Source organism: Stegostoma tigrinum, chromosome 41 (assembly GCF_030684315.1).
Source record: "Stegostoma tigrinum isolate sSteTig4 chromosome 41, sSteTig4.hap1, whole genome shotgun sequence".
NCBI classification, from domain to species: domain Eukaryota; kingdom Metazoa; phylum Chordata; class Chondrichthyes; order Orectolobiformes; family Stegostomatidae; genus Stegostoma; species Stegostoma tigrinum.
This window is the reverse complement of record NC_081394.1, coordinates 6,103,119-6,246,048: the sequence shown is the minus strand read 5'-3', so window position 1 is coordinate 6,246,048 and position 142,930 is coordinate 6,103,119. Positions and strand designations below refer to the sequence as shown.

The following is a 142,930-nucleotide window of genomic DNA, read 5'->3' as shown; positions in this document are numbered from 1 at the left end:
TCTGAATCTACTTTCATTTTAGTATATTTCAGACCTCTAGCCTCACTGTGTTCAGTAACCTCTCCATGTCAGTTCTTCCTCTTAGCCCAACTGGCCTCAGTCTTTAACTCCGCCCCTGTCATTTCACCTACTTATGGTCTCCAGTAGCAGCCTCTATTTCTCTCTGTAAATGGCCCTCCTGTTTTCCTTCACGAATATGACACCAACAGTTCCTTTCCCCTGAGAACTGGCTACAACTTCCTCACCAACCAACACCTTTCCTGAGCCCTCACCTTGTTCTGTTGCTCAAATGAATGACCCATCCGCAATCATCAACTTGATCAAGTACCAACATGAAGAAAAGCAATCTTCTCCAAGCACCAGCAATATCTGGAATTTCAATCATTCCAATTTTGTTCATACTCTTTATATATATATTTTCCTCTCATGCTATATGTTTTCACACATCTTTTGTTGTAGTTTGACCATCATAAGCATGAGTCATGGTACATGTTTTGAGTGTATAATTGACATTGCACTGTTATCGCTTAGAATTTCTTTCATTTCACTGATTTTGTAAAATTAATTGTGGTACAACAAATGCACTTCTTTTCTGTTGATAAAACTTGCTGTGAATATTTATTGCTACGAACATCAGGAGGACAGAATAAATAAGCGGTGAATAACATATGTGAGAATAGCTGCAAATTGTCGATGGCTTTACACAGTTCTGCTTGCCTTATTTAAAGGATACAGGCAGTGAGAAAACACAATTGAAACAGTTAAAACCACAACATCTTATATCCTTCACTTACTATTGTCTAGTTGTATACTGAGAAAAAAAAATCATAACAGGTTTTGATCAAGTCAATTCCACTCCAGAAAGGAACAAAATAGAGATCTTCAATTTTCGAGACTCACCACACGCTGAAGTGGAATTTGAGCTGAAATGTATTGAAGCAGAGAATGGAGAGAATCTGGAGCTCAATATCCCAGGGACTGGTTAAGCTGTGTGTCACTCCTACATATGAGGGGAACTGGACAAAAAAAAGCATTGAGAGAGGTGTAGGAGGATAGGCAACTGTTCTGGAGTATCAGGAACTGTCTATGACAGCCTGGAATATAGAGGTTGTGTTTTCTGTGTGCTTCCCGGTTAAATGCTGAAGAATTCCATCATGTTCATCTGCTTCCTGTATTTTCAGGGCCAGAAACACCTTGAAACCCGATTGTGAGATTTATTTAATCAATTTTAGAACGAATGTTAATGCACACATGACAACGTTTTTTATTTCCTCTCGGATCTTACTTTGAGTGACAGCATAAATAAATGTGTTTGTGCAGGAACTGAGAAGTTTTAACATGTCCCCTGCATTAGAAGCCATATTTACGGGGTCGCCCCAATTTGTCACAATATTTGAGTTGATATTGAAATACATCATCACAACCAGTTCAGTCAGCCACAAAAGGAGGAAGTTTGCCGACAGACAGAAAAGTAGAATCATTGATTTCCTCCGACTCTCCATCTCTGGATCTTCCTGTTTCTCAGCCTTGCCTTGACCACGGAGCTTCCTCCGGGCTTTACTCGACATTAAAACATGCCTGATGGTGAGAACATTTAGCACCAAAATCAGGCAGAAAGCCAGCAGTGGGGTTGAAATACTGTGGAACCAAAAGAACACCAGCCACTCAGGATGAGTATAACTCTCTGCACTTTGCATACAACCAACAGGCATGTTTAATTCATAGGATTCAAAGGAGAAGTAATATGGGATGTTAGCCACTAAACTCAATGTATACACAGTCCCTATTACCAGCCTTGCAGTTCTGGCAGTGGAATATTTGAGTTTGAACTGCTGGCAACAAATAGAAACACAACGATCAAAAGTGAAAGCAACTGTTAACCAAACAGAACAGTCTAGACTTACATATATCATCACTTCCCGAAGAGTACAAGGAATAGTGTGGGGCATGTAGGTGTACAATTCATCAAAAATGAATGACATTACCGCACCAAAGAAAATGACCAGCAGATCTGCGACTGCCATCGCTATGAGATAGCTGGTGATACATTTTGTAAGGCCACATCTTCCTTGGGCGAGGATGATAATTGTCAGTAAATTACCTATTTTTAAAAAAACATAAAAATAGATTGTATTTCTGTCCAGAAGTATAATAACAGCCTGCCAAAGTAACAAATTTATGGAGGCTTCAATTAAAGCATGCAGTGATGGGTTACAACAAGATCATGTTCCTTTTCACAAAGTCCCCTTATTACAGTTCTCTGGAGAGACTTCTAAGGAGTTGGAGCCTTTGTTGATCCAAAATCATTAACAGCAATGAACATTGACAGCTTCGAGCATTCCCTGAAGCATTTCCATTTCCGTAAAGCTCCAGCCCAACATTAATCTGTGCAACCAAAATAAAACTAACTGGAACAGAAATCGGAGAATATGCGGGCCATTGTTTGATGCCAGTAAGGAAACCAGCTGCATTTCTGATGGTCTGATCAAAGACCATCTGTTGATAAATGGATGCAGTTTAAAGATACTCTGTATATTTCTGTTTTATGACTCATTCAATTCTAAACATGACCCATGTCCAATAGTGTGGAGCTGCTGGGGGCCAAAATAAAGTGAGTGAGATGTGTGTCAGCCTTGTCAGCAAAGCAAAAGGAACAACCAAATTATTAATTAATAATCTCAAATTTCTGGATGTTTAGAAATAAATTGATTATTCCTATCTGATAATGAGTCAAATGCAAGCACAACCATCTCATTAAAATAATTGTTCATCAATAACTTCTTTGTAACTGTGCAATTGAGTGACCATAGTAACTAGAGTTTAATTATCAGATTACTGCTGCATTCAAAAGCTACATATCTGATTTCCTCTTTTGAAAGACAAATTTTGTGAAGCCATGGTTTTTCATTTTTATTTCCATTTCAAAAATAACCATTCACTCTACATCCCACGCCATTTCCCCTCCAGTCGTCAGAGAAATGTACCAGTGAGACAGATAGCCCTCTCTAAACACTCAGTGTTATAATCCTAGTTAAACCAGAAATGTTAACGAGATCAACATAGAAATTGTTCCAAGAAATTAAATCAATATAGCTGCAAATAAACAGTGACAAATAGCATGCAGATTTAGCTGATTTATAATCACGACATTATTAATCTTAAAAGCCAATTCGGACAATATTATTCATGTCCAAAGACTTACCAAGAATTCCAACGGGTGTAATGATACACTCGAATATATATCGAGTGTAAAACAGGACTATTACTCTCTCATAGACTGACATTGCAGTTTTAAGTAAAGGCTGATCCCTCTTGAAAATAAAAGCTCCATTCACAGCTGAGTGCTGTCTGTGCAAAATCAGTTTGTATACGTAGCTCATGACATCACGTTTGGTTTCATCAAGATTCCCCAAGGTATTTGCAGACATTTGTGATGAACCTGTATCAGAGATGGTATGACATGCATCTGGAGCAGTTGGGCCCGTCTAGCTCAGAGGCATTGGGACAGTGCCATTGTGCCACAGGAGCCCTCCCCCCGTTAATTGTAGCTCCAGTTCTTTGAGCAAATTGCATGATGCACCTGCTGATACAACTGATCACACAATCACCCACCCGCTCCTGAGATTCATTCAGTTTAGTGCATATAGTAGAGATTGCCAATCCCACCTCAGCCTGTCCTGCTGGGTCTGTCATAGGTTTGAAAGTGCTGAAAGGATACTTTACGCTGCCCAGTGCAATTGGGTCATTTGGACAGGCAATTTCTATCCAACCCCTCCTCCCTCCAGCCCCTACACCCCTCCCTATCTCTGTAACCTCCTCCAGCCCCTACACGCCTCCCTATCTCTGTAACCTCCTCCAGACCCTACATCCCTCCCTATCTCTGCAACTTCCTCTAGCCCCTTACACCCCTCCCTATCTCTGTAACCTCCTCCAGCCCCTACACCCCCTCTCTATCTCTGTAACCTCCTCCAGCCCCTACACCCCCCCTATGTCCGTAATCTCACTCAGCCACCACACACCTGCACCACTCCCTACAGCTGTCTCTATATCTGCAGCCTCCTCCAACACTTACACAGAACATTAAGGATTACCATGGTCCTGCCATGGCGAGGGTGAAACACAGAGGTATATTTGTCGTTAATGAGTCTCACAGAACAGAATGAGACTATTCAGCACATTGTTCCTGTGTCAGCCCTTGCCCCACAGCTCTGCGGCTTGCTCCTTTTCAAGTATATCATTCACCCGAGAGTGCTGCTTGGTCCCACACAGCTCTGACCTCACCTTAATAATTACACCATTGCATATGTCAGAATTAAAGGAATCGTGACCCTGGGAATTAGCGGCTGAACCAATGTTTTAGGAAAAGGTTTCAGTGCAGAATCCATAGCCTTTAGCTGTGTATCTGATTGGTGTTGAATCTATAAACACACAGAGATTGACTGTGCTCGCCTCAGTATAAAGTATCACCTCCTGTGTTATTCCATACATAAATGTCTGTCCATCCATCTGTCAAGATGAATGTTTTTGCATAGCGCTGTTCTGATCTGTTCTTACAGAAGGTGGGACTCAATTTGGAGTAATGCATACAATTCCTGTCTCCCTGTTATCAGAAAAATGTTATTAAACTGGAAAGGATGCAAAAAATACTTTCAAGGAAGATTGGAGGGTTTCACTCAGAAGGACAGGCTAGATAGCCTAAGATTTTCTTCAATGGAGCGTAGGACCCTGAGTAGTGACCTTAGAGATGTTTATAGAATCATGAGGGGTATAGATAGGGTGAATAGCCAAGGCCTTTTCCCCGAGGTAGGGGACCCTAAAACTAGAGGGGCACAGGTTGAAAGTGAGAGGAGAATGACTTGACAGGGACCTGAGAGACAACATTTTCACACAGAGGCTGGTTCGCATGTGAAATGAACTGCTAGAGGACGTAGTAAAGCCACGTACTGTTGCAACATTTAAAAGACATTTGGGCAGACACATGGATAGGGAAGGTTTCAAGGGATATTTGTCAAACACAAAATAGTACTCGTTCTGTTTAGAAAGCCTGGTCAGAACAGACGGGTCAGGCTGAAAGTCCTGTTTCACGCTGTCTGACTCTGTGTCTCTGTAACACCATGAGCCTATTTATCAATGTACAGAGGTCATTCAACTCCCGACTTGTCCAGCTGCTTATCTGTCTGTCTGTCTTCCAATCCATTATGGTATCCATCCTTTCTCCAGCATTGCAAACTTAGAAGAAATTTGATTTATATGTTAGCTCGCTGATTTTAACTGTGCCAAAGAAAATCATGCATTACGGCCAAGGATAGTAAGTGATCTGACCTGAACAGTTTTCCATTCTACTGTTACAGGATGTAACAGCTCAGCATGGAGGCTATGGAAAGATGCATGCGAGAAAATGATCAGCCGGGTTTGAAGTTACACTGAACGGAGCTCGTGTGTGGGACTGTAGAATAGGCAACTTGGGAGTGTCCAGGGCTTTCCAGATTATTTCCAGTCATTGGTCAGAAGTTCACTCCCTGTTGGAGTGCAGGGAAACCCAGCAGCCAGTTGATGCACAGCAAGATCCCACAATGAGGAATGAGCTATCACTGGCTACATGATACGCCAAACAAGCCCTCTGTTTGAAGGATGGTTTCTGTTTATTAATGGGAGATAAATATTGCTCCAGGATATCATGGACAACTCACTTCATTAACAGATAATTATTTGTGTGAATGCTGACATCAGTTTCAGAGTTGAGCTGAGGACTTGGTTTAATTTCTCATTATATTTGGGGAGCAGCACTTCCTCAGTACAGTCAGCCCGGATTTTATCTACGCAGTTCTCTGAGAGTCGAACACTGAAACGACAAAATCCCAGCTCAGAAATGAGAATGCTACCTTCTCAGCTAAAGTTGACATTTCTAAAATTCTCAGAATCGTGGTGCTGTTTGCCATTGAGCAGAAACTGATCTTGACCAAACGTTTCAGCACTGTAGCTGCAAGAGCAGTTCAGAGGCTGGGAAATCTGCAGCGAGTAACTCACCTCCTGATTCCCAAAACCCTGTCCATCATCGACAAAGCAGGATTAAGGAGTGTGATGGAATATTCCCTCCCTGCCTGGATGTGTGCAGCTTCAACAACATTCAAGAAGCTCAACACCATCCAGCACAAAGCAGCCCACTTGATCGTCACCACATCCACAAACATTCTCCATTCATTGCTTCTACAATGAATACAAAGAGACTGTAGTGTTTACCATCGACAAGATACACTGCAGCAACTCACTGCGCTCTTTATTTAGCACCTTCCAAACCTCTCCCACCTTGAGGGACCAGCGTAGATGATACAAGGGAACACCAGACTGTTGCCCTCTAAATCACCGATCACCCTGAGTCGGAAATACACTATCGATCCTTCACTGTCACTGGATCAAAATCCTGGAATTTCCTCCCGAGCAGCACTGTGGTACGCCAACCCCACACAGACTGCAGCAGGTTCACACAAATACCCACCATCACCTTCTCACGAGTTACCAGAGTTGCGTAACTCATCATCTCTGAAGAATATGTTAAAGAATACTCTCACACCTCTGTCTGGTATAAAGGACATTGCTTTAACACAATCCACATATGAATAACAATGAGTAAATGCAAAGTTGTTATCGTCCAAACAGACCATTAGTGAGAGAGAAAGCTGACTGCTGGTGAAATCATCTGAGGGTCACCACGGCTCAGGCGAGGGGAGAGGTTGCGGAGGAGAGTCCTTCATTGTAACCCCCAGCCAGTGTGGGAATTGAACCCACCCCTGTTGAAATCACTAACTGAATTGTTATGATGATGCTCTACCCATTGAACAAAACTCTCACCTCCAGTGACTAGAGCGCAAAGGATGAGAACGCTGGAGAGGAAGTTCATCTTGCTTTGGCCATCAATGCTCCTTGTGCAGTGAGTCAAACCACTTCTCCTCTGGGTTCTGTGGCTGGTGTCTCTCACTCACTAATTATATACATGAGCTGGAGCAGGCAGATGCAGAATTTCTTGTTTCGTTGTCAATTTCTGCTGAAATTGATCATGTTAATGAGGTATGTTCATGACTTATCCCTCCAGCGTAGCCTGTCTTATAGCTAGCAAGTGTGTAAGAACGTGGAAAATATTCCATCATGCTCTTGACTTGTGCTTGTACTTGGTGGACATGCTTTTGCAAGTCAGGAATTGGATTTGTTGCTATAGATTTCTGAGGTTCTGACCCACTCTTGTAGCCATGATATTTTATCAGTGAATCTAATCCCAAATACTCCATAACATTTTGGACAGGTTGGTTTAAAAGAGAATGTAGAAATGACCTGTGCAATCTAAATGAGCCAATTACCCTGGGCAACGGAAAGTATCCTTTCAACATCTTCAAACCTGTGACAGACCCAGCAGGACAGGCTGAGGTGGGATTGGCAATCTACACTATATGCACTAAACTGAATGAATCTCAGGAGGGGGTGGGTGATTGTGTGATCAGTTGTATCAGCAGGTGCATCATGCAATTTGCTCAAAGAACTGGAGCTACAATTAACTGGGGGGGTGCTCCTGTGGCACAATGGCACTGTCCCAGTGACTCTGAGCTAGAAGGGTCCTACTATTCCAGATGCATGTCATTCCATCTCTGAAACAGACTCATCATAAAGAGGGATCAGCCTTTACATTAAACTGCAATGTCAGTCCATGAGAGAGTAATAGCCCTGCGTTACACTCAGTATACATTCAACTGTATCATTACACCCATTAGAATTCTTGGTAAATATTTGTACATGAATAGTATTGTCTGAACTGGTTTTTTGGATGAATAATGTCATGATAATAAATCAGCTAAATCTCCAAACTATTTGTCACTGTTTATTTGCAGCTGTATTGATTTAATTTCTTGGAACGGTTTCCATGTTGATCTCATTAACATTTCTGGTTTAACAGGGTTGTAACACTGAGTGTTGAGAGAGGGTTATGTGTTGCACTGGTCCATATCTCTGACGACTGGAGGGGAAATGGCCTGGGATGCAGAGTGGATGATCACTTTTTAAATGGAAACAAAAATCAAAAGCCATGGCTTCACAAAATTTGTCTTTTAATAGAGGGAATCAGATTTGTGACTTTGTGTGCAGCAGTAATCCTTTAATTAAACTCTGGTTGCTATGGTTACACAATTACAAAGAAGTTATTGATGAACATTTGTTTAATGATATGGATATTAGATTAGATTCCCTACAGTGTGGAAACAGGCCCTTCGGCCCAACAAATCCACACCGCCCCTTGGAGCATCCAACCCAGACCCATCCCCCTATAACCCACACACCCCTGAACACTGTGGGCAATTTAGCATGGCCGATCCACCTAGACTGCACATTTTTGGACTGTGGGAGGAAACCAGAGGTCCCAGAGGAAACCCATGCAGACACTGGGAGAACACGCAACCTCTGCACAGACAGTTGCCAGAGGCTGGAATTGAACCCGGGTCCCTGGCGCTGTGAGACTGCAGTGCTAGCCACTGAGCCACGGCTATTTTTGCATATGACTTGTCATCAGATAGGAAAAATCAATTTACTTCTAAAAGTCAAAAAATTGAAGACAATTGGTGAAAAATCTGGTGGTTCCTTTTTCGTTGCTGACAGACATGAAACTCCCTCATCTCACTCACTTTATTTTGGCTCCCAGCAGCTCCATGTTATGGGACATGGATCACGTTTGGAAGTGAAATGATTGAGTTATTGAACCTGTGAAAGTTGCCATTGTAGCGCATTGCAATGGGATTTCATAAATCAGAGATGTACAGAGTATCTTTAAACTGCATCCATTTCTCAAGAGCTGGTCATTGAAAATGTAAAGACCCATTAGAATGCAGCTGCGGTTTCCTTACATAGTTGTAACACTTGCTAGCTTTGGCAGGTGGAGCACGCAGTTTACAGTGTATCTTACCATCTTCAACAAACTGTATTCATAAAGAAGTCCATCAAGCACTGATTTGCAGTAACGTTCCAGAGGTTTTACCTCACAGTCAGGCAGGGAGAAGATCATCTCCAGTGGTTCTTTGAGCAGCCTGTCAAAATCCAGACCAGACCAAATCAAGACATCCGACTGAGTCACTCGAGAGGCAGCAAAGATCTCAGACAGAATATAAGCTCAAATATTTTAACGTGTTCTGTCATGTCTGCTGTGAATTCCAACTCTGTGCACTTTTTCCTCGTTCTTGGAAATTCCCCCAACTCTGTAATTTTGACTTTGAGGGTAGCTGTCATCATTAATGCTATTCTTCAATGTCTTTAAAATAAACGATTTTCAGTGGCAACAATATACTGTAGTCTGGGAGTTAGTCAATATGTTCCCAGACAAAACAGCAGTCTTACTTTGGCAACAAGCTGGACTCAACCAATTGATTTAAACCAAGAACTCAACGATTGAAAGCCAATTGAATTTAAAACTGTCACAGAGATAGTAGATAACGAAATGTGAGGCTGGATGAACACAGCAGGCCCAGCTTCGTCAGAGAGGTCTAGGCCCAGAACGTCAGCTTTTGTGCTCCTGAGATGCTGCTTGGCCTGCTGTGTTCAGCCAGCCTCACATTTTATTATCTTGGATTCTCCAGCATCTGCAGTTCCCATTATCACAGAGATAGTAGAAACTGCCGATGCTGAGAATCTGATTTAACACGGTGTGAAGCTGGGTGAACACAGCCTCCCAAGCAGCATCAGAAGAACAGGAAAGCTTGATGTTTTGCCCTTCTTCAGAAATTTAAAACTGAATTTAAAACTGATTGTTTTGACAACCTGAAGCCAATCATGTGATAAGAAATTGATGTGTCACTGAGGGGCGTACATTAGAAGGGTTTTGTTTTGAAAATCAGGGTGAGAGCCAACTGCCAACTGAAATGGTGAGAGCAAACAGACTTCTGAGAAATATGCCCCAAGTTTCCACAAGAAATCGCTAAACTCTCGAAGAAAACATCTTTTTATCTATAAACACAGCACTTCCAGCTAAGGGTCTTCACAGAAGAAAACATTCCTCACAACACGTTCAGTGGAAGAAAGGCATTTATGAATTCAGAGACAGTGGAAATGACAAAGCATTCCAGAAGACATATTTTGAGTGAACTTTGAGAGACTATGTTTTAATTTATTGTTTTATTACAACTTGTGTTATATACATGTGACTTGCGTTTATTGCAACGATTAGAATCTTGTTTCATTAGGAAATAGTAGTTAGAGGGGAACAATTCGGTTTCTTAGTAAGAACCAAAAGAACTGCGGATGCTGTAAATCAGGAACAAAAACTAAATTACTGGAAAAGCTCAGCAGGTCTGGCAGCATCTGTGGAGGAGAAAACAGATTAAAATTTCCAGTCTGGTGACCCTTCCTTTGAACTGAGGAACGGTCACCGGACCCGAAATGTTAATTCTGTTCTCTCCTCCACAGATGCTGCGAGACCTGCTGAGTTTTTCCAGTAATTTTGTTTTTGTTCCTGATTTACAGCATCCGCAGTTCTTTTGGTTCTTATTTAGTATTTAACTCACTGCCACATCTCTTCTAGGCATGCCCACCTTGAAGAAGTTCTGCTCCTCGCTCTGACGGGATTTCCATTCCAAACTCCCTTCTTGCCCACTGACTTTAATTTCATTCTCACTCCTGGTGTTTGAACAGGTATTTGCTATAACTCATTTCCACAGCCATATCACATTCCTCAGTGACTGCCTTAGGCTCAGGCTCACCCCACGTGGATTCCAACTGAAGTTTCATCCCTCATGTTTTAAATCCTCCCAGGATCATAGATATCTCCACTTTTCACAGACAGCTGCTCTCGCCGCATCCTGAGATCTACCCTCAGTGCCGTGCGGTGTCACATGCACACTCTCACCCTCTCTCTCCAACAGCATCGTAACACACTGGCTCAGGGCTGCATCACTCCACAGTTCCACCTCATCCTCTGGCTCATTCATTGTGCTAACAAGAAACTTTTTCCTTTTGTTTCAGGCAATAAAATGCAACAACTCAAATACCCATGGCTCTCTGGAACCTACCTCTCCTTCCCTTCCCTCTGACTCTATCCTCTCCCCCAAAAACCCCCCACCTCCTGAAGGGTATTCACCATTGCTACTAACCTTCCACTCTCCAATGCTGAGCACTCTGTACTCAGCAAAGGCCTCTCTCAGCTTTATCCCTCTGCGTTCCCCACCTTAACAAATTTCGGGCGCAACATGACGCCAAACTCTTCTTCCACCGTCTTCGCCTCTGTGCTCGTTTCTTTGGAGAAGAGTCCTCTCCCTGTCCTACAGACCCCTTTGCCCAACTCCAACACTGTCCCTCCACCTGGACCCCTCCCTCCGACCATTTACCTGCACTCGATGTTTTCATTGAGAACTGTCGACATGACATCAGTCGCCTCAATTCCTCTGCCCCCCTCACCAAATCCAACCTATCTCCCTCCAAACTGACTGCACTGCGTGCACTCAGATCTAACCCTGACTTTGTCACCAAGCCTGCCGATAAGGGTGGTGCTGTGGTAGTCTGGCGTACTGACCTCTACCTCACAGAGGCTGAGCGTCAGCTCTCAGATACCTCCTCCTACCTTCCCCTGGACCATGACCCCTCCATGGCACATCACACCATTGTATCCATTATGGTTATGGATCTCATTTCATCCAGTGATCTCCCATCCACTTCCAAGCTAATACCCCAACCCCGCACCACTCGTTTCTACCTCCTGCTGAAAATCCACAAACCAGACTGTCCAGGCAGACCCATCCTTTGTGCCGTGCAGTGTCACATGCACACTTTCAACCTCTCTCTCCAACAGCATCGTAACACATTGAGTCAGGGCTGCACCACAGAGGCTGCTCATGCCCCACACTACTCATCTCTTCCTACCTTGACTCAGTCTTCTCCCCCCGGCCCAATCCCTACCCACATACATCCATGATTCATCTGATGCCTTAGGCCAGTTTCAAAGCTTCCACTTTACTGGCTCCAGCCACCTCCTCTTTATCATGGACGTGCAATCCCTTTACACATCCATTCCCCACCAGGAGGGTCTTACGGCTCTCCGCTTCTTCCTGGGGCAAATGTCTGAACCATCCCCCCATGCACACCACCCTCCTCTGCTTGGCCGAGCTTGTCTTCGCCCTCAACAACAAAAAAAAGGCAGTTCTGAGGAAGGGTCACCAGATCTGAAGTGTTAACTCTGTTTTCACCTCCACAGATGCTACCAGGCCTGCTGAGCTTTTCCAGCATCTTTGTTTTCACTCTTGGTTTGTTAGTAGTTTTGTTAATTTGTTCACTGTTAGTGTTAAGTAAATAAATTGTTACTCGTTGCTTATAAAGTGAATATGAGGGATTTTCTTTATTTAACTATGCTTTTGACAGATTACAAGGGGCAGGGGGAGCTTCTCTAGGTGTTTTTGGTTTAATTACTAGAAAAGAACCTCTATATCGGGGCCAGTGTTTCGGATTAACTATCAGAGGGGTTCAATCACTTTCTCCTTCGTAATATTAGTCTCTGCATTAATCACGGTGTTAACTTATTGGAAATGGGGATCAACAGGTAACAATCATCTCTCCCATCACCTTGACAAAGGTTAAACATGTATTGTCTCTATTCACTGAAGTATATAAGAATGAGAGATGGCCTCATTGAACTATATTGGATTCTTAAGGAGCTTGATGGGGTAAATGCTGAGAGGCTACTTTCCCCCACAAAAGGGCCTAGGAACAGATGACATAGGCTCAGAATAAAGGCCAATTTAAGACTGAGATGAGTAGGGATTCCTTCTCTCAGAGGGTTGTCAGTCTTTGGAACTCCTTGCCAGAGAGACCTGTGGAGGCAGAGTCCTTATGAATATCTAAGACTGAAGCAGATAGATTCTTGATCAGAAGGAGAATCAAGGTTATGGGAAAGGACAGGAAATTGGACATGAGGAACCTTGAATATACTATGGTCCTAATGAAGGACAGAGCAGGCTCGAAATGATGAATGGGCTGCACTTGTTCCAAATCTTATGGTCTTCTTAGGTAACAAGGTGTAGAGCTGGATGACCACAGCAGGCTGAGCAGCATCAAAGGCAGGAAGGCTGATGTTTCAGGTCGAGACCCATTTTCTGAAGAAGGGTCTAGGCCCAAAACATCAGCCTTCCTGCTCCTCTGATGTTGCTTGTCCTGCTGTGGTCATCCAGCTCTACACCTTGTTATCTCAGATTCTCCAGCATATGTAGTTCCAACCATCTGTTATGGCCTTCTTGTCTTCTGGTTGATGTACTGAGTTGCTTCATCATCTTTAATGGCCAATTTGAAATACTTGGATAACATCTGTAAAACTGGAAATGTGAGACGGGCTGTGCAACCCAAGTGATTCGTTTGCACTGTGCTCTGTAATGTATCCTTTCAGTTTGTTTAAAACCATCAGCGAATGAGCAAGCCAGGCCTCTCTGGTAAATGACAAGCCTCAGCCTACTTCTTGGACCGAGTTAGCCTCAGGAGAGGAGTTCAGGGCTGAGCAGAGATTGAAACTGTTCTGCCGGCAATTTACTAAAATGACGCAACTTAAAATTGTCATGGGAATCTTCATCAAAACAAGCAGAATTTCATGAGGTACATAACATGATGATTTCGAACAGGCATCAATCAACTGTGAATTGCCACGTTTATTTCCAACAGGGGTCAGCCATCTGCTTTCACAGAAAACAGGAATGTCGACATACGAGAGGATAAGAGCCCTGTTTACCACACGATATATATTTAAGTGTATCATTACCCCTGTTGGAATTCTTGGTGAGTTCTCATATATTTGAAATTGAGCCTCAAACTGTATTCAAGCTCAATAGAGCTGTGTATTTTTTTAAAGTTGATACAAAATGCTCTCTGCATGCCATTTGTTACACGTCTGCAGTTCCTGTGACAACTTTCTGGGGCAATTTTCTTTTTCTATTGCCATTAATATTTCTGCTTTCCACAATTCATGAAGTAACTAATGTTTTGGGAACAATACTGTGGTTCTGAGGAATGGTTACTGGACTCGAAACGTTAACTCTGATTTCTGTCCACAAATACTTCCAGACTTGCTGAGTTTTTCCAGCAATTTTTGCAGTTCTTTGCTTTTTACGGCGGTCTCCCAAGCAGATAAGTACATCTACCCAATGGGAAGTGGCCTGGACTATGAATGGCAGGTTACTTTCTGCAAGGAAATGAAAATGCATCTTCATAATGCACGAATTGTAATGGTAAAAATGAGAAATGTGATATTTAATATATGGGGCAGACTGGAGAATTTAGACTCTACAGTCTTACGGTTCCTGAATGGTCAGAATTAGAGTGTAATTTGCGAGCTAAAGGTTGTGTGAGCATTAACTGGATGTGGAAGGTTGTGATGTTTCATCGGAGAGAATAGCATCATCAGTTTCTAACACTCTTAGGGATAAATGGTAAATAATTAATGAATTGGTTGCTACTCAGACATTCCATTGCGTATTTACAGGGATGCCATTCCTCCAACACTTCCCTTGTCTCATTGCATGAGAATTTAATCACATTAGGAATTGACACTGGTCAGACACTGCAGTCCTGAGTAAAGCTCATCATGGAGTGGAGCATAATCAAATTTGTAATAATACTTCATAAAACTGAACACGTTGGCCAACAAAGCAATTTCCCAAATTTTCCCAAATGGTCTTTAAGTGTATAAACCCCCTTGAAAAATGCACTTCTGTTTTAATTCAGTGTAATGCTTTGCACACATATGGCAAAGGGAAGTGTTAGTTCTGTCCCCAAGTATTTCCCTGCTCCTATTATTGTTGATGGTGCTGACACTGTAGTTCAGCTCTACAAACGATTTCAGGTCATGCTAGAAGTGATTGATGCTCTTTGCTGTTTTCAGTGATCTTTAGTCTACAAAGGATCCCGCTCTTTACAGAATAATTCATTACACAGAACTGTGGGAAGCAGCTTTTGGGAATGAGAGCATGATTTCAAGTTGTTGCATCACTGCTGGCTTTTATTGAAGCTAAATGAATTTTTTTTCCATATTTGCATCCTCTAATTGTTGTTATTGAGGAGAGTAATTCATACAATTTCTTGTATGGTGTCTTCAAAGGTAATTCATTGACGATTATCATTCTTGCCCGAGGTAGATGCGGGCTCACTAAATGTATCACCAGCTATCTCATCGCAATGGCAGCAGCAGATCTATTGGCCATCTTCTCCAGCATGATAATGTCATTCATCTTTGATGCACTGTACACCTACATGCACCACACTATTCCGTGTACTCTTCGGGAAGTGATGATATATGTAAGTCTAGACTGTTCTGTTTGGTTAACAGAGATAATGGGAACTGCAGATGCTGGAGAATCCAAGACAGCAAAATGTGAGGCTGTATGAACACAGCAGGCCAAGCAGCATCTCAGGAGCACAAAAGCTGACGTTTCGGGCCTAGAGGGCCCTCTCTGATGAAGGGTCTAGGCCCGAAACGTCAGCTTTTGTGCTTTTGAGATGCTGCTTGGCCTGCTGTGTTCATCCAGCCTCACATTCTGTTTGGTTAACAGTTGCTTTCACTTTTGATCCTTGTGTTTCTATTTGTTGCCAGCAGTTCAAACTCAAATATTCCAATGTCAAAACTGCAAGGCTGGTGATAGGGACCGTGTATACATTGAGTTTAGTGACTAACATCCCATATTACTTCTCCTTTGAATCCTATGAATTAAACATGCCTGTTGGTTGTATGCAAAGTGCAGAGAGTTACTCTGTTCCTGGGTGGCTGGTGTTCTTCTGGTTCCACAGCATTTCAACCCCACTGCTGGCTTTCTGCCTGATTTTGGTGCTAAATGTTCTCACCATCAGGCATGTTTTAATGTCGAGTAAAGCCCGGAGGAAGCTCCGTGGTCAAGGCGAGGCTGAGAAACAGGAAGATCCGGAGATGGAGAGTCGGAGGAAATCAATGAATCTACTTTTCTGTCTGTCGGCAAACTTCCTCCTTTTGTGGCTGACTGAACTGGTTGTGATGATGTATTTCAAAATCAACTCAAATATTGTGACAAATTGGGGCGACCCAGTAAATGTGGCTTTGAATGCAGGGGACATGTTAAAACTTCTCAGTTCCTGCACAAACACATTTATCTATGCTGTGACTCAAAGTAAGATCCGAGAGGAACTGAACAAAGGTGCCAGATGTCCCATAAAATTCTTCCTGAAGATGTTTAAGTGATAGGGTTAGGGTTAGGGTTAGGTTGTTTAAGTGAAATCATGAGGCTTCAAAGTGTTTTTCTTACTGGTTTTCAGGTCTAACAAGCATGTGAACCTTACTAAAATTTATAACCATTGGTGAAGAAATTGAGAACAAAATATCGAAACTAGACTTTCCACATCGGTTTTGCCATTCTAGCCCATCAAAGCCTCATTTCTCCTCACCCTGTACAAACAGGCTATCCTTCTCTTCCTTACTCCGTCCTGTGTTTCTCCTGATGCCCCACAACATTACGATGCTCCCCGCTTCAATCCCTGCCTGTGGGGGTCAGATACACAACGCCCCCAACTCTCTGGGTAAAGAGGTTTCTGATCAATTCCAGATTGGATGTTTCAATCTATCTCCCATGTTGATGGTCACATGTTTCCTTCTTTTCTACAAGTAGGAAGCAGAAACTGCAACACCTTCAACAATTTTCCAAACATCTCTTTGTTCAGTGAATGTGAACATCACCCCACAGTCCTGGTCTTGTGCTTGCAACTCTTTCTGTTCAGTACCTCTTCATCCCATTAATAGCAAAGCAATCGGAATTTCAAAACTAGTTTCACAAAAGCTGTTGTTTTCTAAGTCTATCCTTCTAGAAGATGTTTTCCTGGTTAGTTATCTCTGTGTTGTTCACTTTACAGACCTGACATTGTTTTCAGTAATTCGCGAATCAACATGTCCCGTTATGAGCTGTCATTAAGGGCGGCGCGGTAGCTCAGTGGTAAACACTGCAGCCTCACAGCACCAGGGAATCCGGGTTCAATTCCCGCTTCGGGTAACTGTCTGTGCAGAGTTTGCACATTCTCCCCGTGTCTGCGTGGGTTTCCTCCGGGTGATCCAGTTTCCCCTCACAGTCCAAAGATGTGCAGGCTAGGTGGATCGGCCATGTTAAATTGTCTGTAGTGATCAGGGGTGTGTGAGTTATAGGGGGATGGGTCTGGGTGGGATGCTTCAAGGGGCGGTGTGGGCCAAAGGGCCTGTTTCCACACTGTAGGGAATGTAATCTGATTATAAATAGTTCTTCAAGAGATATATTGTAGCATTGCAGTGGAGCCAGAATATTTGGCTGTAATTTAGTTTTCACTGCAAAGTATTTATGTTTCCATTGCAAGATGCCTGCCAGTGGACAGCCTGACTGCGTGGTTTACTCTTTTCGTGTTGAGATAGTCCAACATTGGTGCAGCTGGTTTCATGGTTTACCAGAGAGTTAAGCAACATCATGGTTAACCTTATACCAGCATCAAGAAGAAACAGTGTCCCACCAACATTTTAATCTGCGGCACAGCTTTCAGAAGTGAGTGTGGACTAAGTCGGACTGGTGGGGGTGGGGAGGGTTGGCCTGTTGGGAAGGGGTGGGGTTCCATGGGGCAACTGGTTATAAGGAACAGCAGGCTGCCTCAGGGACAAAAGATGGACTGGGCAGCCAGTGTTAAGGTGTTTTTTTTTATTATGAGAATATTCCACACACTGTTGCTTTATACACACCTTGGGATCCATTGTTCAGATCCAAAAGTCACTCCAAGTAGGATGAAGCTCTCTGAATGATACAAGATTTAAATCAAAGGAGTTTGCCAGACTTGCATCAGTTTGAAGACAGTAGAATGGGTGTCTCATTGTGATTTGTTGTTTCAATTGTTTGAGAGGGAGGTGGCAGACCATGTCACATCTCTCCATGTTTCATCCTCCAGTTGGAATCACTATTGTTTGTTTTAGACATTTTCGAATGCATTACACTCCCAGTTATAGTCCTCAGCAGAGTGAACCAACAAACTGGTATGTGTTAGTACGAGAGCAAAATAAAATGTGGCAAACTATGATCCACCAATTACGGCTCTCTATTCCACTGGAACATCTCACCAGGACAAATTTACCTTTAAACCACAGTTAAAAGCAATTCTGCCTCTCCTTATCTCTTAAGATTTCATAATTACAAAAAAAAATCAAATACATTGGATTGTCAATATGTTGCATGGATGATACACACGATTATATTTCAATTACTTGAAAATGCTGCACAGAAGATAAACAAGGAGAAGGTTTCCCATACATATCTGTGAAGACGTTATTAATTACTTTCTGGTGGCAGTGTATTTACTAATTTTCAGATCTTGATTAAAGTCTCTTTCCCATTTACACTCAGACAGTCCAAAAAGACCAAGAGTTTCAGAGGTGTAAAGAGGATCTCATCAATAGGAAAGTTTTCTCATCACATTCTAAGTAAACTGAACAGACGCGATGCAAGTCGGTGAGAACAAAAATGACTGAAATCAACCAGAGGTCCCTTAGGGACACAGGCAATTTATTTTTTACAAGCAAATCTGCAGAAGTGAGAAATCTCCTTCATTCAGTCAGAAAGGTTTCTGCTCATAAACATCCCTCACTCAAATCAACCATATATGTTGTAAATTATTGAGGCCTCAGCACTAATTCTTTCGGTACACTAGTAATTACAAGTTGTCATACTGAAAATGCCCTTCCTTATCCCACCACTTCATCTTCCATTAATTTTCTGATCCTATATCCATATTGATGTACTGTTTGCAACACCATAGCCTCTTATCTTGGCAAGTAGCCAATGTGTTATTCCTTAACAGGTGTCCCATGAAAATCTAAATTTGTTCCATCCAGTGCTTCACCTGTACCAATTCTGCTTGTTACATGTTGAGACTCAGGAGCATTTGTAATGTTGCAAATTAGTATACTTAAATCTGGAGAATTGAGAACATCTCTTTGTTCATGTGGAAAATACCTGTTCCCACTGTACAAAGTTGTAAGGGGTAGATCATGCCCCACAAACTTTCTTGAATTCTTTGAAGAGGTGACCAAACGCCTGGATGAAGGTAGAGCAGTGGATGTGGTATACACAGATTTAAGTAAAGCATTTGATAAGGTTTCCCAGAAAGTAAGGATGCGTGGGCTAGGGGCAGATTGGATTCAGAATTGGCTGACCCGTAGAAAACAAATGGTGGTAGTGGATGGAAAATAGTCAACATGGTGCTCAGTTACGAGTGGTGTACCACAGGGTCTGCTCTGGGTCCTCTTCTATTTGTGATCTTTCTCAATGATTTGGATGAAGGAGTGGAAGGGTGGATTAGTAAGTTCACGGGCAATACGAAGGTGGGCCGTGTTGTGGCTAGCACGTAGGGCTGTTCTAGGTTACAAAGGGACATCGATAGGATGCAGGGCTGGACTAAGAAGTGGCAGATGGAGTTTTACCTTTAAAGTGTGAGGTGAATCATTTTGGAAGGACAAACTTGAAAGCATAATACAGGGTTATCAGAAAGATTCTTGGCAGTGCGGAGGAGCAGAGGGATCTTGGGGTTCATGCTCACAGTTCCCTGAAAGCTGCCACACAGGTGGATAAAGTTGTTAAGAAGGCATATGATGTGTTAGCTTTCATTAATAGAGGGGTTGAGTTCAGGAGCCATGAAGCTATGCTCCAGCTATTCAAAACATTCATTTAGCCACATCTAGTATTGTGTCCAGTTCTGGACGCCTCATTTCATGAAGGTGTGGAAGCGTTAGAAAAGGTGCAGAGGAGATTTACCAGGACTTTGCCTGGAATGGAGGGAAGGTCTTACAAGGAAAGGTTGAGAGAGTTAGGGCTTTTCTCTTTAGAATGATGAAGGATGAGAGGTAGCTTTATAGAGGCTCACAAAGTGATCAGAAGTGTAGATAGAGTAGACAGCCGGAGACTTTTTCCGAGGGTGGAAGTTGATATTACAAGGGGCATGGTTTTAAAGTGAGTGGAGGTAGATATAGGCGAGATGTCAGAGGTAGGTTCTTTACTCAGTGGGTAGTCAGGACGTGGAATGCTTTGCCAGAGACGGTAGTGGAGTCGGCCTCATTAGGGGTATTTAAGCAGCTATTAGATAGACATATGGATGTAAGTAAAAGTTAGTGGTGGAGGGGGTTAGAAGGAACTTAGGTTTAGGGTAAAGTTTCGGCACAACATCATGGGCCGAAGGGCCTGTACTGTGCTGTGCTGTACTGTTCTGTGCTGTACTGTTCTATGTTCTATGTTCTAAAGCTTGATTTCATTTTAAGGTGTGACTTTTTTCCAATTACATGTGCACTTGATAATTCACTAGATCCTTGAAGCACATGGAACACGGCTCTGTGAATAATTGCAGTGAGTTTCTTCAAGCTGGTACTAGTGCAGTATAAAATGTATTCAAGAGGGCATAAAAACAGGTTCCCAAACCCATGATAGGTGCACATGCATAAACAATATCACATGCACACTATTGTGTAAGCAGTGTGATATGGAAAAAGGAGAACAAAATATGAGGAAATTTGAGGGTGTGGAGGGAATGGGGGTTTTGTTTGCACAGCTATTAGGAGTTGTATGTAGCCCACGTGGACTACACTGATGAAAATGTCCTGGTTCCCACAACTTTCTCAAGAGCAACTCCGAATGGACAGTAAATGTCCTTCCTTTCATTGATGATCATATGACTAAAGTGAAAAAAAAACGATAAGGGAATGAAGCAGCCGTTGAGATCTTGAAGTAATTATATCAGGTAATCATGACACCCGGAATCTAAAAGAAAATGCTTGTGTAAAACACGTAGTGATGAATATTTATTGCTCGCATTCATTCTGTGGACTACGGAGGTCAGCATTCTGTGAAAATACCGCATGCAGGGCAGGCTCAGTCCCGAGTGTCTGTTGAATTGTATGTTCCAAAATATTAGTTACGTACAATTTTGCTTAGAGATGGCTACTGTTCAACTTGCAGAACCATCTCTGGCCAGTTCAGGAAAGATATTTGATCCTATAGGGTTCTTAAAATCCCCTAATCAGAGGAGAGCTGTGTCACGCATGATCCAGTGCAAGTGGGAGGGGGTCAAAAAATAAACATCACACATTTATTTGAGGCAACATAGCCAGATGAAGGCTGATGAAAAACCCTGGATGGTGAGGAATTTGCAGTAACCAGCTCTCAGAGGGTGAAAAAAGTTGGCATCATACTTGTGAAGGTGTAATGGAGCATCAATCACAGATTCTCTGAGAAAGAAGATTCTTCAAATCAAGGGGTTCCATCAAAATGGAAAGAAAAGGTGAGGTACAGAATGAAGAACTATCACCTTGAATGTTTCATGGGCAGGTTGGGAAAAGTGAAGAATTTCAAACTCTCACTGAGATAAATGAAGTGTGTAGATCTCTCTTGTCAATGAAGAATTGGAAAATAAATTCAGGAAAGTACGTGGGTTATATCATGATCACATTTACTCCTTGATTATCCTTTTTATTTTAGCACACAATTTATGTTATATATGATCTGTTCACAGCATTGGTTTTCAAACACTGCAAAGTCTGTTGTTATCTGTCCAAAACTGTGGTATGTTGTACAGCATTCATATCTGAGGTCCACTAGAAATCCCACAGAACACAGATAATAAACAAATATTTCTCGCTTCTCACTACATTGTAACACACATTTGATAGCTGTACAGAATCATAGCAGTAATGAGAAACCTACTGGAAAAGCAAATGAATCTGTGCGTTGAGTATAAGGACATTGCCAAAATTTAATCCTGAAGGCTCTACAGTTAATCATGTCTCAGTTTCCACACACCATCACTGAAAGTATAAATTTATCAAATTCCAATGAGATGACCTATTTACATCTTTACCTGATGGACAACTGTTCAAGGCAAAAGCAATTCACACATCACCAAAAATCAAATCTATTTCTTGGAACACAATTAATTTTTAACCAAAAGAAAGTGAAAAGAAAAAAAATTTCTAACTGTTTTCTGTGCAACTTAGATTGTACGCCCAAAGCATGTGCTGTCGATAATGAGTGATATCAACAAAGTAACAGAAACAGTTGAAGTCACATGGCGTAGGAGTTAGACGGGTGTACAGAGAGCAAACGCAGAGAATAAACAAAACTAAAATTATCAAAGGTCTAGACCAAAAAAAGGAAACAAAATTGCAAATAGTCACAGCCTATTTAGGTTATTAATATGATGACATGCTGCTGCTTGTAGGTTGATGGTCACATAAGTTGATAGTTGTTCAAGAGGATTTAGAAGTTTTTCTTCAGATTTTTTTTTTCATTTTATGCGTTATTTGTTTTTATGAACAGTGAACTAGATCAGGAGAGATGCATTCTCTGCCCCTGCTCAGGAACTTAGACCATTTCCTCGCATTTAAAGATATTTGGTGCCATTCTGTCTCGAATTCTCCATCTTCGTGCCTCAGAAAGGGGCATCGTTTCACATGGCTCAACAGTAAGGAGCTCTTTATTTTGAAGTTGAACACTCTCTTGGACTTCTGTTTCAGTTACCACATTTCTAATTCAGATTACAGATCCAAAAAAAAGAAAAGTGCCATGCTGCATTCCTTTCTAATTAAAGAAATTGAACGACCAGCTTTTTGAAACAAAAAGTCATTCATAACCAAATAAAGAAAGCGTACAATACAGTAAAAATAAATCCGTTACTTCTGGTTCCCAGGTTTCAGTGTGGGATTTGGCTTGTCCAGCGATAACATTTGGGGTGATAGCACACTATTCCAAAAAAAATAAGTTCCACAGTGTTGGACTGCCGACCCTGGAACTGGGGTACACTCTACATTGATGCTGTTTATTCACACTGTAGCAATCACTGTGCGCTATGCTGAGAAAACCATGTGCTGCTCCAACAAAGCACCCTCGAATCTTGCCTAAAATTAGTCCCGGCTTGAGTGGCCAGAAATAATGGGAACTGCAGATGCTGGAGAATCCGAGATAACAAAGTGTGAAGCTGGATGAACACAGCAGGCCAAGCAGCATCTCAGGAGCACAAAAGCTGACCTTTCCGGCCTCGACCCTTTGAAGAAAAGTGGTTTGACTCCCCTTTTAACAACTCCCCCATGTTCGCACATTCTCACACTGCAATGTCGGTGTCCACCTGTGAAATGTACCTTTTACATTTCATAGTCACCACACATATACCCAGGCAGTTTTCGCAAATTTCTCACATTTTTCCCTCTGCTCAGACACTCCTTCCAAGGCACCCACAATGACATTCACTTTCCAACATTGCTACAACTTACAGAAACCTCTCTAACAGCGATACATAATGTAAGACCATGGTGCTCATGCAGAAGTAGGCCATTCGGCCCATTCCTTGAGAACATGGGCTGGAGCATTTCAGCAATGGAGGGAGGTGTGCAAAGTCACAAGGTTATTATCAATAAACTCAACACACTCTTGGTGACACACAGTGTCAAATTCTCCCCCTCACTGCTTCAAAAAACAATGTGGGGTCACACAGCTCAAGGCCATCAACAAAGTTACACAAACATCCTATTACTATTGCAGCCATCCAACTTCCATTTCAGCTTACAATTCAAAACAGCGTGTGGCATTTTACCTTGTGAACTGTAAATAGAGTGATCGTGTCGTTTCTCACACAGCTGGAGCAACTGAGACGAACTCTGGGCATCAACTCTGGCTTCATGGTAAGGCCTCACTGAAAGTTACAAATTTGACTTGACTGAATGGTTATCAGCGATGGGGGACTTCAGTTGATGTGGAAAGACTGGAGACGTTGGGATCATTTTCTCTAGATGGTAGAGAGGTTGCTTCACTGCAAAAACCTTTCAAAGATAACACAGTGTGGAGCTGGGGGATCACAGCAGGCCAGGCAGCATCAGAGGAGCAGGAAAGTTGACATTTTGGCGTTGGGACACTTCTTCAGAAATAGGGAGGGGGAAGGCAGCTCAGAAATAAATTGAGGAGGGGTGGGGCTGGGAAGGTAGATGGGATGGTGATAGGTTTGTGCGGGGAGGGAGTGAGGGGGGGGATTAGTCAGTGATGTGAGAGGGCGTGGGTAGGTGGGAGAGAAGATAGACAGGATGTGTCAGGCCAAGGACGGGTGGGTTAGGGGAAGGGTAGGTGGGATAGTGATAGGTGAGTACAAGTAGGGAGTGGGAGGATCAGCCAGTGGGATGGGAGGGGTGGATATGTGGGAGAGAAGACGGACAGGTTGTGTCAGGGCAAGGAGGTGGGGGTGAGAGGGAGGGTTGGATGAGGCCGGGGAGGTGGGAAGGTTTTAAAACTGGTGAAATCCATGTTTAGGCCATTGGGTTGTAGGTTTCCAAGGTGGAATATGAGGCGCTGCTCCTCCAGTTTCCGAGTGGCGCCACTGTGATACTAGAGGAGGCACAGGATGGACATGTCACCCAGGGAGTGGGTGGGTGTTATTGCTTGTCCTGTACAGAGAGCAGATGCTCTACCAAACGGCCTCCACTTGGCCTAACTGATGTAGAGGAGGCCACATCGGGAGCAGCGGGTACAGTAAACCAAACTGAGAGATGTGCAGATGAAGTCCTGCCTGATATAGAAAGTTTGTTTTGTGCCTTGAATGGAGGCGAAGGGTGAAAGAGTAGGGGCAGGTGTAGCACTTCCTGAGTTGCAGGGAAAGGTGCCGGGGGTGGTGGGGCTAATGGGGAGCGTGGAGCTGACGAGAGAATTGTAGAGAGAGCAGTCCCTACGGAAGGCAGGTGGGGGTGGAGTGGGAAATGTCTCTTTGTTGGTGGAGTCAGATTGTTGGCGGCAGAAGTGGCACAGAATGATGCGTTGAATGTGGAGTTTGTCGGGGTGCTATGCGAGGACAAGGGGGATTCTGTTATTATTCTTGTTGGGGGGAAGGGTTGCGAGGGCAGAGATCCGGGAATAAGACGTGCATTTGAGCACATTATCAATCACCAGAGAAGGGAAGTTGCAGTCCTTGAAATAGGAGGACATGTGGGATGTTCGGGAGTGGAATGCTCCACATTGGGAGCAGACACAGCGGAGACAGAGGAGTTGGGAATAGGGGATTGCATTCTTGCAAGAAGGTGGGTGAGAGGAGGTGTAGCGTTGGTAGCTGTGCGAGTCTGTGGGCTTCAAATGAATGTCAGTTTCGAGGCAGTCACCAGAGATGGGGACAGAGAGGTCCAGGAGGAGAGAGAGGTGTCAGAGATGGTCCAGGTGAACTTGAGGTTGGAGTGAAAGGTGTTAGTAAACTTGATGAAGTTTTGAGCTCCTTGTGGGAGCATGAGGGAGCACCAATACAGTCATTGATGTAATAGAAGGAGGTTGGGTATAGTGCCACCGTAGCCGCAGAAAAGGAACTGTTCCACGTGTCTGACGAAGGGGCAGGCGTAGCTTGGGCCCATGCGGGTGCCCATGGCCACCCCCTTAGTCTACAGGAAATGGGAGGACTTAAAACAGATGCTGTTAACGGTAAGGGTGAGTTCAGTTAAGTCCACTCCTCCGACCTCACTGACCAATCCCCATCACTTTCTACCTGCGCTTGTCTATTACCATCCCACCTACTCTTCCCAGCCCCACCCCTCCTCTTTCACTTTATTTCTGAGCTTCCTTCCCCCTCCATTTCTGAAGGAGCGTCCCCACCCGAAACGTCAACTTCCCTGCTCCTCCGATGCTGCCTGGCCTAATGCGTTCCTCCAGCTCCACACTGTGTTGTCTCTGGCTCCAGCATCTCTAGCCCTTGCTACCTCCAGATGCATTGCTAAACCATTAATTGTGAAGATACCAATTTTGTAACAATCAAATCAATCCGTGTGTTTTGTTATAGGTACTGAAAAGCTGGCAACATTGTAAAGTCCACGAGATGCAGGATTCTGAGTCCTCAGGTTGTTAATGCCGAATGGCCAAGCAGAAACAGAAAGTTTGAAAAAAGATGGTAAAGGGAATGCTCAGGTGGTGACATTTTCTTTCAGCTCTTCATGAAAATCTTGGGCCCTCCACTCAGTCTGAAATTGTTGAGATCAAGAAGTGAAGCAGAATTCACTGTGGCAACACAAAGCCCTAGTTTAGCCAGATTTGGTACACTGTGTGTGGTTCTGGGGCTAAAACTCTGGAAAGTACATCTGAGCCTTGGAGGGAGAGACGCCACAATGTGACCAATTCTCAAAGCATTAGGTTTTGAGGAGGGAGATGCCTCTATTCTACACAATTGTCACTCGGGGGAGGGAATGTTTAATTCAATCCATGAGTTCCACACAAATGTCAGAGCAATTTGAGCCACTGGGTGGGAAGAGCAAGGCTTGTAGATGTTCCCCTCTCTCCACTGTTTACATATTGTATCCTGTATTTCACTGTGTCCATCAGGAAGGATAGGGATATATTGGGTACCTGTCCCAAGTCGTGGATGCACTCAGGTCAAAGCTCACCGTCACATGGACAGCATCATTGGCCTCTGCTGAGACCCATGGTTTGCGGCAGGACAGTCAGCATTTGTGACCTGTTTGAACAGGCCTCTGAATCATGTGTAAATCGAGACAAGAGGAATGCCATGCTCCCTGGACTCTCAGCTAACTGATCCTCTCACCCCTCCACTCTTAGACCAGGCAGTATAAAATCAATGGATTATAAATTGGAGGGCCCAAGATTTTCATGAAGAGCTGAAAGAAAATGTCACCATTTTAGAACAACAACAGGACATGTGCAGAGACACCCTGTCTGCAAAGACATGACGTACTAATTCACAGTCAAAGGGGGAAAACACACCCTACATTGTACTCATTCTGATGGCCAACATTGTATGCATCTGCATCAAGGTATTTGCAGAGCCCCAGTACACAAACATCACATTTCACTCTGTGCTGAGTTCCTGCCTGTCTCTGATCATATGAAGGATGGGCCTAGTCAAGTTGAGCTGTGACACTGCATGCGGTTGGTATATAACAGACTGAGTAACAAACTCTATCCAGCAGTCATTAGTAGGTAATGCCGCAGAGGCTGTACATAGAGGCAAAGCAGATGTAGATCCTGTCCAATGATTCTCAGAGAAGGCTGTCAAATTCCAGAGCAGAGAAAGTCACAAAACTCAACAGGGAGAATTCTCGAAGTGACACAGATTTCAGAAATAATTTCGGATCGAAAGTTTCATGTGTTTCATTTTAATCCTGCTGATGTGCATTTCTTCTGTGTATGTTCTGCGTCTTTGGTCAATCTCTTTCCAATAACTCTGAAATCCCCAAGATTCAAGAATTGGAGTTTTGGTTGTTTGTCGTCAATTATATCATTCTTCAATTTGTAAAAATCAGCTTTTTAATGGACAGGCTGGGTGTTAGTCCGCATCTACACCATCTCCATTTGGATATTCCTAGACCCGAGTTTACAACAGATAGAGTTTTTCCAGCACCTTTGCCCATCATGTTGTTCACTTATTTGAAACGAGGGTCAACATGCAACAACCCATCTATCCAATCATTTTTTCTATTACTAAGGCTGATGAACAAAGGTTAAACATTTGGGAATTTAGAACAATGAGAGGTGTTCTCATTGAGACATTGTGTTTCTGCAGGGTCTCAGTCCAGTAACTCCTGAGAGGATGCTCCCACTCATGGGAGAGTTTGGGATCAGAAAGCAGAGAAATGCAATAATGGACTGAGATGAGAAGGCATTCCTTCTCTCAGAGCGTGAGGAGTCTTGAGAACACCTTATCACAGAGCGTTCTGCCGTCAGAGTCCTTATTTATATTCAAGGCAGAGTAGATAAATAGATAGATTTTTGAAGCATGGGCTGATGTGTTAGGGCAGGATATGAGGAATGTTAGATCAGCCATGATGCTATTGACTGGCAGAATGTTCTCGACATATTTCTATTTTTTACCTTTTTCCATTTGATGTTTTGAGTTGCCTCGTTCACTTAAAAGGGCAAATTCAAAGACTTGTATGACATATGTAACATTGTAAAAGTGAAATGAGTTGTGCATCTTAGTGTCTCTACTGCACGGAGCAGTGCAGTTTCAGTTCCTTCAAATCCATTACAGGATGAGTAGGAGACAGCCATGTAGGAATGACAAACTTTAGTGCACGCTTTGGACTGAATTCATCTCGGGAATGGATCCCAGGGGATGATCAGAGTCTGGTGTAGTTCTGTAAGCAATTTTCTGACTTGGGGAATTGTGATCAAAACAAGTGTAATTTCACAAAGTATAAAGGCATGCTGATTCACAACAGACAGTGCTCAACTGAGGATTGGAACCTATATTTCCAACAGGGGTCAGCCATTGGGTTTGACAGAAAACAACAATGTCAGCCATAGAGAGGATAAAAGTTCTTTTAGCCACTCGATATGTATTCAACTGTATCATTGCACCCTTTGGAATTCTTGGTGAGTTATCATGAATTTAATATTTACCCGCATCTGTGTGCAGGATGAACACAGCAGTGTTGTAGATGGGCTAAAGATATTCTCTCCATGTTATTTGTCACATCTTTCTCTTCCAACTCAAGTAAACTAACTTCCCATGACAAGTTGCATTTTATTGCTCCTCACATTTCTTGTATCGATAATACATTCAGTGAGATTGTAACTCAGAGTGTCTGGACAGCAATGTTGCTGATACTAGGCAGGTCCTTCCATTTACTAGAAGAGATGTAATATAGAATATGGAGTGGAGTGTAATTCTTGCAAGTAAAGAAAATGAAATCTCAAGAACACACAACTTATAACGGGGAAAAGAAGAAATGTGACATTTGACAGTGTGCACTGTCGAGAGCTAAACCTTTGCAGTGTTATGGCTCATGAATCATCAAAATTAGAGTGTAATTCTCCATCAAATCATTGTGAGAGTTAGCTGGATGCATAGTAGTGTATAATTCCTCGAAAAAAGCAGCATTGATCAGTTTGTAGTGCTGAAGGGATTCATGTTTCATAATGAATTATTTAGTTGTCACTTAGACATTCTACTGCAACACCAACAGAACTGTTATCCTGAACTTTTCCTCAATGTTTCACTATTGGGATTCCATTGCATGAGGAATTGACCACAATAGGGACTGACACTTGTCAGACGTTGCTGTCCTTGCATTCTGGAGCAGTATGTTCTCACATTTTAAATAACATTTGTAAAGAAGAGAAAAATTTAGCAAAGTTAAATGTGTCTATTTCTGAATCATAGAATCCTTACAGTGTAGAAAGAGGCCCTTTAGCCCAACAAGTCCACACCAATCCTCAAAGCATCCCACCCAGAACCACCTCACTATAATGCACCTAATCTATACATCCCTGAACACTATGGGGCAATTTAGCATAGCCAATCCACCCAACTTGCACATCTTTGGACTGTGTGAGGAAACCCATGCAGACATGGGGAGAATGTGCAAACTCCACACAGACAGATACCCGAGGCTGGAATCGAACCTGGGTCCCTGGCACTGTGAGGCAGCAGTGCTAACCACTGAACCACCACACCACCCAAAATTCCCCTACAGATTATCTTTAATTCTGTAAAACACCTGAAGAAACGTACCTGCATTATATTTAATTACAATGATTTGTATGTTTGCCATGGGGTAAAGTGTTATTTCTGGCCTGCAGTTGTCCCTTAGTATTTCCTGGAACACATTATTCATGATTGTGCTGTATAAAGCAGGAACGCAGTTCTACAAAATGAACAAAGGGTTTCAGGGAATGCTCATTGCAGTCAATGCTGATTCCTGTTCTTAGTGATTCACAATCAACCAAGTCTCTTGCACTTAACATTGGAATTTGCTGCAGACAACGGGGGGAAGTAGCACTGGAAAAGAGATCATGATGCCATGGTAATACATTGCTACTCACGTTATATGGTGCTTAACTAACCTTTACTACATTGGCACCCCATAATTATTATTCAGAGATTAACCATACAACTGTTTTTTGATGTTTGTTTCTCAAAGGAAATTTAGTGACAATTATAATTCTTGCCAGAGGAAAATGTGGGCTGAACAAATGTATCACCAACTATCTTGTAGCAATGGCCACAGCAGATCTACTGGTCATCTCCTCCAGCGTGGTAATGTCATTCATCTTTGATGCATTGTACACCTACATGCCACACACTGTCCCTTGTATCCTTCAGAAAGTGATGATAGATATAACTGTAGACTGTTCTGTTTGGTTAACAGTTGCTTTCACTTTTGATTGCTTTGTTTCTATTTGTTGCCAGCAGTTCAAACTCAAATATTCCAATGTCAAAGCTGTATCAGTGGTGATAGGGACCATATGTGTGTTGAGTTTAGTGACTAACATCCCATATTACTTCTCCTTTGAATCCTATGAATTAAACAGGCCTGTTGGTTGTGTACAAAGCCCAGAGAGTTACTCTGTTCCTGGGTGGCTGGTGTTCTTCTGGTTCCACAGCATTTCAACCCCACTGCTGGCTTTCTGCCTGATTTTGGTGCTAAATGTTCTCACCATCAGGCATGTTTTAATGTTGAGTAAAGCCCGGAGGAAACTCCGTGGTCAAGGCAAGGCTGAGAAACAGGAAGATCCGGAGATGGAGAGTCAGAGGAAATCAATGATTTTACTTTTCTGTCTGTCGGCAAACTTCCTCCTTTTGTGGTTGACTGAACTGTTTGTGAATATGTATTTCAATATCAACTCAGGTATTGTGAAAAATTGGGGTGACCCCTTAAACATGGCTTTGAATGCAGGGGGCATGTTAAAACTTCTCAGTTCCTGCACAAACACATTTATCTATGCTGTGACTCAAAGTAAGATCCGAGAGGAAATACAAAATGGAGTCAAGTATCCATTTACTCTCATTCTAAAGTTGATGAAGTAAATCTCATGATCAAGTTTCAAGTTGTTTCTGCTCACAAAGTAACACAAGTGGGTGAACATGATGGAACCTAGAGACATGCACAGGGAACATAAGATTTTACATTCCAGTCTATCACAGACTGATTCTGATATTCCAAAACAATCAAACTACTCTTCCACTGCTTCCCCCATTCTTTGATTATTGAGTTTCCCCTCAAATACCACTGACTTCAACCAGTCCCTGTGGCATTCAGCTCCGCTGTCTCTCCATTCTCTGCATGAAGACATTCCACCTGAAATTACAATTCACTGTGTTGATGAATCTCTAATATTGAATGTCTCACATTTTGTTCCTTTCTGAAACCAACCTTATCAAAACCTGTTGTTATTTTGGAAACTTTTATTTCCCAGCACATATCTACACAGTAATGTAAAGGAATTTCCAGAGATGGTACTGTGTTTAACTCATTTAGCAGTGTCCTCTCACTCTCCCTCTGTACCCTGAAATAACACAATTGGAACTGTGCAAAGCAATGTACATTTCACAACTATTTTCACATAAATCTATTACTTTTTAGTAACTCGCTCCCTTTGGCAAAATTCATCCTGAACAGCTATCATGTCTTGTTATCTATTCAATTCACTTGTATGCTTTTTAAAAGACATTTATTATCACCACGACTGTATGCACTGTTCTTTAACAGACATACTGTTACATTGCAGTAGACGCTCAATTTTTTTTTTACTTTTTGTCATTGTAAATGTGAAGTATTTATGTTTCCCTGCGGATGTGCCAATCGGCAGACAGAATACACAATTTAATCTTTAAATGTTGCAATAATCCGGCAGTTGTGCCAGCCGTATAATTGCCTTCCTTTCTTAAACAAATGTGAATGAACGTAAAATTCCATCTTATATCAGCATCAAGAGGACTCAGCATCTCACTGTACATTTCAATGTATGAAATGTGTGAACATTGAGTGAGGACTGCGACGTGGTTCAAAGGGGCAGCTGGTTATGGGGAACAGCAGGCTGCCTCAGGGACAATAGATGAACAGAGCAGTCAGCATTCAGTTGTTTGTGTTTTGGCAATGTGCTCCGTGCATTGTGCTTTACACAAACATTGGGTTACATAGATCCCATCCAATAATCATAAGTACAAGTAGGATGGAGCTCTCTGGCTGAATCAAAGGATTTTGGTGGGTTTGCACCAGTTTGGAGGCAGTTGAAAGGAGGTCTCATTATGGTTCCCTCTATAAACTGTTTGACAGGGAGATGACTGGCCCTGTTACATCTCTCCACATTTTCGATTCCAGTTGACGTCACTGTTGGAGAGATAATGGGAACTGCAGATGCTGGAGAATCCAAGATAATAAAGTGTGAAGCTGGATGAACACAGCAGGCCAAGCAGCATCTCAGGAGCACAAAAGCTGACGTTTCGGGCCTAGACCCTTCATCAGAGAGGGGGATGGGGTGAGGGTTCTGGAATAAATAGGGAGAGAGGGGGAGGCGGACCGAAGATGGAGAGAAAAGAAGATAGGTAGAGAGGAGAGTATAGGTGAGGAGGTCGGGAGGGGATAGGTCCAGGGAAGACGGACAGGTCAAGGAGGTGGGATGAGGTTAGTAGGTAGATGGGGGTGCGGCTTGTGGTGGGAGGGAGGGATGGGTGAGAGGAAGAACAGGTTAGGGAGGCAGAGACAGGCTGGGCTGGTTTTGGGATGCAGTGGGGGGAGGGGATGAGCGGGGCTGGTTGTGTGATGCAGTGGGGTGAGGGGACGAACTGGGCTGGTTTTGGGATGCGGTGGGGGAAGGGGAGATTTTGAAGCTGGTGAAGCCCACATTGATACCATTGGTATCAAAATTCCCAAGCGGACTATGAGTTGCTGTTCCTGCAGCCTTTGGGTGGCATCATTGTGGCACTGCAGGAGGCCCATGATGGACATGTCATCTAAAGAATGAGGTGGGGAGTTAAAATGGTTTGCGACTGGGAGGTGCAGTTGTTTATTGCGAACCGAGCGGAGGTGTTCTGCAAAGCAGTCCCCAAGCCTCCGCTTGGTTTCCCCAATGTAGAGGAAGCCACACCGGGTACAATGGATACAGTATACCACAGTGGCAGATGTGCAGGTGAACCTCTGCTTGATATGGAAAGTCATCTTGGGGCCTGGGATGGGGGTGAGGGAGGAGGTGTGGGGGCAATCCAAGATAATAAAGTGTGAAGCTGGATGAACACAGCAGTCTACGATAATAAAGTGTGAAGCTGGATGAACACAGCAGCACCCGCCACATCTGCTCCCAGGATGAGGCGTTCCACTGCCGCACATCCCAGATGTCCAAGTTCTTCAAGGACCGCAACTTTCCCCCCACAGTGGTCGAGAACGCCCTTGACCGCGTCTCCCGCATTTCCCGCAACACATTCCTCACACCCCGCCCCCGCCACAACCGCCCAAAGAGGATCCCCCTCGTTCTCACACACCACCCCACCAAGCTCTGGATACAACGGATCATCCTCCGACACTTCCGCCATCTACAATCCGACCCCACCACCCAAGACATTTTTCCATCCCCACCCTTGTCTCCCTTCCGGAGAGACCACTCTCTCCGTGACTTCCTTGTTGGCTCCACACTGCCCTCCAACCCCACCACACGCGGCACCTTCCCCTGCAACCGCAGGAAATGCTACACTTGCCCCCACACCTCCTCCCTCACCCCTATCCCAGGCCCCAAGATGACTTTCCATATCAAGCACATCTGCCAATGTGGTATACTGTATCCATTGTACCCGGTGTGGCTTCCTCTACATTGGGGAAACCAAGCGGAGGCTTGGGGACTGCTTTGCAGAACACCTCCGCTCGGTTCACAATAAACAACTGCACCTCCCAGTCGCGAACCATTTCAACTCCCCATCCCAGTCTTTAGATGACATGTCCATCATGGGCCTCCTGCAGTGCCACAATGATGCCACCCGAAGGCTGCAGAAACAGCAACTCATATTCCACTTGGGAACCCTGCAGCCCAATGGTATCAATGTGGACTTCACCAGCTTCAAAATCTCCCCTTCCCCCACCGCATCCCAAAACCAGCCCAGTTCGTCCCCTCACCCCACTGCATCCCAAAACCAGCCCAGCGTGTCTCTGCCTCCCTAACCTGTTCTTCCTCTCACCCATCCCTTCCTCCCACCACAAGCCGCACCTCCATTTCCTACCTACTAACCTCATCTCACCTCCTTGACCTGTCCATCTTCCCTAGACTGACCTATCCCCTCCCTACCTCCCCACCTATACTCTCTTCTCCACCTATCTTCTTTCTCTCCATTTTCGGTCCGCCTCCCCCTCTCTCCCTATTTATCCCAGAACCCTCACCCCATCCCCCTCTCTGATGAAGGGTCTATGCCCGAAACGTCAGCTTTTGTGCTCCTGAGATGCTGCTTGGCCTGCTGTGTTCATCCAGCTCCACTCTTTATTATCGGGAAGTCACTGTTGGCTTGTTCAATATTTAGGAATGCATTGAAACCTCAGTCATATTCCTCTGCATGTAGCCTCCATAAACTTGGTGTGTGACAATACACACGAGCAACACCTTGACCTTATCACTTTATTCTTAAACTTAATTTTCACAAATTATGTTCCACCGATTACTGGCCTTCACAGCACAGGCACAACTTACTGAGGGATATCTAACCTTGAAAGCAGCTCTCCCTTATCTCTCAAGACTTCATAAGTTCACCAGACTGAATAATAGGATACTGTGCATTCTCGATAGAGTCAGTTAAATGGATGGCATACACAACTGGAGAGATTCTGCATCTGTGAAGACCTCATGAAAGGCTCCCATTCAGACACGCATCATTCAGCGCAAAATAATGGCAATGTGGTTTCTGTCAGAACCCGTTCATAGTCTGCATCCCAGTCTTACCTGGATCACCTGAAAAGGTCAATACTTTGAGCAGCATGCAGGGGAATCACACTGGTAGAAAGTGCTGCTTTTCACTCTATCAGTAAACTCAGCAGAAATAGAAGCACACTGTAAGTCATACCCCAAGTAAGTTTGGGCAAAATTACTGAAACGGGGTCTTGATCGAGCTGATATTGGTAACAGTATCTACCCCCACACAGACTGCACTGGTTAAGGAAGGTCACTCACCACCATTGTCGCAAGAACAAAACAGAATGGGCAGTAAATGTTGATCTTTGATGGTGACCACTTGTTCAAAATGAAACAAAAGCAGAAGATTTCACAGCCATGAGTTGTTCAGATGATTATATCAAGAATTGGATGTTGCAGTATTAAAGTGGATTTTTAAAACTGGAGAGAATTATTATAATGCACAGTTACCATTAGTACTGAATCTACAAGCTGCAGAAGCTAGAATTCTGGGACAATATAACATTTAGGACAGATTCAGTTCCAAGTGTGTTTACCATTGGACTTTCCAAAGTATCAGTTTTCTGCAATTTTGCCGAGAAATGGGGGCTGTTCTCATTATCACAAGGCTTTCTCTGGTCAGTTCAGGACGGTCTGTGAAGAGGGGCTAACAGATGGAAGGCATTGAGGGTGGAAGTCATTGAGTGCATGGCCATGTGTTATATTTAACTAAAGTCCCAGGACAACAATTGACCTGTGATAACAAAGTGTGAAGCTGGATGAACACAGCAGGCCAAGCTTCGTCAGAGAAGTCTAGGCCCGAAACGTCAGCTTTTGTGCTCCTAAGATGCTGCTTGGCCTGCTGTGTTCATCCAGCTCCACACTTTGTTATCTCGGATTCTCCAGCATCTGCAGTTCCCATTATCACTAACAACAATTGACCTGTAAAGTGTTTCTGTTTGGAACTCAGAGAACAAGATCTAATGCAGCTAGATCTCAGAAAGTTTTTCAATCTCACATAGTTCAAGCAGCTAGCTGGCCAATCAATGATGCTGTCAAGTTCCTCGAAATTCTGGGAGCTCTGGCCAATCACAGGAGAGCTGTGTCACACATGATCCATTACATGTGGGAATGGGTTAAAAAGAACTTTGATCATTCACTTGGGGGAACAGAGCAAAGTGAAGGATCAGGAGAAGTGCTGGGTGGTGGAAGTTTCTGCAGCCAGCTCTCAGGGGAAAAGAAAAGCTAGTAACATGTTTATGAAGGAATACAGGAGTGCCATTTACAGAGGCAAGTCCACACTGTCCTTTGGAGCATCCCACCCAGACCCATCCCCCCTATAACCCACACACCCCTGAACACTACGGGCAAGTTAGCATGACCATAAGTAGGCCAAATGACAGAGAGGTAGTTCGAGACTGGGGCCAGTTGGGCTAAGAGGAAGAACAGGCATGGAGAGTTTACAGAACACAGTGAGGCTGGAGGTCTGAAATATATGGAAATGAAATTAGATTCAGATACAGTGAATACTGACTTTTCGGGTGCTTGGAACTGTTTTCCATTATCTCATGAAGCAGGTCTTCAGTTTACACACCACACACCAACTCCAAGCCACTTCCGCCTGGATCCTTGAAATTGGTGTCCAGACAAAAAACAGGGAATGGGAAATAAATGAATCCTTCTCTCATTGTTAGGCTGTTACTAATGGGGATTTACAAAGATTAAGGGCAGAGCCACAACACTTCTCAATCTACAACAATCAATTGAATGAATGGACCAATTGTAATATCTGCAAAATTCCTGATGACATGAAGTTAAACCAGAAAAACCAGAAGAAACAGGAATAGGACTAGAACATTTGGCCCCTCAAGCCTGCTCTGCTTTTCAATAGGACCATACCCGATCTGACATTCTTCGCACGTACTTTCCTCATGATCTTTGACTTCCTGGCTGATCAAGAATCTATCTGTCTCAGTCTTAAATGCACACACAGGCACCACTCCCTCATTTCTCTGTGGCAAGGTCCAATGACTCACAGCCTTTTGAGAGAAGAAATTCCTCCTCAGCTCAGTTGGCTCCCTCAGACTATGACCTCTAGTCCCATGCTCTCCCATGACACATTAGATTCCCTCCAGTGTGGAAACAGGCCCATCGGCCCAACAAGTCCACACTGCCCTTTGGAGCATCCCACCCAGACCCATCCCCCTATAACCCACACACCCCTGAACACTACAGGCAAGTTAGCATGGCCAATCCACCTGGCCTGCACATCTTTGGACTGTTGGAGGAAACCGGAGCACCCGGAGGAAACCCACGCAGACACAGGGAGAATGTGAAAACTCCGCACAGACAGTCGCCCGAGGCTGGAATCGAATCCGGGTCCCTGGCACTGGGAGGCTGCAGTGCTAACCACTGAGTCAACGTGCCACCCACAAAGGAAACATACCCCCAGCATTTACCCTATCAAACCCTTCAAGAATTCTGTACATTTCAATGTATTTTACTTTATTTTTACCTTACAATTAAAAATACAAACAAAAGAAATCAGAATCAGTACAACATTAACTCTATTGAAAAATTTAACAGAATAATAGATTATTTAATGACTAAACAACAACTGTTCCAATATAGTAACATCCCATAAACACACCCTTTGCAAAAACAAATTCAGAAAAATAGATTGTCTCACATAAAATTTTTCTCCAGTGCAGGAGGAAAGAGCATCAACAGAAAATTCTGGCAGAGAGAAAGAGTGAACGTAAGCATTTTGTTGGATCAAGGCGAGATGAATAGCAACTTCAAAATCCCAACATCTACTGAAAGCTAAACTAAAACTCTGATTCTGTGGGAGCCTGAATCCATCCATTCATGCTGCTGCTATTGTTCCAACTTTAAAATAAAAACCCAAAGCATCAAAAGCTATTTACTTTATTGCCTCCGAATAAAGAACTTGGTACCTCTAGCTCAAAACCCCTCCAGACAAAACAGGACAAAATACACTTTTTAAAGCCAAAGGATTGTCACACTGTGCTCTCAGGTCCCTAGTCTCTCCGAGTAGTGGAAACATCTTCTCCACATCCTCTCTTTTTTGGCCTCTCAATATTCTGTAAGTTTCGATGAGATTCCCCTTCCTCCTTCTAAACTTGATCAAGTATAGTCCTCAGCCACTCCTCATATGCCAAGATGTTACAGCTCTTGTAATCCAGCCCCCTTGAAATAAGGATTACTGCTCCCTCTGTGCACTAGCTTTCTCTGTTTCATACACAAGTGCACCCTAACTCCCTGTATGTTGTATCTCTCTGCAGCTTTGCTCCATTTAGATATTACTCTGTCTTTTGTCTTCCCTTCCAAAATGAACAACATCAATGTGAAAAGGACCTTGAGTTCAAGTCCATAGCTGAAAGTGGCCATACAAGTAGATAGGCTAGTAAAGAAGGCATGTTGCATGTTTGCCTTTATTGAGTACAAGAGTCAGGGTGTCATACTACAGCTTTATAAGACTTTGGTTACACTTCAGAGTATGGTATTCAATTGCAGTTGCCACATTTCAGGAAGGATGCAGACACTTTGGAGAGGGTGAAGAAGAGTTTTACCAAGAGTTTGCCTGGATTAGAGGGTTTGAGCTATAAGGAGAGGCTAGAAAAGCTCAGGTTGTTTGAATGTGAGGAATCACGTTAGCAAATTCGGAAAAGGCACAGAGAATTGTCCTTACAGTCCATAGCAAAAACAAAGGCTGCAGACAGCCAGTCACATAGAACATGGGACTTAGTCTCACAAAAGCAGTGTGTGCTGTCACTCATATTGATACTGTCACAGACAAGTGCATCTGTGGCGTGGAGGTTTGTCAGAATGAGGTGGAGCATGTTTTTCCCTCTTGTTGATTCCCTCACGAACTGCGGCAGACCCCGTCAAGCAGCAGTGTCTTTTAGGACTTGACCAACTCAGCCAGCAGTGCTGCGGCTGCTGCAAAACCGCTGAAGCTGATGGACATTGAAGCCCCCCCCACCCCCCCCAATCAGTGCAGGTTCTGTGCCCTTACCCAGCCCAGAGCTTCCTCCAAGTCATGTTCAATATGGGAGAACACTGATTCTTCAGCCGAGGCAGAGCTGTATGTGGTAATGAACCAGAGCTTTCCTTACCCACATTTGACCTGATGCCATGAGACTTCAAGAAGCCCAGAGTCGATTTTGCAGACTCCAAATGTAGCTCCCTCCTGACTGTATACCACTGTGCTACCACCTGGGGGACCTTAGCTGGTGTATGGGACAGTGTCTATAAGATATAATATCCTACGGTACCTGTTGTCTGATGGGTCTGAAGGACATCTCTTCCAATTTTGGCAGACACATGTTGACAAGGAGGACTTTCTCGTGCTTATTTCTAGAGCTGAGATTAACCTCAGTGCTCTGGCAGGTTTTGTTTGTTCTCTGAGATGTTTTAACAGTTCAATATTGCTGAATGGTGTGCCCAATGAAATGCCTAGCAGTCAAGAATCAATCACTCTGCTGCGGTTTGCACTTGTATATATTCTGGTACATTTCCTTCCCTAAAGGACATTATTAAGCCAGATTGGTTTTAATGATAATGATAAAGATGAGACAATAAGACCATAACGTGTAGGATAGCAGTAGAACAGTCCCCATTTTTACATGGGTCATTGGTAGACATTGAATTCCAAGTTTTATTTGAAATAGAAATTTCACCATCTTTAACAAAGTCAGGTCATTTCATCCCAGTGCTGTTTCTTTGGAGACTGCTATCAACGTCACTTCCATTATCGACCCCTTCTGTCTGAATAAATCTGCACACAGCCTGACTGCTCGCTGTTTCTGTGTGGTTCTGAATTTCCAATTTATTGGCCTGCTGTGGCCAAGCAGCAGCAGATCAGTTTTTTTGGTTGTCAACCATTTTTCCTCATCTATTAGACAGCTCACTTCAAAGTTTATAAAACAACACTGATGCCACTGTGAAACTAAAAGCATATCTTCCCCCTTCTCAACAAACAGAATAAAAATACAAACCAAACCTAAAGCCTCCACATCAGAACCCCCATTCCCAAACAATGATCTCATATTGTGAAGCTTCATCATAATTGCTTCACTTAGTATCTGTAAAATTATACACAATTCGTAAGCTTCATACAATCTCTGACCACATGAAAAAGATGCAGCATTTGGGAAGCATATTCAGAATGAACAACAAAGTCCAACAACACAGTGTGGAGCTGGAGGAAAGCAGCAGGTCAGGCAACATCGGAGGAGCAGGATAGTTGACGTTGTGGGTCTGGACCCAGCTTCAGAAACATTAACTTTCCTGCTCCTCGGCTGCTGCTGACCTGCGGTGTTCCTCCAGCTCCATAATGTGTTTTCTCTGACTCCAACATCTACAGTTCTTGCTATCTCTAAGTTGAGCAGACATCATTTTCTCTTCATCATTATTCAAACATTATGGCTGCACACATCTCTCACACCCCGTCCCTGTTTTTCTCTCTCACTTTGGCTGGAATCTGATCTCTGCATATTCTGTGACCTCACCCCTGTGCACAGCCCCGTCCCTCCTGGGCAGCTTTGAGAAATTGATGTTGGCATAGAGAAGGTCTTCTGTCATGTCTCCAACTGCACAATCAAATACACCCCCGGGAGCTGGTGTTTCCCCATCTCTAGTTGTGTCCCTGGTTGTGTTCTAAGGGTCAGTAACCATCATGTTCTCCTGTAAACCCTACAGAGAAATGGAAACAGAAGACATTCTTATAGCATTTACCGCATGGATAGGTTTAATCATTGCACAGCCTCATGAGGGTCAGTTGTGATTCAGGGGTTTGATCAGGGTTTAACCCTCTCTTTCTTAACTTGAAGACCAAAGCTCATTGATCACAGAGACTGAATGTGGCAAAATACTCCTCAGCCACTGAAGGGCCCTGTTTATTGAACTATAGTCATTGATGCAATGTAGGAAACTCAGCAGTGAATTTGCACACAGTAAATCTTCCATCAGCTGTATCAGAATAACTCACACCACATTTTTAATGCTGTTTTGTTTGAGGGAGAGAAAGATAGACATTAAAATACTGAGGAGAACTGCTCTCTCATTCTCTTCCAAATAGTGACCATGGGATCTTCAACTTCCCTGAGAGGGCAGGCAGGATGGTTTAATATACCATCTGAGAGATGACACCTCCAACACAATGGAGAATTCCATTAAAGGAATGGGAATGAAGCTATTGTCACAATTTACTCGCACATTTGGGGGAAGTTGCTGCGCAGCCTCATGAGCGTCATACACAGTTCAGTGAATTTCACCTTTTCCATCCCTCACTCTCCCTGCATCTGTCTGTCGTACAACATGCCATCTCCCTCTCCACCTCATAGTCTCAACCCTTTCTCACTTCTGAGTTACAGTGTCATAGTTTGTGTTTCAAATTTGGATTTGAGTTCTCTTCTTGCCTCACATGGAACATATTCAAAACACCTTCAGAGCCAGCATATTTTGAAAGTGTATTCACTGTAATAGTGTAGGACGTTCAGCTGCAGTTTGTGCACAGAAAGATCCCATTACAGCAACACAGTAAACAGTTGATCCCAAACATTTGAACAATAAAATAAAGATCTGCAGATGCTACAATTCTGAAACAACAACAAAAGAAATCACTGGAGAAACTCAGCACGTCTGGCAGCATCTTGAAGAAAAAGCAATTTACATTTTGAGTCCATGACCCTTCCTCAGAACAGGGCCAGCATCTTCAGTATGAACGCTCGAACAGCACAGCACTCCCTCAGTACCTACCCTCCGACAGCACAGCACACCCTCAGTACTAACACTCCGACAGCACAGCACACCCTCAGTACTAACACTCCGACAGCACAGCATTCCCTCAGTACTGAGCCTCTGACAGCACAGCATTCCCTCAGTACTAACACTCCGACAGCACAGCATTCCCTCAGTACTAACACTCCGACAGCACAGCACTCCCTCAGTACTGACCCTCCAACAGCACAGCACACCCTCAGTACTAACCCCCGACAGCACAGCATTCCCTCAGTACTAACACTCCGACAGCACAGCATTCCCTCAGTACTAACACTCCGACAGCACAGCACTCCCTCAGTACTGACCCTCCAACAGCACAGCACACCCTCAGTACTAACCCCCGACAGCACAGCATTCCCTCAGTACTGACCCTCTGACAGCACAGCATTCCCTCAGTACTAACACCCCGACAGCACAGCATTCCCTCAGTACTAACACTCCGACAGCACAGCATTCCCTCAGTACTAACACTCCGACAGCACAGCATTCCCTCAGTACTGACCCTCTGACAGCACAGCATTCCCTCAGTACTAACACTCCGACAGCACAGCATTCCCTCAGTACTAACACTCCGACAGCACAGCATTCCCTCAGTACTAACACTCCGACAGCACAGCACTCCCTCAGTACTGACCCTCCAACAGCACAGCACACCCTCAGTACTAACCCCCGACAGCACAGCATTCCCTCAGTACTAACACTCCGACAGCACAGCATTCCCTCAGTACTGACCCTCTGACAGCACAGCATTCCCTCAGTACTAACACTCCGACAGCACAGCATTCCCTCAGTACTAACACTCCGACAGCACAGCATTCCCTCAGTACTGACCCTCTGACAGCACAGCGTTCCCTCAGTACTAACACTCCGACAGCACAGCATTCCCTCAGTACTAACACTCCGAAGGCACAGCATTCCCTCAGTACTGACCCTCCAACAGCACAACACTCCCTCAGTACTAACCCTCCGACAGCACAGCATTCCCTCAGTACTAACCCTGCGAAGGCACAGCATTCCCTCAGTACTAACATTCTGACAGCACAGCATTCCCTCAGTACTAACACTCCGAAGGGACAGCATTCCCTCAGTACTGACCCTCCGACAGCACAGCACACCCTCAGTACTGACCGGCCAACAGCACAGCATTTCCTCAATACTAACCCTCCAACTGCTCAGCATTCCTTCAGTACTGACCCTCCGACAGCACAGCACCTCCTCAGTACGGACCCTCCTACAGCACAGCATTTCTGCAGTACTAACCCTGCAACAGCACAGCATTTCCTCAGTACTAACCCTCCGACAGCACAGCACACCCTCAGCGCTGACCCTCCGACAGCACAGCATTTCCTCAGTACTAACCCTCCGACAGCACAGCATTCCCTCAGTACTAACCCTCCGACAGCACAGCATTCCCTCAGTACTAACCCTGTGAAGGCACAGCATTCCCTCAGTACTAACATTCTGACAGCACAGCATTCCCTCAGTACTAACACTCCGAAGGGACAGCATTCCCTCAGTACTGACCCTCCGACAGCACAGCACACCCTCAGTACTGACCGGCCAACAGCACAGCATTTCCTCAATACTAACCCTCCAACTGCTCAGCATTCCTTCAGTACTGACCCTCCGACAGCACAGCACCTCCTCAGTACGGACCCTCCTACAGCACAGCATTTCCACAGTACTAACCCTGCAACAGCACAGCATTTCCTCAGTACTAACCCTCCGACAGCACAGCACACCCTCAGTGCTGACCCTCCGACAGCACAGCATTTCCTCAGTACTAACCCTCCGACAGCACAGCATTCCCTCAGTACTAACCCTCCGATGGCACAGCACACCCTCGCCGCTGACCCTCCGACAGCACAGCATTTCCTCAGTACTAACCCCCCGACAGCACAGCACACCGTCAGTACTAACCCTCCGACAGCACAGCGTTCCCTCAGTATTAACACTCCGAAGGCACAGCAATCCCTCAGTACTAACACTCCGACAGCACAGCATTCCCTCAGTACTAACACTCTGACAGCACAGCATTTCCTCACTACTAACCCTCCGACTGCTCAGCAATCCCTCAGTACTAACACTCTGACAGCACAGCATTTCCTCACTACTAACCCTCCGACCGCTCAGCATTCCCTCAGTACTGACCCTCCGACAGCACAGCACCTCCTCAGTACGGACCCTCCTACAGCACAGCATTTCCTCAGTACTAACCCCCCGACAGCACAGCATTTCCTCAGTACTAACCCTCCGACAGCACAGCACACCCTCAGTACTACCCACCCGACAGCACAGCATTCCCTCAGTGCTAACCCTCCGACAGCACAGCACACCCACAGCACTGACCCTCCAACAGCAAATCATTCCCTCAGTAATGACCCTCCAACAGCACAGCATTCCCTGAGTACGAACCCTCTGGCAGCACAGCATTCCCTCAGTACTAACCCTCTGACAATGTGGCACTGCCTCAGCACTGTCCCTCCGACAGTACCCGCTCCCTCAGCACTGACCCTCCGACAGTGCGGCGCTCCCTCAGCACTGACCCACCAACAGTGCCCGCTCCCTCAGCACTGACCCTCCGACAGTGCCCACTCCCTCAGCACTGACCCTCCGACATTGCAGCGCTCCCTCAGCACTGACCCTCCAACAGTGCGGCGCTCCCTCAGCACTGACCCTCCGACAGTGCCTGCTCCCTCAGAACTGATCCTCCGACAGTGTGGCGCTCCCTCAGCACTGACCCACCGACAGTGCCCACTCCCTCAGCACTGACCATCCGACAGTGCGGTGCTCCCTCAGCACTGACCCTCCGACATTGCAGCGCTCCGTCAGCACTGACCCTCCGACAGTGCGACGCTCCCTCAGCACAGACCTCCGTCAGTGCCTGCTCCCTCAGCACTGACCCTCCAACAGTGCGGCGCTCCCTCAGCACTGACCCTCCGACAGTGCCTGCTCCCTCAGCACTGACCCTCTGACAGTGCGGCGCTCCCTCAGCACTGCCCCTCCGACAGTGCCCACTCCCTCAGCACTGACCCTCCAAAAGTGCCTGCTCCCTCAGCACTGACCCTCCAACAGTACCCGCTCCCTCAGCACTGACCCTCCGACAGTGCCCGCCTCCCTCAGCACTGACCCTCGACAGTGCCTGCTCCCTCAGCACTGACCCTCTGACAGTGCTGCGCTCCCTCAGCACTGACCCTCCAACAGTACCCGCTCCCTCAGCACTGACCCTCCGACAGTGCCCGCCTCCCCCAGCACTGACCCTCCGACAGTGCCTGCTCCCTCAGCGCTGACCCTCTGACAATGCGGCGCTCCCTCAGCACTGCCCCTCCAACAGTGCCCACTCCCTCAGCACTGACCCTCGAAAGTGCCTGCTCCCTCAGCACTGACCCTCCAACAGTACCCGCTCCCGCAGCACTGCCCCTCCGACAGTGCCCACTCCCTCAGCACTGACCCTCCGAAAGTGCCTGCTCCCTCAGCACTGACCCTCCAACAGTGCCCGCTCCCTCAGCACTGACCCTCCGACAGTGCCCACTCCTTCAGCGCTGACCCTCGACAGTGCCCACTCCCTCAGCACTGACCCTCCGACAGCACAGCACTCCTGCTGGATTGACCATCTGGCAGTGCAGCCAATGAATGAACACCACAAAGTGACAGCTCTGTCAGGTTATGTTTAAATTAGTGAACCTGGTTATTAAACTCACGACCATACGACTCAGAGAAAGGGTAAGCCAGAGAGCTTTCCACGGAGCAATCGCATACTCCACAGACTGAAATCCATGGGTGCCAGATTCTGGGTGACATGCCTACTGTACCATGCTGGCTGCAGACGGCCTTCACATCCCTCTCCCTGCTTCACACTCAGTTTGGTTGGAATTTGACATTTGCCTATCTCTCTCCCCTGTGCACAGTCACGTCGCTGCTGGCTAGCTTCAAAAAGATGATGCTGGTGCAGAGAAAGGTCTTGGATTTGTAAATTGCAACATGTCTCACTGACTAAACGCTGAGCGTAAAGCTTTGGAGTGAGTGCAAACTGCTTCTGTACCTGGTGTCTCACAGAGAGTTGACGGTCGGTCGGTGCATTCTCATTGGTCTTTGCAGCTGCCTCCTCAGCCGCTGTCTTCCTCCTGCTATAACACAATATCACAGTGTGGTTATTGTAAATGAGGGAGTCAGTGCAGCACAGATACAGTTACATGTCTGGACGTTCTGTTGAAATGTGCTTTCACTTCCCAAACAAGCTACATATTCCAGATCAAAACAAACCATGGTTTCTCATGTGGACACACAACAATGGAAGGCCCACTCTGGATCAGAGGGACATGGGGGCCACATACAGAAGGAGTGTCTGGTCCCTCACCCCATAGGTACAGTCCCAAACTGAACTAACAAAAGTGGAAGCAAATATTCAGAGTAAAATTGAAAGAAGCATTTACACTTACTTTTGCGCACACTGTAAGATGAAGATTCCAGCCAGGAAAGCAGTCAACATGATTCCAGCTGAGACCAATCCTACTGCCCATTCATTGCAGTCTCTCTCTGTAAAAACAGCCATCAAATACTGTGCTGTCATTTTGGAACAATGTTCTGATGTATCTCAGGTTCTCAGATAGTGTTTACGTTTATTGTCCCTCCCTCATTGCCCGTTGAGAAGGTGGTGGGGTGGCATTTTCCTGAACCACTGGTCTGACACAAACTGAAAGAGGTATTCAAAGGGCAGTTAAGAGGTAACCATATCGGAGGGTGAGACTGTAATCACATACACACAGACCAGTATAAAATAGTGGCCCACCTCGCAATCTCCATCTTTGTATCAACCAAGCTCGCAAAATGAATTCATTAGCAGATCATTGTGGGATCTTGCTGAGCACAAATTGACAGTCACGCTTCCGACGTTAGAGCGATCACCACATTCATGAAGTGTATCAATGGCTGTAAACATATTCTGTCATGATCTGAGCAATATATTTGTTCAAGACTTACCGATGAATGCATTATTCTGTGCACACTGACCTGGAAATTCTGATGGACAAATGGATATTGGAGCTCGGCAGACTGGAATTGTGTGTCAGGACCCTGTAGAATTTTACAAGCATCCACCTCCATGGAATTTGTCCAGGAAATTGGAGATTCCAATCAACAATTTTGCTATATCTGGAACACTTTGGCAGAGCCCATTAAAGACTGAGGCTTCAGAGGGGTGCACTGTCTTTATGCCCATAATTACCCAGGAAATTTCAGCCAATTACAGCTGGACAGCTGTTAAACTGCTTCCTGAACCCACAACTGATCAACCAGCCTCCATGCCACCTCAGCTGAGCCCTTACATCCACTGATGTCCACTGACAATTACTAGTCCTTTGACCAAGCACCTTCCCACTCTCCAACAAACCTCTCCCCATCTACTAGACCTTCCCCTCCTCCCAAACCAGACATATCCTAACCCCATTCACTGATCTGAACCATTGGAATCCCACTGACCAACCTGCCAATGGCCTGAATTCCCATCAACCCCAACACTCTTTCCCTCCCCATCCCCACAACAGCACCACCTCCGTCATCCACACAGCTGAACCATCCTCCCACAAGTGGCTTTGACACACCCACACCCTGACACTCACCTACTGTCCTGCCAAGCCTATCCCAAACCACCTGCCCACCAAGCTGCCTGCCGCCCGCACTGAGACACCCACCCCAACTTAACACCACTCTCCCCTATGATCTGCCCCAACGCCACTCCCTGCTGTGTTGTCCCTTTTATTTTCAAATAAAGTTTTTTTTGGAGGGTGTGGGCTATGATCATGAGAGGACAAGTCTCCCAGCTCACTTTATGAAGAAAGTGCTTCCTGACATCCTCCACTGAATGGCCTGATTTGAAGATTATCCCACTGTTGCCATTAGCACGTCAGGACATGTTGGTCAGAGGTTGTTGGGAAGGACCACCTGATGATGGGGCTATGCTCTAAAAGCTTGTGATTCCAAATAAACCTGTCGGACCATGACCTGGTGTCATATGACTTTCTTCTACCCAGTCCAATAGCAGCACCTCCTCATCATCATGAAGGAAGTCAAGTGAGATGTGGAGAGGGGTAAGAAAGGGATTCTAGATGTAATGGTGCAACCAGCCAAGCAGAGATTGATCCTGAGTCAATCCTCTCACCTTTGAGCCAAAGATACGACTTGAACATAGCTACCCCATGCGGGTTTCGAACTGAGCATGTTGCCATCACTTCCTCTTCATCCTGGTGTCCCATCAGGATCAGGAAACCCATCACCTGATGCCCTGCTCTGAGCTGCTGTGACACAAAACCTCTGTGTGTTTGGTTACCACTGAGGTTGGCATGGGGCAAGTGCCAGGTGAGCTCTCCAGGAGGGTTGGAGTTGGCCACACAGACGCAGGTGGTCCCCTCTGACCTCTGAGCACATCCCAACACCTGGGAAATCTCTGGACCATCTGAGGATGAAATGAGTACAATTAGTCAAAAATGGCAGAGTTACAACCTTAATGCTAAAATCTTCATCATTACCTTGTATGATGATGCTGTGGCTTTAAGAGATTATATTATCCTTCTTTTTGAAGCATGATTTTAAGGCAGAATTAATGAGCAATGTACCAAAGCCACTAGAGTAAACATCTTGTGAGGCTTTGAGTATCTTTTTTTAAGTTGGAACAACAGAAGCAGCTTGAATGTGGGATTGAGCTCTCACAGAACAAGGACTGTTACTTTTTGCTTTCAGCAGTTTCAGCAGGATTGGAAGGCATTGAATCACTCCTGACTGTAACACTCTCTCTGAGTTTTCTCTGGACATTCTTCCCCTGGGCTGCTGGAGTTGCATGTGAGATAATCTGTTTTCTGAATTTGTCTTTTGCCAAAGACCTGCTTATGGCATGTTACTAGAGATAGGCCAGTTACTGTTTAGTTGTAAAATAGTCTTATTCTGTAAAGTTTTCCAACAAAGTTGTTATTCAAAGTTCCTCTTTCTTTTGTTAGATTTCAACTACAGTATTTGCTTAACATCAAGTAGTTTGACCAATCAAGTTACATCTGAAACACAGCACCTCACATTTACCTTTAAAATAAGAAAACGTTAGGGGCTAGCTTGCCTTGATAATACACCTTGGGTGATTCTGGTCCATTCAAGTATCTCAATGCTCACCAAATCTCCCACAATACAATGAAAATGCCTTTACCCAGGTCCCAAGTTGCACTCAATTAGATTTAATAATTACACACTGTCAATACCTGAGCAACATCGACCATCAGTCTGGCAACACATACATATAATTTCCATTCGTCCTTTTTCCAAATCCAACCAGACTACTTCTGACCTCTGTAACCTCTGCCAGCCCCTATCACCCCTTCTATCTCTGCAAACTCCTCCAGGTCCTGGAACCTTATAAGATCTCCGTCTTCCTCCAATTCTGTCTCTTGAGCCTTCCCATGTTCCAGTCAGCCCTTCATTCATGTTCATACCTTCACCTGCCCAGGACCAAATTTCTGAAATTCCCTCCATACACGGCCCCTTCTCCTTTGTGACATCCCTTAGCAACCAAACTGTTAGTCACTGACCCTAACATCACACTGTGTATCTCAGTGAGGGACAGCTTACAGCAGAGAGGGAGCTCTTTATTCTAAACTGCAGTGTGTAAGCTGCCGCCAGACAGCCCCTGAGTTTTAAGAAGAGACAGACAGAGTAAACTGCTTACATTCCACATTCAGGTGGGTTGTGTTGGAGCTGCTGTTACCCAATGGGTTTGTTGCTGTGCAATAGAAACCTGCATCATCCCCCCGTGTTACTGGAGTGAAGGAGAGAATCTGGCTGTTTGTGTTTAATTGGGTGCTGGCGTTTCCCTCGATCCTGAACCAGGTGTAATGAGATATCGACGGGACACTTTCACTGGAGCAGGTTAATGTGACGTTGTTTCCTTCTCTGATCCCACCTGAGGCTGCACTGGTGGACACTGTGATCTCCTGTGGGGGATCTGGAACAACAGTAGAGGAGCATCATTAGGTAATCTCGATGCCCCACAACCCTCCAAAATCGCTGTACTTCTCCATTTCCAGACGCTTGAATATTTTCTGACATCCGTCGCTCCACCATCGATCCCTAAGTTCTGGAAACCCCTCCCTCATTGTTAACCTCTTTCCGGCAAAATGTGACCCTGAGTCACAGAAGCAGATCGTTGGCTGCTGATCAAAAGCACAGTCAGAGGATTAGTTTAAAGAGAGTCTTAAAAGAGGAAAGAGTGTTGAAGTATTTGTGTCTGCGTTTACATGCATCCGCATGCCTGTCATAGACAATGTAAATCTAGCTTTCTGTTGGGGACATGAATTTATTTGTGGAGATGTGGCTGTGCAATCTTTGGTGTGCAGACAATACCACACACCACGAACGGAACAAAGCAAGTGCTGGGGAGTGTGACACGGTTGCTTGCTATTCTTTTTCTCAGCAACGTTTCAGCCCTGAATGTAATTTATTTGTTTATCATTGGGCCAAGCGATTGTCCACTCCCTGAACCTGGGTCCACCTCATCTTGCTGGAGGGAAACACCGAGGTTGGGAGAGCAGACAAATTCCAATACTTGGCTCAATGACAAACATCAAAATCACATTCAGGGCTGAAACGTGGCTGAGAAAAACAACAGCAAGTACTGTGACTAATGAATGCACAATCAACATCTGAAAACATCAGCCTGAAGCTGAGAAAACGTTGAGTACAGTCACTAATGTGGAGGGCCGTACTCGATGGATAGGAGGGTCGGATCCTGAAGGAAGTAGATGAGAAGAGGGGAGCAGCTTGTGAAATGTGGGCATGGCTGAGCACAATTAGGCTCAACTGGATGGAGAGTATCAGAGATAATGAGAACTGCAAATGCTGGAGAATCTGAGATAACAAAGTGTGGAGCTGGCTGAGCACAGCAGGCCAAGCAGCATCTTAGGAGCACAAAAGCTGACGTTTCGGGAAGGGTCGAGGCCCAAAACATCAGCTTTTGTGCTCCTCAGATGCTGCTGGGCCTGCTGTGTTCATCCAGCTCCACACTTTGTTACCTCAGACGGAGAGTAACACAAGTGAGTGACTCAGAGAAAGAGTAGAAGATCACGAGCCAAAGGGACAGTTCAGTCCAGTAAGAGAGAGATTGACAGATTAGTACAGATGAAGAAATGAATAACTATCTTGATCTCAGCAACAATTGTAGGAGAAATTGAGGGTAGAAACAAGATCAAGAAAAATCAGACAGTGGGTAACATTTGAGCCGTGGAATGAGAAAGCTGGAAGAAATACAGAGAAGAAACAAAACGATGCCCACAACTCCTCTAAAAACATTCTAACTATGAACAAGTGTAACAGCAGTCTCACACTGCACAGTGACGGTTAGGCAGCTCTCCACTGCTCCATGTTCATTCTCTAGCCCACATTAATAGCCTCAAGTCTCCCTGTTTGTAACGTGAGGAACCTCTAACCACAGCTCATTGTTGGAGCTTGCTCTATTCATTGTGACATTAAGATGTCACTATGTCAGGGTAAAAGCTGGGAAGCTCTCGACAGAGCAGATTGTCTCTCTAGAAGACCCCTCAATTATATTGATTGATGAATTTTTAGTCACAGTAACAGATACAATTGAGAGATTCCGTGGTGATTCTGCAAAGGAAGAAAATATTGAGAGCAAACAGAGTGCACAGCAAGAGTCCGTATCCATCTCTGTGACTGATGCATGGATGCCCCATGACCTTCTCTCAGTGGAAGTTGCTGTATCAAATTTCTGATGGATGCTGTTTGCGCGTCTGTGACATTATAGGTTCCTCCTCCCACCCATTGAGGGCGCTCTCCATCCTGAAAAGTTTGAAAATGCCTTTCACATTCTCATGATATTCCCAAAGCCTTGGCAGCCATGAATTAGGGGTTCCAATTCCTCACTTTCTGACTTATTTGTGAAGCACTGACCGCTTCTCAATCCCTAACACCTTGCAGCACCAAGTCCTGAGCCCTAACTTTGCCATTTAGCTCTACCCACTGGCTTCCAGGGCTTCTCCTGTTTCCTGGACTTCATTCGGTTTTAAAATAGCTTCTGGGAATGAATCCTAAAATTCACCCAGACAGAATCAGGACCCTTCAGTCACTTCCTCAGCAGCACAGCTAACCGCACTGATCCTGCATGGAGCCAGCCCCTGTTTCTCATACACTCTCTTTCTCTCACTGAGTATTCAATTCTTTCAACCTTAAACAAATTCTGACCCTTGAACTAATCTGAGTGAAATATTGAAAATGTTACAACTAACCTCGCCCTTATGTCTTGGCAGGATTGAATGGAGGAACCATTGGAATTCTTGTTCCATGAATATCAGAATCTTCACTGCCTGCTTGTTCAAAGCAGCACCCGGTTAATCTAGAGTTTCCATTCCTTCAGCAGGGAATTGAAGCTTATACTGATGCTCCAGTACAACCCCGAGAGAGGGTCCAAGTTACGTGTGTGTGTGTGTGTGTATGTGTGTGTGTGTAGGACAATACGAATATATTCATAAGTGTGCACGCGATTTTGAACTCTGTGAACACTCACTTTGCACAGTGATAGCTATGGACTCAACAATTGCTCCATGGTCATTCTCTGCTTCACACTGATAGTCTCTATCCAAAGTACAACCAAGGATTGATAACTCAACTGATTTCCTAATTTCCTAAATTGACATGAGGTAAACAGAGAGTGCGATGTTGCTATTCCTTTAATAGACTAAGTTTGTTCCTTTTTTACGAAGAGAAGTTGAGACAGGCGTTTTGGGCCATCTGCTCCAAGCCAATAAAGTAAAAAGCTTTTGAACCTTTGGGGTATTTCTTTCAAAGTTGGAACGTAGAAGCAGAATGAAGGTGTGGAATAAGGGTCCCATAGAAGGAGAATTTTATTTTAACTTTCCATAGCTGCTGGGGTTGAAAACTGCTCTACATTTCTACCTGCTACTGCAAACCCTTGGAGTTATCTCTCCCTCTCTCTCTCTCTCTGTTTCCATCTTTCTCTCTCTGTTTCTATCCTTCTTCCTCTCTCTCTTGCAGAGTTTCTTCTTGACGTTCTTTCCTCATTGACTGAAGAATTGCACGTGAGACAATCTGTTTTATTGAATTTGCCTTTGCTAAAGCATGTCATTATGGGATGTTACTATATTGGAACAGTTACTGTTTAGGAGTTAAACATTCTATTGTTCTGTTAAAGTTATTCCAATTCATCTTTTTCTCATTTGTATTTTAACTATAGTATACGAATTAGGTGCGTTTTCCTTCAAGCCTGGTAGTTAGACCAATTGCATGTGGGACCCAACGCTTTAATAGAAATAAAAGTTGGGATGCAGACTATCTTTTTAATATGTTTTCAGGGGGTTTGGTCTGGTCTGTAACAAACTGGGGGCTCTTGTCAGAATCAGAATCTCCAATTCCCAAGTCAGTTTAGGATTTTTAGACTCAAACTCGATGAGTGGTGGGTGTTGGTGCCTGTTTTCTTTAGGTATTGCTTTTGGTCAGTTTAAACAGAGCGTGCCTTGTGATGAGTGTTGCGCTGTCGGAGGGCCCAGTACTCACGGCGTCCGATATAGGTGGACGGTCAGCGCTGAAGGGTTGCCATGCTGTTGAACGTCAGCACTGTCAACAGTTCACACTTTAATGCGACATCTCGACATGGGGAGACTTTTTGCTTCGGTGAGGAGATCAATGACCAGAATTTTAAGGGGAATGTCAAGAAACCTTTCTTCACCCAGAGGGTGCAGAGAATCTGTATCTCACTGCTTGAGATATTTGGGAGAGGCAAAAACCCGTCATAACATTGAAGAATTATTCAGATGTGCACGAGGGACTCCAAGGCATATGAGGTTATGGTCCAAGTGCTAGGAAAAGGGATTGGAATAGTCAGGGTGTTTCTGATTAGCACAGACTCCTTTCCTGTTCTTTAGACCTTTGGGATTTGGGGGCTGTTGCTGTTCAGTTAATGTTGTAAGCAATTACAGTGAAAGTTGAATGAAGGATGTTGATACTTACATCGCACTGTCATTACGAGGGTCTGCTCTGAAGAAACAGTTGGATAACTCAGTCTGCAAGTGAGAGTTTGCCCCTGGTCTCTGAGTGATGGTGTCAGGGCCAGAACAGAAGTATAGGTCAGAGTGGCACCATGCTGAGTTACAGTGTATGAGACTGATCCATGTACGGCAGTGGGAGTGTCCCAGGTTAAGGCAGGAGCGGTTCCAGTGCACGTTGTGTTGAAGGTGCAGTTTAGGTTCATACGCTTTCCTGCGATAATTTCCACAGGGGCTATCGTGGGTTTATCCATGAAATCTAACACAGAGAGAATGGATCCTTTTAGATAAATACAACAGTGAGCATCAGCTGAAATAGAAGTCACACTCCTACATGAGAAAGCACGCTTACCAGGCTGATCTCAGAACTGATGGTTAGCACTGAAACTGGAGGAGAGCAGCCTCAGTGTAGACCCACTATTCCCCAGGTTACAACATGAAATAAAACTACTGTTCCTGGTGACCAAATTAGCCAACCAGGTCCTTTATAAGTCTTCTGTTTTCAAGAAATAGATATATGCGACCCATCGTGTCTGCATTGGCTCTGTGAGCATTTTCACTTGCTCACAATCTTCTGCCTCTTCCCCATCACTCTGCACAATGTTTCTATCTAAGTAACCATCCAGTGTCTTCCTGGACCTCAAGTGAACCTGACTCTCTCATTCGGTGCATTCCAGATCCAAATTACTCTTTGAGTGTAAAAAAGTTCCTCATTTTCATATTTGCTTTTTTTGCAAAACAGTGCAAAACTGCAACCTAGAGTTCTCGATCCTTCAATGTCCAGGAACGGTTTTTCACTATTTACTCTGTTCTAATATCCCCTCAGCCTCTTTCTCTCCAAGGAAAACAGCCTTAACTTTTCTAAACATATCTTCAGAGGGATTGGAATAGTCAGGATGTTTCTGATTAGCACAGACTCAATGGTTCCACAGTCTCTCCAGTGTTTTCACATTGTTACCACAGTGTGGACCCAGAACAAATCATAATACCCCAGGTGACTTCTAAACAGTGTCTTTACAACTTCATCATATCCTCCTTGCTCCTGCACTAAATGGCACTGTTAATGAAGCCCAGAATACTGAATGCTTCATTAAAATCTACCTTGTCATCTTTAATGTGCACTTATATGCCTGGGGTCTCTCTGTTCCTGATCACCCTTTGGAACATTATGTTTCATTTCATACTGTTTCTGCCTGTTCTTCGTACCAAATTATTTCACCGGACACTTTTCTAAGTTGAAATTCATCCACCGCACATCCTCCATTCCATCATCTGTTAATAACTGTTGTAATTTGTACACTACCCTGCTGTCAATTTTCCTCATAATTGTATCATTTTCAAAATTAAAATTGTCCACTACAGACAAATATCTGGCTCATTTATATTTCAGGAAAAACAAGGTTCCCTACACCAACCCCGAGGGAATTCCACATCATTGATGACCTTTTTATTCCATGGCACATATCTTCTCCCCTGAGTCTGTTGTGTGCCAGTGTATCAATCAAATACCTTTTGGAAGTCCACATGCACCACATCAACATCCTTACCCTCATCAACTCTCTCTGCTCGCAGTTCACAAAATGCCAGCAAGTTTGCTACACACCGGTTTCCTTTCATTAATCCATGCAGACTCTTCCAAATTAACCCACATTACACTTGTGACATATCTGTCAGATAGAACAAAAAACATAGAAAAGTACAGCGCAGTACAGGCCCTTCGGCCCACGATGTTGTGCCGTGCATGTCCAGCAGTCGCTTAAATGTCACTAATGACTCCGTTTCCACGACTTCCACTGGCAAACTATTCCATGCGCTCACATCTGTCTGGGTGAAGAACGTCCCTCTGACGTCTCCTTTATACCTTACTCCTAACACCTTAAAACTATGACCCCTCGTGGCAGTCAATCCTGCCCTGGGGGAAAGTCTCTGGCTATCGACTCTATCCATGCCTCTCATTACCTTGTACACCTCGATCAGGTCACCTCTCTACCTTCTTCTCTCCAGAGAGAAAAGTCTGAGCTCAGTCACCCTCTCCTCGTAAGACAAGACCTCCAGTCCAGGCAGGATCCTGGTAAACCTCCTTTGCACCCTCTCCAAAGCCTCCACATCTTTCCTATAATAGAGCGACCAGAACTGGACACAATATTCCGAGTGTGGTCTCACCATGGTTTTGTAGAGCTGCAGCATAACCTCGCAGCTCTTCAACTCGCTCCCCCTGTTAATGAAAGCCAAAACACCATATACTTTCTTAACAACCTTATCCACCTGGGTGGCAACTTTGAGGGAGATATGCACTTGAACACCAAGATCCCGATGTTCCTTCACACTACCGAGAATCCTGCCTTTAATCCTATATTCAGCATTTAAGTTCGACCTTACAAAATGCATCACTTTGCAATTATCGCTGAAGCCTGCAATAGCCCTCGATACTATCAACGGCACCTCCAACCTTTGTGTCATCAGCAAATATACTAACCCACCCCTCAACCTCCTCATCCAAGTCATTTATTAAAAACTACAAAGAGCAGAGGCCCAAGAACAGAGCCCTGTGGGACACCACTCAGCACTGACCTCCAGGCAGAATACTTGCCATCTACAACCACTCTCTGCCTCCTGTCAGCCAACCAATTCTGAATCTGGACAGCCAAATCACCCTGTATCCCATACCTCCTGACGTTATGAATGAGTCTGATTCTAAATGATTGTTTCTAAAAGTTTCCCAACCATGTAATTAAGCTCAATGGTCTGTAATTGTTGATGGTCAGCACATTTGATGATGTTTTGTGAAGGGTGTACACACATTACAGCATAACACGTTACAGGTGTAACGTTTGCTGCTCTACCGACCTGAGCTGTCTCCCGTTTGAAGGTAGCCCATTGATCAGCAAATGTTTCTCCTGTCAATTATTGAACAAACAAACAACAGACCTTTTGGCCCACCAAGACTGTGATGACGCATAGTACCTTTCTGTACGGAAAATGTTTTGCCTCAGTGTGATCCAAATTCCCCTGTTTCCTGCTTATTTGTATAGCTGTCAAGTTTCTTCTTTCATGTTACCATTGTATGAGCTTCCATCACCTCCTCTGGTGGTGCATTCCACGCACTTACCATCCTCTGTGTTAAAAAGGTGCCCCTCACACATCATTTAAACTTTCTTCCTGATACGTTAAATCTATGTCAGCTAATAATTGACATTTCTACCCTGGGGAAAATCTTCCAATCTATACCAGAGAAGCTCGCCTGTGCCTTTGTCATCTGTTGAGAGAATGGTTAAAAGCAATAAGAAACAATTTGTTTGTTTATCCCAGCAATGAATAAATTAACAGAATTAACAGAATTGCTAACAAATGGAACAATTCCCTTCCAGACAACTAACTACTTCCTAACTGACCTAATTCTACTGGAAAGCTGTTCAAATAAACACATGAGATAATAAGGTGTAGAGCTGGATGAACACAGCAGGCCAAGCAGCATCATAGGAGCAGGAAAGCTGACGTTTCAGGCCTAGACATTTTATCAGTCTAGGCCCGAAATGTTAGCCTTCCTGGTCCTATGATGCTGCTTGGCCTGCTGTGTTCATCCAGCTCTACACCTTGTTATCTCAGATTCTCTAGCATCTGCAGTTTCTATTATCTCAAATAAACACAAGTCCCACTTCATAAACACAACTCATAAGACAACAATAAATTAAAACTTAATCTCTCCAAGTCTTGCATATGCTGTGTCTTGTGGAACCCTCTACCTTCTGTTGATCTCATACCACAAATGCCTTTCCTCAGCTGATTCTACTATCAGGGATGTTTTGTCTATGAAGACTGTGAGCTAAAAATGCTGTGGTACCTTTTATCGATAAGATGGTGATTTCTTAGAAAGTTTTGTGATTTCTTGTGAGAGCTCGGGGCTTAATTAAGCTCTTGTTAGGCCCCATTTAGAATACTGTGCCCAATTTTGGGCCCCACTCTCAAGAAGGACATACTAGCCCTGAAGCATGTCCAGCAGAGATTTACACGGATGATCCCTGGAATGGTAGGTTTAACGTACGATGAACAGCTAAGGATCCTGGGATTGTATTCATTAAAGTTTAAAAGGTTGAGGGGAGATCTAATAGAAATTTACAAGATAATGCATGGCTTAGAAAGGGTGGATGCTGGGAAGTTGTTTCCATTGGGGTGGAGATTAGGACCCATGGGCACAGCCTCAGTATTAGAGGGGGTAAATTCATGCAATGAAGGCCAGGATGTTAAATGTCTTCAAGGCAAAGATTGAAAAATTCTTGATCTCGCAAGGAATTAAGGGCTACGAGGAGCGTGCAGGGGAGTGGAGTTGAAATGCCCATCAGCCATGATTAAATGGCAGAGTGGACTCGATGGGCCGAATGGCCTAACTTCCACTCCTATGTCTTATGGTCTTAATTCTGAGATGGCAGCCTTCCTTTCCCCCCAGGTAACAGTTATCGCTCTCTTATTTTCTCAAAATGCCCTCATCTTTATTATACCCCCTATCAATTTCTTAAAGTATGATTGGTTTCAGGTTGCTAAAATAATCCACTCAACACACAAAAAGTCTGCTCAACACTCCCCACGCATCCCACCTTTGCCTGCAGCCTCAGGAAGTGCTGCACCTGCCCTTTCAGTCAAGGTAAAGAAAACAAACCTTCGACATCAGACCTGGGCTCACTTGCTCATCTGTCAACTTGGTCTGCTATATCCATTGCACCCAAAGTGACATCCTCTATGTCAGTGCAGCCAAGCGGAGACTTGGAGAGCATTTTGTAGAGCAGCTGCATTCCGTACATGACAAATAACAACACCTTCCAGTCATGAAATATTTTAACTCCCTGTCCCACTCCCTGGGTGACATGTCTATGCTGGGCCTCCTTCAGTGTCACAATGATGATATCTTCAAGCTGGAGGAGTAGCCTCTCATATTCCGCCTCGGGAGCCTACAGCTGGATGTTACCAGTTTCAAAACCGACCCATCCCCGCCCTCATCCCGTAATCAATCCTCCCTCTCATCCTCACCTCCTTGACCTGACACAGCCTGACTCTTTTCTCACAACTATCCGGTCCTCCCACCTCACTTACCATTCTCGACCTGCACTTACCTATCACCAATCCATCTACCTTCTCCAACCCAACCGCTCCTCTATTTATTTCCGAGTTCTTCTCACCCTCCCATTTCTGAAGAAAAGTCCCAACCCCAGAATGTCAGCTTTCCTGCTGCTCTGATGCTGCCTGGCCTGGTTGTATTCCTCCAGCTCTACGCTGTGTTATCTCTGACAGCAGCTTCTGCAGTACTTGCTATCTCATTTTAAATTAAATTGGTTTTTGGTAACTCTGGACCTGATTCAAATTGATTGGCTTAAATTCAAAAATTTTGACATGGGGAAGGATTATGCTGCATGGCCTTTCAATATAAATATTTTAGTTTTGGGTGCTTCCTGTACTGCTAGTCTCCAGCTAGTGTTCACAGACATACATTTTCAAAATCGCTAAGCACAGTAAAATGCTATCTTTTAAAGGGACAAGGTACCGCTTTTCCCCACTAACATTTTTATCAACAAATTCTATTTTCCTACCTTCCAATTCATGAGTACACTATACAACTTCATAAAGGTTCCAGTCTATCTGTCCAATTGAAGCCTGTTCTCTCCCAGTTGATTATTCTCACTCTGGATTAATTAATGTCATTATCCCACGTCCATTTTAAATCTTGTGATGCGATGACCACTGACCCCCTAAATGTTCCCCCACTGTCGCTTGGTCCATTGGCCACCTCATTCCCATGAAGCAGGTCCAGCAGTGACTCCTTGCTTGTTGGACAGGACTCGTATCGCTCTAGGGAATTGTTCTAAAAACAATTTAGGATCACTTGTGCCTCACTCCCCGTTTTCATTGCTGCTATCAATGTCTACAGTTAAACTCCCCCATTATCAATACTCTATGATGTTTACACCTCTCCAGAATTATCTTCCCAATTTATTCCTTCAAATCCTTCCCGAAAGCTGGTGACCTATATATCACACCAAACATTGTACCTACATCCTTCTTGCTCCTGAGCTCCAATCAAAATGATTCTGTGTTGAACTCTCTGAAAGCTCTTCCTTTCTCCAGTCCTTCAATGCTCTCCTGAACTAAATATGCCTTCTCCTTTTTATTTCTTTTTCTCTCTTTTCTGAACACTTTGTAACCTGGAATATTTAACATTCCAATATGCTTTTCCCTGGCCCAGGTGTCCATTATTGTCACAACATCATCATCCCACACGGCAAACTGGGCCTGTAAGTGTATTCACACACATACTGTTTCCAAATTCAACACTTTCCCCCTTAATTCGACTTTAACTGTTAAAGGAATAATTTATATTTTAGTGCTGCCTGCCTTTCCCTATATTTCGTGCACACGCAGACACTCATCGCTAATGCACTCTCCTTGTCTATAGAACCCGGCTCAATGAGTATAAATGCTGCCCAACAGCATGAACAAAATGCCTGAGATGGAAATCAGCCCCAGCTCAGCAGAGTTGCAACCCATCAGGCGTCTATCAGTACAAAAACAAAGTTGCTGGGAAAGCTCAGCAGGTCTGACAGCATCTGTGGAGGAGAAAACAGAGTTAACATTTCATCAGAGTTCTGAGAAAGGGTCACCAGACCCAAAACATTAACTCTGTTTTCTCCTCCACAGACCCTGCCAGATCTGCTGAGTTTTTCCAGTCACTTTGCTTTTGTTCCTGATTTACAGCATCCGCAGTTCTTTTGGTTTTTATTTGGACTTCTATCGGTACCACACCCATCCGAGCCAGTCCCAGTGTCACAGCAATCTAAAGCCCTACATCCTGCACCATCTTTCCAGGCCCACAGTTTCTCATCTTTCAATTCCCCTGCTCACTTGCACATGACACTGGGGGCAATCCAGAATCTCCTGTTGTATTTCCGCATGCTCATTTGCTTCCAAGCTCACCAAATTCTGACTGTGGGGCCACATTTCCCTTCCTGATGTTAATCATACCAATTTGAACCACAACCCCTGATTGTCCTCACTCGCCCAGAAATATGATCCTGTAAATCCCTGAATCTGGCTGCAGGGAACATAGAACATAGAACATTACAGCACAGTACAGACCCTTCGGCCCTCGATGGTATGACAGGTCGGCACAACAATCTGAAGCCCATCCAACCTACACTATTCCTTGTACGTCCATATGCTTCTCCAATGATGAATTAAATGTACCTAAAGTTGGCGAATCTACTCCCGTTGCAGGCAAAGCGTTCCATTCCCTTACTACTCTCTGAGTAAAGAAACTACCTCTGACATCTGTCCTATATCTTTCACCCCTCAATTTAAAGCTATGCCCCCTCGTGCTCGCCGTCACCATCCTAGGAAAAAGGCTCTCCCTATCCACCCTATCTAACCCTCTGATTATTTTATATGTCTCAATTAAGTCACCTCTCAACCTTCTTCTCTCCAATGAAAACAGCCTCAAGTCCCTCAGCCTTTCCTCGTAAGACCTTCCCTCCATACCAGGCAACATCCTAGTAAATCTCCTCTGCACCCTTTCCAAAGCTTCCACATCCTTCTTCTAAATGTGGTGACCAGAACTGTATACAATACTCCAAGTGCAGCCGCACCAGAGATTTGTACAGCTTCACCATAACCTCTTGGTTCCGGAACTCGATCCCTCTATTAATAAAAGCTAAAACACTGTATGCCTTCTTAACAGCCCTGTCAACCTGGGTGGCAACTTTCAAGGATCTGTGTACATGGACACCGAGATCTCTCTGCTCATCTACACTACTGAGAATCTTACCATTAGCCCAGTACTTTGCCTTCTGGTTACTCCTACCAAAGTGCATCACCTCACACTTGTCCACATTAAACTCCATTTGCCACCTCTCAGCCCAGCTCTGCAGCTTATCTATGTCTCTCTGCAACCTACAGCATCCTTCGTCACTATCCACAACTCCACCGACCTTAGTGTCATCTGCAAATTTACTAACCCATCCTTCTACGCCCTCATCCAGGTCATTTATAAAAATGACAAACAGCAGTGGACCCAACACCAACCCTTGGGGTACACCACTAGTAACTGGTCTCCAGGATGAACATTTCCCATCAATTACCACCCTCTGTCTTCTTTCAGCAAGCCAATTTCCGATCCAAACTGCTATATCTCCCACAATCCCATTCCTCCGCATTTTGTACAATAGCCTACTGTGGGGAACCTTATCGAACGCCTTGCTGAAATCCATATACATCACATCAACCGGTTTACTCTCATCTACCTGCTTGGTCACCTTCTCAAAGAACTCAATAAGGTTTGTGTGGCACGACCTACCCTTCACAAAACCATGCTGACTATCCCTAATCAGTTTATTCTTTTCCAGATGATTATAAATCCTGTCTCTTATAACCTTTTCCAACACTTTACCAACGACTGAGGTAAGGCTCACTGGTCTATAATTACCAGGGCTGTCTCTACTCCCCTTCTTGAACAGGGGAACCACATTTGCCATCCTCCAATCGTCTGGCACTATTCCTGTAAACAATGACGAGTTAAAGATCAATGCCAAAGACTCAGCAATCTCCTCCCTGGCTTCCCAGAGGATCCTAGGATAAAACCCATCCAGCCCAGGGGACTTATCTGTCTTCACATTTTGTAGGATTCCTAATACCTCTTCCTTGTGAACCTCAATCCCACCTAGTCTAGTAGCCTGTATCTCAGTATTCTCCTCGACAACATTGTCATTTTCTAGAGTGAATACTGTCAAAAAATATTCATTTAGTGCTTCCCCTATCTCCTCTGACTCCACACACAACTTCCCACTACAATCCTTGATTGGCCCTAATCTTATTTTCGTCATTCTTTTATTCCTTAAATACCTTAGGGTTTACCCTGATCCTATCCGCCAACAACTTCTTATGTCTCCTGGCTCTTCTGAGCTCTCTCTTTAGGTCTTTCCTGGCTACCTCATAGCCTTCAAGCGCCCTAACTGAGCCTTCACATCTCATCCTAATATAAGCCCTCTTCTTCCTCTTGACCAGAGATTCCACCTCCTTCGTAAACCACGGCTGCCGCGCTCTACAGCTTCCTCCCTGCCTGACAGGTACATACTCATCTAGGACACACAGGAGCTTTTCCTTGAATAGGCTCCACATTTCTAATGTGCCCATCCTCTGCAGTTTCCTTGCCCATCCTATGGTCCCTAAATCTTGCCTAATCTCATCGTAATTGCCTTTCCCCCAGCTGTAACTCTTGCCCAGTGGTATACGCCTATCCCTTTACATTACTAAAGTAAACATAACAGAATTGCGATCGCTATCACCAAAGTGCTCACCTACTTCCAAATCTAACACGTGGCCGGGCTCATCACCCAGTACCAAATCTAATGTGGCTTCGCCCCTTGTTGGCTTGTCTACATACTGTGTCAGGAAGCCCTCCTGCACACACTGGACAAAAACTGACCCATCTATAGTACTCGAACTGTAGTGTTCCCAGTCAATATTTGGAAAGTTGAAGTCCCCCATGACAACTACGCTGTCTCTCTCACTCCTATCGAGAATCGTCTTTGCTGTCCTTTCCTCTACATACCTGGAACTATTCGGAGGCCTATAGAAAACTCCCAACAGGGTGACCTCTCCTTTCCTGTTTCTAACCTCAGACCATACTACCTCAGTTGATGAGTCCCCAAACATCCTTTCTGCAACTGTAATACTGTCCTTGACCAACAATGCCACACCTCAGCCCCTTTTACCATCTTCTCTGTTCTTACTGAAACATCTAAATCCCGGAACCTGCAACAACCATTCCTGTCCCTGCTGTATCCATGTCTCCGAAATGGCCACAACATCGAAGTCCCAGGTGCTAACCCATGCTGCAAGTTCACCCACCTTATTCTGGACGCTCCTGGCATTGAAGTAGACACACTTCAAACCAACCTCTTGCTTGCCGGTGCCATCTTGCATCCCTGAAACTTTATTTCGGACCTCCCTACTCTCAACCTTTTCTATACTCGAACAATAATTTTGGTTCCCATCCCCCTGCTGAATTAGTTTAAACCCACCCAAATAGCCTTAGCAAATTTCCCCCCAAGGATATCGGTACCCCTCTGGTTCAGGTGAAGACCATCCTGCTTGTAGAGGTCCCACCTACCCCAGAAAGAGCCCCAATTATCCAACAATCCAAAACCCTCCCTCCTGCACCATCCCTGTAGCCACGTGTTCAACGCCTCTCTCTCTGTATTCCTCGCCTCACTAGCACGTGGCATGGGCAGCAAACCAGAGACAACAACTCTGTTCGTCCTAGCTCTCAGCTTCCATCCTAGCTCCCTGAATTTCTGCCTTAAATCCCCATCTCTCTTCCTACCTATGTTGTTGGTGCCAATGTGGACCACGACTTGGAGCTGCTCACCCTCCCCCTTAAGGATCCCAAAAACACGATCAGAGACAAGCAATAAACTTTCTTACAGTCGCATTGACATCTGCAGAAATGTCTATTTGACCTTGAATTATGAATCACCACTTGGTACTGCCCTTCCACTCTCGCCTCACCTCTCTTGTACAGCTGGACCACCCATGATACCAAGGCCTTGTGTGTTGCTGCGCTCCTCCAGGGATCCATCAACAACATCCAGATGGAAAACCAGCTGGTGAGTGGTACCTCTGAGAATTCCTGCCCTACCTGCCTGTTCCTCTTGGATTGCCAGGTGTTCACACATTCCCTGTCTGCCTGCTTCCCCAAACCTGTATTATGATCACCTCCCTGAATGTACTAACCACATTGCTCTCTGCCTCACAGACACAGCTCAGTGACTGTAGCTACTGCTCGAGCTCTGAATCCCAGAGTTCAAGCTGCTGTCACTTCCTACACTTGGGCTTGTCCCGACCACTAGAAGTCCCTTGACTTGGCAGAGGATACACGTGGCCGAGCCGACCATTCCATGTCTTATACTTTTAATTTACATTAGCTTCAGCCACTTTTCCTCACTCAACCATTTTCTTGCTCTGGCCACTCAGAACTGAAGATGAGTAGAAAGCAGTAAGTTTTGGTCCGTGTTTACGTGTTATCTTTCCCTCTTGTGCCTATAAATTCAACCTTCCCAGTGCTACTTTTCAAATTCACATTTATCAAAATGACTGGTGTTGAAACACAGCCCTAAACAGCAGCTCATCAACAAACAACATCTCTCCTTTGCTGTCACTCTTAGCCTTTTTTCTGGACACTGCCCAGCTCCCAGGATGGGTGTTCCCTTGTAGTTCCAAGCTGCAGCCTCTTTACAGTTCTCACCGTTTACACTGAGAATTGGTGTTTGGGTCTTAGGGGAGGCTGCAGTCTTATTACAAAATGATACATTGGACATAAAGAAGCCGAAATGGCACTGTTATGGTAAATTGAACGAAGGAAGTAACAAAGGAAGTACTGTCCTATGCAAAAGTAAAATCTGATCTTGTTACTGCCTCCGAAACATTTCAAAAGTTTATGTCCATCATGACGATAAAGGAACACCAATATACTAACTGTAATCTGTCGCCTTTGGAGAGTAATTTAAAAGTCAAAATGCCAACTGATTCTCTGGACTTTTCTCATTCAACTAATGAAAGACTTGTTTGCACATGCCTGAAGCAGATATTATTGCTGATGCATTGTCAAGAATGTTGGATTACATGAATGTTGAAAAAAGTCAGAAACTGTTTCAGCATTACAGATAATGAAGGTGAATGCATTTAAGTTTGATTTATTTCGTGTTGTTGTGGCGTAGATATTTTCATGTTTACATCCCAATGAAAATGAATTTGGAAATGGTGTCTCATTTTCCAAAGCGAGAGGTGTGATTTTGACACATATTTAGAATTGAGGGCCAATGAAATATGGAACTGTTCGGATGTTTTGGATTCGAAAAGCGTTTACCAAGGTTTGATGTGACCTCAGGCAAATGTTCATCATGAATGTGAGCTCACCAGAGTGTTACTGAAATGTCAAGTAATTTTGGAAATGAGAGAAGTGAAGCTTTTAAGGTGGGTTAATGGAAAGGTTTATGATTTTAATTGCTGGACAAGCTTGGTTCCACCAAATGGGATGTTTGTTTTGATGGTTTTTTGCAACACTGTCTGGAGTTGGTCCCTGTTTTTCCAGGACATCTGTATGTGTCACTGGGAGAAATGACCTCGAAATGTGCTGCCAACAAGTCTTTCTTCTGAAAAAATAAAGACACCTTCCAGCAAGACATGCAGCACAGATCTCTCAATCAGTGAAGTATTTCTGGGGCCCTGAAAAATTTCCTGATATCAGTATTTCTAACAATCTCATTAACTCCGAGCCTGGGCTCTTCATTCTATTGGAAGACCAAAGTCTAACTGATTCTTCATCAATCCGAAGATATTCCATCATTCTATATTGGGCAGTACTTCAATCCCATCAACAGGAAACTCATTTTATCCTTTGAGTACAGATCCTTGGTTTGTGGGTGTTTTTGATTCTGAATGACGGTATGAAAGTGTACTAATATGGGGATTGAATTAACATATTAAGACCAATAATATCGTTTATGAAGTAGAGTGAAAATCGACACTGGTTATCACACGCATAAAAAACGCGAACAAAGCATAAGGTTGTATTGTTTTCAACTAAGTGTTGGAAGTGAATTGTTGAGGAATTACATTACTTACTTGAAACATGAAGCTGGGTTACAGGAAGGTATTTGTATTTATTTGAACCACTGAATTCCACTCTGAAATAATAAGATCCTGCATCTCTTCCCTTGATGTTATTTATCATCAGGGAACAGTCTCCATTTTTCAGATTTCCAGACAGCCAAGTCCGTTGGCGGAACCGTGGTAACACTTGACTGTGATTCTCAGAGTGAAAAGCTATCGATGTTGCATCCTGTTTCTTGTTATGAAACCAGATTCCGACTCGTGTTTGGTTTGCCAGATGTGAAGGGTAACTGTAATGACATGGAATCTGTGCACAGGAACCTTTCTGTGCTGTCACCTCACGTGGAGTGTGGCATTTCCAGTTTTGTGCCAGTCCAGCTGGGGAGAGAAACATCAGCATTTAGCACCAGATAGGCTATAGACCGATCAGACACACTGAATGACCAGCCTCAGGGGAGGTTTCAGTATAAATCAGAGGCTGGCTGCAGAAAAACCGCGGGAGCTGAGAGACACTGTCATGTCAAAAGGAGACAAATGTTGGGGAGCTCTGAGAGAAGACATCTTCTCAGTGATACATGTTGGACTAACACAACCTCACATTCCTTTATACAACATGAACAGCTTTCCATTTCTCCTGTCTTTCATTCCCACCCTGCTGTTTCACACACACTCTCCCAACTTACTGATTGATTCTACTGAGGAGCCATACATCACAGTTTGAGAATAAGCGGGACTGATATCACAGAGATCTGCTACATAGAGAAAAGCCCTTCAGCCCTTCATGTCCCTGCCAAACAATTACAACCATTTAACAAACTTGTCTAATCTCATTTTCCAGGACTTGGCCCATACCCTTGTAGGCTTTGATATGGCAAGTGCATGTTGAAATGCCAAAAAAAATGTTCTGAGAATTTCTACCTCTCCCACCCTCACAGACAGTGAGTTCCTGATTCCCACAGCCCTCTGGGTGAAAAATTCTTTCCTGGCATCTGACCTAAACCTTTTCACCTTTACCTTAAACCCTTGGCCATTGAGCCCTCCACCTACAGGAAAGGTGTCCACCTATCAATCCTGTCAATGCCTCTCATAATTTTATACATCAGAATCACATTTCCCTCCATCTCCTCACTAGGGAAAAACAACCCCAGTCTGTCTCATCTCACTTCATAACTGAACCTCTCCGGCCCAGGCAACATCCTGGCAGATATCCTCTGCACCCTCTCCAGTGTAATCACATCCCTCCCATAATGCGGATGTCAGGAGTGCACACAATACTCTAGCTCTCGCCTAACCAATGTTTAAACAATTCCAGCATCACCTCCCTGCTCTTGACTGGCAAGCCTCAGTTAATAAGTCTCATGTCCCTTCATTCCAATATGGAACAATCTAAACATGTTAGACTTTTGCCTCTATGTTCGCAACACAGTAAAATTAAAAGTGTTAAAGTCCCTGAGTAGCCACTCTACAAGACTTCTTCATAAGCAGTTCCAGATTTTTTGAATAATTAATCCACGCACTATTTTTGTATCTTCAGCAAAAGACTTAACAATTGACGAAATATACAATAACTTCAGCAATGAGAAATTAAACAACATGGTAGTCTAATTCATTTCTATCCTGTAAACTTGAAACATTCATTTACAGCCCCCATTCACACAAAAACAGACAAAATAACACAGATCATGGATATGTAAAAGACAATAACAAAACTGGACAGATGACTTAAATGGTTCACATGATGCATTGTTTCACAGATATAAATGTGAACTCCTCAGTTTCTTTTCTGAAAGTGTTGGTCAGGGTCACCGTTTCAGTTCAAGATAACAAAGTGTGGAGCTGGATGAACACAGCAGGCCAAGCAGCATCTCACGAGCACAAAAGCTGATGTTTTGGGCCTAGACCCTTCATCAGAAAATTGTTTTCTGATGAAGGGTCTAGACCCGAAACATCAGCTTTTGTGCTCCTAAGATGCTGCTTGGCCTGCTGTGTTCATCCAGCCCCACACTTTGTTATCTTGGATTCTCCAGCATCTGCAGTTCCCATTATCTCTGATCACCGTTTCAGTTCACTCAGGTAAATGTAGCAATATTTCGGACTCAGTTTTCTACTCTCTGTGCTTCTGGAAGTTAGTGTGGGAAGCTAGGAGATAGCTCTCAAATCTTCCTGCTGTATCATCAGCAGCAAACTCATCTTACCATAAAACACAGTTCAAAAACAAACTTCAGCCCTGGTTCCACCTTGAAAGACTGACCATCATTTCCTGAGGTTTCAAATTCCATTGAACATTTGCCATCTGCTTGAATACAGAGCCAATTCCAGATTTGTCAGAACCAATTCCCAGGCATTGACCTCATTAATGGCCAAGTCCTGGTCTTCCTGAGGTCGCTGTATCTGTTGGAATCGTTTTAACCTAGAATCAGCCTGTGATTAAACTCCAGGCCTCGTATTAAAGACAAATAAAAGTTTGTTTTATTTCTTCTTTTTCCACTTGCCACAAGCTCTTCCAAAGTGCACAAGTTATTTTCAGCTCACAGCTCCAAGGTCAGTGGGCCAATTCACATCTTTCGGGATTGAACTCTATTTGGCACTGATCAGCCCAGCTGATGAGCTCATCTCTATCCTCCTCACTACTTCAATCTCACCAGCATTTCTGCCATCTACAAACGTATTTAGCAACCCTCCAGCATTCAGGTGTGCATTATTTGTACAAAGCACTGACAGCAATAATCTCTACACTTGACCACGGTGGGACCTCACTGGAGATAGATATCCAGTGGAGAAAACACCCCTCAAAGATCACCCACTGCTTTGTGAAATTCAGCTGATTGTGAACCCAGTTTGCCACATTTCCTTGACCTTAGCTGTCCCATACAGGACCTTATCAAAAGCTCACTGACGTTCAAGAATCCAACTTCAAAACCATTACCCCCCATCTGCACACCTCGTCACCTCTTCAAAAAAATCAACCGAGTTGATCAGACATGACCTTCCCTTAACACCTTTCCTGCTGTCAGGGATCAGTTCAGATTTTCACTGCTGAGGGCTTCTCTTTGGATCCTGATTGTCTGAAGGGTTATTTTCGGTCCAAATGCAATGTTGTTATATTGTTGATTCTGATGCAGCCTCAGAGACCGACTGGTTCCCAAGCTCCACACTGACCCTCCTGCAGCAGACACTTTGGAACACTGGAGCAAAGTGCCTCTGGCCTGAGCCCTGCATGTGCTAACAGTAAAGATAATGAATTGAAAATGAATTGAATGTTTGACACTCTCTGCACCGCCTGATTCGGCTTACTTCTCTCTGTCAGTTATCTCACACCTTTATTGAAGTTTCTAACATGGTAAGAATGGACAGAAAGTGTGATGTTGAGAGGCATATTTGTTCTAGAAGTGTGTTGTCTACATGGGAAATTTTGACAAAAATCAGCAAAAGTCACAAATTTCAGAAAATTGTAATTGGAGTCGCAGCCTCAGAGTAAACATCAACCCCCAGTTTTTATCATGGCTCATTCTTATTATTAGGTCCTTGTTCACTGACTTGAATTGGTTTCTAAACTTTCGTTTTTGTGATAAGCATCATTTATTTCCCATCTATGCTGTCTGCTCTTCATTCCCTAACTCTGTAATCTCTGTAGATTTCCAATGTACACAAACAGATCTCTGTGCTGCTTCATGACTGTTGTCAGACTGGGAGTCAGTGTATGTTAGTGAGCACAGGGGCGATGGGTGAACAGGACTTACTGTGAGTGTGAACACTGGCTCACTACTGAATTGGTTCCTAATTACAGCTCAGTAAGAACGATCTTTAGAGAAGTCTATGAACCGTAAATCGGACCGAGCTGACAATGGCATTACCTTGGAGAAGTGACAGCAGGAAGTAAGATTTCCCAGTCATAGCCCCAGCTCCCAGATATTTCATTCACTTTTCCCTCTGAAGCTCTGAAAGAGGAAGGAATTAATGAGGCCTCACCCCTTATCTGACTGTTCTCGAGAGATCAGAGCGACTTTTAGACAAAGTCCTCACAGACTTCTTTGATTCTCTGCAGAATGATTGGTGCTCTGTAGAGAGTCAAAAGGCTTCAACAAAGTAAAAAGATGAACAATTTGAATTTCTATAGCGTTTTCACCTCCTTAGGCCATTCCAAAACCCCTGGCTCTATATCTCTCATCCCTTTACCCAGAAAGATGGTCTGTTTGACTGACTTGAGCCACACGGACAAATCTCAATAATAAATACAATCCTTTCAAAGGCATCAATTATTTGAACCTGTCCTTAGAACACCAACAAGAAAAGAAACTAAGTTCCTATTTTTATGTTACTTACCCTGATCGGTCCAACTGCTTGCCTGGAGAGTAATTACCAAGACATACAGCTTGGGCTGAGTAGCTTCTTCCTATGCAACACCCTCTCTCTCTGTATCTTCAGAATTGTCGATATGTCATTGTGGGTGACATCGGGAAGTTAGTTAAGTGAGAAGTTAGCAGTTTGCCCAGAACTAGAGATTCCTATTTTTGGCTTCCCTCCTTTGAATAGATGGGTTGTATTTTCTCCTTTCAAACCTGGTGGAACCTTCTCAGGGTCCAACAAATGCTGTAAAACTAAAAACAACCCAGCAACTACATCTTTCACCACCTCCGTTATTCTCTGGGATGAAGTCCACTGGATTCCAGTGATTTGTCAGCCCAGAGCTCCATCAGTTTACTCAGTGCCACTTTCATCATGATTGTATGTATTTCCATAAAGTTCCTCTTTGTCTTCCGCCTCCTGATTTATATTTTTGGGGTAGAATGACTAAATAAATCACTTGAAACCCAGACTCCACCTCCAGCATCAAAGAGTTTATTGAAATTACACCAGTGGGAAGAAATATCTGGGGGTCAGAAACTTCTTGAATGAACAAAGGAAAGACATAAACGTTAATATATTTGTTTTCAACCTACTTTGGCATTTACAGAGCAATTATATTATGAATTAATTACATACACACTCAATGAAATTAATCATGTGCAAATCTGGTCAATGATGGGCCAGCCTTATGCACAACCCCCGGTCTTTCATGATCTCATGATGTTTACGAGACAAACTTTGATCTAACTATTGGCCTTTTATAATGCATCATAGTCACCCACATTCTGACCAATTGACACAACATGTCGCGTCCATTTCTTCAGACAAGTCCTCTCCCCATCCCACAGAAGCTTTGCCGAGCCCAACACTCCCCCTCAACCTGGACCCCTCTCTCTGGCCTTTTACCCGCAGCTGATTTGTTCAGTGAGAGTTGTTCATGTGATATTGGTCACCTCAAATTTCTCTTCCTCCCCGCCTCACCAAATCCAAGCTATGTCACTCTGAATTCAATGCACTCTGTGCACTTAGATCTTACCTTGACTTTCCTATTAAGCCTCTTGATAAGAATGGTGCTGTTGTAGTCTAGTGTACTGACCTCTACACTGCAGAGGCTGAGCAACAGTTCTCAGATACTTTCTCCTATATTCCCCTGGACCATGACCCCACTATGATGTATCAATCCATTGTATTTAGTATGGTAACTGATCTCTTTTCATCTGGTGACCTCCCTCCAAGATGCTTCCAAGCTGATAGCCCTGCAGCCCCATGCAGCTCACTTCAACCTCCTTCCAAAAATCCACAAATGGGACCCATTGTTTCAACCTACTCCTGCCCCACAGAACTCATCTCTTCGTAGCTTGACTCAGTTTTCTCTCCCAATCTCTGCCCATGTACATCCATGATTCTTCTGACACTTTCTGCCAGTTTCAAAACTTCCAGCTTGCAGTTTCAAGCCACCTCTTCTTCACCATGGATGTGCAATTCCTTAACACCAGGCCGGTCTTAGGGCTCTCCGCTTCTTTCTGGAGGAAAGGCCTGAGCCATCTCCGCCAGTCACCACCCTCCTCCGTTTGGCAAAGTTCATCTTCACACTCAACAACTTCTCTTTTAACTCCTCTCTTTTTCTTCACCTCAGAGGGGTGGCCATGGATACTTGGATGGTCTCCAGTTATGTCTGTCTCTTCATGGGTTATGTGGAACATTCCTTGTTGAGTTTGCTTCCAATTTCTACCCTGTCCTCACTTTCACCTGTTCTATCTCTAATTCCTCACTTCTTTTCTTTGACATCTCTGTTTCCATTTCTGGGAATAGACTGGCCATTAATATCCACTAAAAACTCACCGACTCCCACAGCTACCTGGACTATACATCCTCACACCCTGCTTCCATTCCATTCTGTCAGTTTCCCCATCTCCATCGCATATGTTCAGATGAGACCAATTTTGACAATGGAGGGTCCGAAATGTTCACCTTCTTCCTCAATTCAGGACTCCCCAGCACCATTTTTGACAGAGACCTCAACCGATTCAACACATCTCCCACAGTGCTGCCCTCACCTCTTCTCTTCCCTCCTGCAACCAGCAAAGGTGCAAGACCTGCCCATTTACCTTCTCGCTCCCCACTATCCGAGAGCCCGAACATAGCTTGTTACTTCACCTGCACTCGACAGAATCTAGTCTCTTACATACGTTGCTCACAATGCAATCTCGCCTACACTGGGGACACAAAGCATAAACTGTGTGACTGCTTCGCACAGCATCTACATTCTGCTCACAAAAAAGACCCTGAGCTACCTGTTGCCCGCCACTTTAACACACCACCCTGTTCCCTAGCCAACATCTCTGTGTCTGCCTTGCTGCAGTGTTCCAGTGAAGCTCAATGTAAGCTGGAAGAACAACACCTCATTTTCTGCTTGGAGAACCTGCAGCCCTCCAGACTCAATATTAATTTCCATAATTTCCGGGCCGAAACTAAATGTCCTAGACCCCTATCCCCTACACTAGGCCTTGTTATCACATTGCCCAGCATCACACACAACCTATCGTTAGTCACAATCAGTCCCCATTAACAACTATTCACCCTCCCAGGCTGATCGTTAGCAACTCCTTTGTCTATCCAACTGCTCTTCGCTCTCTTCAGGCTCTATCCTATCGTTTACTCCTGCCCTTATTCCCCTCCTTATTTTCTGTATATAAATTGATGTTTCCCAGCAACCATCAGTTCTGAGGAAGGGTTAACAGATCTGAAACATTAACTCTGATCCTTTCTTCACAGATGCTGCCTAACCTGCTGAGCTCTTCCAGCAACTTTTGTTTTTGCTTTAATCCTGCTGAGTTCTGTCACTTTAATTCAATCCTCCATGAATGCAGTTTAGGGGCATTGTCTTACAGTCTCAGGCTTTGTGTCCAAATTGGAATCTCTTTAACGTTTACTGCATTTTAAAAGATTATGGATTTTTGGTGTATTCAAACTCGATAACAATGATGATCTGGGAATGTTAATTAAAATACATCTATATTTGTTGGAAATCAGCTTGGTACGGAATTCTTCTATCAGCATGCACAAGGGTGTCCTTATCCAGCTGTCTGTGTGGAAGAAATGAAGCTGTGTGTTTGCAACTGGACCCTTCGTATGCACTGTCTCAATCTTGATACCATGGGCATATTCTGTATGCAGAGCTATTGCTTGAACTGATGGTAGCTTTTCCTTTTTAGCCACATGTCGAGATACTTGCTAGAGATAATGAGAACTGCAGATGCTGGACAATCCGAGATAACAAAGTGTGGAGATGGATGAACACAGCAGGCCAAGCAGCATCTTAGGAGCACAAAAGCTCCCGAGATGCTGCTTGGCCTGCAGTCTTCATCCAGCTCCACACTTTGTTATCTCGAAACACTTGCTGCCCATTTTTCAATGACATGCTTTTCCAAAAGTTTGATGTTTCCTGAACCCCATTATTTATCTATAAAGAGTGGAATCTCCCTTTAAAATCATTGTTCATAGGAGAAGTGTACTGAGCCTGAATATTCTGAAATATCCCATTAAATGCCTTTCACTCTCTATGTCTATTCATATATCCCTAGCCTTTTCTACAAACTCATTTTAGCTATCTCAGCTTTCACAGCCGCATTGTTGTCTCTATTTAAGTTTAGAAAACTAATCTTAGACACAATCTTGGCACCAGTTGTGCTGAGGGACGTCATTACTCTGAGGTCATCCACTTTGCTTGCCTTGTTTCACAAAATCGAGTATCGCCTGCTCTGTTCCAGAATGTGTTGCTCTCAGAACTTATCTCAAATTATTCTGTGAGCTCACCCTCCAGGCTACGATTGTCAATCTGATTTTTCCAGTTTTGATGTTGATTGAAGTCACCCATGAGTATCACTGTCCCTTTATTGAGTCCTGTTCTGGTCACCACACCGCCAGAAAGACATGGCAACTTTGGAAAGCATACAGAACTGGTTAACCAGGATGTTAACTGGTTTCAAAGGGATTACAAAGGAGATTGGACAAACTTGGTTTGTTTTCACCTGAATGATGAAGGATGAGGGTTAGAACCTCATAGAATCTTACAGAATGAGACCTCCGCATGGAATAGACAGTCGCAGTCGTTTTCCCAGGTTAGAAAATTCAATCACGAGGAGATTGAAGTTTACGTTAAATGGGGTAAGTATAAAGGATAACACGGTGTAGAGCTGGATGCACGCAGCAGGCCAAGCGCCATCAGAGGAGCTGGAAAGCTGACGTTTCAGGCCTAGGCCCTTCATCATATTGTCATATGGTCCTCTGATGCTGCTTGGCCTGCTGTGTTCATCCTGCTCTACACCTTGTTATCTCGGATTATCCAGCATCTGCAGTTCCAGCTATCTCAAAGTGTAAAGGATATTTGAGTGGCAGGGTTTTTACACAGAGTGTCGAATGTGCCTGGAAAGTACTGCCAGCGGAGGAGGTGGAGGCGGATACAATAACAAAGTTGGAGAGGCATCTCTACAGACACATGAATAGGCAGGGAATTGAGAAATATAGGCCATGGAGAGGCAAAAACCTTTTAGTTTAGAAAGGTACCTTGTATTGGCACAAATTTATGTTACAGCTGTATAAAACTCTGGTGCGGCCGCACTTGGAGTATTGCGCACAGTTCTGGTCACCGCATTATAAGAAGGATGTGGAAGCTTTGGAAAGGGTGCAGAGGAGATTTACCAGGATGTTGCCTGGTATGGAGGGAAGGTCTTACGAGGAAAGGCTGAGGGACTTGAGGCTGTTTTCGTTAGAGAGAAGAAGGTTGAGAGGTGACTTAATTGAGACATATAAAATAATCAGAGGGTTAGATAGGGTGGATAGGGAGAGCCTTTTTCCTAGGATGGTGACGGTGAGCACGAGGGGGCATAGCTTTAAATTAAGGGGTGAAAGATACAGGACAGATGTCAGCGGTAGTTTCCTTACTCAGAGAGTAGTAAGGGAATGGAACGCTTTGCCTGCAACGGGAGTAGATTCGCCAACTTTAGGTACATTTAAGTAGTCATTGGAGAAGCATATGGACGTACATGGAGTAGTGTAGGTTAGATGGGCTTGAGATCGGTATGACAGGTCGGCACAACATCGAGGGCCAAAGGGCCTGTACTGTGCTGTAATGGTCTATGTTCTATGGCACAGATTTGGTGGGCCAAAGGTTCTGTTCCTGTACTGTACTGTGTGAGAGGCCAGTATTTTCCCATGCACGCATTGTCTCACATTACTGATGGTGGCTGTAGACCACTCTCACTTCTTCCGCCTACTTTTCCTTGCTGCAGCTTCCCTATCGCAATTTCCGACTTCAACCTTAAATCCAATGCCTGAAAATAACTCTCCACGTCTTCCCTTGTCTTGAAGTGACCGTGACTGAGCAGGCAGGCTCAGGCTTATTGTGCACAGTGAGCTGTTCTGATGTGGAACCCACATTCTGAACGGGAGTTGGAAGCAGGTTTAACAGGAACTTTCAAAAGGGCATTTGGGCACAGTGTGAATGAGTGGAAAATTGGAACCAAGTGGTTAGATCTAGCAGATAGCCAGAACTGGCAGGATAGGCTGAAAGGCCTCTCTCTATGCTGTGCCCATCTGTGATTTAATGAATTTTTACTGTTCTGTAGGTCAGCGACAAAGGGATACTGTAAATTTCTGATTTTTACATATGCACCAGTTTGTGTTCTGCTTAACTGTCAACGTTTCTACTTCCTTCTTGTGGTTGCCGTGCTGGGAAGACAGGGAAGTTACAGGCCTGGACACTCTGTTCTGAATGCTGTTGTGAGTCACTGCTGTGAGAGTCTCTGAGATCCTCCTAAGGCTGTAAGGTTTGGGGAGGGAGCTCCAGCGCTCAAGATCCAGACATGGCCAGGATTGGGGGAGCAATAGAAAGTAAGAATAGTCAACATCAGAAATAGAGAAAACAAAAAGACCTCAGAATATTGTTTGGTCTGGAGGAAGTAACAAACATAGTGACAGGGGTACGGGCTAGAGATGGCCACACTGATAGGGAGGGTTATATGTGGGGGATGGGGAGAATACAGCAATGGGGAGAAGGAATAAGGGCTAGAGGAGGTTGCACATATAGGGAGGGGTGCAGGAGCTGGAGGAAATTTCAGAGGGAGAGAGGGAGTATGAAACTTTATCTAAGGTTCACTCCTGAGAGAGTGCTGTACTATCGCAGTGTTTGGACTGAGAGTGTGCCACTTTGTCAGAGGGCAGTACTGGGTGAGTGAAGCACTGCACTGAATGTGTATTATCTTAGGAACACCTTTAGCACTGTGCAAAAATTCCCCTGAAGCCCCCATCTGAGCAATGTAGTCAAATGGAATAGTTCCTCCTGTATCTGAGAAACGAGGCATGAACATAACATACTACAAATGGCAGGAGGCTGTAACTACAATGTGACATGTTTGCATTGAAAATTTTCATTCTACATTTAATCCAAGATTTCAAACAATGTGGGAAAACTGAGAAAATGTGAGACCATCTTTGAGTCAACAAGTTTGAATCAATGCAGAGTTTAATTGATGTTTATCTGCAGACCAGCCTGAATATTTTATTCTATTCTGTTAATCAACGTAACAATGTTCATAACTGGCATGTTCCTTGGAATTCCTCACTGCATGAGCAAGATGCATCATTCAGAATGTATCAGAGATAATGGGAACCACAGATGTTGGATAAACCGAGATAACAAAGTGTGGAGCTGGATGAACACAGCAGGCCAAGCAGCATCTAAAGAGCAGGAAGGCTGACTATTTTCTGATGAAGGGTCTAGGCCCGAAATGTCAGCTTTTGTGCTCCTAGGATGCTGCTTGGCCTGCTGTGTTCATCTAGCTTCACATTTTGTTATCACTCAGTCAGAATGCATATTCAGTTCTGATAACAAAGTCGAGCTAAGTCATGTTTCTGTTCAGGGCCATTTGACCATGTTGGCTATGGTCAGTCTTAGGTTTAATGGAGTCACACAGCAGCTGTGAGGAGCAGAAGGCGTGGAAGAAGTTTCAGTTTGATGAAGAGGAACAGGAGAAGCTCTCATTTGAGGTGTATCTCCATACACTAAGAAGCAATATCCCATTTCTAGAACTCACTGCCTATGAAGTGGGGTGCAAAGGGAGATGTTCAATAATTTAAAATGGAAATTGGATGGACACTTGTGAGAAATAAATTTGCAGAACAATAAAGAGAGAGAGAATGGGGAAATGGGACTGACTGGGTTGCTCTAAAGAGAGAGCCAGCCTGGCTCAATGGACTGAATGGTATACTTCTGTGCTGTAATGACTGATCTCAAATGATCCTAACCAGTGCTATTATCAGGATTCATTTCAACTTGACTCAACAGCACATGTGACTCTGTTGCACTGACAAAGCTTGAAAAAGCCTCTCAGCTTCTCTTAACTGTTTGCTGCCTGCAGATACAAACGCCAACAGCCGCAATGAATATCCCAACTCACATTCCCAGGATCAAGAACGCATGCAGACTCATCCCTCTGCTATCTGGAAAACACAAAGAAAGCATTAATCACTTATGAGACAAGGTGTGGAGCTGGATGAACACAGCAGGCCAAGCAGCATCATAGGATCAGGAAGGCTGACGTTTCAGGCCTGGACCCTTCATCCCTTACTGCCCGCTTTCAATCTTCATCCCTTACTGCCCGCTTTCAATCTTCATCCCTTACTGCCCACTTTCAATCTTCATCCCTTACTGCCCACTTTCAATCTTCATCCCTTACTGCCCGCTTTCAATCTTCATCCCTTACTGCCCACTTTCAATCTTCATCCCTTACTGCCCGCTTTCAATCTCTCACTATGGATGTCCACTCAAGTTATGTTTCACTGTAACATTTACTGCAAAGCTGCTTCATCAATGTCTCAGAGATCAGAGAGCCATCGATATCACTGATGTTTGTGGGAGCTTGCTGAGCTCATATTGGATGCTGTGTCACATCAGTGACAACATCAAGAATTGTTTCATTTCTGTGAGATTCTTTGGGATCCTCTGGAGTGGTGAAGGACACTATTGAAATGCAAGTCTTTTCTGATGAAGGGTCTAGGCCAGAAACATCAGCTTTTGTGCTCCTGAGATGCTGCTTGGCCTGCTGTGTTCATCCAGCCTCACACTTTGTTCTCTTGGATTCTCCAGCATCTGCAGTTCCCATTATCACTGAAATGCAAGTCTATTGTTTTTGTCGCTTTGTAAGATCCTTAAACAGGATTAGAGAGGATGATGCGTGTGGATAACCTGATAACATTGGTGGACACAGTCAATACATTTAATCGCTGATATTAAAGTAAGAAATAGAGGTTGCTCGAGAACTGAACTGGAAACTATCACCAGGTTATTGAGAATCAGACGCTGTTGTAACAGGCCATGTTTTGTGTTAATGTCACATTGCACAGTATGTGTTATTTCCCACTGAGCGCTGGATGTGAATTACTGAATAATTATAGCACAGCACTTACCAGAAATGCGAAGATGGGTTACAGTAAAGTAGCTGTAACTATTTGCATTATCAAATTTTATTCTGCATCTTCCTGTGTGAGTGATAATGGGAACTGCAGATACTGGAGAATCCAAGATAAAAAAATGTGAGGCTGGATGAACAACAGCAGGCCCAGCAGCATCTCAGGAGCACAAAAGCTGACGTCTCGGGCCTTGACGCTTCATCAGATGAAGGGTCTAGGCCCGAAACGTCAGCTTTTGTCTTCCTGTGTGATGTTGTTTATACTCAGCAAACAGTCTCCATCCTTTAGGTCTCCAGGCAGCTGGGTCCGATGGCGAAATTGAGGCATCTCATTGCTGTGATTCTTGGAGTGGAAAGCTACTGACCATGTTTCCAATCGCTTTTGATAAAACCAGATTCCGACTCGTGGTTGGTTTGCCAGATGTGAAGGATAACTGTAATGACATGGAATTTGTGCAGAAGAACCTTCCCACACTGTCACAACATCTGGAGTGTGGACTTTCACATTTTGTGCCAGACCAAGTTTGGGGGGGGGGGGGGGGGAGAAAGCGAGGAGGGTGAGAAATACCAGTATTTAGCTCTGGGTGGTGTGTACGACCACCAGACTAGGTATCTGTGTACAGCAACAGTCGTGCAAATAAACTAGAGGACACACATGGAACTCTACAAAGTATCACAACAGATGGAAGGAAATCCTGGACATAAGACTGAAGCCAGTTTTCTACTCAACATAGTGTCAAAAAGGTAAGCCAATGTAGAAACATTCAGTGCTGATTTATAGGGCAGGACAATGGATGAAAAGACCAGGGAACTAATACTGTTCTCTCCAACACTAATTAGCTTCACCTTCCTGGATCCTCATGGTCTAAGGCAGTAATTCTTAAGTCTTATCATTTGAAAATGGTTTAGTAATTACAGACTCCCAATCCATTTTATAAAACAGTTCAATATCCCAAACATAAAAGAGTGCTGTGTGGAACACAGCTTTAATAATGGACTCAGAACACAGGCAATCACCTTGAAGACAATGTCTTTGATGAGACGTACCAAGGATATGATGAGAGACTCCAAACATAAAAGATTTAGTGTGAATCTAATGCAGTGCAACAGACCATTCAGCCCAACTAAACCTGTTGTTCATGTTTCATTCCTAACATGTCTCTCTTTACAACCCAATACTCATGACCCAGAAATTAACCTGTGCATTCATTTCCCCAGTCTATTAATACCCTCCAGTAATCTGTCACTGTCCCCCTCAGTACTCCATGAACATTCTCACACACGCTAATGCGACTGTTTTTTAGAATGTGGTGAAGGATTGTCTATTAATGGAAGAGACACACACACACACAATCAGCTCCCAGCTCCAACCCAGTCCTGATATCAACCGTCTCAACCCCATGGAGATGATTAACAGCCTTTTTAAAATGGAGTCAATTTTGGCCAAACACTTTATGAGTTTAATTTTCTCCAAGACTTCTGAATGTCTACAGCACTTTCCATTTCTCTTTAATCAGACATAGGGAGCAGGAGCAGGCCATTCAGCCCCTTTAACCTGATGCATTCATCAGGAAGGTCATGGCTGATCCGATTCTGAACTGAACTCCAATTTCTTGCCTGTCCCTCCCAAAATGACTCTTCCACTGCTTTTTCCACTCAATGTCTTACTTACCAAAGTAACTGCTCAGGAACTAGGTTCTGTCACCAAGTCATTCTGTACTCATTGGAGCATTGGCTGTGACCAGGCAGCCAGGAGTCAGACCTCAAAATGAGGAGATTCTTATCTCCTGGTCATATTTTTAAGCAAAGTGTACATTTTGCATTCTGATGTCTTAATGCGCCAATAAACATCCAGTTTCTAGACTCACTGATTCTTACTGTGCATTTTATTTTGGCAACTCCTTCAATGGTTAGCCCAGAGCACCCACTTGCAATGGGAGCAGCAGCACCAGGAAATCCTTCTGACATCACATTAGGCATGCCCCCAGCAACATGCTACAATGTGCTGACAATTGGATGGCAGATCTCCCGCAGTTCTTTCAGCTGACGTTTATATTCATCCTTGCCTGCAGTCATTTTTATCCAGTCAGCTAATAATCACAACACATTTTTGGAAAGCTTTCTGCTTGTCGTCATCACTGGTTTGCCCTACACACGGGGCTAATATTCAGCCTACACACGGGGCAGAGGTAGGAAGTCCAGGCCCAGGCAGCAAAAGATCTGGACTAAGGCCCAGGCAGCATCACAACGATGGACAGGCACCAGCCCAGACAGCAGTGAATCCAGGGCCAGGCAGCAGTGGGAGACCCAGGTAGGGCCAGGCAGCAGCAACAGGAGAAACCGGGGACTTACTCAGCCCAAAATGGGAACACAGCCCAGAAGCAAACCAACTTCTCCCTCAAAGGCTGTGGCCAGGCAGCTCAAAGTCACTCCTCAGCTGAGGAGATTCTAATCTCCCGCTTAAATTGGTGACACAGGGCTTTACTGATTGACGCAGATTAATAACCCCAATCAAGGATCATGATAAATGAGGTCCACCTGGTCCCAATCATTACATCCCTGTTCCCCCTAAGCCGGGGATATGCCATCTGCTACAGTGATCTGCTCTCACCTGGGTCTAGAAAGGTTTCAATCTGCAGTGTGATGTTCCTTCTGTTTCCCCCATTACCACCAGCTGTTTCAGTTTCGCTCAGACAGGATCTTTTTGTGTCCACAGTTGATATTTTCGGCAGTGGCTGAAAGAGTGTCCAAAAAGTTTAAAACCAAAATGGGCTCTTCCCAGCGAGGCACCGCTGGTCGAGTATCTGCCAGTGGGAGGTAGCACGAGGAGTCCAGTGGTGTTCTAACTTGTACACATTGAGAATAAGGGCCTGTTATGGACTAGGCCAAATCCCTCAAAAATATTTTAAGTAGGTAGGTCAGACCCTAACTTTTCCTTATTTTAAAGGCAGACGTGAAGCGGGTGTTCCAGGTGTGATACAACAGTCAAACCAATCACCTTTAAGCAAACTGCAATTTATTTAAACACTGCAGTTAAAACACAAACAAAAGAGATTGGAATTTAGAGTAACATAACTATTGGAAAACTTAAACAACCCGATGCAGCAATGTAACTAATTAATTGTTCTGATGTAGTAACATCCCATGAACACACCACTTGGCTAAAAGGTAAATTCAAACAGAGATTCTTATAGGCAGGAGTGAACAACATCCAGAGAGAGATTTAAGAGGAAGTCAGCCTCTCTTCTGAACTGACACATCTTTTGACTGCTACCACGAAAGAAAAACTGAATGAGGAGAACCGGCCACTCCCCTTCCATTGTTAAAACCTTCAGGACCTTAAGGCTCTTTTCGTTGGCTTAGCCAGTCTCTTGTAGCCATTTGAGCTCTTCTGTCTTTATCACCTCTCTTCAAAAAAAACACAGGGCAAAATAACCTTTTTACAGCGTCAACATCGGCACAAGTCTCCATCTCTTAATTTCAAAACCTTTAGTCTAACTCTGTTAGTACGCTACAATACATCGACATTACATTGAATCTGAACATGCAACATTCACTACGCACTACTATTTCAGTCTGTTTACCCCTGCCACTGAAAGCCTCTGTCTTTCTTCATTTTCAAATTGAATGATTACAGTAATAAGCTCCATCTAAACAGTCTGCAATTTTTCTCCTTAACTTACTCCAAAAACATTAATGGGTTATGATCAGGATATACAATTGTGTCCGACACATTACAGGCAATATAAATGTTGAAATGTTGTAATGCCAACACCGAGCTCAAGGTCTCCTTCTCAATTGTGGAATATTTTTGTTAATGATAATTCAAATTCCTACAGAAATACCCAATAGGTCTTCCTATCTTCTTGTACAGCACGGACACACATCAGTCACAATGATGACCACTTTGAATGGCTTTGTGTAATTAGCTAACCCTGGGGTCGTGGCTGACATAGTGTTCAGGCTGTCAAATGCCCTCTAATGGTCTGCTGTTCACTGAAAATTTCTGCACTGCTTCAATAATTCAGTCAGTGGAGAAACCACACTGCTAAAATTCAGTACAAATTTCCGACAAAAACCACTCAGTCCCGGGAATCATAGCACTGCTCTCCTCACCAGTGTTTCTGGGAACTCCTCAATAAACTTTTTTTCCACAATCCATGGGACTATCGGACCATGTCCAAACACATGGCCCAGGAACATGACTCAAAGTCACTCCTAGCTAGGTTTATCACCAAGCCTGCCTCCCAAAGTCAATGGAATAGATCCAATAAATGCTGCAAATGTTCTTTCCATATGTGACTAATAATCACCAGGTTGTCAATATACACCACACAACTGGGTAATCCAGAAATGAATTTATCGTTGATACTTTGAAATGTGGTGGCCACATGTTTCACGCCAAATGGCATGACGTTAAATTGATACAGTACGTTTTGAGTTACGAAAGATGAAATTGTCATCCCTCTTTCAGATAAAGGTACCTGCCACTGCCTTCTGAGGAAGTCCAACTTAGACAAAGAAGTTGCTTGTCTGACTTTCTTAATACAGTCTTCCAAACATGGAATCAGATATGAATCACACGTTGTAACTGCATTGACTTTGTGATAGTCAACTCATAATGGTTGGTTACTATCTACTTCTGGCACTATTACTATAGGTGAGCTCCAGTCTCTGCAATGCACTTTGATTATGCTGTCTTAGACCATGCGTTCAATCTCTTTTTGAACCTGTGCCAACTTTTGATGGTTAAGTCTATAAGGATGTTGCTTAATTGGAACAGCATTCCCATATATCCATTATGCATAATTAGATTAGTACTTCCCAGCTTCTTCCCACATCTCTCCTCATGTGGTAGTAATAACTCTTTCAGGTCAATTCAATTTTCCTCTGGAAGGTAAATCAATAATGTATCCAATTTTTATTCAGAAATTCCTTATTGTCTAATCTAACTTTGAAGAATGTCCAATTCAGAATCCTCTGAAATTGGTTCTTCACTCTGTATTGTAATCAATAACATATTCTCCTTTTGCATTCCTTCCCTATCAAGGAGAAGCATATTTACATGACACACTCTTGTGAGATTTGTTTCTATTTGGAGTTCTGATCAAATAATTCACCTCAGTCAATCTCCTTTTGATTTGATAAAGTCCACTAATTGATTTTAAAGATTCACCCATGGCTGGAAGTAACACTAACACTTTATCTCTTTTAGCAAAATTGTGAATTTTTGATTGCTTGTCTGCTTCCGAGTTCATCTGCGAGAAACACGGTTGAGGGCGTTTTCGACCACTGTGGAGGGGAAGTTGCGGGACTGTGTTTCTCGCATTTCCTGCAGCTCATCCTTCACACCCGCTCCCTGCAACATCAACCAAAACAGAATCCCCCTCATCCTCACATACCACCCCACCAACCTCCGGATCCAATGCACCATTCTCCGGCACTGACACCATCTGCAATCCGACCCCACTGCCAAAGACATTTTTCCCTCCCCACCCTTATCTTCTTTCCTATCGCACTCTCTCCGTGACTCCCTTGTCTCCCCTCCAGCCCCACCACACCCGGCACTTTTCCCTGCAACCACAGGAAGTGCTACACCTGCCCCTACACCTCCTCCCTCACCCCCATCCCAGTCCCCAAGACGACCTTCCACATCAAGCAGATGTTCACCTGCACATCTGCTAATGTGGTATACTGGATCGACTGTTCCCCATGTGGCCTCCTCCACATCGGGGAAACCAAGCAGAGGCTTGGAGACCACCCTGATGTCATCCTAAAATACCAGAGTAACACCACCTCCCTTATCTTCCTGCTCGTCCTTCCGATAGTCTGATAGCACTGGATATTTAATTCCCAAACATTACCATCCTGCAACCAGATCTTCATAATGTCTACTAAATCAAACTCATTTGTGCTGTTTTGGAATCTGGAATGCAACAAGCATCAAGTAAAGTGTCCTTATGTTAATTTTTATGGCTTCTTTTTGAATTCTAACATCGCCATAAATAATATCTCCTGAGCTTTCCTTCTTCTTAACTTCCTTCATAATTCTTGACGTGGTTAAACACTCCTGCACACACATTAACCAGCTGCTTTCTTTTCATTTTACCATTATACTTCCTGTTGTTTTAAAAGTCCGAGTGACTGTGTTATTCACCCTTTTTGCTCAAACTAAACTTACCCACATTGTCCTGAGGTAGTCCTCATCCCACCTCCTTGACCTGTCCGTCTTCCCTGGACTGACCTATCCCCTCCCTACCTCCCCACCTATACTCTCTCCACCTATCTTCTTTACTCTCCATCTTCGGTCCGCCTCCCCCTCTCTCCCTATTTATTCCAGTTCCCTCTTCCCATCCCCCTCTCTGATGAAGGGTCTAGGCCCGAAACGTCAGCTTTTGTGCTCCTGAGATGCTGCTTGGCCTGCTGTGTTCATCCAGCCTCACATTTTATCTTGTCCTGAAGTAGTCTGTCGTTTGTCTGTTGTGAGGTAACCCTTCAAAATTTGCCACAGCCTCCTTGATGTTGTTAAGGAGGAGTTTGCCACTCTGTTTTCCAGAGCCCAGATTGATGTCCAGTGGTCTGTCTGGTTTTGTTTCTTATCTGAAATGTGTTATCAGTTCAATACTGCTGCATGGTTTGTCTGCTGAAATGGCTCAGCAGTTAGGAGTCACTCATGTTCCTGGGGTTTTGGACTTGTATGTGTTCCAGCAGATTTCCTTCCTTCAAGGTCACTAATGATGTGGCCAAGCAGCAGCAGGGATTTTAATTGGCTGTCAATCCTTTTTCTCCTGATCTATTAAAAAGTTCACTTCAAAGTTTATAAATGTATGTAAAAGAACATCATCAGCACCATGAAGCCACTTACAGAGAATGGTCAAAATGAAACTAAAAGCATATCTTCCCCCTTATTAACACACAGTATAGAAATGCAAACCAAACCTAAAGCCTCCATATTCCTAAATAATAATCAGATATTGTGAAGCTTCATCATAATTATTTCACATAATATCTATAAAATTATACGGAATTCAAAAGCTTCGTACAATCTCTGACCGCATGAAAAAAATAAAGAATTAGGGAAGCATGTTCAGAATTATCAACAAAGTTCACCAACACAGTGTGGAGCTGGAGGAAAGCAGCAGGTCAGGCAACATCAGAGGAGCAGGGAAATTGACATTTTGGTTTGGGATCTTTCTTCAGAAACTTCAACTTTCCTGCTTCTCTGATGCTGCCTGGCCAGCTGTGTTCCTCCAGCTCCACCCTGTGTTGTCTCTGACTCCAGCATCTGCTGTTCTTGCTATCTCAACGTTGAGCAACATCATTTTTCCTTCATTATTATTCGGCCATAATGGCTGCACACATCCCTAACACACCATCCCTGTTTCTCTTTCACTTTTGTGGGAATTCAGTCTGTGCATATACTGCATCCTCACCCCTGCGTGCAGCCCTGTCTCTGCTGGGCGGCTTTGAGAAGGTAGAGGAGGTCTCCTGGCATCCAGCATCTCCTCCCACTGTGCAGCAAAGGCATTCCCAGGGAGCTGGTGTCTCCCCATCTCGAGCTGTGTCTCTTGTTGTGTTCTTAGGGTCAGTAACCACCATGTTCTGTGAAACCTGTAGAGAAATGGAAACAGAAGATGTTACCCCCATCAGAGGGCAGGGAAGTGGAGTTGAAATGCCCATCAGCCATGATTTAAATGGTGGAGTGGACTTGATGGGCCGAATGGCCTTACTTCCACTCCTATGTTTTATGGTCTTATGGTCTTATCAATTATCACATGGCTGGGCTTAAGTTCTTGCACAGCCTCATGAGAGTCAGTCACGGTTCAGGGGTTTAATCGGGGTTTAAACTTCTTTCTTAGGTTAAAAACCAAACCTCATTGTTCACGGAGACTGAGCAACACATATGTTCCTCAGCCTCTGAAGGACTTTGTTTAGTGAACTGTAATCATTGATATAATGTAAGAAACACAGCAGCAAATTTGCTCACAGCAAATCTCCCAACAGCTGTATTCAAAAAACTCACGTGTTTAATGTTGTTTTCTTGGAGGGAGATGATGAAAATCTCCAGGCACTGAGCAGAATTGCTCCCTGCTTCTCTTCCATGGGATCTCTTAACACCCCGCAGAGGGCAAAAGGAGCAGTTTAATTCACCATCTAAAAGATGAAGCCACCAACAGTGTGAAGTTCCATTGAAGGAATGGCAACAGAAGTTATTCTCACAGTTTACCAACATTGGTTTAAGTTGTTGTAAGTTCTCATGAGTGTTATTCACTATTCAGTCAATTTAACCTTTTCCATCCCTCTCTCTCCCTATATGGTTCTGTCATACACTGTGCCATCTCTGTCTCCACCTCCTAGTCTCGACCCTTTCTCAGCTCTGAGTTAAGAGTGTCATAGATTGAGTGTTAAATTTGGATTTGAGCTCTTTTTCCCTCAAATTGAACATCACAAAAAAACCTCCAGAGACAGCACTTTTTGGAAGTGTGCTCACTGTAAAAGTGTGGGACGCACAGCAGCAGTTTGTGCACAGAAAGATCCCGCAGCAGCAGCACAGTTGAAAATAAACAATGAAACACAGAACTGCTGATGCTGTAAATCTGAAACAACAACAAAAGAAATGAGTGCAGAAACTCAGAACGCCTGGCAACATCTGTGTAGAGACGGCAGTTTAAGTGATCCTTTCTCAGAACAGGGTCAGCACCCTCAGCACTGACCCTCCGAGATTGTGGCACTCTCTCAGCACTGACCCTCCGACAGTGCGGTGCACCCTCAGCACTGGCCCTCCGACAGTGCGGCGCTCCCTCAGCACTGACCCTCCGACAGTGCCCGCTCCCTCAGGACTGACCCTCCAACAGTGCGGCGCTCCCTCAGCACTGACCCTCCGACAGCGCAGCGCTCCCTCAGCACTGACCCTCCGACAGTGCCCGCTCCCTCAGCACTGACCCTCTGACAGTGCCCGCTCCCTCAGCACTGACCCTCCGACAGTGCGGTGCACCCTCAGGACTGACCCTCCGACAGTGCCCACTCCCTCAGCACTGACCCTCCGACAGTGCGGTGCACCCTCAGGACTGACCCTCCGACAGTGACCGCTCCCTCAGCACTGACCCTCTGACAGTGCCCGCTCCCTCAACACTGACCCTCCGACAGTGACCGCTCCCTCAGCACTGACCCTCCGACAGTGCGGCGCTCCCTCAGCACTGACCCTCCGACAGTGCGGTGCTCCCTCAGCACTGACCCTCCGACAGTGCGGCGCTCCCTCAGCACTGACCCTCCAACAGTGACCGCTCCCTCAGCACTGACCCTCCGACAGTGACCGCTCCCTCAGCACTGACCCTCCGACAGTGCGGCGCTCCCTCAACACTGACCCTCCGACAGTGACCGCTCCCTCAGCACTGACCCTCCGACAGTGCGGCGCTCCCTCAACACTGACCCTCCAACAGTGCGGCGCTCCCTCAGCACTGACCCTCCGACAGTGACCGCTCCCTCAGCACTGACCCTCCGACAGTGCGGCGCTCCCTCAACACTGACCCTCCAACAGTGCGGCTCTCCCTCAGCACTGACCCTCCGACAGCGCGGCGCTCCCTCAGCACTGACCCTCCAACAGTGCAGCGCTCCCTCAGCACTGACCCTCCGACAGTGCGGCGCTCCCTCAGCACTGACACCCTGACAGTGTCCGCTCCCTCAGCACTGACCCTCCGACAGTGTCCGCTCCCTCAGCACTGACCCTCCGACAGTGCGGCACTCCCTCAGCACTGACCCTCCGACAGTGCGGCGCTCCCTCAGCTGACACTCCAACAGTGCGGCGCTCCCTCAGCTGACACTCCAACAGTGCGGCTCTCCCTCAGCACTGACCCACCCACAGTGCCCACTCCCTCAGCACTGACCCTCCGACAGTGCGGCACTCCCTCAGCACTGACCCTCCAACAGTGCGGCACTCCCTCAGCACTGACCCTCCGACAGTACGGCGCTCCCTCAGCACTGACCCTCCAACAGTGCAGCACTCCCTCAGCACTGACCTTCCGGCAGTGCGGCGCTCCCTCAGCACTGACCCTCCGACAGTGCGGCACTCCCTCAGCACTGACCATCCAACAGTGCGGCTCTCCCTCAGCACTGACCCTCCGACAGCGCGGCTCTCCCTCAGCACTGACCCTCCGACAGTGCGGCGCTCCCTCAGCACTGACCCTCCGACAGTGCGGCGCTCCCTCAGCACTGACCCTCTAACAGGGCGGCACTCCCTCAGCACTGACCCTCCGACAGTGCGGCGCTCCCTCAGCACTGACCCTCTAACTGAGCAGAGTTCACTCAGCACTGATGGTCTGACAGTGCAGCACTCCCTCAGCCCCAAACATTCCCCTTGTATCATCTGCTTAACTGATCTTGTCCCTAGCCTTCACAACTTCTACTTCAACTCCTCCCACTTACTACAGTCTAAGGGGGTGGCCATGGTCACCCCCGTGGGCCCTATTTATGTCTGCCTCTTTGTAGGATACGTGGGACATTCCCTTTCTGCTGTAACACTGGCACTATCCCTCACCTCTTCCTCTACTATATTGGTGACTGTATTGGTGTTACCTCATGAGGAGCTTGAACTGTTCATCAACTTTACTAACGCCTTTCATCCAAGCCTCAAATTCTTGGGTATCCACCTCTCCTTCCTGGAAAAATCTGGTTCTATCTCTGATATGACCGACATCTATTTCAAGCTCAGCGACTCCCATAACTGCTAGACTAGACCTCCTCTCACTCACCTTCCTGTGATCCCTACTCCCTAATATAAGCCTTCATCACTGCCAAGATGGGGTGTTCCACTCCCGCACATCCCAGATGTCCTCCTTTGTCAAGGACCGTAACTTCCTCCCTCCGGTGATTGAAAATGCCATCAAATGCATCTCTTGCATTTCCAAAGCCTCTGCCCTCACTTCATCTTGCCCCCAAAAAAACACAAAAATAAAGACAGTATCCTCCTTGTCCTCACATAACACCCCACCAGCCTCCTCGATCAGCATATCATTCTCCGCCACTTCCGCCGCCTACAATCCATTTCCACACAAAAAATATTTTACTACCCACCCATATCTGCCTTTCGTCGGGACCACTCTCTCCATGACTCATTTGTCCACTCCACACTCCCCACTAACCCCACCACTATCAGCACCTTTCCCTGCACCCGCAGAAAGTGCTACACTTCACACCTTTCCTCTAATCATGGCAAAAAAACATAGCTTTGACATCAGATATGGGTTCACCTGCACATCTGTCAACTTGGCCTACTGTATCCATTGCACCCCATGGGGCCTCCTGTACATCAGTGAGACCAAGCGGAGACTCATAGACCATTTGGTAGAGCATCTGCACTCTGTATGCTAAAAACAACGACAGCCAAACTTTACCATCCCCTCCCACTCCTTGGGAGACATGCCCATCCTGGGCCCTCCTCCAGTGCCACAATGACACTACCCGCAAACTGGAGGTGCAACACTACATACTCTGCAATAGTAGGAACTGCAGATGCTGGAGAACCTGAGATAATCAGGTGTAGAGCTGGATGAACACAGCAGGCCAAGCAGCATCAGAGGAGCAAGAAGGCTGATGTTTCAGGCCTAGACTCTTCCTCAGAAATGAAAAGAGTCTAGGCCCGAAACATCAGCCTTCTTGCTCCTCTGATGTTGCTTGGCCTGCTGTGTTCATCCAGCTCTACACATTTTTATCTTACTTCATACTCCGCCTCAGGATGCTACAGCCCAATGGCGTAAATGTGGACTTTACCAGTTTCAAATTCTCCCCCACCCCCGGCCTTATCCAGTGACCAACCAGTCCTCTCATCCCCACCGCCGTGATCTGATATATCCTATCCATCTTCTCGCCCGCTTGTCTGCTCCTCCCACCTCACTGACCAATTCCCACCACTGCCTACCTGCTCTCATCTATCACCATCCCACGTACCTTCCCCAGCCCTTCCCCTCCTCTCCCTATTTCTTTCTAAACTCCCCTCCCCATTCCCATCGTGAAGATGGGTCTCGACCGGAAGGGTCAGTGTTCCTATTTCTCCGAAGCTGCTGGCCTGCTGTGTTTCTCCAGCTCAACACTTTGTTAGACATGACATCTCTATTGTTTGGGAATTGAGTATGCCATATGCCTCCTTTACCACTTCCTGTATGGAATTCGACAAGGTAGATAATGCAAGGGTATTTCCCATTGTGAGAATGACTTAACACTCGAGTGCACCATATCAGAGTAAGGAGATAAGAGAGATGACGAGAAATCCATCTTAACATGTAGTGATTCTCTACATTCCTTACCACAAAGGGCCATAGGGGCTAAGTCATTCCTCATTTTCCAAGCTGAGCCACGCAGATTCTTAATCAGTAAGAGAATCGAGAATTACAGGGCAATGGCAGTTGAGGATTATTAGATCAGACATGATCTCATTGAATGGCAGAGCAGACTTGATGGGCTGAATGGTCAATGTCTGCTCAAACGTCTTAAAGTACCATTGGGTAAGGACTAATTTTTTTGTGTCACATTGTGCTTCATGTCCATGTTCTCATCAGGTATAGGATTCTATTGCTCATTCTGCCCATTTATATGTAGCTCGGGGACATGGCTTAGACTCAGACTCCCTACAGTAGGGAAACAGGCCCTTCAGCCCAGCAAGTCCACACCAACTCTCACAGCATCCCACCCAGACGCAGCCCCCATAACCCACCTAATCCACACAACCCTGAACACTATGGGCAATTTAGAATGGTCAATTCCCCCTAGCCTGCATATCTTTGGGCTGAGGGAGGAAACCAGAGCATCCACCAGACATGGGGAGAATGTGAAAAATCCACACAAACAGTTGCCCAAGAGTGGATTTGACCCCAGGCTCCTGGTGCTATGAGGCAGCAATGTTAACCACTGAGCCACCGTGCCACCTTCATTTGTAAGAACACTCTAGTGTCCTAATGCCCTTGTGCTACATCCCTCACTTGGAAACACCTTCTCTATGCTTACCCCATCAAATTCTTTCTGATTACCTCAACTATGTACCTCTTCTGCCTTCTCTTTCTGTGGAATGGAATTCTGTCCTTTCTGCCGCCTGTCTCCAATAGGTGCTAAGCCAAAGGTTAAAGGGTGAAAAGGTTGGGCCTATGCACATGCAGATTTTGCAGACTGAGGGGTGATTTTACTGAAACATGTAAGATCCTGAGGGGCATTTGATTTTATGGACCATGGACAGATGTCTTCTCTTGTGGGAATCTAGAACCAGTGACAAGGTTTAAGGATGAGAGATGTACATTTTAAGTTGCAGATGAGAATAATTTGTTTTCTCTCATAGAACTGTTGGTCTGTAGAGCTTTCTTTCCCAGAAAGCAATGGAAGCTGTGTCATTAAATTATTTGAGGGCAAGTTGGGTAGATTTTTGATTGACAATGAAGTTGAGAGTTAGGGGACACAGGCAGGAAAGTGGAGTTGACAGAACAGCCAGTTAGCCATATGAAAGCAAAATGCTGGAGTTGCTGTAGATCTGAAATAAAATCAAAGGAGGAACTCAACAAATTTGGCAGCTTCTATAGATAGAGAAACAATGGTAACATTTTGAGACTAAAGATTTCTTCAGAACACAACAGCATTACCTCAGTGAATGGTAGAATAGGCCGAGAGGGCCAAATGGTGAACAAAGATGTGAAAATCCTATTCCCCAATGTAAAGTTGCCAGTTACTCGGCCCAGTTAACACTGCGGCAGAATTTATTCTGCAGAGGACTGTATTAAAATGATATGGTGAATAGAGAGGTTTCCGAACCGCAAAGGATTGTGGGTATCTAACTGCCGTTATATGTCTGATCTATACTGATATATCTGATTATACTAGGGAACCATTCTTTTGAGATACAAACTCATGTGATGAAATCTCCCAGCCTCCTGGTATATGCAGTAATCAGAATTGAAAGCCTGCCTTGGAACCTTGTTCCAGTTATTAAGCAGGACTGTTGCTGGATGCAAATAATGACGAAATAAGGCCAGTTATGATCTCGTGGAGTCATTGAGACGCATAACATGGAAACAGACCATTCTGTCCAACTCGTCCAAGCTGACAAGATATCTTAAAGTAGTATAGTCCCATTTGCCAACATCTGGCCCATATTCTTCTAAGCCCTTCCTATTCACATACCCATCGTAAATGTTGTAATTGTACCCACCTCCGCCACTTCCTCTGACCGCTCATTCCATGCACGCAACTGTGTGGAGAAGTTGCCCCTTAGGTGTCTTTTAAATCTTTCCCAACTCACCTTAGGCCTATACCCTCTCGTTTTGGATAACTCGCCCGGAGGAAAAGACCTGTCTCTTCACTGTATCCACACCACTCATGATTTTGTAAGCTTCCCCAACAGTCACCTGTCGGCTTCTGATGCTTCAGGGGAAAATAGTCCCGGCCTATTTAGCTTCTTTCTATCGCTCATTCGACCAATGTTGACAATGTCTGTGCACGTCTTTTCTGCACCCTTTCAAATTTAATAACATTTTTCCTCCTGCAAATAGGTCTGAATTGATTGCATTATTCCAAAAGTGGACTATCCAATGTCCTAGATAACAAAATGTGGTGGATGTGAGTTTGCTCGCTGAGCTGGAAGGTTAGTTTTCAGATGTTTCGTCACCATTCTAGGTAACAACATCAGTGAGCCTCTGGTGAAGCGCTGGTGTTATGTCCCGCTCTCTATTTATCTGGTTAGGTTTCCTTGGGTTGGTGATGCCATTTCCTGCGTTGGTGATGTCATTTCCTGTTCTTTTTCTCAGAGGGTGGTAGATGGGCTCCAAATCAATGTGTTTGTTGATGGAGTTCCGGTTGGAATACCATGCTTCTAGGAATTCTCGTGTGTGTCTCTGTTTGGCTTGTCCTAGGATGGATGTGATGTCCCAATCAAAGTGGTGTCCTTCCTCATCTGTGTGTAAGGATACGAGTGATAGTGGGTCATGTCGTTTTGTGGCTAGTGATGTTCATGTATCCTGGTGGCTAGCTTTCTGCCAGTTTGTCCAATGTAGTGTTTGTCACAGTTCTTGCAAGGTATTTTGTAGATGACGTTCGTTTTGCTTGTTGTCTGTATAGGGTCTTTTAAGTTCATTAGCTGCTGTTTTAGTGTGTTGGTGGGTTTGTGGGTTACCCTGATGCCAAGGGGTCCGAGTAGTCTGGCAGTCATTTCGGAAATGACTTTGATGTAGGGGAGAGTGCTTATGGTTTCTGAGCCCGTTTTGTCTGTTTGTTTGGGTTTATTGCTGAGAAATCGGCGGACTGTGTTCATAGGGTACCCATTCTTTTTGAATACGCTGTATAGGTGATTTTCCTCTGCTCTGCGTAGTTCCTTTGTGCTGCAGTGTGTGGTGGCTCGTTGGAATAATGTTCTAATGCAGCTTCGTTTGTGGGTGTTGGGATGGTTGCTCCTGTAGTTCAGTATTTGGTCCGTATGTGTTGTTTTCCTGTAGACGCTGGTTTGAAGTTCCCCATTGGCTGTTCGCTCGACCGTGACATCTAGGAATGGCAGTTTGCTGTTGTTTTCCTCCTCTTTTGTGAATGTTATGCCAGTAAAGGGTATTATTGATGGTCTTGAAGGTTTCCTCTAATTTGTTTTGTTTAGTGATGACAAAGGCTCACTGATGATGTTACCTAGAATGGTGACGAAACGTCTGAAAACTAACCTTCCAGCTCAGTGAGCAATCTCACATCCAGAACCTCAACCTGAGCTACAAATCTTCTCAAAACTCGCTCGCACCTATGGGTGCAATACGCTAAAACTGGCCCGAAGATGGGAAACCAGTGCCATCCGACAGAGTGCCACCCGCAAACAGCTGTACTTCCTGCATGAATGCCTAAGGAAACAGGTACTACCAAAATGTCTCAAATACAAACCTCCCCTTAACACCCCGCTAGCCAAAAGCACAGCAGAGCAAAACGGCCGCAGAATGCTCAGAGAAATGATCAATGACGCCCACAACAGACTCCGTAAATATAACCGGGAAATTTCGCGCCAAAAAACTTTACTCACTAACGCGACAGACCATGAATGGACAGACACAGTACAACGAGCCATAGACATCAGGCAACGGCAAACACAAAAAACAAAAAAACTAGACCTGCAGAATAAACTAGACAAACTCACACAAAATAACAACACAGACAGCATAGAAGCATGGATAAAAAACTTATCTGACCGACCATTAACAGACACTGAAAAAGCCGTCTTAGTAAGAGGGTTAAATTACAACTTCCAGGATGTGGACAAGAAAGATTTCTTAGCAGCGTTAGAAGCAACACTGAAAGACAACAAACTCTCAGAAGAAACCCAGCAAACCATCAGACAGACAGTCGCACCAACATTAAGCAGGAAAAAGGAAGAAAACACACTCAACACACAAGAAAGGAAAGCCCTAAAAGGACTCAAGAAAGATAAAAACATCGTTACCCGACCTGCAGACAAAGGACGCTTGGCAGTCATCTCAAACCGAACAGACGACGTTGAGAAAGCGAATGCACTGCTTGCAGATACCGATACTTACCAACAGGTGGCGATAGACCCGACCCCACAACGAGAGAACCGAATCACAGCCTTACTCAAAAAACTTCAAAAATCTGGAGAATTAAACAAGAGAGACTTCCAAAAAATGAAACCAGATGGATCCAACACACCACGCTTCTACGGACTACCAAAAATTCACAAACCAGGAGCCCCTCTCAGGCCCACAGTGTCGCTACCTGGAACACCAACCGACAGATTAGCCAAGGAACTACACCAAAGACTAAAACACCTAGTAGAAGACTCCCACCACTCCATTCACTCCACCCAAGAATTCCTGAACACCATCAAAGACACCAAGATAGAAGAGGATTAAATAATGGTCTCCTTTGACGTAACAGCCCTGTTCACATCCAGCAACATCAACCTGGCCAAAGAAACACTGACTACACTATTAGAAGAACCGAAGACACATACACCAGACAGCACCAACCCCATCAGCAAGGACAACATCATCAAGCTAGTGGACCTATGCCTCACCACCCACTTCACTTTCAATAACAAAACCTACAGACAAACCAACGGTACACCCATGGGATCTCTGATATCAGGGTTCTTAGAGACTCAAACAAACAGCTCTGCCAATCATCCAACCCAAACTTTGGGTCCGCTATGTGGATGACACCTTTGTCATCACTAAACAAAACAAATTAGAGGAAACCTTCAAAACCATCAATAATACCCTTACTGGCATAACATTCACAAAAGAGGAAGAAAACAACAGCAAACTGCCATTCCTAGATGCCACAGTAGAGCGAACAGCCAATGGGGAACTTCAAACCGGCGTCTACAGGAAAAGCAACACATACGGACCAAATACTGAACTACAGGAGCAACCATCCCAACACCCACAAACGAAGCTGCATTAGAACATTATTCCAACGAGCCACCACACACTGCAGCACAGAGGAACTACGCAGAGCAGAGGAAAATCACCTATACAGCGTATTCAAAAAGAATGGGTACCCTATGAACACAGTCCGCCGATTTCTCAGCAATAAACCCAAACAAACAGACAAAACGGGCTCAGAAACCATAACCACTCTCCCCTACATCAAAGACATTTCCACAATGACTGCCAGACTACTCGGGCCTCTTGGCATCAGGGTAGCCCACAAACCCACCAACACACTAAAACAGCAGCTAATGAACTTAAAAGACCCTATACAGACAACAAGTAAAACGAACGTCATCTACAAAATACCTTGCAAGAACTGTGACAAACACTACATTGGACAAACTGGCAGAAAGCTAGCCACCAGGATACATGAACATCAACTAGCCACAAAACGACATGACCCACTATCACTCGTATCCTTACACACAGATGAGGAAGGACACCACTTTGATTGGGACAACACATCCATCCTAGGTCAAGCCAAACAGAGACACACATGAGAATTCCTAGAAGCATGGCATTCCAACCGGAACTCCATCAACAAACACATTGATTTGGAGCCAATCTACCATCCCCTGAGAAAAAGAACAGGAAATGACATCACCAACCCAAGGAAACATAACCAGATAAATAGAAAGCAGGACATAACACCAGCGCTTCGTCGGAGGCTCTTCGTCGGATGTTACCTAGAATGGTGACGAAACGTCTGAAAACTAACCTTCCAGCTCAGCGAGCAAACTCACATCCAGAACCTCAACCTGAGCTACAAATCTTCTCAAAACAAAATGTGGAGCTGGATGAATACAGCAGGCCAAGCAGCATCTTAGTGCTCCGAAGATGCTGCTTGGCCTGCTATGTTCATCCAGCTCCACATTTTGTTATCTCGGATTCTCCAGCATCTGCAGTTCCCATTATCTCTATCCAAGTTGTATACAGCTGCAACATGACCTCCCGACTTCTGTATTCAATGCACTGATCAATAAAGGCACATAAACAAGATGCCTTCTTCACCACCCTGTCTACCTGTAAATTATTTTCAATGAAATATTAGCCAGCACCTCAAGGTCTCTTTGTTGCTGGCTGTAACTGGTTGCATGAATACCAGTTGGTTTCTCCCAAATAACGACATGGGCTGATCTTTCGCCCAAATATATAGAAATAATTTTGGTTGGTCAAGCTTCATTTACACTATGATGGTGTGACCATTCTTGCAAAACATTTCTCCCCACCATCTTCAACTCACCACACCATGCATCCGCGCAATCTTCTGGTGGAAGTTATTAAAGCAAAAGACATGAGCAGTTTTGCCTTTCCTCTTCAATCACCTCAGGTGATCAAGACAAACTCAGGAAATCATGCTGACCAAATGTTATCTGTAAAGACAATTTCCTCAGTTAGGAAACAGTTTGGCTCTGCCTCTACAGAGAGCCCAGCATACCAGTCAACAGTGAATTCCAAAGTTGATAATGTAACGGAGAGAGGAAAAACACGATGTTCACTCCTGTACTACTCAACATCATATTCCCTGTACATCCATGTCCATGAAACTGAAATAGCCGATTCGGAGTCACTCAAGTGGATTCATGAAACATGCATTCTAAAATGATGCTACAACAGAGACAATCACCAGTTGGCATGGCGCGGTGATCAGCATTGCTGCCTCACGGTGCCAGGGAACCGGGTTCAATTCCACATGCATGTGACTGTCTGTGTGATGTTTGCACATTCTCCCTGTGTCCCAGTGATTTTCCAGGTGCTCCAGCTTTCTCCCACAGCCCAAAGATGCGCAAATTAAGTGGATTGGCCATGCTAAATTGCGCATAGTGTTCAGGAATGTGCAGGCTAAGTGGGTTAGCTTTGGATATGCAGGCTTACAGGGATATAGTTGGGAAGGTGGGAGATGGGTTCTTTGGTTGGTGTTCATAACTGACATGCTCCTTGGAATCCCTCACTACATGAACAATGGTGTAGACCTGTTGGGCCAAATATCCTGGAAATCCGGATGGACAAATACATATTGGAACACTGCAGGCTGGAGCTGTGTATCAGAACTCTGCAGAATCCCACAAGCAGCTACCTCCATAGGAATTGCCCAGGAAATTTGAGATTCTGATTGGTAATTTCCCCTGCATCTAAAACACTTTCACAGAGTGCAATAAAATCAGAGGCTTCAAAGGGGATCATCTCAATAGACACATGAATAGGCTATACTGTGCTGCTGTGCACTCTGAGCCATTTTGTCATGTATACACTGTCTCACATTATGGTTTCTGTGACTGAGCAGGCAGGCTCAGGTTTATTGTTCACACTGAGCTGTTCAGACATGGAACCCATGTTCTGAAAGGGAGATGGAAGCAGATTCAACCGGAACTTTCAAAATGACATTTGGACACAGTTGAATGAGTGAACATTGAAACTAATTGCTTTGATCTATCAGGTAGCCAGAACCGGCAGGATAGGCTGAACGTCCTCTTTTTGCACTGTGTCAGTCTGTGATTTTATGAATTTTAACTGTTCTGTAGATCAGCAACAGAGGGAAGCGATAAATTCTGACCTTTACATATGAACTGCTCTGTGTTCTGTTTAACTATCAGTAATGCTACTTCCTTCTTGTGGTTACTGTGCTGGGGAGACTGGGCAGGAATTGTCAGGCCTGGACATTCTGTTCTGACTGCTGCTGTGTTGTGAGAGTCTCTGAAATCCCCCCAACAGCCACAAGATTTAGGGAGGGGGTTCCAGAGCTCAGGGCCACTAAGGGGGGACAGCAATAGAAACGAGGTGGTGAAGAACTGGTGAAACAAACAGACCTCAGAATGTTGTTTGGTCTGGAGGAAGCTACAAACATAGTGACGGGGGTAAGGGCTAGAGATGTCTACACAATTATAGAAGGTTTATGTGGGGGTTGGGGAGAATACAGAGATAGGGAAGAGTGTAGGGCGAGAAGAGGGTGCAGACATAGGGATGGTGCAGGAGCTGGAGGAAATTACAGAGAAAGGGAGGGAGTATGAAACTTTGTCTGAGTTTCACTCCTGAGAGAGTGCTCTACTATTGCAGTGTTAGGACTGAGAGTGTGCCACTTTGTCAGAGGGCAGTACTGGGTGAGTGGTGCACTGCCAATGGTTACTTTCTGAGCGTGTATTATCCTAAAAACATTTTTAGCACGGTGCAAAAATTTCCCTGAAGCCCACATTTGAGCAACGTAGTCGCTTGGAATTGTTCCTCCTGTACCTGAGAAGCAAGGCAGGAACATGACAGTGCCACAAATGGCAGGAGGCTGTAAATACAATGTGACATGTTTACATTGGAAATTTCCATTCTACTATTAACTCAAGATTTCAAATAATGTGGGCAAGCTGACAAAGTGTGATCCCATCTTTGACACAAACAAGTTTGAATCAATGCAGAGTTTAATTGATATTTATCGGCAGATCGGCCAGGGTATTTTATTCTGTTAATCAATGTAACAATGTTCATAACTGACATGCTTCTTGGAATTCCTCACTGCATGAACAAGATGCATCATCCAGAATGTATATTCAGTTCTGATAACAAAGATGTTTCTGTTCAGGGCTATTCGACCAAGTTGGCTGTGTCAGTCTTTAGTATAATGGGGTCACACAGCTACAGTGGGGAACTGATGGGATGGGGAAAAGTCCCAGTTTGCTGACGAGGGGAAGGAGAAGCTCTCACTTCAGGTTTCTCTCTGTACACTAAGAAGCAACACGCTGAAGTTTAATTGCACTCCACTTGCTGAAGACAATTTGCTGGTAAATTTCTGTTTGTGCTGAATTTAAGAATAAGAGTTAAGAATAAGAACTTTATGGATCGAGCTGTCAAGGATAGCAGTAGAACAGTCCCCATTGTTCTTTGGTCATCAGTAAATATCGAATTCCATGTTTTATTTGGAATAGAAATTTCACCATCTTTAACAAAGTCAGGTCATTCCGTCCCAGCGCTGTTTTTTTGGAGACTGCTATCAGCTCTGTTCTAGACCCCTCACCCTGCCCCTAACCCTAACTTGCACACTGCCTGACTGCCTGTTGTTTCTGGGTGGTTCTGAATTTCTGTTTAATTGGACTTCAGTAGCAAAGCAGCAGCAGGTTTTTTTTTGGTTGCCTCCCTTTTTTTAACTCATCTATTCAACAGCTCACTTCAAACTTTTTTTAAATGCGTATAAAACAAAATCATCAACCTCTCCCCGCACCTGAGGAATGGTGACCCTTAGGTGGAACCACCAGCCGTCATCTTTCTCTCTCTCTAATGAGACAGAAGTCCTATGGTCTGATTGGACAATGTTGACTTCACGTTTACTCATTGTTACTCACATGTGGATTGTGTTAAAGCAATGTCCTTTATACCAGACAGAGGTGGGAGAGTATTCTTTAACATATTCTTCAGAGATGATGAATTACGCAACTCTGGTAACTCGTGAGAAGGTGATGGTGGGTATTTGTGTGAACCTGCTGCAGTCTGTGTGGGGTTGGCGTACCACAGTGCTGCTCGGGTGGCAATTCCAGGATTTTGATCCAGTGACAGTGAAGGATCGATAGTGTATTTCCGACTCAGGATGATCGGTGATTTAGAGGGGAACAGCCTGGTGTTCCCTTGTATCATCTACGCTCGTCCTTCAAGGTGGTAGAGGTCTGGAAGGTGCTGAATAAACAGCCTGGTGAGTTGCTGCAGTGTATCTTGTCGATGTTACATGGTACAGTCACTTTGTACTCATGTTGGATGGAGTGAATGGTGAATGTTTCCAGAAGTGGTGCCCATCGAGCGGGCTGGTAATTTGTGGTTTCAGTTTTCAAATTCCAGGGGACTGAGCAGGTAAACTCCAGGCCGACAGTTCTGAGGGAGAGCTGTTCCCGAGGATCCTTACTCTGAGAAATTAAACCAAGACTCCAGCTCAACTCTAAAACTGATACAAGGGGAGGGAATGGCCTAGTGGTATTATCACTAGACTGTTTATCCAGAGACCAGATAACATTCTGGGGACCTGGGTTCAAATCCCACCATGGCAGATGGTGGAATTTGAATTCAATTAATAAAAAATGTTGGATTAAGAATTTAATGATGACCATGAATCAATTGTCAATTGTCTGGAAAAACCCAACTGGTTCACTCATGACCTTTAGGGAAGGAAAACTGCTATCCTGGCCTACATGTGACTCCAGACCCACAGCAACACGGTTGAACCTTAGGTGCCCTCTGGGAAATTAGGGATGTGCAGTAATGCTGCCTGGCTAGTGATGCCCTCATCCCGTGGATGGATAAAAAGATCGCACAAGTGATTATTTGTGGATGAAGTGAATTTTCCGTGATATCCTGGAGCAATATTTATCTCCTATTAACAACCAGGGACGTGCCTTCAGACAGAACACTTGAGGGATTTTGCGGAGTATCACTTCACTGGTCATTTATCTCACTGTCATTTGTGGGCTCTTGCTGTGCTTCAACTGTCTGCCACATTTCCCTGTGCTATAACAGGGAGCAAACCTATGACCTATATTTGGAAGCCATCTGGGATGTTCTGGACATCGCCAAGGTGCCTGTTCTTCTATCTCACACACCAGCTCCTTTCAACGTAACTCCAACTCTGGCTGATCATTTTCTCCTTGTTTGTATCTTCTTACACCCTCCACGCTGACCTGTCATACCAGTCACAGTCCAACCAGAAACTGTACAAGTCAGACCACGTGCTTTATGGGCCTGAAATTCTTAATTGTAGGAAGAATCAGTGAGAATACCTCTAAAGAATTAGAATGTCTTCTAAGTTTGCAAAACCATGATAAAGGATGGACAGAATGGTGGCTCGAGATACGACCAGATAGATTGATACTTTGGAAGCCAGACAGATAACTAAACAGATGGACAGGTAGGTAGTTGAATGACTTCTATAGATAAATAAATTGAGTCTGTGCGAAAAGGTTACCCTTCAGGTCCCTTTTAAATCTTCCCTCTTTCACATTCAACCTACACCCTCCAGCTTTGAACTCCCGACCCTGGGGGAAAGACTTTGGCTTTTCACCTCATCTCTGCCCCTCACGATGCTGTTAACTCTCCACAGTCGCTCCTCAGCATCCTGTGCTCCAGTGGAAAAAGTCTCAGTCTACCCAGCCTCTCCTTATAACTCAAACATTCCAGTCTCTTTTTCTTGCACTGTCTCCAGTTTTATAACATCATTGTTACAGCAAGGCACTGGAATTGCATGCAGCATTCCAAATCTGAGCCCTACCGGCTGCTGAGGTATGTAATAATACATCAGGACAGGTCGTTTTGAAAATATCTTACCTTGGACAGACATCTAGGCAGATACATATGTTTGAAATAACGGTGGAAGTAATTGTTTATTCTGAGTTGAGCACTGCCAATCTCTGTGTGTTTCCAGATTCAAGAAATCTCTGTTTCAGTTTTAAAAGTTGCAGTTTATTGTACAACTCCTGAGTTGAAATGACCTGTAACTTTCTGTGACAAACAGATGAAATACCTGGTTCTGCTGTCATCAAAGGGTGTGTATCCGAGGGCACCCGTCAGGCTCCCAATCAGCATCATATTTCAGAGTCCTGACTACTTCTGATGTCTAGCTTTATGAAGGGAATCTGTGAGACCGGGAAAGGACCCTCCCAGGTATAAACACGAGCTGAGTGGGGAAACTGAGCTTATTCTCCATGAAGGATGAAAATGTCACTGCTGTGACAGTGTGCCTATGTATCCACATCGATAAACTGCATCTCTTCAGGCTGCAAAGCCATCTCTGTCAAGGTTGGGGGGGGTTGGGGGGGGTTGGGGGTGCAACAGTAAGTAATGTAGAACAAAGCCATCAATCACTGTAAAGCCAGTACCAATGCAGTAGCAAAAAGCTCTTGGAGTTGAAGCACTTTTAATATAGTTCTCTCTCTCTCTCCCAGCAAAAAAAGTTTCCTCTTTCTCTCTCTCCCTCTGTCTGTCTGCCCAGCATAAGTTTGGATTTCTCTGTTGCTGACATGGCAAAAACCTCAATCTCTCTCTCTCTCTGACATAGCAGAAAGCTTGAGTTCTCTGTCTCTTACATGGCAAGAAGCTTGAGTTCTCTCTCTGTCCCAAAAAAAGGTGCAGCTCTCTCTCTCTGCCCCAACAAAAACCAGAAATCACACAACATCAGGTTATAATCCAACATGTTTATCTGAAAACACAAACTTTCAGAGTGTAGCCCCTTAGGCAGGTGAAGTGAGAAGAAGGATGGAGAACACAGAATTTATAAGTAAAAGGGCCACACAACTGATGAGGACGAATTAAACCTGAGGTGTGATTCAATCTTTAATCAGTTAGAAGGCTTTACTTGATTAATATGGGTATGTAAATCCCTGAATTTCTTTCAAGTCAGTGCCCTGAGAGAGCTAAGGGTTTAATCAATGTAACGGACAGATGTCATTTTAGGTCAGACAATGTATGTTAGGTATGAGACCTTGTTTAGGATCTTTGTGTTTTGTTTGGACTCAGACTGGTTTTATTTCTAACATAGGAATTTAAATAAAGCCGCATTGACTGACTGTCTATACATTGTGTGCTTTCTGAATAAAATAGAAAGTATATGCAAATACAAATTCACCCCATTGATTCACGTGTGTGTGCGTGAGACAGAAAAAGAGAGGGTGTGTGTGTGAGTGAGAGAGAGAGAGGGAGAAAAAGAGAGGGTGTGTGTGTGTGTGTGTGTGTGTGTGTGTGTGTGTGTGTGTGTGTGTGAGAGAGAGAGAGAAAGAGATGGTGGGTGTGTGTGCGAGAGAGAGAGACAGAAAGAGAGGGTGTGTGTGTGTGTGTGAGAGAGAGAGAGGGTGTGTGTGTGTGAGAGAGAGAGAGAGAGAGAGAAAGAGAGGGTGTGTGTGTGTGTGTGTGTGTGTGTGTGAGAGAGAAAGAGAGAGAGAGAGGGAGGAAAAGAGAGGCTGTGTGTGAGAGAGAGGGAGAAAAAGAGAGGGTGTGTGTGTGTTGTCTGTCTGTGTGTCATCTGTCTGTCTGTACAGTCACACCATCATCCATGGCCAGCAAAAAGCTGAAGTCCTCTCTCTCTCTCTCTGGCCCAACACAACACTCCTGCTCTCTTTCTCTCTCTCTCCCAGCAAAAAGCTGGAGCAGTCTCTCTCCCCACCCCCTCCCCCCAGCAAAAAGCTGGAGCGCTGTCTCTATCCCAGCAAAAAGCTAGATTTCTATCTCTCTCCCCCCTCCCCCCAGCAAAAAGCTGCAGTTATCTCTCTCTATCTCTCTCTCTCTGTTGCAGCAAAAAGCTGGGAGTCCTCTCTCTTTCTCACTGCCTTAAAAGCTGGATTTCTCTCACTTGCTGATGTGGCAAAAACGTCAATTTCTCTCTCTCTCTGACAGAGCAAAGAGCTGGAGTTCTCCCACTCTATCGCCCAAAAAAAACTGCAGTTCTCTCTCCCCCACCACCACCACAGCAAAAAGCTGGATTTCTCTCACTTGCTGACGTAGCAAAAACCACAATTTCTCTCTGTCTGACAGAGCAAAAAGTTGGAGTTCTCTCTATCTCTCTCTGTCACAGAAAAAAATACCACACCAGGTTACAATCCAACATGAGCAGAAAAGCTGACAAAACGTAATGTTTTCTGTTCCTTAAGATGTTGTGCTCCTAAGATGCTGTTTGGCCTCAGAGATAATGGGAACTGCAGATGCTGGAGAATCCAAGATAACAAAGTGTGGAGCTGGATGAACACCCTGCTGTGTTCATCCAGCTTCACACTGTGTTATCTACACTTTGTTATCTCGGACTCTGCAGCGTTGGCAGTTCCTATTATCTCTATAATCCAACATGTTTATGTGAAAACACAAGCTTTTGGAGTGTAGCCCCTTAGGCAGGTGAAGTGAGAAGAAGGATGGAGAACACAAAATTTTAAGTGAAAGGTCAAAGGGCTACACAACTGATGAGGACGAATAAACCTAAGGTGTGATTCAATCTTTAATCAGTTAGAAGGCTTTACTTGATTAATATGGGTATGTAAATCCCTGAATTTCTTTCAAGTCAGTGCCCTGAGAGAGCTAAGGGTTTAATCAATGTAAAGGAGAGATGTCATTTTAGGTCAGACAATGTATGTTAGGTATGAGTGATAATGGGAACTGCAGATGCTGGAGAATCCAAGATAACAAAGTGTGAGGCTGGATGAACACGGCAGGCCAAGCAGCATCTCAGGAGCACAAAAGCTGACGTTTCGGGCCTAGACCCTTCATCAGAGAGTCTAGGCCTGAAACGTCAGCTTTTGTGCTCCTGAGATGCTGCATGGCCTGCTGTGTTCATCCAGATCCACACTTTGTTATCTATGTTAGGTATGAGACCTTGTTTAGAATCTGTTTGTGTTTTGGTTTGGAGTCAGACTGGTTTTATTTCTAACATAGGAATTTACATAAAGCTGCTTTGACTGATTGTCTATAAATTGTGTGCTTTTTAAATAAAATGGGATGTATCTGTAAGTACAAATTCACCCCATAGATTCACGTGTGTGTGTGTGTGTGTGTGTGTGTGTGTCTGTGTGTGTGTCTGTGTGTGTGTGTCTGTGTGTGTGTGTGCGTGTGTCTGTGTGTGTGTGTCTGTGTGTGTGTGTGTGTCTGTGTGTGTGTCTGTGTGTGTGTGTCCGTGTGTGTGTGTGTGCGTGTGTCTGTGTGTGTGTGTGTCTGTGTGTGTGTGTGTGTGTGTGTGTGTGTGTGTGTGTGTTTGTGTTTACTCCACATCATCATCAGCAAATAGCTAGGGTTCTCTCTCTTTCTCTGTCTCTCCCCCTCCTTCTCTCTCTCTTCCTCCAGGTCTATCTCTGAAACAATTTTAACCCCACTGCAAAGCCTCTTCTAAGGATGCCTACCTTGATGAAGTTACTCTCTTCCCTCCAGAAAGGCCTCAGTGTCTATCCATCTTCTATCTGCCTCTCCCTATTTATTTCAGAATCTCCTTCCCCTCCCCCATTTCTGAAGAAGGGTCTAGGCCCGAACTGTCAGCCTTCTTGTTCCCCTAATGCTGCTTGGCCTGCTACGTTCATCCAGCTCTACACCTTGTTATCTCAAAAGCTGGAGTTTTCTCTCTCTCTCTATCTCTATCTCTATCTCTCTCTATCTCCCACAGCAAAACTATAGAGTTCTCTCTTTCTCTGTCACAGTAAAAAGCTGGAGTTCTCTCTCTCTGTCTGCCTCAGCAGAAACCTGCATTTCTCTCTCTCTCTCTCTCTCTTTCTCTCTCTCTCTCTCTCTCTGCCTCAGGAAAAAGCTGCATCTGTCTCTCTCCACCAGAATTTTCTCTTGATGTTCTTTTCTCCTGGACTCACAAACCACCCAAAGCAGGAACGTTCCTTGTCACAGTGGGTATTTCGGGACTCTGCAACGCATCCCCAATGATAACAACATTGCTGCCACAGCCTCATTACTGACCAGCAACAACTTCCCATTTCCAGATGCCATTCTACACATCTGCATCAATCTCGACCATAACATCTTCACATTCGGCAACTCGGTCTTCATCCAGACACACGGAACTGCCGTGGGGACCAGACTTACTCCGCAATATGCCAACGTGTTCTTGCACAGGTTCAAACAAGGTTTATTCACTGCACTGAACCTCTAACCAATGCTATACACTAGATACATCAACATCATTCTCTTCCGTTGGACTCATGACGAGGAATCACTGAAACAACTACATAGCGATTTCAACAAATTCCATCCTACCATCAGGCTTACCATGGACTACTGTTCAGAATCAGTCTCATTCTTGGACACACACATCTCCATCAGGAACGGACACCACAGTACATCACTCTACCGAAAGCCCATGAATAACCTCACATTGTTGCACTTCTCTAACTTCCACCCAAAACATATTAAAACAGCAATCCATATCGACTGTGCATTTACACAATCTGCTCAGGTGTGGAGGAACACAATGGGCACCTAAAGGCTTTGAAAGATGCTCTCATGAGAATGGGGTACGATGCTCAACTCATTGATTGCCAATTCCAATGAGCCACAGCAAAAAAAATCTGCGACAACCTCCTCAGAAGACAGACAGAGGATACAACTGATAGACCTTCATCGTCCAGTACATCCCTGGAGCAGCGACACTATACCATGCTCTTTGCAGCTTCAACATGTCATCACTGACAATGAACATCTTTCCAAGGTCATTCCTACACCTCCACTTCTCACCTTCAAACAACTGCCAAAACATGAACAAACCATCGTTTGGAGCAAACTACACAGAGCCTTCAGGACAACATCGACCACGACACCACACAGCCCTGCCATGGCAACCTCTGCAAGACATGCCAGGTCATCGACATGGACATGACCATCACACATTTGAACACCACAGACCACACGCACAGCAGGCACTCATGTAACTCGGCCAAAATTGTCTATCTCATATGCTGTGGGCAAGGATTCCCCAGGGTGTGGTACATTGGCAAGACGGTATGGCAATGAATGAATGGACATCGCGCAACAATCTCCAGATTGGGATGTTCCCTCACAGTCAGGTAACACCTCAGCAGTCAATGGCATTCAGCCTCTGATCGTTAGGTAAGTATCATCCAAGGCAGACTTTGAGCACCACAATGCAGAGTCGCCAAGCAGAGACTGATAGCAAAGTTTCGTACCCATGAAGTTGGACTCTTGGGGCCATGTCATGCTACATGTGACCTGTTCTGTATCTGTTTAATCTTCCTTACCATCCTGTTTTGACACCATCACCTTTAATAACTGTGATGATCTCTCTACCTTAATTAGTTTGTACAGTTTTGAGTTACTTGTTACCTTGGTTAGACTCTCGGCATGTGACGCTTATACCTATCAAGTTATTCCTGTCATTTAGTTTGTCTCCAGCACCACTTTATTTTTAACTTTTGTAACTATCCCTCTGCCTCACTTAATCAGATTAGAGGTCATCCCTTCGCTTGTTATTCAGCTGTTGGCACTTTACTCTCACCATCTGACACTCTTGATCACTGGCAGAGACCTTTTATTCATCCTGTCAACACTCCACTCACACCATGTATCTGATTTTTTAGCCTCACTGCCTGTTGATCTCTTTGCCTATAAATTCTACGCCTGGGTGGTTCTCTCTCACTTCACCTGAGAAAGGAGCAGCGCTCCAAAAGCTTGTGATTTCACATAAACATGTTAGACTATAACCTGGTGTTGTCTGACTTCTGGCTTGGACTGGAGAAAGCATAGCATGTGAGACAATCTGTTTTACTGAATTTGCCTATGCCAAGGGTGTGTTTCTGAGATGTTAATATATCGGAACAGTTGCTGTCTAGTTGTTAAATAATCGGTTGTTGTGTTTTCCAGTCAAGTTAAAGTTATTCCAATTCTTTTTTTCCTCTGTATTTTAACTAGAGGTAAAAGCAAAATGAGTTTTGCTTAAAGCCAAGTAGAGTGACCAATCAAGTTACATCTGGAACACAATGCCCCAGACTTGCCTTCAAATAAGATAAAAGCTAGGGTCTAGACTATCTCCTTGACATACTTGAAGGAGCTTTGGTCTGGTCCATAGCAATGGTGAATTTACACAGTGAGGAAATGATGATTAAGCTCCAGTGAGATCTGAATTCTCAGCTTCTGATTTAGACCAGGGTCTAACCCCTAAACCACTCGTTGTACATTAGCTATAGCATTAACTATCAGGAGAGGTTAGACAAAGTTGGATTATTTTCACTCAAGCATTAGAGCCTGAGAGGTGACCTGATAGAGGCATGGATAGTGTGGATAAGCTGAGTCTCTTTACCAGGGTGGAAGTATCAAAGACTAGGAGCCACAAGTTTAAGGTGACAGTGGGAACATTTGATGTAGAAGGCAAGTATTTTACATAGGGAGTGCACTGCCAAGAGAAGTAGTGGAAGCAGATATGATTGCAAGATTTCAGAGTTTAGACAGACACTTGAGCAGGCAGGAAATAGAGGGATATGGACCATGTAAAAGGCAGAAGGCATTAGTTTAGAATGGCATTGTAGTTGGCAGAGACATGATAGGCCACAGGAACTGTTCCTCTGGTATACAGTTCTGTGTTCGGTGTAACACTAGGTATCTCTGGTCGGTACTGCGTGTTGAAAGATTGAAATGGGAATGAGTTAATATTTCAGATTGTAATTTCATTAAGTTCTGCTGAACAAAACAGAGCTGATGCAGAAAGCACGAGGGTTTGGTCATTGACAGCACACTTACTGTTCCCAAAACCACAAATGCCATTTTCCTCGTGGTTTCTTTGCCTAACGTTTTAGAACAAATAGCCGCCAACTGATCACAGCTAGAAGCAACTATGCTGCAGGCTGAAACGTTAATGGCTACAAGAAAGACAAAGTTTTTTTGCTCACTCATGGCACATGAGCCAGTTTTTTTTAATGCCCATCCCTTGTTGCCACTTGAGAAGTTGGTCTTGAGTTGCCTTCTTGAATGGTTGCAGCGCACCTGCAATCAGGAGATTCATAATGCTCTCAGGGAGGCAATTCCAGGATTCTGACCCAGTGCTATCGAAGGAATGGCGATATATTTCCATGTCAAGGTGGTAAGTGGCTTATGTGGTACTTTCAGGGGGTGATGTTCCTATGTATCTGCTGTCTTTATGCTTCTAAATCGAAGTGTCATGGGTTTGGAAGTTGCTATCTAAGACCCTTGGTGAATTTCTATAGTGCATCTTATAGATAGTACACACTGCTGCTACTGAGTGTCAGTGGTGGGGGGAAGTGAATGTTTTGTGGATGTGGTGCCAATCAAGTAGGCTGCTTTGTCCCGGATGGTGTCGAGCTTCTTGAATGTTGTTGAAGCTGCACTCCTTGAAATGAGGGTCCACTCGGGAGCGTGGAATGGTATGTCAGATTCCCCGGGTATGGGGATGCAGTTGCAGATTTGTAGTGGAATGTGGGACTCCTTGGGCATGTGGATCCGGTTGGGAATGTGGCATGCAATTTAGCATGTATGTTGGAGTAAAGGTCACTCTACAGGGAATATTAACTCTGATTTCTCTCCACAGATTATGCAAGTCTGGCTGAGCTTTTCCTGACATTTCCGTTTTTGTTTCTGATTTAGAACATCCGCAGTTCTTTCTGTTTTCATTTTGTAATGTAGGATTCCCTGGCAATGAGATTCCAGAGAAAGGACTACAATTCCCAGAAGGTGGTGTTCCCTGGATCTGCTTCTACGCCTGCGCGTCATGTATCCACGCGAAAGCGGCCCACTTTACGCAGAGATAGTGGGAGCTGCCGATCCTGGAGTCTGAAATAACAAAGTGTGGAGCTGGATGATCACAGCAGCAGCAGCAGAGGAGCAGGAAAGCTAACGTTTCTGAAGGAGGATCCCGACCCGAAACGTCAGCGTTCCTGCTCCTCTCATGCTGCCCGGCCTGTTGTGTTCACCAGCTGCACACTTCACGCATGCGTGGTATTTGTAGCGAGCCTGCAGCCGACGTCTGGGCGTGGTTAGGCGCGACACATGCGCGCTTTCCCGACGGCGCCGGCTTGCTTAATGAACATGCGCAGTAGTTTCAGTGTGCCGCCGGGCGGAGCGGGGTGGGCGTGGTTCAGCAGTTGCATCCGCACCTGCTCTGCAGCGCCGGCGGCGAAATGGGCGTGGTTTTCTATCCGCATGCGTACTGAGAACCCCGGCACAAGCGGACCGGGGAAGAATGGCGGCGGTGATGGTGAGACTGGGCCTGGTTTCCCGGGGCCTGAGGAAGGGCCTGAGCTCCAGCTTCACAACAGGACAGCAAGGGCTAGAGGTGAATTTGTACAGGAACTGGGGGAGTCAGGGGCCAATCCCTGCGGGGTCCGGGGTGCTTAGGGACCAATCCCTGCGGGAACAGTGGGGTTGGGGGGGGCAGATCAGGGGCCAATCCCTGTGGGGATAGAGGGGCAGGGAGGTCAGGGGCCAATCCCTGCAGAGATAGTGGGGAGGTCAGGGGCCAATCCCTGCAGAGATGGCAGCGGGGGGGGGGGGGGGGAGGTCAGGGGCCAATCCCTGCAGAGATAGTGGGGAGGTCAGGGGCCAATCCCTGCAGAGAAAGTTGGCGGGGGAGGTCAGGGGCCAATCATGCAGAGATGGCAGCGGTGGGGGGGGGGGGAGGACAGGGGCCAATCCCTGCAGAGATAGTGGGGAGGTCAGGGGCCAATCCCTGCAGAGATGGCAGCGGGGGGGGGGGGGGGGGGAGGTCAGGGGCCAATCCCTGCAGAGATAGTGGGGAGGTCAGGGGCCAATCCCTGCAGAGAAAGTTGGCGGGGGAGGTCAGGGGCCAATCATGCAGAGATGGCAGCGGTGGGGGGGGGGGAGGACAGGGGCCAATCCCTGCAGAGATGGCAGCGGGGGGGGGGGGGAGGTCAGGGGCCAATCCCTGCAGAGATAGTGGGGAGGTCAGGGGCCAATCCCTGCAGAGAAAGTTGGCGGGGGAGGTCAGGGGCCAATCCCTGCAGAGATGGCAGCGGTGGGGGGGGAGGACAGGGGCCAATCCCTGCAGAGATGGCAGCGGCGGGGGGGTGGGGGGGAGGACAGGGGCCAATCCCTGCAGAGATGGCAGCGGGGGGGGAGGTCAGGGGCCAATCCCTGCAAAGATAGTGGGGGGTGGGGGGTCAGGGGCCAATCCCTGCAGGGATAGAGGGGTGGGGGGTCAGGGGCTAATCCCTGCAGGATAGAGGGGTGGGAGGTTTTGGGCCAATCCCTGCAGGGATTGGGGGGGAGGGGAGGTCAGGGGCCAATCCCTGTGGGGACATGGCGGGGGGGGGGGAGGTCTGGGGCCAACCCCTGCGAAAACCAGGGTGGGGCAGGACCGTGGGGACCAGCGAGCGTCAGACTGGGCTGCTTGGGGAGTTGGGTGTGCAGTGGTAGAACAACATCGGTTCGTTCTGTTTCCTTTGGTTGATTTGGGTTTTGAATTCAGACTCGACTCTCTGTCTCCAGGACCCCTCCCTGGTTATGCCCCCCTTCCGGAGCCGTAAATACCAGCCACCTGACCAGTTGGAAGAGAGGGTGCGGGCGGCGGTGGAGCGGGTCACAGGCTCGCCCTCTGGCCCGGACTGGCGGGAGGCTCATCTTGACGAGGGCCAGAGGTTCAGTCTCCTCCGCGAGTTGGCACAAGAGCTGAACCACGCAGTGCCCAACTCTCAGCTCCATCAGACCAGGAGCCCTGGTGAGCTCCTGCGCTTTTACCAGCAACCAGTCGACGCAGACTCCTTCGCCTTCCAGGAGCTGGCTCACTCAAAGCTTCCCCCCAATATCCGTATCAACTGGGCCTATGAGGGGAAAGGAGGGGAAGGAATGTACCCAGGCTGAGAGGAGGAGTGCATGGAGTCTGTGTTCTGTGAAGATGGCACTCAATGTCCTTCCTTCCCTCATGAGACAAGAATGGACATCTGTCAGACCCCATTGCACTTGGAAGGGATAGTTACATGCCCTTATTCTATCTGTGGACCCTAAAGTATTGAATAAATTTCTTTCTAAATATGTCTTGAAGCCAGTCGTGATTCTTCCATCTGGCTACGTCGAACTTCACAGGCTGTTCACCATCTTTATAAAAACCAGAACAAGGACCCCTTGAATGTGCTTCTCAGCTCTTTGACCGGAATGCCACGTTTCTGCTGCGTCTCTGGATTATTTTGGCCAAAAGTTGATTGATCTCAGTGTTAAATCCACTCAACAACTGAGAATCAATAGCGGTCTATAGTGGAGAAGATTCACCACCCTCTGAGTGAAGAAGTTTCTCCTGATCTTGGTCTAAAGTGCCCAGCACCCAAATGCTACTTCCTCCCCAAACTAGTTCTAGATTCTTCAGCTGGGCCAGTTAGGGGGAAGGACCCTCTTAGAGTTCACTGTATCAAACCTTTAAGAATTTTATATGTTTTAATGACATCGTCTCCCGTTCTTCAAAACTCCAGAGAATAACAGGGACAGTCAACTTAGTATCTCCTCATAAGACCACCTGCTCATTCCAGGAATCTGTCTTGTGTGTTCCATCACACCTTTCTAAGTATGGAAACCAAATCTGTACAGAGTACTCCAGGTGTGGTCTCACCATAGCCCTATGCAGTTTTGGCAAGATTATTAACTTTTATACGCCAGCCTCCTTGGAATTGATGCTAGTTAGTCATTCAGAAGTAGACAAGGGATTGTGTGAAAGGAAAAATAGCCAAGCATAATTGAAGATCTCTTTGAAAGTAAAGTGTGTGTGTGCACGCACATAAATGAAGTCTTATTTGCTGTTGAGTGATAATGGGAACTGCAGATGCTGGAGAATCCAAGATAACACAGTGTGAAGCTGGATGAACACAGCAGGCCAAGCAGCATCTCAGGAGCTCAAAAGCTGACGTTTCGGGCCTAGACCCTTCATCTGAGAGGATGAAGGGTCTAGGCCTGAAACATCAGCTTTTGTGCTCCTGAGATGCTGCGTGGCCTGCTGTGTTCATCCAGCTCCACACTTTGTTATCTTTTATTTGCTGTTATTGGATTTGCCAAAATACTTCATTTGAAATTTATCTGTCAACATTTATAAGTGTCCCTACAGGTGGAGAGCTGATGTGTGTCCTCACCCATGTCACTACCTCAGTATACCCTTCTGTTGATTATTGGTCAGCAGTAGAGAACTTAATAATTTGTTAAAACGAGAGACTAACATTGAAGCATTCTTATCCTATACTCATCAGAACTGGGATGCAAGAAATCAGAAAATGGAAAGGGAACACCAATTTTTTTACAGCATGAAAAGATGTCAGCAGTGAAGCAGGCTATCTTGATTCAGTTGAGCCAACAGGCTGAGAGATGTCAGATGGAGTTTAATTTAGATAAATGCAAGGTATTGCATTTTAGGTCAGGCCAGGCTAAGGCCTACACAGTCAATGTTAGAGCCCTGGGGGAGTGTTACAGAACAAAGGGATCTAGGGGTACAGGTTCAAATCTCCTTGAAAGAGGAGTCGCAGGTAGACAAGGTGATGAAGAAGGCTTTCGCCATGTTTGCGCACTGAGTGTAAGAGTTGTGACATCTTGTTACAGCTGTACAAAACATTGGAAAGGCCACATTTGGAGTACTGTCTACAGTTCTGGTTGCCCTGCTCTAGAAAGGATATTAAGCTCAAAAGAGTACAGAAAAGATTTGTTTGGAGCTGCCCAGACTGGAAGGTTTGAAGCATAAGAATAGCCTGGGACCTTTTTGCCTGGAGCATAGGAGACTGAGGGCTGACCTTGTAGAGACCTATAAAATTGTGAGAGGCATAAATAAGGTAGGTAGGTAGGTAGTTTGCAGCTTTTCCGCATGGTACGGGAGCCTAAAACTGGAGAGCATAGGTTTAAAGTGAGAGGGAAGAGATACAAAAGAGTGCAGAGAGGCAGTATTTTCACAGGGTAGTGCCTGTGTGCAGTATCTGGAATGGGCTGCCAGAGGTGATAGTGGTGAGTACAGTTTTGTCATTTAAGAAACATTTGGACAGGGACATGGATGGGGTAGGGATGGAGGGATAGGGACCAAACACAGGCAAATGGGACTAGATTAATTGAGAAGACAGGGCATCGTGGAGAAATTGGGCCAAATGGTTTCTTTTCATGTTCTAAACCTCTGATTCTGTGGTTGGTGAGGAGATGTAGCAGGAACTGTTAACGGTCAGTGTTTGCTTATTAAACTGTGACCAGGCAGATAAGATAAAGTTACTAAAGTCCCAGACGGCTGCTCTGTCTCATTTGAGAGAGATAACTGAAGGTGATTCGACCTGAGGGTGACTGCACCTCAGGCAAGGGGTGTGTTTGAGAAGGTGGGACCTTCATGGTGGTGTCGGCATGTCAGCTGGTACAGAAATTGAACCCATGCTGTTGGCATCTCTCTGCACCGCAAACCGACCGTCCTGCCGGTGAGTTTCTCCCCCCACCCCCTCAGGCAGGCACTTGCTGATTGGTTACTTTGGCCTCGCGGTGGATCTAACAGGCATTATCAGTCTGCATAACCTTTCCCTCAACAGAAGAGCTGCACTGCGGTGAACAAATTGGTTTCTCCTGTTCAACCACCATCCTCGAGTTTACACAGCTTCCCCTTGAATTTATAGATATGTTTCACCTCAACCACTAATTAGGAGCAAAGTTCCACAGTCTTCCCACTTTCTGGGTATAGAGGTTCCTCTTCAGTTCCCAATTTGATTCCACTGTGGCTATCATATATGACCCATCGTACTGTTCTCCCCATTCATAATAGATCTTGGCTAATGAACGCTATGGGAGATATTTTGGGCTGAATGGCCTGACTCTGTGTTGCAAATGTCCTGGAATTGTGATATTCTGACATACCTCTGAGGTGTGTAAACCCATACCTGGAAGTAGCCCAGATCAAGGGGTGAGCCTTTCAAGTAATTCCATTCAAGTTCTGCTAGAGGGAGCCAAAGCACACAACTGGCTCCGCTAAGTCATCCACCTTTAGCTCGTGTAGTCAATCAAGATCATTACAGTCAGATCCTGAGGTGTAAAACCACATGAGTTCCTCTGATAGATTTGATAAGCAGAGCTTTAGGTCGCAGAGATTGCCCCATGTTACCTGTAAATACACCCTCTCTCCAAAACAACGTAAAATAGGTTGAATTTGTTGCCAGAGATAATGGGAACTGCAGATGCTGGAGATTCCAAGATAATAAAATGTGAGGCTGGATGAACACAGCAGGCCAAGCAGCATCTCAGGAGCACAAAAGCTGACGTTTCGGGCCTAGACCCTTCATCAGAGAGGGGGATGGGGAGAGGGAACTGGAATAAATAGGGAGAGAGGGGGAGGCGGACCGAAGATGGAGAGTAAAGAAGATAGGTGGAGAGAGTGTAGGTGGGGAGGTAGGGAGGGGATAGGTCAGTCCAGGGAAGACGGACAGGTCAAGGAGGTGGGATGAGGTTAGTAGGTAGCTGGGGGTGCGGCTTGGGGTGGGAGGAAGGGATGGGTGAGAGGAAGAACCGGTTAGGGAGGCAGAGACAGGTTGGACTGGTTTTGGGATGCAGTGGGTGGGGGGGAAGAGCTGGGCTGGTTGTGTGGTGCAGTGGGGGGAGGGGATGCACTGGGCTGGTTTAGGGATGCAGTAGGGGAAGGGGAGATTTTGAAACTGGTGAAGTCCACATTGATACCATATGGCTGCAGGGTTCCCAGGCGGAATATGAGTTGCTGTTCCTGCAACCTTCGGGTGGCATCATTGTGGCAGTGCAGGAGGCCCATGATGGACATGTCATCAAGAGAATGGGAGGGGGAGTGGAAATGGTTTGCGACTGGGAGGTGCAGTTGTTTGTTGCGAACTGAGCGGAGGTGTTCTGCAAAGCGGTCCCCAAGCCTCCGCTTGGTTTCCCCAATGTAGAGAAAGCCGCACTGGGTACAGTGGATGCAGTATACCACATTGGCAGATGTGCAGGTGAACCTCTGCTTAATGTGGAATGTCATCTTGGGGCCTGGGATGGGGGTGAGGGAGGAGGTGTGGGGGCAAGTGTAGCATTTCCTGCGGTTGCAGGGGAAGGTGCCGGGTGTGGTGGGGTTGGAGGGCAGTGTGGAGCGAACAAGGGAGTCACGGAGAGAGTGGTCTCTCCGGAAAGCAGACAGGGGAGGGGATGGAAAAATGTCTTGGGTGGTGGGGTCGGATTGTAAATGGCGGAAGTGTCGGAGGATAATGCGTTGTATCCGGAGGTTGGTAGGGTGGTGTGTGAGAACGAGGGGGATCCTCTTGGGGCGGTTGTGGCGGGGGCGGGGTGTGAGGGATGTGTCGCGGGAAATGCGGGAGACGCGGTCAAGGGCGTTCTCAATCACCGTGGGGGGAAAGTTGCGGTCCTTAAAGAACTTGGACATCTGGGATGTGCGGGAGTGGAATGTCTTATCGTGGGAGCAGATGCGGCGGAGGCGGAGGAATTGGGAATAGTCTCCATCTCAGGCAACCAGCTTGTAACTGATGTCCATTTCAAGCCCACCGACTCCCACAGCTACCTAGAATACACCTCCTCCCACCCACCCTCCTGCAAAAATTCCATCCCCTATTCCCAATTCCTCCGCCTCCGCCGCATCTGCTCCCACGATAAGACATTCCACTCCCGCACATCCCAGATGTCCAAGTACTTTAAGGACCGCAACTTTCCCCCCACGGTGATTGAGAACGCCCTTGACCGCGTCTCCCGCATTTCCCGCGACACATCCCTCACACCCCGCCCCCGCCACAACCGCCCCAAGAGGATCCCCCTCGTTCTCACACACCACCCTACCAACCTCCGGATACAACGCATTATCCTCCGACACTTCCGCCATTTACAATCCGACCCCACCACCCAAGACATTTTTCCATCCCCTCCACTGTCTGCTTTCCGGAGAGACCACTCTCTCCGTGACTCCCTTGTTCGCTCTACACTGCCCTCCAACCCCACCACACCCGGCACCTTCCCCTGCAACCGCAGGAAATGCTACACTTGTCCCCACACCTCCTCCCTCACCCCCATCCCAGGCCCCAAGATGACATTCCACATTAAGCAGAGGTTCACCTGCACATCTGCCAATGTGGTATACTGCATCCACTGTACCCGGTGCGGCTTCCTCTACATTGGGGAAACCAAGCGGAGGCTTGGGGACCGCTTTGCAGAACACCTCCGCTCAGTTCGCAACAAACAACTGCACCTCCCAGTCGCAAACCATTTCCACTCCCCCTCCCATTCTCTTGATGACATGTCCATCATGGGCCTCCTGCACTGCCACAATGATGCCACCCGAAGGTTGCAGGAACAGCAACTCATATTCCGCCTGGGAACCCTGCAGCCATATGGTATCAATGTGGACTTCACCAGTTTCAAAATCTCCCCTTCCCCTACTGCATCCCTAAACCAGCCCAGTGCATCCCCTCCCCCCACTGCACCACACAACCAGCCCAGCTCTTCCCCCCCACCCACTGCATCCCAAAACCAGTCCAACCTGCCTCTGCCTCCCTAACCGGTTCTTCCTCTCACCCATCCCTTCCTCCCACCCCAAGCCGCACCCCCAGCTACCTACTAACCTCATTCCACCTCCTTGACCTGTCCGTCTTCCCTGGACTGACCTATCCCCTCCCTACCTCCCCACCTACACCCTCTCCACCTATCTTCTTTACTCTCCATCTTCGGTCCGCCTCCCCCTCTCTCCCTATTTATTCCAGTTCCCTCCCCCCATCCCCCTCTCTGATGAAGGGTCTAGGCCCGAAACGTCAGCTTTTGTGCTCCTGAGATGCTGCTTGGCCTGCTGTGTTCATCCAGCCTCACATTGAATTTGTTGCCGATGTCTTGTGTTGGAATCTTCGTGTCACACAGCAAATGTCTTTTGTTCTCTTTTTTTTTCTCCAAACCTTTCTATTATTTGTTCCAGTTTAACATTGACAGTCTCACGTGAGTATGTCCATTAACTGACCTCCAGGTGAAAGGGCAAGTCCGGGTGAGTGAGCCACGCTTCACTCTGCAATCAGACTGGGTCCAGCTGACCGTATGTAGGAGCCCCAGCAGAGAGTAAGGCATAAACCACCTGAGCTCTGATTCTCAACTTTGCACCAGCAATGCCGAGTTTTCTTTTGGCTATTTCCACTTTGCTGAAGAAAACAAAAGATGTCGTGCTGTGCCTTTCATCCCTTTTGGGAGCGTTCACAGAAATTCAAACAGTTCCCACTGGCTATTGGATGAATCTCATGTCCTTTCACAAGTCAGGAAGGGACATTTTTTTCCCAAAAGATCCAGTGTTTGAGAGGTTGCTGATCACCCTGTGCAGAGATGTGATGACACAGTTTGAACTTGAAGCCAGGCCTCCTGGCCCAGAGGTGCAGACGCTACCACCGTACTTCAAGGGCGCCATCCTTGTAAATCTTTTCAGAACATACTCAAGGCTTGCAACATCCTTCCGAAAGCAGGGAGACCTGACTTGCACACTGTATTCCAAAAGGTGTCTCACCAATGTCCTGTACAGCTGCCATGTGACCTCCCAACTTCCATACTAAGTATTCAAGATTTATAATGCATTGCCTGGGTGAGTGGTGGAGGCAGGATCTCTAGGGCATTTCGGGAGAGTAGCATATATGAAAATGACGAATTTAGTGGGATACAGAGGTAAGGTTGGAGAGTGGGAGTAACTGTGTCACCATTTTGGGTGCTGTTGTAGACACCATGGGCTGAATAGTTCCTCTGTACCATAAAATAATACTTTTTTTATTGTTCTTCTGTCTTTAAAGAGTCTACTTTTTTCTTTAAAAAAACCCTCAGCAAATTCTTTAGGGTTAAAAGTATGGTTTTATTAATTCAATCGAAACCTGGGGGAATAGTTCACAACACACGAAAACATTCTGACAAGAAAGAAGAAAAATGCAGGAGAGAAGCAAAGTTACAGTTGCAAATACTTGAAAATTAAAGATGTTGACAATAATTCATTTGGAATTGAGTAGAGTCAGTCAATATCCATGAAAGTTTGGCAGAATTTCCTTTTGTAGAAGTTTGAATGCAGGAGAATTGCAGTTGAATTACAGCAATATGTTCCTTTTTTCCTGGCAAATTAGGATCATTTTCAAGAAGTCAGACTTCAGGAGGGAGAGAGATCAAGACTAGATGCAGATTGCGAAGTCTGGAGCTGCTTTGCTGTTCACTGTACTGAAGCAAGGAGCAGACTTGGGGTTTTCAATCTGCTTTTGACACCGTGTAGTTTTCAGTGTTTCTTTTCTCCTGGCCTACTGTATATACTAGCAGTCACATAGCATTCTTCAAATCATTGCATTGCTTTTTCAATGCCTCTTTCTCCTCAAGATCTTGCTTAAAACCTCCTCATATTTATTTTTCTCTGTCTCTGATTTCCCATACCTTATCTCTCACTGCTTCATGTAGGCGAAATAATTTGCAGTTTTCTCTTTAAGACTGTTTATCTCCTTTCGAACATCATCTGTCTCAGCCGAACGCCCCAAATTTTTCTGGCTTTCTGCTGCGCCCTTCAGCCGGTTGACTGATACAGCTTTCTGCAGCTTTTTAAACGTAGCTGTCTTCTGAAGGGTTTTCCCAGTGGTTTTCCCCCTCACTACTGGCCGAACCAGCATACTCCCCGTGTGCCAGCCACTGATTTACATGTATTCAAAGGAGACTCCTCCAATCAAAACAATCCATGTCCCTGGGTGTGGGAAGTTCCCTTTGCTTCGCTACCCTGGATTAAGTCCAATTTGAGTCTCCCGCTGACTCAGCGGTCCTTGAGTCCAGTGTCTGTGCCTGAGACAAGTTAACTCAATTAACCCCAGACTCTAGTTCTCTATGCACTTTGCCAATCAGGTCTCCCGCTGATTCAACAGAGAGATTTATCTTTGGGCCTACCAACTGTCTCTGTCTGAACTTAGGTCTGAAGTGAGAGCTTCTTGTCAATGGCACACCCAGGGATGCCAATTAATATTGCCCAGCTACTGCCCTTGACAGTAGTTATTGGCATGGCACAGAGAGTCAAGTCTGTATCAACTAACCACCAATTTGATGAGTTAAATAGATAATTCGCCCCATTTGGTTAAGGAAAGGTTAACAGCACGTATGCAATTCATTCTAGGCTACACCCACTGAGTTTCCATGACACTCCCTGATCAATCAAAAAAGAAGCTAATGTCTGAGAATAGTCTGGCCAAGCAATTCTACCCTCCACCCTTGCCGTGTCATCTCCATGCTTCTAAGCACACGGTACTCAACTTCATTCAGAGTGTTCGCTATTGGGACTCCAAAATCCTCCATTTTTATCTTTTTTCCTTATCTTCCCAAAGTGTAGAGTCTTGCCCTTGTTGTTTCTTAGCTCACCTTCTTGCTATCAGCTCACTGCAAGGACATTGTTAGGATTACCTCAATACTCTACCATCAAATGAGGATTTACACGATACGTCATTCCCATGAGTCACGTTGCATGTGAAGTTCTTATTCGTTTTTTAATTTCCATATTTCCACTTCTGTTTGTATTGACTTAACGTCATTGGAATATAAAATCACAGCCACATGAGTCTTTGGCCCACATGTATATTCCAATCTCATATTGCAAGAGTTTGCCAGAAATTGGCAGCAAGTGATCAGCAGTAGCTGTGCTATCAGTTTAGCAAAGTCACCATTGCTTTAAAGAAATAGAGAGCACAAGCTGTGGAAAAAAAAGTTCAGGCTTTCTCCCCATGCCTTTTTATCATGTTAACAATTGGTAATTGTTAATCGGATTAGTTTTCAATTTCTGAACTGATTTGAACTTAGCTCTGCTACATTGGGTTATGAAAACAAGTTGTATCAGCTTTAACCTAGAGCAGTAGTTCCCAACCTTCACAGTAATGTGGCACACTTCAATGAGACAAGCAATTTCACAGCACACCCAGTTTTTTAACCTGAATTGACTTATAAATGTCACAGTTATTATGCTTACAGTCTTACTGGTGAGGTTTGCAACTGAGTATAGTCTCAGAATAAAGGGGCACCAATTTAACACTGATATTAGCAGGAATTTCTTCTCTCAGAGAATCATGAATCTTTGGAACTCTGCCACAAGAGATCTGCAGGAGGAAAGAGTTCTTGTGTAAACTTAAGATGAAGACAGATTTTTGATCAGTCGGGGAATCAAGCATTACAGGGAAAGGACAGGAAAGTGGACGAGGGGAATGTTGGATCAGCCATGATCCTGTTGAATGGCCTCCTCCTGTTCCTATTTCTTCTGCTCATGCAATCATTGGGCCGTTCATTTGATATTTATATGTTGTAATTTTGGTTGGGTGGAATGTGTTGACACAATGTTTGTCTTGCATTGATTTTCATTGTACTTATGCAAAATTTCACAACACACTTGGACAGTTCTCACTGCACAGCAGCACTGATACTGCCCAACCAGAGCGTCTCCAGCATTTTCTGTTTTCATTTCAATAGCTCTCCCTTTGTTCAGAATTGGCCGGTGTAGACATTAGTAGTTCGCATTATCTTAACTGGAATATTGAAATAATGCAAGCAGTATGCGATATTTCAGGAGGCCTGTGTTGGGCAGTATTGTGGCTCAGTGGCTAGCCTTGCTACCTTGCAGCACTAGGGTCATGGGTTAGATTCTATTCTTGGGTGACTGTGTGAAGTTTGCATGTTCTCCCTGTATTTGCGTGAGTTTCCTGTGGTGCTCCAATTTCCTCCCACAGTCTAGAGGTGCAAGTTCGGTCACTTTGCCGTGCTAAATTGACTACAGTCTCTTCCCTGAGCTCAATTTGTTTTACTGTGAGGCAAACTGTTCCATACGCTTCCCATCTAGCAGATGATTGGTTTGAGAACTGGCAAAAAAATCACAAACATGTCACAAGTTCCACATGTGTTTGGTCAGTTCACTCATTAAGACTCCTGTGTTTCTGTGATCTTTCATCAGCTTTGACTAAAATTTTACCTTGCACTTGCTGTTCACCACTTTCACACCACCCAATCTCCCGTGTGATCATTACACAGCACAGTTCCACACCAGTCACAGATTTGGCTGATAAACACTCCACATCTGATTCGCTGTGTCAGTTTTAAACAAAACCTCAGCTTTTCCAGAGACTTTGTGACAGGTCAACCCATTACCACCAAGTTGTGAGGTTTCACTTTCAAGGCACAGACGTGCCTTCGGCCAAACAGTAACTTTAAATTAAAACCAATGAACTGTGAATGCTGGAATTCTCAAACAGAAGAAGACATTACTGGAGAAACTTAGCAGGTCTGGTGCATTGGGGGAAAGAAAGCAAAGTCAATGTTCTGCAAAAACCCATTCTTCTAAGAGAAATGAACATTTATTGATCAGCATTGCCTTTAATTCGAGGAGGGTTTGATTTTTTAACAAACACATGAAAAACCAGTGACTTTGCCAATCGTTGGTCATCAAATTTTCTTTTTCTCTTTTCTCCTTAAATCTAATTGACTTCTGCATCAACCCAGAAAACTGTGGCTTAATATGCTGTGTGCACAGACTGATGTCCACAGGCTGGCTGACTGGAACAGGAATGGAGTCTGCTGAGACTGGGTTTGTCCATTCGTGGTCCCACCTTCAGTTCAAAGATTTCACCTGTTCCCTAGACGAAGGATGGGGGGAGCTGCCTGCAGTGAAAGATGAACTGCTAACTGATGGTGACAAGATTCCTTCAATTCCACTGAAATTGTTCACAAGATTAACCCTATCCCTAGTGCTAGCCTGGTTCCTTTTCACTGTATGAGAGCTGTTTTAGAATGCATGCGTCGATGTGTGTGTGTGTATACGCCTCACACATAGATGTGTGTTTGTATGCACGCTACATTCTGTATAATTGAATGTGTTGGCATGTGTCACTGGGATGGTCCACTGGAAAGCAATTTGGGGAATTTTCTCATAAGTTAAATATTTTATCGAAGTACTTAAAATTCTTCACACTGACCGACAGTTCGTGAGACAGTACTGAGGGAGTGCTGCACTGTCGGAGCATCAGTACTGAGGGAGTGCTGCACTGTCGGAGCATCAGTACTGAGGGAGTGCTGCACTGTTGGAGGGCAGTACTAAGGAAATGCCTCACTGTCAGAGGGTCAGAATTGAGGGTGTGCTGCACCAACAAAGTCAGTACTGAGGGAGTGTTGCACTATTGAAGGGGCAGTGGTGAGGGGGTGTCACACTAGCAAAAGACCACAATTAAGTCATGACAATTGTGTTATGAATACAAAACAGATTTATCTGCTTTTCCAGAAAGCTTTTCAGCATTGCTATGTTCGTGGACACAACTGCCAACTAAATGCTCAAGCTAGCAAGGGGCCAGAAGCTTTTGTTTTACGGGAGACAAAGTGTGATATCCAGCAGTCTTAAGAAATGAATAAAATACAGCATACCGTGGTTTTAGACAAGTTAAAGATAAAGTTTACTTCACAACATTTGAGAACTATAATGAACAATACATGTGCAACATGAATTCTAACTTAGAAGTCTTAGAATGTGGAAACAGGCCCTTTGGCCGAACAAGTCCCTATGGGCAATGGCCAATCCACCAATCCTGCACATCTTTAGATTGTGGGAGGAAACTGGAGCACCTGGAGGAAACCCACGCAGACATGGGAAGAATGTGCAAACTCCACACGACTGTGCATTAAAAAGATGTGATAGCCATAAATATAATCATGACAAACTTTGCAGCTTTACAAGCTTACACACTGTATTGACATGTTGGTTCAGTATATCTCAGACTGTCCTGTAGAGACATTGCATCATGCTGTACTTCAGTGAATGTTCCCATTTGAAAATTGACTACCCTGCCTTTCTGAGTCTTCCTTCAGAGTTAATCTGTAATGATACTGCTGTGCTCCTTCACAGGTCCAAAACAGCCATTTTTGTTTTACCTTTGAGAGCTGGCTGCATCAAACACCTCCCCACCAAGGATTTTCTCTGTGTTCTTGCTCAGTTGCATCAAGAAAATTATCCCTGTGTTTTTCAATCCACTGTCTCTTGCATTGATCTGTGAAGAGCACAGACTCCCCAGTCTCCTGGCACTTGCTGGGCTCTTTCAGGAACCTTGATACCATCATTGAGTTGCCAGCTAATTCCTCAAACTTCTTGCCTGAGTTCTAATAACTCTCTGATACCTGACTGCCTTTGTGCCTTCTCACTGAATTTCCCAACAGACTCTCAGTTGTTCTGTTATTATCCTGGAAATATAACACATTGTGATGCATGCAATGATTTCCAGACTCATTGCCTTCAATCTGTAAACTCCCTTTGCAAGACCTGTCCTGAACAGACCAGAGTAAATCTTGAAATTAGACCTATCCCCGTATGAAATGCTAGAAATCACTCAACACCAGGCTATAATCCAACAGGGTTATTTGAAAACACAAGCTATTGGAGTCTCACTCCATCTACAGGTGTTAGTGCTTCAGGTGTTAGCGAGACTCCAAAAGCTTGTATTTTCAAATAAGCCTGTTGGAATATAACATGGCATTGTGTGTTTTCTGAGATAACAAAGTGTGGAGCTGGATGAACACAGCAGGCCAAGCAGCATCTTAGGATCACAAAAGCTGACGTTTCGGGCCTGGATTCTGACCTTGTCCACCCAGTCCAACACCAGCACCTCCATATCAAGGGAAAAGTGTAGACAGCTGATATTTTGTCACAGCCCAAAGCAGCAGGCACTTAGGACCAAGTCTATCCTGCATGTTATGTTCTCACAGAATGCTGACCTCCACAGCTCATACAGTGAATATTAAAATATATTTGCATCACAACATGTTTTCTTAGTTTCAGATGTATAGCTTTCACATTGTAACTTCAGATGCCTGATATCATGGGCTACTGATATAACCAGCTTAACATCCCAGTAGCTACTTCATTTTTTTTCATTTACTTGTGATCATCAGTAAAAGGAAAAACGTTTATTGTCCATTCAGATAACATAGGATTGAGTGATGTCCTTTAACTAGTGCAGGGCATCAGGAGACACATTTACAAACATCTGTACAAACAAGGCCTGCTTTCCTTAAACTCAAATTTCCCATTGTTCTGTTCCATTCACATGTTTGTGTATGTGTACCTGTGTGGATGTGTTCATTTGTGTATATGTTTTCATTTGTATGTGCCTCTATGTGTGTGTGTGCATGCATCACGGAATTTGGAAATCTGTTGTTTTGCACCTCAAATAAATTTTATACTTCCCCGGGATAAGCTTCTACAAACTTCTGTAATTCTGATAAACAATGAGATCTGTGTGGTATGTGCTTTAAGGCTTCATTGAAGTGTATTGAAATGCATGTGGAAATGGTGAAAAAAATACACTTTAAAATAAAATGAAAACCCTGTGGTTTTGGTAGTAACAATATTTCCTCAAATAAATGCTCCCGTTACAGAGATAAAAGTGAAACAGTGGATATAGTCTATTTAGATTTTCAGAATGCTTGTCATAAAATATCAAACATGAGGCTACTTAACCAGCTGAGAGTCCATTGTTGGAGATTGTATGTTAAGATGCATAGAGGATTGACAAACTAATCGACAACAGAGTTGGGATAAGGAGGACCATGACAGGATGGCAGCCTATAAATATTCATGTGCCATGAGTATCATTGCTGAGGTTACAATTACTTACAATATATGATGAAAAGCTGAGATGAGAAAAGTGTATGCATATGAACAGAGAACTTTTCCGTGTGAACATGACAGCTTTCTCACTCCTGCAGATTTAGTTGTAACAATATCCCCAATGACAAATACTGCATCTTAAGGATCTCTGGTCGGTTTCAGAATTTTGCCCTCATTTGCTATATGACTTATTGTGTGCTTATATTTCTGTTGAGTTTACTGACAGAGTAAAGAGCAGCAGTTTCTATCAATGTGATTCCCGTGTACACCACTCAAGGTTGTGACCTTCTCAGATGATCCAGTTGAGAATGGGATGCAGCCTTTAATAAGGATCTGAAAATTAGAAACTGCATTGCTGTTGTTTTATACTCAGTAATGTATGCCTGCATTGGAACCTTTCATGATGCCTGCACAGATGAGATTCTCACCAGTTAGTCATAGAATCATAGAATCCTACAGTGCGGAAACAGGCCCTTTGGCCCAACAAGTCCACACCAATCCTCAGAGCATCTCACCCAGACCATCCCCCTATAACCCACCTAACCTACACATCCCTGAACACTACGGGCAATTTAGCATGGCCAGTCCACCTAGCCTGCACATCTTTGGACTGTGGGAGGAAACTGAAGCACCCAGAGGAAACCCACACAGACACGGGAGGACGTGCACCTTCCACACAGACAGTTGCCCAAGGGTGGAATCAAACTCAGGTCCCTGGTGCTGTTTAATTTTTGAAAAAAGAGTTTCCAAGCAACTGAAATGTAATTGTGTGCATCGTCCATTTAACTGACATTATTGAGAATGCACAGTATCCAATCATTCAGTCTGATGAACTTATGAAGTCTTGAGAGATAAGGGGGCTGCTTTCAAGGTTAGATATCCCTCAATAAGTTGTGCCTGTGCTGTGAAGGCCAGTAAATCGGTGGAACATAATTTGATAAAATTAAGTTTAAGAATAAAGTGATAAGGTCAAGGTGTTGCTCTTGTGTATTGTCACACACCAAGTTTATGGAGGTTACATGCTGAGGAATATGACTGAGGTTTCAATGCATTCCTAAATATTGAACAAGCCAACAGTGACTTCAACTGGAATCGAAAATGTGGAGAGATGTAACAGGGCCAGCCATCTCCCTGTCAAACAGTTTATAGAGGGAACAATAATGAGACATCCTTTCAACTGCCTCCAAACTGGTGCAAACCCACCAAAATCCTTTGATTCAAATCTACTTTCAGCCAGAGAGCTCCATCCTACTTGTACTTATGTTTATTGGATGGGATCTATGTAACCCAATGTTTGTGTAATGCACAATGCACGGAGCACATTGCCAAAACACAAACAACTGAATGCTGACTGCTCTGTTCATCTATTGTCCCCGAGGCAGCCTGCTGTTCCCCATAACCAGCTGCCCCTTTGAACCACGTCACAGTCCTCACTCAATGTTCACACATTTCATACATTGAAATGTACAGTGAGATGCTGAGTCCTCTTGATGCTGATAGTAAGATGGAATTTTACATTCATTCACATTTGTTTAAGAAAGGAAGGCAATTATACGGCTGGCACAACTGCCAGATTATTGCAACATTTAAAGAACAAATTGTGTTCAGTCTGAACATTGGCAGGCACATCTGCAGGGAAAAATAAATACTTCATATTTACAATGAGAAGAATAAATGACATTTTTTTTTAAATGAGCGTCTACTGCAATGTAACAGTATGTCTGTTAAAGAACAGTGCATACAGTCGTGGTGATAATAAATGTCTTTTAAAAAGCATTCAAATGAATTGAATAGATAACAAGACATGATAGCTGTTCAGGATGAATTTTGCCAAAAGGAGTGATTTAATAAAGAGAAATGAATTTATGTGAAAATAGCTGTGAAACGTACATGGCTTTGCACAGATCCAATTGCATTGTTTAAGGGTACAGAGGGAGAGTAAGAGGACACAGCTAAATGAGTTAAACACGGTACCAGCTCTGGAAATTCCTTTACATTGCTGTGTAGATATGTGCTGGGAAATAAAAGTTTCCAAAATTACAACAGGTTTTGATAAGAGTGGTTCGTACTTTCCACTTTCAGAAAGGAACAAAATGTGAGACATTCAATATTAGAGATTCATCAACACAGTGAATTGTAATTTCAGGTGAAATGTCTTCATGCAGAGAATGGAGAGAATGCGGAGCTGAATGCCACAGGGACTGGTTGAAGTCAGTAGTATTTGAGGGGAAACTCAATAATCAAAGAATGGGGGAAGCAGCTGAAGAGTAGTTTGATTGTTTTGGAATATCAGGATCAGTCTGTGATAGACTGGAATGTAAAATCTTATGTTCCCTGTGCATGTCTCTAGGTGTCTCTAGGTTCCATCATGTTCACCCACTTGTGTTACTTTGTGAGCAGAAACAACTTGAAACTTGATCATGAGATTTACTTCATCAACTTTAGAATGAGAGTAAATGGATACTTGTCTCCATTTTGTATTTCCTCTCGGATCTTACTTTGAGTCACGGTATAGATAAATGTGTTTGTGCAGGAACTGAGAAGTTTTAACATGCCCCCTGCATTCAAAGCCATGTTTAAGGGGTCACCCCAATTTTTCACAATACCTGAGTTGATATTGAAATACATATTCACAAACAGTTCAGTCAACCACAAAAGGAGGAAGTTTGCCAACAGACAGAAAAGTCGAATCATTGATTTCCTCCGACTCTCCATCTCCGGATCTTCCTGTTTCTCAGCCTTGCCTTGACCACGGAGCTTCCTCCGGGCTTTACTTGACATTAAAACATGCCTGATGGTGAGAACATTTAGCACCAAAATCAGGCAGAAAGCCAGCAGTGAGGTTGAAATGCTGTGGAATCAGAAGGACACCAGCAGGAACAGAGTAACTCTGACCTGGTTTCCAGTGCTACTCTCCCGCCTCCCCCCACCCCAAAACCGTTCTCTACAGCAAATTGCAGTAGAAAGATCAAAAGCCTTTGTTGATTCTGAATCACTAAGAACAGGAATCAGCATTGAATGCAATGAGCATTCCCTGAAACCCTTTGTTCATTTTGTAGAACTGCATTCCTGCTTTAAACAGTACAATGATGAATAGTGTGTTCCAGGAAATACTAAGGGACAACTGCAGGCCAGAAATAATACTTTGCTCCATGACAAACATGCTAAACATTGTAATTAAACATAATGCAGGTGCATTTCTTCAGGTGTTTTATGGAATTAAAGATAATCTGTAGGGAAATAGACACATTTAATTTGGCTCAATTTGTCTCTTTTTTACAAAATCTTACTTCAAATGTGAGAACATACTGCTCCAGAATGCAAGGACATCAATATCTGACTAGTGTCAGTTCCTAATGTGATCAATTCCTCATGCAATGGAATCCCAATAGTAAAACATTGAGGAGGAGTTGGGGAGAACAGTCCTGTCAGTGATGCAGTAGAACAGTGAAGGAACAACTAAACAATTTATTATGAAACATGAATCCCTTCAGCATTACAAACTGATCAATGATGCTCTTTTCGATGAATCATCACACTACTATGCATCCAGCTAATTCTCACAATGATTTGATAGAGAATTACACTAATTTTGATGATTCATGAACCACAACATTGCAAAGGTTTAGCTGTCCACAGTGCACACTGTCAAATGTCACGTTTCTTCTTTTCCCTGTTGTAAGTTGTGTGTTCTTAAGATATTATTTTCTTCACTTGCAAGAATCACACTCCACTCCATATTCTGCATACTTCTCTTCTAGAAGATGGAAGGATCTGACTGGAATCAGAAATATTGCTGTCTAGACACTGTCAGTTACAACCTGTCATAGAAATTTTTATTTCTGCTTAATTAATAATGAAACTAGATGCCAACTCCCGTTCGAAGCAGTTTATTTTCTTACTTGGTACCAAGGAGAGTGAGTGTCGATCTCCACTGGCACTCAACTCTGCTAGTACAGAGTATAATAGTCTCCTTTATACCATTAACTTCAGAGCAGGGTGTTCCTGTGACATCTTGTGTTTGTTGATTCATTCATTATAAGTTTAAATAAAACATCCACTGCTTGAGGTAAGAGAAATGCTGTTTTACAGATTCCTTAATAATTATTTCTTCAAATGACCTTCGGCATGCAGCTAGTATAGGGAGTGATATACAGTTTGATTGAGACTCGAGCTTCTCAGTAACTCGGCTCCACAAGGATACAAGGGACGTTTCTACTTCAGCCTAAGACCTTGGTATAGCGACAATATATCAAAAGATCCTTCTCTAACTCTAGCTAAGATAACATAGTGATAACACAGCCTAAGCAACTACCTCTTGACTTCTGCTAAACTCATTAAAATCCCGCATGCTAACTAATTAAAATTCTTTCTCTAATGCTTCCTTTCTGTCTTGGCCTAAATTCCCATCTATCCTTGCAATGTAATTTCTGTCTTGGCCTAAATTCACATCTACCCTAAATTTTTCTTCCACACAATCTCACTGAATGTATTATCGATACAAGAAATGTGAGGAGCAATAAAGTGCAAATTGTCATGGAAAGTTAATTTATTTGAGCTGGAAGAGAAAGGTGTGACAAATAACATGGAGAGAACATCTTCAGCCCATCTACAACCCTGCCATGTTCATCCTGCACACAGATGGGGGTAAATATTAAACGTACGATAACTCACCAAGAATTCCAACGGGTGTAATGATACTGTTGAATACAGATCGAGTGGCGAAAAGAACTCTTATCCTCTCTATGGCTGACATTGTTGTTTTCTGTCAAACCCAATGGCTGATCCCTGTTGGAAATACAGGTTCCAATCCTCAGCAGAGCACTGCCTGCTGTGAATCAGTGTGTGTTTATACTTCATGAAATTACATTTTTTTGATGACAATTCCCCAAGGCAGATTTAGTTTCAGTCTTTTTAGCAAATCACCATGGCAGATGGTGACATTTAGAAAAACAAACAAGGACAGGACTCTCACAATGAAGGGGAGGCGATGACCGAGTGGTATTATCGCTGGACTGTTAATCCAGAAACCAGACAATGTTCTGGGGATCAGGTTTTGAACCCCACCATGGCAGATGGTGGAATTTGATTTCAATAAATATCTGGAATTAAGAGTCTCGTGATGACCATGACTTGACTGTCGATTGTTGGAAAAACCCATCTGGTTCACAAATGTCCATTAGGGAAGGAAACGACCATCCTTAACTGGTCTGACCTACATGTGACTCCAGACCCACAGCAATGTGATTGACTCCGAACTGCCCTCTGGACAATTAGGGATGGGCAATAAATGCTGACCAGCCAGCGACTCCCTCATCCTGTAAATAAATAAAGGAAAAAAAATTTCAAGTAAGGCCTTGGGTGGCGTTATAGAACAGAGAGACCTAGGGGTTCAGTTGCATAGTTCTTTGAAGTAAAGAAGGCGTTTAGCACACTTGCCTTCATTGATCAGATCTTGGAGTATAGGAGTTGGGACATAATGTTGAAGTTGTACCGGACACTGGTGAGGCCTCTTCTGGAATACTGTGTCCAGTGGTGGTCACCCAGACATAGGGAAGGATATTGTTACGGTGGAGAGGGTTCAGAAAAGATTTACTAATATGTTGCCAGGAATGGAGAGTTTGAGTTATGGAGAGAACAATACAGCACAGAACAGGCCCTCCTGCCCTCGGTAAAGATCTGGAGAGTCTGGATAGGCTAGGACTTTTTCACAGGACCATAGAAGGTTGAGGAGTGACCTTATAGAGGTTCATAAAATCATGAAAGGTATAGATAAGGTGAGTAGCAAAGGTCTTTTTTCCCGAAGGTGGGGGATTTCAAAACTAAGGCATATATTTTTAAGGTGAGAAGATAAATATTTGTACCAGCAGCATGCCCTCAGATCCTCATGAAGGCCCCTTAGATAGCATCATCCAAACCCTCCACAACTTACATATGGAAGGACAAGGACAGCAGATACATGGGAACACCATCCTCTGCATGTTTCCCTCCAAGGTACTCCAGTAAATGGCAGTAAAGCGGACATGAGGAACGTCTGATCAGCCATAGTCATTTTGAATGGCAGAACAAGCTCAAGGGGCCAAAAAAGAATGTAAGAGTATAAGAACTAGGAGCAGGAGTAAGCCATCCGGCTCCTTGAGCCTGCCCTGCCATTTAATAAGATTACAGCTGATCTTTTTGAGACTCAGCTCCACTTACCCGCCTGCACACCATAACCCTTAATTCCTTTACTGTTCAAAAATCTATCTGGCCTTGCCTTAAACACATGCAGTGAGGTAGCTCCAACCGCTTCACTGCACAGGGAATTCTACAGATTCACAACCCTTTGGGCGAAGAAGTTCCTCCTGACCTCAGTTCTATACCCACTTCCCTTTATTTTGAGGTGATGCCATTTAGTCCCAGTTTCACAGGCTAGCAGAAACAACTTCCCTGCCTCCACATTATCTATTCACTTCATATTCTTATATGTTTCTATAAGATCTCCCCTCATTCTTCTGAATTCCAATGAGTATAATCCCAGCCTACTCAGTCGCTCCTCATAATCCAAGTCTCTCAACTCAGGAATCAACCAAGTGAATCTCCTCTGCACCCCCTCCAGTGCTAGTATATCTCTTCTCAAGTAAGGAGACCAAAACTACACACAGTACTCCAGGTATGGCCTCACCAGGACCCTATACAGCTGCAGCATCACCTCCCTGTTTCTAAACTCTAGCAATGGCAGACAAAATTCCATTTGCCTTTTTAATTACCTGCAGTACCTGCAATCCTACTCGTGGCGATTCATGCACAAGGAAACCCAAGTCCCTCTGCGTAGCAGCGTGCTACAATTTTTTACCATTTAAAACATGGTCCATTTTGCTGTTATTCCTACCAAAGTGGAAGACCTCACACTTATCAACATTGTACTCCATCTGCCAGACCTTTGCCCACTCACTTAGACTATCTATATCCCTCTGCAGACTTTCAGTGTCTTCTGCACACCACTCATCTTAGTGTCATCTGCAAATTTTGACACACCTCACTCCTATTTGTTATGGCCATAGAGTCACTCTCCATTTTGACTTGGAAATAAATTACCATTCCTTGTCACTGTCAAAATCCTGGGACTCCCCCTCTAACAGCATTGTCGGTCTACGTATAATACATGGACAGTGCCTTCCCTGGGGCAATCAGGAACAGGCAGTGACATCATTGTGTGAATAAATATTCAAATAGCCTGTGTGGATTGTTGATTTGGATCATGACATTCAGATTCCGGACTGGGAACTATAGCAATCAAATATCCCCCTCAGGACCAGGGTCAATATTTCATACAAACAGCTGCCCAGATCTGAGATAATAAAATGTGAGGCTGGATGAACACAGCAGGCCAAGCAGCATCTCAGGAGCACAAAAGCTGACGTTTCGGGCCTAGACCCTTCATCAGAGCTCTCTGATGAAGGGTCTAGGCCCGAAACGTCAGCTTTTGTGCTCCTGAGATGCTGCTTGGCCTGCTGTGTTCATCCAGCCTCACATTTTATTATCTTGGAATCTCCAGCATCTGCAGTTCCCATTATCTCTGCCCAGATCTGAGCTTGGGTCATACGGTCAACTATTTATTTATACTGCAAACTATCATGGAATCTATCACTGGCTTCCTACTTCCTCATTTTGTCTTGGTGTGTCAGTCTTTTCTAACTAAAAAAACAGATGGAACAGCAGAAGAAAATGCCATTCAGTCCAAGCAGAGCATCTTAGCACTTACTCCCCAGGCAAACTGTCAGGCAGGTCCTGGGCAAGTAACATTTCAGTTGGAATTCATTTCAACAACCGATATCGTTCTTTGCTGACGTTGTCAGTTTTAAAGGTACTGTTTCATTGGAGGGAGCTCAGAGAAGATTCATCATCCGGTATGGAGGGATTGTCTTCTGAGCAAGGGTAAACAGTTTGGGACTATACTCACTGGAGTTTAGAAGAATGAGGGATTATCTGATTGAAACATATAGAGTTCTTAACAGACGTGAAAGGGTACATTCTGAGCAGATGTTTAACCTCACGTGAGAGTCTAGGACAGAGGGCACAGTCTCTGAATACTGGGGTACAAATTTAATCTCAGATAAGAAGGAATTTCTTCTCTCAGAGGGTTGTGAGTCTTTGGAACCCCTTGCCAGAGAGAGCTGTGGGGGAAGAGTTCTTGTGTAGAACAAAGGCTGAAATAGGTTCTCGATCAGTCAGGGAATCAAGGATTGCAGACAAAACAGGGAAAGTGGGCTTGAGAAGTGTTGGATCAACATAAGAAGGCGGTGTTTTGAAACTCACCGATTTACAAGGACAGAATTTTTTGAAATAAGGAATTTGAAACCTTTTGTGAGCCTTGTTTATATAGTTGTAGTTATAGTGAATGATTCCCTTGATCTTTGTTGCCTCCACACTGAATGGTTCTCAGTCTTGATCAGTTTAAACATTCCCTCCTTTTTAAAATTCCAGTTTTCAGTGATACCATGTTCCATTTATGTAGTTCCAGCAACACGCAGACAAACTGGAACCAAGAGACAGTTTATAAGTAAAGCTGATTTGTGTGGACTTGGACCAATTATCCATGACAAAAGTCCTCTTCCTGCCAACAATCATGTTTCTGGGAGCGAAACAGCTTTGGCTGTGAGTAGGACAGAGAGAAGCATTGTCAGACTAGAGAGAAACCAGCAGGTCTCTAGTAGCCAAAACACTCAGTTCTCTGCAAGAAGCCACTTTAAACTGGTGAAAACCAGTCTCTTTGCTCTTCAGTATCTACTTCAAGTAGTAACTTTGAATTTGCTAAGTCAGAGATCTTTCAAAGTGAGCCAGCCACTCTGTGACTCTTTCAAACCAGAGGAGTCATTCAGTAAAACAGAGGGTGCAGGAAGAATGAGAGATAACCAGGTGTAGAGCTGGATGAACACAGCAGGCCAAGCAGCATCAGAGGAGCAGGAAGGCTGCTTGCCCTGCTGTGTTCATCCAGCTCTACACCTTGTTATCTCAGAATCTCCAGCAGCTGCAGTTCCTACTATCTCTAGTTCAGGAAGAACCTTCAGATCAGCAAGAACAAATATATCAGGTTTTGGGAAAATAGACTAGAGTACTGTTTACAGCATCCGCAGTTCTTTCGGTTTTTATTAGAGTACTGTTTTTCCAGTTATCCCTCCAACCATGTTTTTTTTTAATGTGGATATGGGGGACTTTATAAATGGGCTTTAGAAACTTAATTTATCAAGGTTACTTAATTTTGTTACAGTGTTTGCCTGTTCCCAGAATAGAATGATTTGTCAGAAATATTGATTCATGTGCAATACAGAAACTTGGTGCCTGTTTTTTTTTATCAGCCTGAGTCTGAAAACAAATGGTTTGGACAATTTACATATCTATTTTAAAATCTAACATTTGTGAATAGTGGGATTTAATTAAAGTATCCCAGTGAGGCACAACACAACAATGATGTACACCTGAACACTATACTCTAACTGTTCTGGAGTCATTGATTGCCTGTTTTTCCAGGTAGACATTCCAGCGAATGGAAGACAGGATTGTTTGCAACTAGGATCATTTTGAGTATTGGACTGAGTGGATTCTTCATTTACAAGTGTGTGAGAAAATAAATGCCAAGGTTTAATTTGCTGTTTTTGAACTTGCATTTCTGTAGCATCTTTATCCCATAGCATTTCACGGCCCATGAAGTACTTCTCAAGTGTTGTTTAGACAAAACATAGCAATCAATTTGCCAACAGCAAGCTCTCTAAGTGACAGTGATCCAGATAATTAGTTTTTAGTGATGTTGGTTGATGGATATATTTTGGTTTCTGATCCCTTTTTGCCCTCTGGAGGGAGCAGTGAACTAAGATTCAATATCAATGACAGCCCCAAAGTCACAAATCACATGACATCACGTTATAGTCCAGCAGGGTTATTTGAAAACACAAGCTTTCAGACCCTCAGTCCTTCTTCATGTGTTAGGACTGAGACTCCAAAAGCTCAATAATACAGAGCACTGATCGTTCTGGTTATCAGTCCCCTCCCCTCTGTTTCAATTCCAGTGGGACATTGGACAAGTGAAATCAAATCATGTCAATGCACACTAGGAACATGATATCAATGCAAACTGGAATTTTAACAAAGAGGGAATGTTTAAACTGATCAAGACTGAGAAACATTCAGTGTGGCGGCAACAAAGATCAAGGGAATCATTCAAAACTCCATCCTTTCTTCCCAAAATCTGCAGGAATCACCCCCAATTTGAAATAATTTGAATCTCTTGAGATCACATACTGGAGGTTCTCGAAGGTGATGTCACCTCACAGAGTTGAGTTCTGACATACCGAGATGTTTCTGTTCCGATTTAATTTTATACATCATTTTTTAGCATTGTCTCCACCAGCAAGGACATCCTTCCCTCCAATGTGGTTATAAATGTCTTTCAATCTTGATTAAACTTCTACCAGGCCTGGTCGGACACATTGAATCTCCTTCTAGTTCCCTCCCTTCCACTCATCCACTGGGTCAATCTTCCTTGAATATTCCCCTCTACCCATGCCCAGAACTCTCATTTCTCCCCAGTTTCTCTCCTATTGCCTCTCACGACCTCTCCAAGCTGGCCCTGTCCATGAGAATCACCTCCTTTTCCCTCAATCCAGCTCCCACTAAACTGTTGATCACCCAGCATCCCCTCCTGCCTCTGATGTCAGCCAACAATGTGACGGTTCTCTCCCTTCAGGAACAGGCCCCTTCTCTTTTAAGTCCATGCCCATCCCCCGCCAGAACAACCCTTCACCTCTGTAAGCTTTCACTGCTTTTCTCTCTCCTCTTTTAAAATGCTCCAAAAACCCAATCTCTTTGATCAAACTCTTTGATCACAAGTCCTTTCCTTTTAACTCTGTGCTAAGACTGCACAATAACTCTTTCTAGTCTTGATTTCTGATTCAAAAGCCAAGGATTCAGTGGAAGTAAACCTTTGCAGTTTGCAGTAACAGCAAATCTATCTCTCTTCTGAGTTCAACAGATTGACATTAATCAGGCCACACTGAAGCTTAGGCTGTTACAAATGGAGCAGCAGTGAAGAATTGGAGACTCACTAACATACTTCTAGTAGAGCGAATGGTTGACTCTCAAATATTGATACTGTCCAGATACTATGAAGAGATACTATAGGTATCAGATCAAATTGCTCTGACAGGAGCTGCAGAAATATGGAAATCTCAAACATTGATAAGCCTTCATTTTTCTGGCTAGGCCATACAAAGATGATCCTTAACACATTGTGGGTAAACCTCGAAATGTAATCAAATCAGCACTTTCAATACGCATATCAGATTTTGCAGAAGCATTGAGGGTGTTATTGAATAGGCTGGATCATTACCAAATTGGTGTGAGGACATGATGGCCTAGCAGTATTATCACTAGACTGTTGATCCAAATGATGACCTAGATCAAATCCTATCAGGAAAATGGTGCAACTTAAATTTAAATAAAATCTGGAATTAAGAGTCTAATGATGACCATGAATCCATCCATCCATAATGGACAATGAATGCTCGTCTAGCCAGCAACACCCTCAATCTGTGAATGAAAAGAAAGAGTCAGCAGGCCACCAGCATATCCTTACTTTTATGGCCATGGCTGAGGGAGTGACCTTATGGAGGTCTAACTGCATGGATATATTGAATACTTTTCCCAGGGTAGGGGAGTCCAAAAATAGAGGACATAGGTTTAATCTTGTAGACCTCTATCAGATACCTCCCTCAATCTCTGTCATTCCAGTGAGAATAACCCAAGTTTCTCCGACCTCTCCTCATGGGTAATGCCCTCCATGCCAGGCAACATCCTGGTAAATCTTTTCTGTACCCTCTCCAAAGCCACCACATTCTTCTGGTAGTGTGTCGAGCAGAATTGAACACCATCGTCCAAATGTGGCGTAACTAAGGTTCTATAAAGCTGCAACATTACCTGCCAATTTTTAAACTCAATGCCCCAGCCGATAGACATTGAAGTCGCACCACCGCACCCCCACCCCACCCACCAGAGTACATTCTGTGCCCTTGTCACTCGGAAATAACTGCATAGAAACTCATATCCCGTCAGCAAGTCTCCCTTTATTTACACGTGCACAATACACTGGCTATGGCCAACCAGCTCGGAGTGAGGAGACTTTCAATCCCCTGCTTAATCTATTCACTATGCTCTCTGATTGGTGCAGAATTACAACCCTACTCAAGGATCTCACAGTCAATAAGATCCAATCACTACGCACAATAGTGTTTAGCTTGGAGGCACACTGACTCATGAGCCAAAGGAGAGTTGTGCGTGATAATAAACAGGAGCCTTGCTTACCCGTGTTTGACCTGCTGCCATGAGACATTACGGGGTCTGAAGTCAGTGTTGAGGACCTTCAAAGGTAGCTCCCTCCTGACTGTATAGCACTCTGGTACCACCTCGGGGATCTCCGGTGGTGTCTGGGTCAGTATCTATGAGGTGCATTGCCCTAAGATAGCCTGTCGTCTGACAACTCTGTGGGATATCCCTTCCAATTTTAGCAAACCTTCATTGATGAAGATAAGGAGGGCTTTGCCATTCTTATTTCCATGGGCGAGATTGACATCAGGGGTCTGACTGGTTTTGTTCCTTTTCTAAGATGTTTTAGCAGTTTGATGCTCCTGAGTGGTTTACCCGATAAAATGGCCTCACAGTTAAGAGACAATCACTGTGGGTTTGGACTTATATGTGTTCCAGCACATTTCCTTCACTAAAGGACATTATTGAGCCAGATGGGTTTTTATGGCTATGACAAAGATGAGATAATAAGACCATAGTGCATAGCATCAGCAGTAGGTTGTTCCCATTGTTGCATGGTCATTAGTAAGCATTTAATTCCATATTTTATTTGGAATAGAAATTTTGCAATCTTTAACAAGGTCAAGTCATTTTACCTCAGTGTTGCTGCTTTGGAGACTGCTATCAACGACACTTCTGTTATCGACCCTTTCTGTCTGAATAAACCTGTGCACTGCCTGACTTCCTGCTGCTTCTGGGTAGTTCTGAATTCCCATTTTACTGGACTCAACAGCAGTTTATTTTCTTGTGTGACCTTTTTTGCGAATTTATGGCACCTCAACGTATTTAAATGTAAAAAAAATTCTAACACCATGATGCCACTTACCGAGAATGTTTAACATGCAACTGAAAACCATGTCTTCCACCAAAGTTCTCAAACAGTAACATTTTGAAGCTTCAACAAAATTGCTTCTCCAAAATATCTGTAAAATTATACACAATTCATAAGCTTCGTACAATCTCTGACAGCATGAAAAAGATGCAGCATTTGGAAAGCATGTTCAAAATAAACAACAAAGTTAAGCAACTTCATTTTCTCTTCATTATTATTCAACCATAATGGCTACACACATCGCTAACACCCTGTCCCTGTTTCTCCCACTCACTTTGGCTGGAATCTGATCTGTGCATATTCTGTGTCCTGGCCCCTCTGCACAGTTGTCAGCACTGGACAGCTTTAAGAAGTTGATGTTGGTGAAGCGAAGGTCCTTAGTTCTGTCTTGGTGTCCAGTATCTCCTCCTACTGGACACTTAAAGACAACTTGGGGGGCTGGTGTCTCCCCGTCTCCAGTTATGTCTCTGCTTGTGTTCTGAGGGTCAGCAACCACCGTGTTTGTGAACCCTGCAGAGAAATGGAAACAGACGTTATCACAATATTTATTAGAATTAGAATGAGAATTAGAATGAGGAATTAGAATTAGAATCCCTACAGTGTGGAAACAGGCCCTCGGCCCAACAAGTCCACACCGAACCTCCGTGCATTGCATCCAGACCCATTCCCCCTCTAGCCCACATAAACTACACATCCTATTGTCAGGGATAGGTTTAAATTATTGCACGACCTTGTGAGAATCAATTGTGGTTCATTTGGTTTAACCTTCTCTTATCTTGAAGGCAAAAGTGATGAGCTTATCACTCACAGAGACTGAACATCACAAATGCACCTCAGCCACTGAAGGACCTTGTTTATTGAACTGTAATCATTGATGTAATGTAGGAACAACAGCAGCCAGTTTGCACACAGCAAATCTCCCAACAGCTGTTCTTGAATAACTCACATCACATTTTTTTTAATGCTGTTTTGTTTGAGGGAGATAATGGTAGGCCCCAGACACTGAGGAGAACTGTTGCCTGCTTCTCTTCCGAATAGTGACTGTGCAATCTTTCACACCACCCCTCACCCATAGGGCCGATGGAGGGGTTTTATATATCATCTGAAAGATAGCACCTCCAAAGTGCATCAAGAAATGATATTCTCATAGTTTACTGGCACACTGGGTTAAATTATTGCTTAACTTACCACATTGGCCCCAATATCACCTCAACTGAACCCTTACATCTCTGGGATATTTGGCAAGATCTGGAATGAGCATCTTAAAGGAGGTAGAGACAGACATGGAGAGGGTGAGGAAGGGAATTCTAGAGGTGAGGGTAAAACTGGCCAAGGAGACATTGATCCTGAGTCAATCCTCTCACCTTCGAGCCAAAGATACTTCGTGTGGCTACCACATGCGGGTTTCGAACTGAATAGGATGCCATCACTTCCTCTTCATCCTGGTGTCCCGTCAGGATCAGGAAACCCATCACCTGATGTCCTGCTCTGAGCTGCTCCATGTGTTTGGTTACCACTGAGGTTGGCATGGGGCAAGTGCCAGGTGAGGTCTCCAGGAGGGTTGGAGTTAGCCACACAGACACAGGTGATTCCCTCTGCCCTCCGAGCACATTCCGACCCACAGGAAATCTCCGGACCATCTGAGGACAGAATGACAGCAAGTAGTCAAGAATGTCAGAGTTACAAACTTAATACTAAAATCTTTATGAGACCTTTGTTTCACTCCAAACTCATGTATCTCAATGCTGTCCCATCTCCCACACTCTGTAAACATCAGCTCATCGAAAACTCTAAATGGCAATTTGAATATCAAGATTGGGTGCACTGAGTTCAGGACAATGGACAAATTCAAACACTTGGATCAATGATAAACATTGAAGTTACATCCAGAATTGAAATGTGGCTTATCAAAACAACAGCAAGCACCATGACTAGTAACTTCAGTCTCAACATCTCAAAACAGTATTTTGAAGAGAGTGATTGCTGTTCCATTGAATAGTGAATGTTGAGGGGATGCTACACTGTCAAAGGGTCCATTCCGAGGGTACGCTGCACTTTTGGAGGGTCATCACTGAGAGAGTAAAACTGTAATCTCTAGTTCTTGATTCTTTAGTGATGAAGACCAGTTTCTCTAAATCTACTCTGTCTGTCTCCCCTCAGCTTTTTTTGTCTCTAAAGAAAATAGCCTCAACTTTTCCAAATGTCAGCATTGATTTGCGCACAGGAAGTCATACCTGACAAATCTTTCAGAGTTTTTTCCAGAAGTGACCAAGAGTAGGGCAGTGGATGCTGTCTATATGGACTTTAGTAAGGCCTCTGACAAGGTCCCACACAGCAGGATAATAATGAAGGTTAGACCACATATGATCCAGAGAGTGCTAGACAATTAGATTCAAAATTGGTTCGATGGTAGGAAATTGTTGAAGGTTGTATCTTGGATTGGAGATCTGTGACTAGTGGTATGCCACAAGGGCCGGTCTGGGACCTTTGCTCTTTGTTATTTACATAGATGATCTGGATGTGAATGTACAAGGCATGATTAGCTAGTTTTTGGATGGTACAAAATTAGGAGGTATTGTTGATAGTGAGGAAGGTTATCGAAAATTAGAGGTATCTTAATCAATTTGGGAAGTGGGCTGAGGATTGGCAAAAGCAATTCAATACAGATAAGTGTGAGGCGTTGCAGTTTGGAAAGCCAAACTAAGGTAGGACTGCTTCATTTTATACTGCTTCTGCATGTTCTTTGTACCAAATTACATCACCTCACACTTCTCTGTGTTGAAATTCTTCTGCCATTAATGCTCCACTCCATCATCCTGTCAATATCCTTCTCAATTTCTACACTGCCCTCCTTTCAACTCTCCCAAATTTTGTATCATTTTCAAACTTTGAAATTGTCCCCTGCAGACCACTATCTGGCTCATTTATATTCAGGGAAAGCAAGGGCCCAGACACCAACCCCTGGGGAATTACACATCCTGCTGACTTTTTTATTCCATGACCTATATCTTTTCTCCCGAGTCAATCGAACAACTTTTGCAAGTCCATGTACAACACAGAAACGGACCCTTTGGTCCAACCAGTCTGTGCTGACCATTATCCTAAACTAACGAGTGCAAGCTGCCTGCACTTGGCCCATATCCCTCCCAGCCATTCTTCATCATGTACTTACTCAAATGTCTTTAAAATGTTGTAATTAAACCCAAATTCACCACTTCAACTGGTCCAGTCTCTGTGTAAAAATTTCGCCCCTCATGTCTTTTTTTAAATCTTTCCCGTCTCGACCTAAAAATATATGCTCCCAGTCTTGAGATCACCCACCGTAAAGAAAGATGCCTG

General features: G+C 44.6%; 3 protein-coding genes across 3 annotated transcripts; 2 read left to right on the top strand and 1 right to left on the bottom strand.

Moving 5' to 3' along the window:
- Nucleotides 1-13,697: 13,697 nt before the first annotated feature.
- On the top strand, nucleotides 13,698-16,207 carry LOC132206682 (probable G-protein coupled receptor 139). Its single transcript, XM_059641292.1, has 3 exons — nucleotides 13,698-13,779; nucleotides 15,098-15,294; nucleotides 15,590-16,207. Exons 1-3 carry the CDS (start codon nucleotides 13,698-13,700, stop codon nucleotides 16,205-16,207), a joined length of 897 nt encoding a protein of 298 aa, XP_059497275.1.
- A 23,715-nt stretch (nucleotides 16,208-39,922) lies between these two features.
- Nucleotides 39,923-95,467, bottom strand: LOC125448403 (sialic acid-binding Ig-like lectin 5). The gene is made up of 10 exons (XM_048523703.2): nucleotides 95,401-95,467; nucleotides 86,978-87,108; nucleotides 86,388-86,565; nucleotides 66,152-66,517; nucleotides 53,454-53,747; nucleotides 49,144-49,419; nucleotides 47,596-47,889; nucleotides 45,878-45,974; nucleotides 45,481-45,565; nucleotides 39,923-40,349 (listed from the first exon to the last, which is right to left on the bottom strand). Exons 1-10 carry the CDS (start codon nucleotides 95,426-95,428, stop codon nucleotides 40,314-40,316), a joined length of 1,785 nt encoding a protein of 594 aa, XP_048379660.2. The 5' UTR covers nucleotides 95,429-95,467; the 3' UTR covers nucleotides 39,923-40,313.
- A 15,514-nt stretch (nucleotides 95,468-110,981) lies between these two features.
- Nucleotides 110,982-112,853, top strand: LOC132206664 (large ribosomal subunit protein mL50-like). Its single transcript, XM_059641233.1, has 2 exons — nucleotides 110,982-111,138; nucleotides 112,311-112,853. The coding sequence occupies exons 1-2, from the start codon at nucleotides 111,046-111,048 to the stop codon at nucleotides 112,680-112,682; spliced, it is 465 nt and encodes a 154-aa protein (XP_059497216.1). The 5' UTR covers nucleotides 110,982-111,045; the 3' UTR covers nucleotides 112,683-112,853.
- The last annotated feature ends 30,077 nt before the right edge of the window (nucleotides 112,854-142,930 follow it).

Excerpts from the sequence above, each read along its gene's own strand:
- LOC125448403 (XM_048523703.2), bottom strand. The coding sequence starts at position 95,428 with ATGACTGCCAAGCGTCCTTTGTCTGCAG. Across the intron at positions 47,890-49,143 it reads AACCCACCTGAATGTGGAAT|ATGGTCCAGAGATTTCCCAG; the intron begins GTAAGCAGTTTA and ends TTTCATCCTCAG. Across the intron at positions 40,350-45,480 it reads AACTCTCTGTGAGACACCAG|GGTTTACAGGAGAACATGAT; the intron begins GTACAGAAGCAG and ends ATTTCTCTGTAG.
- LOC132206682 (XM_059641292.1), top strand. The coding sequence starts at position 13,698 with ATGTCGACATACGAGAGGATAAGAGCCCTGTTTACCACACGATATATA. Across the intron at positions 13,780-15,097 it reads TACCCCTGTTGGAATTCTTG|GTAATTCATTGACGATTATC; the intron begins GTGAGTTCTCAT and ends GTGTCTTCAAAG. Across the intron at positions 15,295-15,589 it reads TTCGGGAAGTGATGATATAT|CAGTTCAAACTCAAATATTC; the intron begins GTAAGTCTAGAC and ends ATTTGTTGCCAG.
- LOC132206664 (XM_059641233.1), top strand. The coding sequence starts at position 111,046 with ATGGCGGCGGTGATGGTGAGACTGGGCCTGGTTTCCCGGGGCCTGAGG. Across the intron at positions 111,139-112,310 it reads CAGGACAGCAAGGGCTAGAG|GACCCCTCCCTGGTTATGCC; the intron begins GTGAATTTGTAC and ends CTCTGTCTCCAG.